Here is a 102,076-nt window from a genome sequence, read left to right as displayed (position 1 = left end):
TTTTGAGACAGCCCAGGTGTAGTTCTACCTAGCATCCACCCTGAGTTAGGTGCTGTGTATGGTGAAGACAAGGCCCTGCACTGACCAGGAGCTTTCTACTCACTACTGGGGAACCAGGTCTGCTTTCAAAATAGGTGCCGGGGCAAATCATCTCAAGCAGCCCTTGACTTGCCATAAAAGTCATAGATGGCCAGGCCCATAGGTTGTTACTGGGCAACATTCTTTTATCTTCTGACTCTGAAGGTGGCATTGGGTGACACCTCTGTTGGTTTGTGATTCACTTTGGTGTTCAGGCAGATGCTGAGAAGGAATGGTTTAGGCCAACAGTCAGATTTTTTTCTCAATTTAGAGCTTTCCTGCCTAGAAGTCAAATTAGCACAACTTTTCTGAGCAGTGTTATTGTGGTTCACTTCAGGGGAATGAACATACTCTGAGGATTGTTCTTCACTTAGCTGTAAGCCTGCCTGTGGCTCGACTCTGGAGACACTTGTGAATGACCAGAGATGGTTCTTCACACTCAGTAACACTGATTTGAATGAAGGGCTTCCTTGGGGAACAGAAAATTTTATACTGCAAGGTTAACTGAGAAACGGGAGAAATTGCCTACAGGGTATGGAGGGACTCAGGTTCACTAAAACACACCCAACCCTGGCTTTCCCAGGGTCAAGTCCAGTCCTCCCCAGTTCCAAGTTTGTGTGTGCAGCAGCCAGACCCAGGCTGCCTTCCCACTGTGGCGCAGGCTCTTCCCCAGCATGACTGCCTGAGAAGGAAGCACGGCCCCCTGGCTCTCCAGCCCTCCTTACTCCTGTCCACAGAGGTCTAGAGCACCTAAGCCTTACCACACATCAAATCTGGGTCCTTCCAAGAAAATGAGGTACACAGTAACGCTGCTCTTAAGAGTCTGCCCCCACCACGCTCCATTTTAAAAGGCTTCCTGAGAAAATGTCCTCACACAACTACCCAGGACACTAGGGAAGTGGACAGCATCTTTCTTAGGTTGGTAAGCTAGGGTGAAAAGATACCTTTTTTTGTAAGATCTTTTAATTTCACTGCAAAGAGTAGCAGCTGAGAATAAACCCAAATCAAGGCAAAACCAGGACTGCATGGTTGTGGTTCAGTGTTAAGAGTGCTTGCCTAGCACGTGTGAGGCACTGGGTTCTTAAAAATGTAGTACAAACTCATGGTACAGATGAGGGTACTGAGGCTAAGTCAAAGCACCTTGTTCATCTCAAAAGAATGAGATAAACTTCCAACCAGGGAAGACCCCAACTTGTGCTTTCAATAAACACTGTGCCTTAGGTTCATGTGGAAAGGAAGCACATACCTCTGTGTAAAGGTATGGGATTTAATTTTCAGAACAGGATTGAAGATATATCATCTAATCAGGAAATAGAGGCTTTATGCTTCATCCTATGAAGAATGTAACTAATTATTCCATCCACTTATAATTAGGTCTTATATATTAATAAAAAGATGGGATGAACACCATCAGAAGGATAAGAGACCAACCCTAGAAGAGCATCCACTGGATAAAAAATTGTTTGCCGGGCTCGGGAGATAGCTCAGCTGGTAGAGTGCTTGTCTCGCAAGCACAAGGCCCTGAGTTCGATCCCCAGTACCGCAAAAAAAAAAAAAAAAAAAAAAAATTGTTTGCCTTAAGCCAGAATAAACTTGAATGGGTAATCTTAATTATAATTGAGGTACAGAGGGTTATTTTATCTAGAGAAAAACACAAGACCAGGTTTATTTCATACAATGTTATTCACACATTTTTCATTTTCTAATTTATACATAATATACAAAGAAGTGAAGATAACATTTCATATGAACCAATAAGAGCCAGGACTTAGACAAACTGGTCCAGAAACAACCCATATCAAAAGGAGACAAGAGTCGAGCCTAAGTGGTTCTGCCCAGTTAAATTTCTTTATTCTGAAATGTCAGACTTTACTAAAATTCCATGCCAACATAACTAAAAGGTAGAATAGGGAATTGGGGTGGGCAGCAAAAATGGCAGACCATAAAATTTCCACAAGAACAGGAATTGTTCTAGAATACACGTTTAAGTATTGGGAGGGTTGGGTTGTTGGCACTGGGAAACATGGAAACAATAGGACCCCTAGAGGAGGGTTGTTTCCCAAAGTAACATTCTCCAGGACTTGGAATTTTGTAAAATTGCAGTGACAACTGCCTGTGCCAACAGAGTATGGTAAGGATGAAGGCAAACTAGGAATGACTGTGTTAATACAGAAAAGTCATTACCAATCTCCAACAAGGAAAGCTTTGATCTTGAGACCATGGGCTGAGAGTGTAAAGAAAAGCTTCACGTGGGGTTGAGACACTCTGAGGCTGGCAAAACAAAATTAGGAAAGGATGGAAGAAAGCAGCTTTATAAGGGATATGGAGTACTGATACTGTGAAAAGGACATGCTGATGAACCAGTGTGACTGAGAAGGAAAAGTGAATGACAAGTGGTTGGATTTAATGGCCTCACCAAGGAATGTTGGGTTAGAAAAGTAAAGTAACATCATCAAACATAAAATGTATTCCTGGCACCCCAATCTTTATGCTATTATTTTAAAGTTCAAGATATGAACAGCTAAGTGATAAAACCTTTATATTCAATAATATTGTGCTCAGAAGATTGCTTTTCTTCTGCAGACCTCTAGTAAAAAATCCTTTCCATGTTCAACTGACAGCATGTTCATTTTAGTTTTCAGCATTAAACATAAATGGGTCAACATAAATGTTTATACAAAATACTGACTTCAACAAAATACAAAGCACTTTCTTTATCTTTCAGAAACTGAATATACAAAGCAAGTTTTTTTCCAAAATATTTTCATAGGCAAAGGATTAAAAACGATTTTAATTATACACATATGGTCACAATTTTGCCTTAAAAAGATTGTTGGGAAATGTACATAAGGCCGCTTGTAAATGTACATCATGTTACTGTTATAATGTCTTATGTCCAGAGAAAAAAAGTTATCATACAGATTTGCTCTTACTTGGGAGTAGGCTATTCAAAAATACAGTACTCTTCTGTACAAAGAAAAAAATCACATCACATTTAATAAGATGGAAAAAGCATTGGCCTCCTTGGTAAGCAAATATCTCAGTCCAATACTTTCTATTATGCACAATACCCTGACTTCAATTGAAAATGATCCAAATCCTAGCATGTCCGTATTAACAGAGTCAACAACTATGTTATAAAACAAAATGTTTCTCACAATAATAAAAAGAAAGCTGGTTCATACTTCTGAAACCATATAAAGATAAAAAATTTTTAAAAAATCACTCTCAATTTGGAGAAATAAATTTACATTATACAACACTATATTGCCAGGTCAAAGAGGGCAGGGACATAAATGTACACTAAAATGCAAATGTTTCCCAAAGAGATAAAACAAATTCCATTTACAGCATGAAGGTTTACAAATGTACACCTGTACAACCAAGGAAAGTGTCACTACTAAATTAGCAAGGCTTTTAGAATAAACATTGAAACAAGATTTGCTTTTAAAGTGTAAACTTACATCTATTACTACACACACAATGCATATATTTATAGGAAGCAAAAAAAGCTATCTGAATATGTAATCATGCTTAAATGTTGAGCTATCAAATTCACTTTTCAGTGGCCCCTTTTCACCTGTTTCCTACTTTCTGCATCTACTAGGAAAAAGCAAAATTAAGCTCAACACGTCCTCAACATGTTTTTGTAATTCTATAAGCAAAACAAAATACAAATTTCCACTCTTTCTCATTGCAAACCAAACTGAAAAGTTAATATGAAACTTCTCATTTAGTGCACTTAGCTGGATGGAAGTGTCACCATGATTTTGTTTTTTTCCTAACTCTTACAACAATTACATATGTAAGTATATACAACACTTCTGTACATTGCCAGAGACATTATAGGGCAGTATCTGTATTAAAAACCACATCAACCGTAAATAACGTTAAGTTCCTTTTATCTCAAATCATTTTATTCTTGTCTTACTTGCTGAGTTTTTATTTGCATGATAGTTTGTGAATTATCAAAATACAACTTAACTTTCTCTTTTTAAAATATTAATAATATTTATGCAGTTGATTGTTAATCTGTTATAAAAGGCTTCACGCAAAGGAAAAAAAAATAAGGACTATAATTCTATATACATCTCTATAAACCTGTTGTGCTATGGGGTTGTAGACCTACCAGACTGCAAGCCAGTTTTTTAAAAGAATACTGTACTTTTTCCTTTAAAAACTATTTTTGTGACTTTACAAGATAAAAATTTACAAAATATGTGACAACTTTTTTTTTTTTTTGATACAGTTACATCATATACAGGCATTCTGTGCTTTGCCAGCAATCCAATCTGATAGGTCTCCATTCAGGGCTGAATATAATTTATAATTCACCACCCCCACCCCCCAAATATACACAAGAACCTTAAAAAATTTACAAATGGATGAATAAAGTCAATAAATACTTTTGCATTAAAAAAAATTGAAGATTCATAGTTGAGTTGTGTTTTGATAATTCACAAAAGAAATATTCTTCTCACATGGTTAAATCATCTTCCTTCTTTTTTCCTTTACAGCATTCCATTTGGTGGTCCTCCAATAGGCCCTAGATCTGGGCTATTTTTCAAATAATATTTTTCCAACTTGGCCAGTATATGCTTTCCATATGTGTATTTGCGCAAAGTAGTAATGTGAGGTCGAATCTGAAAAACAAAAAATCTGCTTAAGAAATCTGAGTTATTTTAGGTTCCTGGTTCTTAAAAAAGCACCCTCAAATTTGGGTAGTTCACAGGAATAATCACATTTTAACAATTTAAATTCAAAGCAGTTCTCGTCCATTCAATTTTCCACAAATTTCTGCTCTGAAATTTGTAAAATGAATAAACAAACCACTACTTTTAAATATGTCACATGCAAATAGAGTAATACACAATACACAGTAGGAAAGTTTTGCTAGGAGTTTTAACGTTCTTTAAAAACCCTATCTTTATCTTTCCTTCCAGACTGGCAAGGCTAAAAATAAATGTTAATTGCTAGATTGATGAAGGTATGGTAAAACAGGCACTCTTCTCACATAATGGATAGGCAGAACCATAAACTTGGCAGTATCTATTAAAATATAAAATGTTTACATGCTTTGACCCAGTCACTCCACATCCAGAAATCTACACTACCCACACATTTAATTATGCAAGGTTTTTATATACTTATAATAATCCAAGTTTCTTAAATATGATGTTGGCTCAATAAACTATGTAGCTGTTAAAAATAAGATCGACACTTTTGTATGCATGATTTTAAGCAGAAACACTGAAGTTAAAAATAAGAACTGGGGCCGGGGAGATAGCTCAGTCGTAGAGTGCTTGCCTTGTAAGCACAAGGCCCTGGGTTTGATCCCCAGCAACCAAAAAAAAAAACCAAAAAAAAAAAGAACTTAGTACAAGTTGAAGGATAGTTTTCAAAAACTGGCACTATTATTAAGTTACTAATTATTATATATTAGCTACTAACTGACCCCAAAACACTTTCATGGCAGGAAGGGATCTGAAGCCTCTAAGTCCCAAGTTTTCAATTCCATGAATATAATAATTATTTCAAAGTTACCATAGCAGTATATTGTTGCTCAATTAAAGTTTTTATAAGTGCTCTACATCTGGGATAATGGAACAAAATGGGTTAAGAGATCATTTGCCTTCTATATGATGAAATCCAAAGAGGTTATATAATTTGCTTCATGTTTCTTAAAGAAAATTAGAAAAAGTTCCAGAGCATTAAAATATTATTTCTTCCAGTGTATTTTTTTTTTTTAAATAAGTTTTCCTAAGGCAAGTAATGATTTCTTAAACAGTCATTAGATTCTAGGAGGAAAACAAACTCAAAAAGTATTAGGAGGTACTACTACATGGGAGGAAAAAAGCAAATTAACCCAAGTCTTTGGTTAGTGGGAAAATCTAATTACATTTTAAAAATTAATGTTCAGTTCATGTTCTATGAGCTAAATAAGAGGATGAAAAGAAAAAAGCTAAACATAGGTAAACAGATGAGAAATGAATATTTATTTTACTGAACAGGTTACCTTAAGAAATTAATAAAAAGAAGACTATCGGAAGGTTATCCATGGGTTTTTTCTTTCCAGTTATAGCACGTACAAAGAAATTATACCTAGGCAAGTTAAACGTGTAGCTGAAGTCACACAAACTATGTATTACCTTGTGCATGATTATCTTTCTCTGAGCAGGTTCAGCCATATCAATCATCTTCTGAACCACATAATTGGCATACTGATCCTTCATCATGGTGTATAAGGCACTGTGAGGACCATCATTCTGGCAGCAAACTTCATCAATCAGTAAAGCTCTCTCAGCACGGGAGGCATGAGTAACACACTTTTCTACCACATTGCTAAAAAAACAAAAACTTTGTTATTTTTTTCTTTATAGCAAGATGTCCATGACTTTTCAAAGAATTTGCTACAACATATTAGAAAACAGAAGAGACAGTAAGATGGGATTCTTTTGTTTTACAATTAGATTAAAAATAGGAATTTGGGCTGAGCCATGTGGTGCACACCTATGATTCCAGCTACTTGGGAGGCTGAAGCAAGAGGACTGCAAACTCGAAGCCAGCCTGGACAACTCAGCAAGACCCTGTCCCAAAATAAAATAAAATACAAAAAATAATTAAAAAGGGCTGGAATGTAGCTCAGAGTAGAGCACTTGTCTGGCATGCATGAGGCCCTGGGTTTGATCCTGGGCACTGAAAGAAACATAGGACCAACCTACCCTTTGATATCTGCAAGTTTAATTATGGGTGTTAAAATTATAATCCAAAAAAGGAAACCACATTGTTAATAAAGTCTGACTTTCAGGAACATGTACTGAATACATTTGCATTTCCTTACTGGTCTAAATACAGATTCAAAAGTAGAACAAATGTGGGTTAAACCAGTTAGTTATGTGTATTAAAATGAAGGGGGGGCGGGCAATGTTCTTGTAGTCCTGTATGCACTTTTTCTTTTGAGACTGAATCTTGCTATGTTGCCAAGGCTAGTATCAAGCTTATGAGCTCAATCAACTCTCCTGTTTCAGCCTCCTGAGTAACTTTGATTATAGGAAAGTGCCAGCCTGCCTTTATATTCTTTTAAAAGTCACCAAAAAAGATTATCCTTCAATGATATATACTTTATGCATTCCTGATGAAAAAACTGATCCCTGGAATTAGAAAACATTGCAATACCTGGCAAATTTGTGTTGACTCAGAGCTAACACCTTTCCTCTGATTTCAGAAACAATTTTGCTCTTGTCTTCAGGTCGACCATGTTCCAGTACATGCTGAATAACATAATTGCCATACTGATCCTACAGAGAGATATTAAAAAAGTATTTTTCTAACAGTTGTTCCTTTAGAATAAAGCTTCCTTAAAAAGATGTTAATCATTTGCCCCCAAATCCAGTATTATCAAGAGAATACAATAAACTCATTTTACTGATTCTATAATAATAAACTACATTTCTTAAAAAAATTTTTCAAGAACATACACACATTTCAAATTATTAGGGAATTTATACCTGTACTAACTGCTCTGTATGTTGGTGAAGTTCTTCCAAGATGGGTAAGGTCTGTTCTGCAGTACAATGCTCTAGAATACGCTGAATCACTCTGCAGCCGTAAGGATGGGTGGAGAGCACAAATACCTTAAAACAAAATAATTAAAATTTATACTTCTGATACTTTTAATAGTTCAATAAGGTAAAGATGTTTCAGATGAAACAAGGAGTTAGTTTAAAAGAGGATGATAGATTCAGTTTAATATAATGCCTACCATGGTAGCAAAGACTGGAAGGTTGTGGGAGAGAGTACTGAACTTAAAGATATTTTAACTTAATTCACAGATATAAGCAGTAAATAACCAAAGAGTTACAAGTAAACACAGATTATACATGCAAATTTCTGTTCACAAAGGTCACATGTGCAGGTACATGAATTACAAGTGTGTCTAGAACTATGGCCTAACTTTTTAAAATGCAGAAATGTAAAAATTACATCTTGAAAATATGAAGAGATGGTCTACCCACTTCAAAAATCAAATATTGCTTATACCAGAGATATACGACAGCTACAGGATTCAAGTGAAAAGCATCAGATATCAAGAAATTAACACTGGTCAAAGAGAAGAGGAGTATTTTCACATTGCACTGAAAATATGTTGACTACTAGAATATAAAATCTATCAGGAACTCAGGAAAAAATTACAAAATCTAAAGCCAATTACTTAATATTTATTACCTAAACAACAGCATGACATTAAAAAACTGCACCTGTATTTGAACTGCCAATTTCACATGAAGTTCTCTAAAAGTGAAATGCAACCAAAATAGCTTCAAACTCTCAATGAAAAGTCTGCAAGGATCAGATTAAAATGTGGAATGTTTCAGATGAAAGTAATAAACATACAAGTGGTTTTGTTCTTTATTAAATGAAATAAAAAACTGACATTTCACTGAAATGAATACCAATTAAAAAAAAAAAAACTTAGGCCATGTTTTATTGGTTATACATGTTTGGAATGTCAGCCAATGTATTTGTCAGTTGTGATTTTTATTCACTGTTACACTCTTTTTTTTTTTTTTTTCTTTTTGCAGGGCTGGGGATCGAACCCAGGGCCTTCTTGCAAGCACTCTATGGATTGAGCTATCTCCCCAGCCCGTCACTGTTACACTTTTATGCATGCTTTAACAACTTATTACTTTTTAAATCTAGAGTGAGTGTTATAAGAGTATTGTATCTTTTTTTGTGATACCATTAAGACTTCTCTCCTTAGCCCCTCGGCCTCAGAAATTTGGAAAACATGTGGTTTACTATTTTAATAGTGATTATCTTTACTTCTTAAAACATGACCAAACTACTAAGTTTTTCAACTTGGGGGTGGGGGAGAAACACTATCCAATGACTATAAAAGAGGTAGAAATTAATGCACATTTACTGTCTTGTTTCTTATTTTTGTATGCACATGCTGGTATTATCTTGAGACTCAAGAAAAATGTTAATATCCAAAGTCTAAAATAATGCCCCACTAACAAATCCGAAGCCAAAAAATCAATCTTACTTGTCCTTTGAAAGCATCAATGATGAACTGCAGTGACTGTGGCTGAACACATTCAATACATTTTTGTACAACGTGGTTTCCATTCTGATCTTTCACACATTTGAGTACATGACCATCTAGCTCCTTTACCATTTCACTCTGCAAAAGAGAAGATGCCATTTAAAATTAACTAATCAAACATAACAGGATTAAAAAAATAGGTGAGTAAAACATCACACACAAAAATATTTCCTATATTTTTTTAATATATGAAAATTAAAAAAATTTTCCCCCTGAGGTATAATTAGAGGAAATCATTGAAGCTGAGAATTATTAAAACATATTACAGGACTATAATGTTAATGACACACATTGAAATGTAACCTCATGATGCTGAATTTGCATTGTAGATTAAACTACTATATACATCTTCCACTAATCAGCTGGTACCTAACACATTTTAAAGAATTTTAAAGTTTTACCTTACTTATTAGCCTCTCTGCTGCCCTCAAACAGGAACTGCTATTTGTGGTGGTACTGGGGATGAACCCAGGGGAGCTCTACATGGAGCTACATTCCTAGTACTTTTGATTTTGAGACAAGGTCTAGCTAAGTTGCCCAGGTTCGTCTAGAAATTTACATCCCCTTGCCTCAGGCTACCAAGCAGCTGGGATTACAGGTGTACTCCACTGCATCTGGCTTTCTCATAGTCTGTTTAATCTCATATAAAAACCCCACTTAGGGTCGCTTCACAGTATACATATACATATATGTGTATACACACACACACACACACATACACATACGTACACTTAAAAATTTCTTATTTATTGGTGCATTATAATTATACATATTAGTGGGATTCACTATTACATATTCCTGTGCACGCACATAACAGAAAAATAAAATTTGGTCAGTTTTGTTCCCCAGTACTTCCCCTTTCCTCTTCCCTTTACAATATGTATTTTAACATTGGGAAAATTAGCATTGACTCTTATTCTCTACTCTCAATATTCTTGTCTATTTAAAATAATTTTTAAAAAGTATCAGGAATACATGACTAGAATTGCATTAATCCTTTAATAACTTATTTACACTTTCTATCCAAGTATATTTCCTCATTTAACTTACATGTGTCTCTTAAGAACTGCAAATCTTATTAAGAGGATTATGAAGTTACTTTTTGTTGGACTGGACTTAAAAAAAAAAAAAAATATATATATATATATATACACATATATGCCCTTATGTATACCTTACATAAAGCCAGCACAAATGAATGCTATGCTATTTTGAAATTTTTATTCTTAAGTCATTAGATACAACCCCAATAAATATTCAGTAAAATACATTTTGATATCACGGAAAATCAAATTACTGACTGATATAACAAAAACAAATCATGGGCTGTGGCTGTAGCTCAGTGGTACAGTATTTGCCTAGAACATGCAAGGTCCTGGGTTCAATCACAAGTACCAACTATAACAACCAAAAAACATGCATTATTTGACCTTATGCTTGCCACATACCAGGCACTCAAATACTCTCACTGAGAGATGGAAAGAAGGGAATGAATGGACAGATCAAAGATCTGCTCTGTTAACTTTTAAATAGTAAGGAGTTATTTTAGCCTTAACTAAAAAATTTAGTCTAGTGTGGAAATATCTAAAAATTGAATAAAATATTACAAAATTTTTTTCTTAACTTACAATTACCTGCTGGTCAGAAGAAATAGACTCTAATGCTTTTTGAATAACACGGCAGCCATACATCTGTAAGGCTAAAGGCAGAACATGACCACGAATACGAGTAGCCAAGGCTAATTTTTGATCCAAACTCCCAAACTGACAGAAAAGAAAGTAACATTAATAAAATATTATTTTATTAAACTTGAATAAGATGCTTTGTCATCTGTTCAACCAGTTTTAAAAATATAACTATCTCCCTTTTATTAAACTGTATTATCTACAATTTTGTTACTACCACATTAACTACTGTTTAAAGTGATATTAGTCTTTTAAAGTTACACATCTTCATTTCTAACACCCCCCCCAACATCTTTAATACATGAACTTTGGAGCCATACTTTCAGACCACCAGAACTCTCTTACCCAGATAATTTTCAAATCGTATTCTGATACGATTGAAGAGAAAACTGTTAAACCATGATACAACATAGATGTTTTAGGTATAAACTAAGAATTAGATAAATTACCAAACAACACACAAATTCAAAGACTACAGTGGCATTCATTAACTGGTTCACCTCAGACTTATTCCTAGGATTTTGTATTTTACATCAAAATTAACAAACTTTAAAGTAGGTCCACATGTGTAAAATTTTAAAAACTGTAACATACACACATATACATATCCACACCCACCCCATAAAATATACCATTTTAATGTCTATAATTCAGTGATATTAACTACACTCACTCTGTTACATAACCATCATCATTCTGCCCATATCTTTTGGATATCTTCAAACAGAACTGCTGTATCCATTTGACAATCACTTTCCATATTCCCCTTTCCTCCCAGCACCTGGTAAGCCCTCATCTACTTTATGTCCCTATGAATGTGCTGTTGTAGATATTTCATGTAGATGGAAACTGATATTTGTTCTTTTGTTGTCTGGTTTATCTGACTTAGTTCTTCTACCATGTGTCAGAACTTCATTCCCTTTGATGGCTGAGTACTATTTTGTATATAACATTTTATTTATCCATTTATCTGTTGACTGAAACTGGATCATTCCCCAAATTTGGCTATTGTAAATAATGGTACAAAGAACACTAGTGTTCAAGTTCCTGTTTTTAATCCTTCAGAGTATTTGAAGAGAACTGCTGAGTTGTTCAGTAATGCTGTTAAGTGTTTTGAGGAACCACCAAACTCTTTACAGCAGCTGCACCATTTTGTATTCCTATCAGCAATGTATGAGTGTTATGTCTCCACATTGTTAACCATACTTGATATTTTCCATTTTTTTTTAACTTATAGCCATCCTAGTAGGTATAAATAGCATCACCTTGTGGTTTTTTGATATACATTTCTGTAATAACTAAGGATGCATCTTTTTGTGGATTAATGGTTATTTGTATTTTCTATGGAGAAATGTCTATTCAAGTCCTTTATTCACATTTCAATTGGGTTGTCTTTTTGTTGTTGAGGTGTAGGACTTCTTTATATATTTAGATATAAAATCTCATCAGATATATGACTTGCAAATATCTTTGTATGAAAGTGACTATTACCAATGTTCAGAGATTTTCTCAGCTTTAAGTATATGGATTATAATTGAATACACAAACATGCAATGCATGCTTACCTCAAAAAACTTCTGTATAACGTAGTTGCCAAAAACATCAGTCATTAATTGATAAGCCGCCTGTAAAATTTCATTAAATACCATCTGTCGCTCGGCTGGAGTAGCTCTCTCTAACTTTTGCTGTATAAACCTATGAGGGGAAAATTTTTAAATACCATGACAATGGTTGAAAATAAGCTTTATTTCTTACTTGAACATTACATACACACACTCTTCCAGAAATGTTAACACTTTATGTATATAGCTAGTTTAAAACAAAACACAAACATTATGAAGTATCTGTTTATAATATCTTAAAATATACTTAACTTTCAGTTATAGAGAGATAAAATTTGTATGCAACTAATCTAAAATTGCTTGTTAAAAATTACAGGTTTATCATAAAATAAAAAATACAAAAAGAAAATACCTCAAATTTAATTAATGTTAAATTCCATTTTTTTAATATCTATTTCGAGAATGCTAATTCACACATACCACTCCAAGCATCACATCTAACATATTTAATGTAAAAATGCGCTGAATTTTCATATAACAAATGCAGCATATTTCAATTTGAATGATATCACACTGAATACCAATAAAGCAACACTCATGTGTAACTAAAAAGAACAAACAAAAAGCAACACAAAAAATTTTAACTACACATGAATTTTTATAATTTATCCTAATGTGAAAAAAAAAAACATAATCCGTAATGGTTTTAAGAGCTTCCAATGTCAATGCTGGTTAGCTAAGGCAAGACAAGAAAAATTTACACTTTTTATTATAAGGCAGCAATTTTCAAAGCAGAAAGTATCAAGAATCATAAACACCTACCTAGAACCATGCTGGTCTTGAGAAAACTCAACTATATGTCCAATCAAGTCTCTAAGTTGAAGGTTTGGGAAGCGGTTGTTTCTGAAATCTTCCAATAATCTACTGCGGCCAGAGGGCATAATATCAGACCTATTATACCGAAGCCGAGAAGGAGGAAAGAGCTGGCTGCTGGAGCTAAATAGACTGGAAGTGCTTGAAGCACTTCGATATTTTGCTTCTGCTCCAGGTGCTGCAGAGATATATCGACCACTACCATTTGTCAGTCCTCCTACAACAAAGCAGCTGTGGTCAGCAGATATTTTTGACAAAGTTATTTCTCAAATTTATATTACAAATTCAGTCAACAAATACATATCTCCCCCCCATTAATTCCTATTTGTTATGAGAGGAAATTAAGCTTAGAGGAGAAAAACCTCACACAGGTTTAATGTATATGGTTATTTGAAAAATGAGACTAAAAAACATCAGAAAAATAAACCCGCATCTGCTCTTGGCAGTTAAACGTGTATAGTAAGATCTAAACGTGTATAGTAATGCCATATGTATTCATATTGATACCAAAATCCTAACAGCATCAATAAAGCTTTCAGTAACATTAACAAGCAAGTTATAAATAGCCAGCAAACAGATTTTAAGCCACTGAAACTACATGATTAAAACCCACTTGAAGTATTAATGGAATAACATTGAGTGTTAAACCAGTACTTTCTGAGAAAACATTAAAAATACATTGTCTTATATATTTCTACTAAAGAAAAACCGTTTAATTCAATGTTTGAAGCTTTAAAAAATATTGATTCAAATTATACCCAATTTTTAAAAGTTCTTAAAATTTTAATTAAAAGTACTATCCATAAAATACTATTATTTTGCAGACAGTCGTAAAAAACAGCAGTTATTCCCAGTTTTAACCACTTATGATGCATAAAAAAGCTTGAAACTTATGTCTCATTCAAGAAAATTAAAAGGCAAAGAAATAAAAAAAATGCAAGAAAATTGTTATTATAAAGTACTTGACAGTGTCCTTTTAAAAATGAAAATGTAAATACAACTGTAAAAATGCAGATTTTAGTAGTTCAGAAAAATCAAATCCACCATCACCTGTTATTATATACCAACTCTGTTTAGAGTAGTGTGCTATGCAGTCAGTCAGAACCACGGGGAAGAGACATTCCCAAGGACACACTGTCAGTGCAAAGTCATACAGAGACATAAAAGGCCAAAAGGAATTATGAAGACAGGGAGCAAATAGGAGTTTCAATCCTGGAGATTGAATAGGGTTAGAGCACTCTTCTAAGATTCTCTGTTCTCATGGCCCTAGTTTTAATTTTTCTCCACTGAACTTTCCCATTGTACAACATATTACGCACTTCTTTATTTGAATCAACTCCTCCAATGTTAAGTGGCATTAAATTAGATAACCTGGCATCTAGACAATGTCTAACATATAGTGAATGGGTGCATAATATTTACTGAATGACAATTAGAAAGCATAAACATTTTATGTAGCACGGACTGCCTAAGGTTTCGTTGTAGCATATCTTGTTTAAAATGTGTAAATAAACAGTTCATCTTATACAACAAAATCACTAATAACAAATTCTTGTTTTTTCTTGTTCTACACATTATACTCAGTAACCACAGATGAAATATGCAGACTAAGTGTTCAGTGTTTGAATACTATCTCAATTTTATCACTACTTTCAACTCTCCCAGTTCCCATTATTTGTTTATATAGTTTCATGAAATGTTCACAAACAATAAATGATAACTAGCCCATCTGATTTACAATGCAATTACTATGATATTTAAAAATGCTACTTTAATTAGGTCTTTATCATTAACATCCCGTGTGTCACTGGTTTTTTTTTTTTTTTTTTTTTTTTAGCATCCTGGCCTTTTTTGTAGTGTAGTTTACTTTTTCAATATTTTTACACACATGAATTTTATTTCTCCTTTCAAAGGCCATTTTGCTGATATGGTAAAATATGACATCCTGTTGAGTATGTCCTCAATATGTTTTCAAATCTATTTAAAACCTATTTCTCATACAATTTTCCTTGTAGTACACTAACTGTTCACCTTTTTCTTTTCTCTCTTTTTTTTTTGTCTTGGGGATTGAACCCACTGGTGCTTACCCATTTGAGTCACATCCCAGTCCTTTTTGTATTTTTTTTGGAGACAAGGTCTCACTGAGTTGTTTAGGGCCTGAGTTGCTTAGGGCCTAATTTGCTGAGGTTGGCTTTGAATTCAGGATCCTCCTACCTCCCAAGTCACTAGTATTACAAGTGTGTGCAACCATGACTGGCATACTTTATTCTTTACTATCTCAGTACCACTGCTTTAAACATAGGGTTAAATTTTATACTTTATGGAATAAAGATTTTCAATACCAAATTAAAAAATGCATACTTACCCCAGGAAATAACCAAACCAATTTTATTTGGTACCTGGAATGTCTCTCATATCTAGATTTTCTTTAATTTTGTTCTATCAGTTCCTAACACCCAACTCCTGATGTACTCTTTGCATGGCAATTGTCTAGTAAGCTAAGCTGCCTTGAGTTTTAAAAATCTTAGACTTTAAGCTCTAAAAACCCGGCCTCAATTATGAAACAAGAAAAATTATTTTACCCAGTAGGATACCTGCCTTACATTAATTTTTACTCAGCATTTAAAACCCAATTTGTAATATTCATTAAACATTTTAAATGTGGTAGTTTAAACATTAAAAAAAGGTCACCTAAAACCTGTGGGGTTGAGGAACATTCTAACAAAACAATGGACCTATACCCATGTTCTCCAAAAAAAGAGAAGGTAATAAAAAACAAACAGCTCAAGATTGGGGAACCATGAAAAATAAATGTAATACATAATCACTTAGGGTTCCTGGTTGACTGGATAATAGGCTCCCAAATCAATCTCCCTCCCTCTCTTTGTTATAACAAACACTGGTGAGGCAACTGGCAGCACTGCAATAAAGTTGGCTGACTTGCTAGTAATATTGCTCACATTAATCTCCCGACTTTAATAATTGTGGTTACATGAAAGACTATCCTCATTTTCAGGAAATACATACTGGTGAATTTATAACTACAGAACTTCATTATTGCAACTTCATCTTCAAAAATAAAATTGTGCTTTTTGTATAGGGGATACAGAAAGGATGATAAAATGAATGTGGTAAAGTGATAACATTTGGAGAATGAGTGAAGAATATCCTGGGACTTTTAAAACACAAGTTATATGCCTTTCCAATAATCCTAAAACTATTCCAAAATTAGTTAAAAACAAACACACAAACAGGTCACCCATTTCACACTTCTGATGTTCGTAGTCTAAAGGCAGGTTATGTTCTGTACCAGATGTGCTAGAGGGATAACAGGTTCTTTCATCATTTAGTCTCCACCACCACTCACTACTTCTTAAAGTCTATTGTTCTAGAATCTTTCCCTATTAAACACCAGAAGTAAAAAATATTTAAAAACACAGGAGAAAACAGGGGTGAAAAGCAATGCAACAACTGAAAAAAAAAATCTGACTAGCCTTTGTTTTCTAACCTCCTGAGATTGCAAAGGCAGGTCCTCAACCTGTTTGTCAGATCATTATATTCTTTTAAAAACAGAGATGCCTAGCTAGGCACAGTAGCACAAACCTACACTCCCACTGAGGCTGAGGCCTCAGCGACTTTGTAAGATCCTGACTCAAAATAAAAAATAAAAGGACTACAGATGTAGCTCAGTGGTAAAGTGCCCCTGAGTTCAATTCCCAGAATCAACCAACCATTTGATGATAGGTAGGAAAACAGATTTCTGAGCCGTACTTTAGATACTGAATTACCTTTTCTTTAATTTTTACTTAAAAAAAAAATCTACCTGATAGCTATTCTGATAGAAGAGTTTGAAGAACAACAAATTAGATCAAAGTAATTTATTTAAAGGTTTAATTTTATAACATGTCTCAACTACTAATTTCAAATAAAAATGGCAATTCAAGATTTGGAGTCCTGCACAGTGCACAATTACATAAAAACCAAAAGGGACAGTGTTTCAGAAGGCAAGGCTCTGGAGAATCAATGACATAGAAGGAATGGGTAGTTAAAAAAAAAAGCTAAATTGAATAGTCTAGTTTATGGCATTAACTTTACCTTTAGCCTGCAGAGGTCCATTTAGTGCTCTAGTTCAGTATTTTTTCTCTAATTCATTTTCAAAAGAAGTATTTGGAACACTCAAAGTAGACTTTAAAAACCATGGATAATCTGACCTTCTACTACATCTATTTGCATGTTGCTTGGAAAAAAAGACTCCACAGCAGAGATTCTCGATATGCACACAAATGACTTTGGGATCATGGTAATTTATTTCTAAATACTCACAGTTGACAGTATAAAGTAGACCTTGGGTCCAAAGCATATAGTAATTTATTACTTTGTTGAGAAAGAAAAATTACTTTGTTCAGAATAAAACTATTGTGAGTATAATTCAATATACTCTCTCTGGATATTATTCATGGCCTTGTTATCCTTCTGTACATAATTGTTTTAAAGAGGCAGTTATCTGAATATTCTGTATAAGACTATGGTAGGCAAATTTGGAATAAAATGTTATACTGTGTTGTGTCCTCCAAAGTCATTATTAAAAATGTTTTAAGTCACCCAGTTGTGGCAATTTGTTCCATATCAAACCTCCAAGTTCTTCTACCTTCTACCCATTACCCAGTTGCCTAAGACGTCAGACTTTGAGTTGGTGAACCAGAGGGCCAACTCCATAGTGCTGAGTTGTGTCCCTCCCCCCAAATATGTTCATTTAAGTTCTAATCCCTAGTATCTCTGAATATGTTATTATTTGGAAATAAGGTCTTTGCAGGTGTTACCAAGTTAAAATGAGGTTATATTGGAGTAGGATGGGTTCTATCCAATGATTGGTGTCCTTATAAGAAGATTTAGATAGAGAACACTATGTGCCGATGGAGATGGAGTGATGTATCTACAACCTATAGAAAAAAGAATTTCCGGGAACCACCAGCAGCTGGGAAAGGGAAAGAAAAGATTTATTCACTAGAACCTTTTAGAGCATGGTCATGCCTACACCCTGATTTTAGATTTCCAGCCTTCAGAACTGTGAAATAAACTTCAGCTGTATGAAGTCATCTAATTACAGTAATCTGTTATAGTAGCCCTGTAAAAGTAATACAAATGCTGTCCTTTTTTCAATTACAGAAAATTAAGCATTAGCTAGAATGCTTAATGTTAAAAATGTTTATATAATACACACATACATGCTTAAATGAAGATTATTAGGTCATTGATTAAAGTTAAAATGAGACAGTATTTCCTTCTAGACTAATATACAAATGACTCAAATGTATGATTCCTTTTTCCTCAAGACTCAAAAATTTTTTATATATGTATTGCATTTAAAGTATAAAACCATTTTTATTTTTCTCTAAACTGGCAAGTTTGTTCTATTATTTTATGAGCTTGAACGTAACACTGCTACACAAGAATGTCATTCTCTTAATAAACCTGAGACAAATGCATTCCATTTTACTTACACTGACAACATACTTAAGCTGAACGACTCATTCAGGGAAGCATTAAGTAATAATTAGACTGAAATTTACTTATTTTCTTTTTTTGCAGTACTGGGGATTTAATCCAAGGGTGCTCTATCACTGAGCTACAATCCCAGCGCTTTCATTTTGAGACAAGTTCTTAAGTTGTCCAGGTTGGCTTTGAACTTGTGGTCCTCCTACCTAAGCCTCCCAAGTAGCTGGGTTTCAGGAAGGCATTATCATGCCTGAACTGGACTAAAAATTTTTAAAATGTCAGAATGATTCACTTAGAAGTTTTCAGCTAAACTCTGCTATATCTCATAAAAAATATTTCATGTCACGCTGGGGTTGTAGCTCAATGATAGAGCACTTCCTAGCATGTGTGAGGTGCTGGGTTTGAGTCTCAGCACCACATATAAAGAAAGATCCACTGACAACTTAAAAAAAAAAAATTAATGTCATATGCCACCCCTGGAAAATGGAGTTATGTTTTAAATACATAAAAATATTTGAATTATTGTTATCTATATATTTTCCATATAAAGAAACCAAAATTTTATTTTATTTTATTTTGTGCTGGAGATTGAACTTAGGTGTTTTATCACTGTGCTATATCCTCAGTCCTTTTTTATTTACTTTTTGAGAAGGGTCTCCTAAATTGCTTAAGAACCTTGCTAAATTGCTGAGGCTGGCCTAGAACTTGGGATCCTCCTGACTCAGCCTCCAGAGCTGCAGGGGTTATAGACATGCACCACTGTGCCTGTCAAGAAACCAAAATTTTATTCAGGAAAAGACTGAGGAAACAAAGACTTTAAAAAACAAAGCAATCACAGTTGAAAGTATAATCTTTCAAATCATTTTAGTAGGCTACTATTAAATGCATTATCGTGTTAAGTGTTATCTTAAATATAAAAAAATTTAATAATATGTAAACATAAGATATAAACTATAAACCAGTTATGTAATATAAAATAAAAATCTATTGCTTCTATTCCTACTGCTTATGATTCTCTTCTAAGAAATCTTATCTTACAGTCTCAAATATCTAAACTTAAACACATAAATAAAGGTAAAGGGTGATTACCATCACAGAAGATACTTAATCTTCCCTCATTCATCAAAAAGCATTTTTTAAAATTTAAAAGCATGTTTAACAAATCAAGATTTAATATAAAAACTATACACTCTTCAGTCTAGTACTATACATTTCTATCAATAACTTTTCTTGCTAATTTCCACTATTCTGTCAAAAGGGGTAGAGTTTTGTATGGTTTGAAAAACTGCCGGGATTTTGTAACTTTTGTGACTGATGAACATGAGAACACTTTAAAAACCTAACCCCACCACCTGCCAAAGAGTAAGTAGTGGGTAAGCCTCTTTGAGCTGCCTATATGGACACATGGCTAAAAGTTTTTTCAGACTTTCAGATTTCACTTGACTTTTCTTTGGTTAAAACATTGGGTAATACAGTTAACAAATGAACAAGTTGTATCTGTATTTTCTTTGAAATATTGCTGCTGAGACTGCCCTTCCTGATTCCTGATCGGGAAAACTGTAGAAGCTGAGAGTTTTCTCTTAAACCATGATTAATAAGGACTTAAGCTATCTTAAAGTTCACTTCATAAATTAGGAATACTGGGAAGAATAATTTAAATCCTAGACTAACATATGCACATTTATTTCTTGGTGGGGTTGTTATCATGATGGGAAGAGGGCTGAACTGGGAAGGTATTATGAAAAATCTTAAAAACCAAGAAGTGTATACACACACACACACACACACACAGAGTTCCACAATTGACTCATAAAACTCCATTTTTATAGTGCAACAGTTCAACATCCCTATTTAAAAAAAGAGAACTCTGGTATCCAAAACAGTGCCAAAATCATGACACAAGTGAAAAATTTTATACTTCCACATGGGACCTCATGTGAAGGGTCTCAGTTAAAATGCAGACACCAAAAATAACGTATAAAAGTACCCTCATGATGCACGTATAAGGTACATATGAAACATAAATCAATTTTGTATTTAGACCTGGGTCCCAACCCCAAGATCTTTCACTATGTCTATATAAATATTCTAAAATCTGAAAAAAAATCAAAAAAACTGTATTCTGAAGACTGACACACTTTTAACAGAAAGTTCATTGATAAATGTACACCACTATAAAATTACAAGAATAACCCACTAATGTAAAAATCTATGTAGGATATAAAATATTTTTTTAAAAAAATGAAAGTAGCCAATGTCTTTGATAAAAAATAGATGTGTTAAAACCACTTGAATTCAACTACCTGAATATTAATTGAGCTCTGACTACAGAGAAAGGTCTGGGACTTCTGGTTTCTAATTTGGTAGGAGAAAGAAACCTAGAAGTAATTATAACTTAATCCAGTGGGCAGTAAATTTGCTACAAAAACCATGAAGGAAAGACAGTAATTTTATGGAGAGAATTACTGTTTCTATAGAATGGAATTATTCTAAGTGTACTTTAAGTACTGTATCATAGCTGTTTTTTCTGTATATGCCACTAAACTACAAACTTGGTCATAATACACAAGAATAGTGCTTTCTTTTCTAGTCAAGCTGAGTGTGGCATGCAGGCGATTGATAACGGCTGAATGAATTAATAAGTAAAAACTTTGATCATACATAAAAATTATAAAAAGGTAGCCAATGAACTATATAAAAGATGAATATATTAAACAGCAATTAGTCTCAGTAATTATGAATAAAATTTGCTATTGATTCTATTTAAAACATTTAAAAAAATCACATAAAGACCAAACTCTAAAAATAAGAAATCTGAAATTCAAAATAATTTAAAAATTAGTATTTTTAAGAGCTTTTTACGGTAAAAAAAAAAACGTTTATTTTGGATTAAGGGTTATTTGTTAGCAAGTAAAAGATGAAGAAGACAGCAAATACACCAACATTCAAACTCACTTTTTCCATCAAGTCACAATTGGTTAAATTATATTTTACCACAATGTTATAAAAAAGTTCACAAAGATTCTAAAATTAGGAAATAAGATTCTTTTAATTCATTTAGATAGATATTACACAGAAGCAAAACCATCCTTTAAGAAACAGAATAGCATCTGGAACAAGGAAGATTGGTCTGATTTCACAATTTTTGTTTTGCCTTTTAATAATTTAACGATTATAACCAAGTCACTTCCTTTCTTTAAGGACGAAATTTGTGAATGCACATGATAGAGTGTAGTAAGAAACAAAAGTCAAAGTTCATTTCCTCTCATCTGGACCCCAATTGCTCTAGCCCAATGTGCTTTTCAAACATTTTCCAATATACACTGGAGTAGCACCTGGGTCACAAAACAGGTTAATTAAATAAACAGATTTATTTCTACATCCTCTTTCTATTGTGATGATCTATTTATCTATCCTTGTATCAATACCATAATCCTAGCTACCACATTTTTATAGGTTTTGGTATTTGGCAGTATTAATTTCCCTAAGTTTGTTCAAGATTTTCTTGACTATTCTTGGTTCTGCTTTTTCATTTACATCTTTTAATTACTTTTGTTAATGGTAGGGACTGAACCCTGCGGTACTCAAACAGCTACAATCCACTGCTCTTTAATTTTTTATTTTGAGACAGGGTCTTGGCTAATTTGTTAAGTCTATCCTTGAACTTCCACTTTTCCTGCCTCAGCCTCTGGAGTAGTTGGGATTACAGGCGTATGTTACCATGCCCAACTTCCACTTACATTTTTAAAATCCACTTGTTAGTTTTTTTTAGTAACTGAAAAAATTTTGAGGTAGTACCAAATATGTGTGTGTGTGTATATATATATATATATATATATATTTTAAAGTTTACAGTGTAGAGAATCTGCCCTTCTTCAGCTGGATGTATTCCTAGGTATATCACATGGGAATATATTTTATATGAATATATTCTCTACAAATAAGATACAATTTTCAATGTCATCTCCCATGCTGTTTTCATTTTAAAAAGTTACTTGCTAAGGTTACAAATCTCTCATGAAGCAAATACACACTTATATTTTAACGGAGTTACTTTTTGGTCCTGTATTTGCTTGGTGTACATTGTAAGTACAGAGCAATGAATATAAACTCATCTATGAATTGTTGGTAGACTAAATTAAAAAAAAAATCAGTCCTTAGTAAGGACTACAAGTTATTTCAGTAAGTCATAATTTTTAAAACATAAACCTATATTTAAGTATCACATTTTTGAAAATACCACATATATCATCAAATTCACGTGAATATGTACCTGTTATAAAATGTAAAATCTTGCAAAAAGTGATAAAAATGGTAAATCACAAAGTTAAAATTTTCCATGTAAGACATATAGATTTACTTGGCAGCTTAGTAAAAGTATAAATAGATGAGAGAATGAAATGCAAATGTAAAATAAATGACAGTAAATGATATACAGAATTAAGGTCAGCAAATATAAGAAAAAACTCCAATCTGAAAAATATATATTGGAGGTAACATTTCAAAACACACATAAAAGGAGATCACACTTTTTAATTTTTTACTTCTCATCACATAAGCTACACTCCTTTCCTACTTATACTATACAGTGGTACAGAGTTCAGGTTAATGGAAGGCAGGAAGAAAGAAAGAAAAAACAAAAACAAAAATATTAGGAGACAAAGTCAAAGACTCAGAAGACTCCATGGGATCCTGGAATCTTGGGCTAAAAATCAAGAGAGACACTGGAGCAAAGCTGCATGCAAATTATGATTCTTTTCATTTGGTATATTTTCACGTGAGAGCTACTGAAAATTTCAGTGTGACAATGAGCTACTGAAAATTTCAGTGTGACAATCTTTTTTTCTGTATTATGAAATGTGGTGGGCATTTCATGCCAACAAAATGCACAAAATCACTATGATAAGCAAAAGCTGTTGCTACACAATTCCAAATTGTTCCTTTTGACATCTACATAAAAGAGTATTCCTCACCCAAAATGTCTAGGACTAGAAAAGTATCATAGGCCTGGCAATGTTTCAGATTTCTATTGTTTTTATATTTTGGAATACTTGTATAGAATTTACTGTTTGAGTCTCTAATCTGAAAACTTGGAATGAAATGCTCCAATCAGAAAATTTTTGAGGGTCGCCTCAGTGCTCAAAACATGATTCTGATGTCAGACTACAGGGTTACCCCAAGTATTTTCGAGTCTTAAATCTGTGATTACCTTAACTAAATTACTGATAACATTCTCAGACATGAGAACTACAGAGTCACAGATAATGTGATTAAAGGGTAACAAAAACCACAAGGGCAAAAAGTAATCACCGTTACTCACTGACAGAAAACCAATCACCATAAATTCCTCAAGTAATAATCCAATTTCTTCATAATATATTTTCTACTCCTCAGTAAATAAATGACTTTTAGATCTATCAAAGAATTACGGCAGTGTTTTTAATTTGTGAGAACCCATAAAAAATATTCTGTTGAGATCTGGATATGCTATTCTGCAGTCAATCCCTGAGGTGTCTGTTTCAGATGAACAAGTACTTGCACTTTAAAGGTGCTTAGATGAATACAGTACTTATATGCTGGGTAAAATTGCTCAATTTCTTATAGAATAGCATAATGGAAAAACAGGCTACTAGCAGGAGTCAGAACTGCATGCGAGTCTCAATTCTGGTATTTATGGTTTGAACAAATCCCTTAGCATCTGATCTTTAATGGACTTATCACTGAGCCAGTTTATGTCCACAATTAGGATGAAATGAAATGAATATGAAGATGCCTATCATATGCTCTGGAGTTACAGGGAACCGAACTTGAAGGACAACAGTATTTTCATTGAAAGCTTCAAAATAATTTATATTGTTTTTTGCTTTCATTAATAACCATACATGGAACAGAAAAATGGCACGTGGCCTTATAAGCAACCAAGTTGGTTATACTTTAATTCCATCTGAGATGAACAGCTGAATTAAAATCTGTCAAAGGTGAACAATTTTAACAAATAACAACTACTTAACAGAAAAAGTGATACTAAGAGTTAGTAACGCTCTATTTTTAATATAAAGTTTTAGATTAGGATGAAAGGTTATGAAATTTTCCAATCAATAGCAAATCAACACACTCCCACTTATTTACTTTATGTATGACATTAATTAATCTTCAGAACTGAGAGTGACCTTTCAATAAACTAATTTCACTGAGTTCAAAACTCACATTACGGGGCTAGGGTTGTGGCTCAGTGGTAAAGCGCTTGCCTAGCATATGTGAGGCACTGGATTCGATTCTCAGCACCACATATTTTAAAGAAATGAATAAAATAAAGGTCTATCAACATCTAAAAAATACTTTAATAAAACCTCACACACACTTTTTTCTTAAGGAAAAAAAAAGTCAGTTGAAAAAAATGTACATAAGGGAAAGAAGCCATTAATCTGCCAAAACCTAAGTTAAACAATAAAAATCAGGATGCTTTGTATCTAAAAAGTTCCATACCAATCTAATTCCTATGAGCACAAAAATCAGGGCAAATCAGAAATCACCAATTATATAAAGAAGAAGAAAAAAAAAAAAAAAAAAAAAAAGGACACAGGTGCAACTAACTAGCTAGCTCCAAGCAGAAAAAGAAAAAAAAAAAAAAAAAATACTGGAAATATTCCATATTCTTCATAAGAAGAGAAGTACAGATGTTCCTTGACTTATGATGGGGCTACATCCCAACAAACCAATCATAAGCTGAAACTATTAAGTCCATAATGAACTCCAGCACACCTAACCTACTGAACAGCATAGCCTGTGTTAAATGTGCTCAGAATACTCACATTGGCCTGCATTTGGGCAAAATCAACTAACATAAAGCTGACTTCATAATAAAGTACTGAATATCTCATGAAATTTACTGAATACTGTACTGAAAGTGAAAAACAATGGGTATGGGTGGGTATACTTTTGCACCACTAAAGTAAGAGGAAAAATTATTTTAATAAACAACTTCAGGCAGAAGATTTTTTTCTCAATCTCTTGTGTTCAAAATAACATTAGAAAACAATTTCAATTAATAATGAATGCTAAACTCGAAGCTCAGTATTTTACACTGCTTTTGTATTTTAGGTTATACCACTGAAGTTCTCCCTCCTTGTTCCTTTATGCTTTTCTCTGATCTCCAGTAACTTAAGTCCTGTTTTTAAAAAAGAGTCAATATGGGAGTCAATCAGAAGGGGCTCAAAGTAGCCAAAGATTGTAGAATTTTAGGGTATTTCTCACAATACAATGAACTAAAACAATTATACCCCCAAACTATTAATTTGTAGGTAACAATAAGGATTAAAAAAAAAAAAATCCATGAATCATCTTTAGAGATTGGTAGAACATCAGCTACTATTCTGAAAGTTAGAAAATAAGGGAAAAGAATCAAACATTACCCTGAGTCCTATATGAATTGTCTCTTGGGTTAACCTCATAAATGATGAGGAAATTTTTTTCTTTATAAAAATTTGCAAATAATAAGTGCATAAGGAATGACAAAATTAAGAATGTAACCATTTTGCAGGCTTTGAGGACATATTTAAGTAATGATCAGAGGTTGCTAAAATGATCAAAAGATCTGAACGGCAATTTCACAATGGAGACAACCAGATGTGTCTTCTGGTACAGGAGAATGCACACAGAACCACATCTTGCCAAAATAAACCAAGCAATCATTTGACCAAGTCTCTAGATCAAATCCCATTTACAGGAAATACAGAGTGACATGAACATGTTGAACACCACTAGTGGGAAGTAATCAGCAAAATCAAAAATGTGGGAAACTCAACAGGACAAAGTTCTTTGACAACAAATAAATGGAAAGAAAAAAAAAAAAAGGTGGGAGAAACAACTGCAGATTAAAAAACATAAAATAAATGCAATGTTATGTACTTTATTTGGACCCTGACACAAACAAAAGAAAGTTAATGAGAAATTAGTTTTAAAGATATGATGAGTATTTTTCAAAAAGGAATCTCTTAGATATTATATATACTAGAAACTTTTTTTTATACTTCTAACTTGAATACATTTAAAAACAGGGTTACAAAGCTCAACAGAAATGTTCTAGGTTACTATAAAAAATTAACACTCAAAACTTACAAGCTGAAATAATTGTTCCTGAATCAAAAAGTGGCTACTACTCATCCTGCTAATAATATGGATGTTGAATAATAATAACTACTCTTTGAAAAAACTGAATGATCTATTTTGGAAAGTCAGAATGTTGCTATTAGGCATTTTCTATGAATTTCAAATAACTGGCACAAGTAAAGGGAGGGCTACGTTAAAAAAACAATGTTTCATCGCATACTTGGGGAATACAGAGAGATGGCACGTCTACTGATAACCATAATGATTATAATATTCATGTCTTAAAATTAAATCTCAAAACAGAAAATTCTATAATTCTAACTAATTCTAATGAGACAGAACTTATCTATATTGTATGACTTTATATACGTCTTACATACGTAGGCTGAGTAAAATAATTTACAAAAATGAATATGCAAATTCATTTCTAGTATAATTTTATGTATCAGAATTCTTGAAGACAACTCAAAAAGAAATCCATTTCAAGGATATAAAACTTTAAATATGTATTTTTTAGATTAGGGAGCATGGAAGTCTTCTATCATGAACAGTATGCAAGGAGTAAATTATGAAATCTAAATCATTTTCAAACTGGCAGTCTATTCTTTGTTAACAATGTTGCCAGCTGTATTACAACTAAAGCTAAGGGAAATTAGGGAATCACAAAGGAAAATAAATAATACATATAATTATTAATTCCAACAACTATGTGTTTAAATACTGGATTTCAAGCTGAAGCTAAACTAAGAAGTTTAACCATGGGTATAAAAGTACTAGGCTATAATAAAGAACTGATAGTTCAAGTGGTGATTATTTCCCCAATCTAACTAGAATTCCTTCCAAGGCAAATATTAGGCTAGATTCTTTAAATAAACGCAGAGAAGCGTGTATCTATTGATTACAGGAGGTATCTAAAAAAGTCATTTATATCCAATTTCCAAGCAACCTATGTATAACAATGCCATTCATAGAGGCTCTAAAGCACAACACAAGCATTAACAGTGGAACAGGAATCTGATCGGAAACTTACCTATGAAAAGATGACAGGACATGACAAATATAACCTTAACAATAAAACACAAAACTATTATGACAATCTATTCTTAGATTTCCTGTGTTCCAAATTTTTGGTTCATTTTAAAGACATGTTTTATGGGATGGGTGGGGGTATCTCAGTAGTAATAATAGAAACTGAGCAGCTCCAGTGACTAAGAAGAACAGATGATAAATAAAGATATTAGGCTAAAATCCAGCCATGTTTGGTTAAGTCTTTATGAATAGTACTGCAAAGATGATTAGGACTCAATCTCAATAAATTAATTCAATGGATATATTCAATATCTCCAAAAGAGCAAAGGTCCAGAATTTGGAAAGAACCAGTCTTTAAAAAAAAAACAAACAAAACAAAACAAAAAAAAAAACGGAAATAACCTACTTCACTGTGCAATAACATAAAAATAAATGATGATTGTGGCAACAGATAAATTTGTTATATGAACACTTACTATATTAATGAGTTTAAGGAAAAAATAGTTATACCCATATGATTTTGGGTTGAGGGTTAGACTAACTTACTAACTTAGAGCCTAACTGCTTATAACAGCAATATTACTTTTTAAACCACAAGCTAATTTAAATATTTCCAAGCACATAAAACTCATCAACAGAATCCTTCAGTTTCAGTTGAGGTAACTAGAGTTACGAAAATTCAAAACCTAATTTATTTTATGAATGAGGGATTCATACAGAGCCTCTGATGTCCCAAACCCTTCAAAATACATTGTTATCTAGACAGATAAATACTTCCCAAAGAGGGATAAAAGGTAACCATCAACTTGATAATCTAGATGTGGGGACAATTTAAAACCAAAAAGTTCTATATACCCCAGTTTCAGGGGTACAATAAGACTACAACTTTTTTTTTTCTTTAACATATGGAAGGTAAGAGAAGTACATGGCCTAGGTCCATCAGCTTCTCTAATGAACAAACACTAAAATCATATCCTTTGGTATAACTCTTTAGAAAAATGGTTGAGCATTTAAGGGACAAAGCAAAAAAACCATTACACTAAACTAAATTATTTGAGTTCAATTACTGTGTGACTACTATTTTTCTTATGGTGTGCGAAAACTTTTGATAGTGAAATTTCTTTCACTATCAAATTTCTTTCACTATCATGTAGAAACAACTCCTCAGATGCTCTACAACACACAAATCAAAAGCACAGACAAGAAAAAAACACACCATTGTACTTTGTAAAAGGAACATGAGATACAAGAGGGGGTCTTTACCTTACTGTACATTAGACCCTCACTTTGGATTTTCAGGAAGGTAGAACTTTTTCAAAAGGCTAACATCTAAAAGCAAAAGCAATTTGGCATGTTTTATCCAACATCAAATACTTTACATATATTATAAACACACACACAAACACACTTACATGTATACATACAAATAAAAAGGGTTTTGGGTTTTTTTTTACCTAAATGCAAACTGGATGAGGATCCATGTGATGAAAGTGATGGCGGTGGCGTAAGTGAATGTCCTGGAGTTTGGCTTGGCAGAGGCATGCCTATTGGACTTGGAGAGGAGGAAAATCCCAGACTATTGTAAAATGGTTGCCCTATGGGTGCTAGGCTGCTACTAGATCTTTTGTACAAGTCAGAGCTAGTAGATAGAGACTCTCTCCTTGTGGCACTACTACTTGCAGAACTGCCAACTGAAGAAGAAATAAAAAAAACCCTAATTACATACAGTGTTAACTGAAAAAAACCTATCCCCAACTCTTGCTGGGCAATAACAGATGTGATCACAATAATTATTTTTAGAAACATTATGGAGAAGATAATTACTGTGATAACAATATATGCTAACTTATTAATCATAAAAGGGTATAAATGCACCCCAATAAAGTAACCAAATACTTAATAGAGCAGTCATATGTTTCATTATTTCACACATATTTAGCACTGACATGTATGATTACTGTGCTTTAATACCCTGGTATGATTTATAAACCCTGAAATTGCAAGTTGTCTGCTTTAGGACATGGTAAAGAATAAACTCAAATAAGGTAAACTTTTAGTATTATCCTAATCTCTGGAACCTGGTTCTTACAATTCGACTCAATGCCAAGAAAAGATTATGCTAATAAATGGAATATTAATACATTTCCTTCATCATTCACATTTGATTTGGTTGCTGTGTTCAAAACATAGCTCTTTAAGTCCATATTGGCCCGAATATTAGTCAGTTGTGAAATACAGATGGGAACTAATTCTGAGTACTTTTCATAGCTACAAATTCTCCGTATTCTTCAACAACTAATTACAGAATACATATGAAACTACTAAACATTCTCTTGGAAAATTAACAGCTCTCATGACTGTCACCACACCAAAGACATGCTTTCACTTCCAGGACTCTTCATTCCTAAGATTCTACCTAGTACTGGCCTCTTGAGCCCTTTATTCAAGTAGAAGACTGCTTTTTTGTTTCTCTCATGAGATGAGATACAATGTTGTACCTCATATTCCTCATTACATTACATACCAAATTCTTTTACTTCTATTAACCTTCTGATTTGTCTTCCTTTTTCCATTCCACAAAAAAAGACTCACCCTACCAAGTAGGCCTTGGTGAGCTATGCACACTCAAGAAGATCAACCCAAAATCTGGTTGCTAATCGACATATATTTGGATAATCGAATTCTTTGCCAGGTGTGTTTAAGGTCTGTCCCAATTCTCAATTCTCAAGTCTCCTTTAGAGCCCATTATTTAAGTATAGTTCTCCTTTCTATGCACTAGCTTCTTTTAAATCAATATCTTTTACATCTAAAAGAATTTCATATTACACTTCTTAATCTGCCAAATAAGGTTCTGACAAGCTCTATATTCGGACCAATATGGCAATTCTTTTCAAGGAATTGTAGTTTCTATTCAATCTTTGATTTCTAATCATAAGTGATATAAGTATGTCATACAGGGTATGGATTAAAGAAAACAATTAGCCAGAGTACACGATGGGTAAACCAAGTTAAGTTCATAACATAGATAGGAACCAAAATTACAATAGTTTTGCCAAATTTAAATTCTACAATGGACAAAGGAAAAAAAAAAAACAAAAAAAACAAAACCAAAACAACAAAAAAAAAACCAGGCTTGTGCTACCTACCAGATTAGGCACAAGATTATAATGCTATTGAACCTTTTCTATCAGTGAATGCAGATCATGCTTTCTTGAAAAGCACATTTAAGACATCATATAAAGGAAACTGCTAGGTAGTTATATGCATTTTAATAGCAAAATGAATTATAAACATTAATGTAAAAAATAGCTTTCTAGAGTTGGTTTTGGCAAAATTGTCAATATATGCTACATTAACTATGCTAATTTAAAAGGACACTGTCAAAGTGATTTTTTGAAAACATCTGTATTACATACTACATTTTAAATTCCTATTTAGCTCAAAAAATAATTTAACTGATGAGGATAAAAGATATCAGCTCTCTAATGAGAGCAGCAGCATTATCATTCCTCTGGCAACTAACCAAAGAAACTGGGTTTGATATATGCAGTATTACTTTCTTCCAGAAGGGAAAAATCAAGCCAAACATTCAAAAAATAATTCAGAATTACTTTAAACATTAAAAAAAACTGGCTCTTAGTTTTATGATGTCTAAATTTTCTGCAACTTCATGACATAAGAAACAAAATCTACCTAAAATATCTAAGAAGTTAGACAAAGGAAATTTTAATCATTCATCAACTATAAGATGTTAAATTACAAACTCTCAATTATTAACAGTATTTTAAAAATAAAGGTCATAGGAATGATGATTTAATTACTATATTAGAATGGCTAAGTTTCCTGGCCTACTGTATTATAAACTGGGGCATTTAACACTGTTCAACAATATTTCATCATATAGGTAAAAAAGTGATTGTATACATATGTACACAACCCTACTGTATTTTAGCTTTCAAATAAATATGCAATTGATATAGTGTGAAATAGCAGTAGAAATACTTATTTTAAGGGAACTTATACGCAGCACTTAAATGAACTCTCAGAAAAAAATCCAAGAGAAGGGAGATGATGATATACAGCATGCTAAGTGACTGTCAGGGGTGGCAATTGCTCGTGCCCTCTTCAAACAAGATAAAATGCACCTTTCCTGACCTGAACACTGGAACTGAGTACGCAATGCTTATAAGGGAGGCATGAAGGTTAGTTTTTGGAAAAGAGGCATCTGGAGGGGACAAAATGTTCATGCCAAACAGTTCCAAAAGATAGTGGAAAAAAGTCTTAATTAACAAATGTGAATCTGGAGCTTTTAACACATTTTCCCCCCGTGGCCTATTTTGGTTCAACAATATCAAGTTTAGGAAATAGTTATTTCCACAAAGTTTATTTTTTAAAAGTTATATGTTCTTTCAGTTTTCCTCAGGATATTTGGAATTCTAATTCTGTTTGAATGAGTTTTACAGGAGTGCTCAAGCTGGACATTTAATAATGCTAAACTCCAAAAGGAATGAAAAAAAGAAAATTAAAAGAATAAAGAGCCTCCACATTTACTGGATTCTCCCTCAGAAGTTCTTGTGCCCATTCTTTAGATAATTTTGTTAGGCAAGTAATGTTTCATTATAAGAAAGGAAGCATTCTGTGTACCTACAAATTTACAAATGTCCTAGGCCACTTCTCCTGAAAATATGAAAGGTAAAAAAGCTCAGAAGACACTTCCTCAGATAATTGGCAAGCATCTAATGACTGACATTATATTAGTTTTGTCATTTTCCACACCAGAGAAGAATATAATTTGATGTGGCAGGAATAAGGATAATAGACATTAAAGATTGTAGGACACGTGGCTGTAGCTCAGTGGTAGAGCACTTGCCTACCATGAGTGAGGCATTGCGTTTGATCCTCAGCACCACATAAAAATAAATAAATAAAATAAAGGTCTTTAAAAAACGGGTGGGTGGGGGTCACACTGGGGATGTAGCTCAGTGGTAAACTGCCCTGGGTTCAATACCCAGTACCAAAAAATTTTTTTAAAATAAAAAGTAAATGCATTAATGTTACAGAAACAGAAAATCTCTTAAGATCTAAATTTAATCTCTCCAACTTGTGAAGGCTGTCAACTGTATCAACAGAATTAGGGTCAGTTGTTTTTTCCTAATGTGAAGTCATTTAAAATTATAATTTCTTGAGTGTTGTTTAAGGCTAAATGATATCCTTTTAAATAAATTTTAGTGACAAATGCTAACTTTTAATTTAAAATAAAGATAAGTACACTGGTAGTTTGTTTGTTCTCTTTTTATTTTGCAGTATTGGGGCATTCTACCACTGAGCTATATCCCCAAACCTTGTTTAAAAATTTGAGACAGGGTCTCCCAAAGTTGCTGAAGCTGGACTCCATTTGTGATCCTTCTGCCTTAGCCTCCCAAGTAGCTGGGATTACAGGTGTGTACCACTACACCCAGCTCACTGCTAATTTTCTAGGGGCTCATTTAGAATGTTTCACTATATGAAATATATTTTAGGTATTATGTCAAATAAAGTAAACCATAATGAACCACCAGAATTTAGAAGGAATCATTTCATAAACACACAACTTTAAGATGGTGAAGTATTTATTTCCTCAAACATTAACATCACATGGAGAATAAGGAGGAGTAGTAATTAGCATGTAACACCATTTCAAACAAACCTTACTAAAATGAAAAATACAGTAATAAATTCTTAAAGCTGGGGGAAAAGGAAATGTATTATATTTTGAGTGAAGAATGGACTGCTAGAAATGAGCTAAACATTCATGGTGTTTAAAAGATGTGCAGCAGATATTTTTCTTTTAACAAAAATCAAACCAATAATCAAATACTTTGTGTCCTTCCTACACTATATGCTATTATTGCTTATCTTAATATTAAAAACACAAATATCTCATGACCTCTTAGCAGAGTACACACATCTTAAAAACAAACTTACCTGATGAACCAAATCCACTGAGGGCTGAGCCTATAGCAGCACCCAAAGAACTACCACTTCCAAATCCAAGAGATGTACTTCCAGGTTGACCAGGTCCATGAGAAAATAAAGAACTGCTCTGGGAGCTATTACTCAAAGAACTGCTCCCATAAAACGAATTAGACTGCAGATTAGTGCTTGGCTGCTGTTGCTGCTGCTGCTGAGGTGGCTGAGTGCCAATTGGCCGAAACAGACCATTTGTACTGCCTGTAAGACTATTTGCAGTTCCTCCAGCTGCTGCTGCTGCTGCTGCAAGACAAATTTCCGAAAAACCACTTAGGAAATTATTCTTTATTTTAAAAATGGTATTTCAAACAACCAGAAAATGATTATCCTTCAAGATGTCAGTTACACTTACCAGCCTGTGCTGCTGCTGAACTAATTAAAACAGGTGTTGGAGCCATTAATCGAACTGGAGCTCCAAGGCCAGTTCTTGCTCCAGGGCCAACCACTAAGGCACCGGTCTGATCATAATAGGCAGTTGGAGCTAGTACTTGATATCCTAGATAACATAAAGTAAATGTTTACAAATGAGAACACTTACTGTAGAAAACATACATGTTTATTTTCCCTTGCATTTGTTTTTTGTTAACCACAAACAGCTATTTAGTGTTATTAGTGTAAAATCCTTAAATACCTACCATATGAAAAACAACATATTTAAAAAGGTGTTATTGAAAAATTATTGGAATGTAGTTACATCTTTTTTTCTCTAAATTTTAAGAGATACTTTGAGCAAAAAATGCCTTTCACTTATGGACCATAAAAAGAATTATTTTCATTAATACAGAAACTATAGGGTATATCAAGGGTTGATAGTAGAAATATATCACCTTTAGTCACTTGTGATAGGACAGGTAGAGAGACTAGAGGAAGACTATAAAAACGTTTATTATGCAATTTCAGAAAAGTTCTAAATTAAGTGCCTCATTGCCAACATTCACTCAAGATTTTCATTTGTAAGCATCTCTCTAAAAACTTAAAATGTGAACCAACAAGATACCTCAAAATTGTAAGAGTCTATTTGTAAAGGTTCTCAACCTAAAGTTTGAATAAAATCATGCAGGCATTAGTTTTTATTGTAGGCTTCAGCACAAGGCAGGTAACAATTTGAATTATTCAGAACTACAGGAGAGTCAAATTTACCTCTTAGCAGCCTTTCTCACAGAAATTCCTCCTCTGAACCCAAGATTATTCAAGTGACTATTTTGTAAGTACATTTACAAGTAGAGCTCTAGAGGCACAGAGAGGAGATAATTATAAATAATGATGGCTACTTTAGGAGAAATAAGGCTTATTTCTCTCCTGGAATTCAGGTTGAGAAAGGTTGCCTTACACAGTAACAAGAATTCACACCTGTCTGACATCTGACAACTATCTGTGAAAAAGTACTGGCGACTTCTAATATAAGTTTTTCAAAATCAGAATATACTCAATTGTACTCCAACAGCAATTCCTTAGTTTTACTTTGTGAAATACTATGCAGAAGTGAAAGTCACTATAAAATTTAGTCATTAAGGCAGTAAGAACACTTTACTGTATTCTTATTGAAACATAGTGAGATAAATTCAGTTTAAGTATAATAAACAGTGCCGGGATAAACACTGTACTAAGACTGACACTTTCACATGCATTTTAAGTAAATACAGCAATTTTGACCAAGTATAAACATTAATACAATGCTAGTAAAATATCCACATTACTAGTAAATCTCACAATGTAGATGCCAGTCAATAGTTTTAACTGGTATACATGTCCTAGTTCTAAATTCAAGACATACAGAAAATAACTTTTGTTCAAAAGTATCAGTTTATTTAATCCTAATTAAAAAAATAAAAGTTAATCCATAGACATTTGGCTGCAAACTACTGAAAAATTAAACAGCATATAAATGATACTTAAGTTAGTGTATGTAAATTCCCAAACAGGGGAATTTGCCTGTAGTCAATTCCTACAAGACTAGTTTATTTGACCTCCTAAATCTTTCTCAAATCCTCCTGATTGCTACTACCTAAACACCTAGATCTATGTGTTTTTTTTTTTTTTTTTGGCAGTACTGGGGATCGAACTCAGGGCCTTGTGCTTGCGAGGCAAGCACTCTACCAGCTGAGCTATCTCCCCAGCCTGATCTATGTGTTCTATTCATGCTTTTTTGTCCCAATTTTATACCCTATCCTCTAGAGTGACCGCCCCCATATTTTTAATAGGTGCATTAAAGTTGTAAATAATGGTGGGATTTGTTGCTATGTATTTGTACATGCATGTAACAATATCATTTGGTCAATCTCATTCCTCGGTATTTTCCCTCCTCTCCTGCCTCTCCCTGGTCCCTTTACTCTACTGATATTCCTTCAATTTTCATGACACCCTGCCCCACTTTTATTTTGCTTTTTCCTGTCTACTTTCTACTGAGAGAAAACAAATGACCCTTGGCCTTGTGAGTCTGGCTTATTTTGCTTAACATAACGTTCTCCAGTTCTATCCATTTTCCTGCAAATGAAAATTTCATATTTCTTTATGGCTGAAGTGAACTCCACTGTGTATATATACATCACATTTTCTTTATCCATTTACTTGTTGATGGATACCCAGGCTGACTCTATAGTTTGGTTATTGTGAATTGTGCTGCTATGAACATGGTATACATATATTGCTGTAATCTGATACCTTTCATTTTTAGGATCAATACCGAGGAGTGGTATAGCTGGTAGTTTCATGCCTAATCTTCTGAGGAACCTCCAGAATGATCCTTTAATATCACACCCATGTTCAAAACCTTTCAATGAGTTTAAAATGAAAACCAAAATTCTGAATTCAACCCACAATGTGATCTGCTGGTACCTTGGTCTTTTCTAGTTTCACCTGGCACTTCTATACATTTTTACACTCTGGGAATAAGGAGGTTTCAAACTCCTCAAAGGCACTTTATTTCCTCTTACCACAGGGCTTTGGTGTATTGTTTCCTCACTTATGTTTTCTTTCCCTCTCCATTCCTAACTTAGCTTAATTTATTGTTTTTACATCCATCCACTTGAAAATATGTATCAAGGAGCTACCAAATGCCAGGCAGTCTTCTGAGAATGAGAATATAGCAAGGAACAAGAAAAAGAAGTATCTTTACTCTTGAGATTATTTTCTACTGCAAACAGACAAAAGAACAAAAAATAAGTCTGAATATGTTAAGTATTAGAAAGAGAAAAATCAGATAGGGAGAGTGGAAAGGAAGTACTGAGTAGTGATAAAAGTGATGATAATTTTAAACTAGGAGTAAAGAAGAACCTCTATAACAAAACAACTTATGAGGAAAAATCCGAGCAGATGGCTATACAAAGAGCTCTCCAAATGGAGGAGATAGAAAATAAGCCACTATGGCTGAAACAGAGTGACAGAAGGGAAATAATCAAAATGACTCATCAGGGGACAAGATGAAATACGGGAACCTAGACAGAAAGCTAATCCAGGTGAGAGATGTAATGGTGACCAGGTTAGAGAAGAAGAGGGGGAAGAATTGTGAGACCCAGCAGTTAGTTATTTGTTGAGACTAGATACGCAGTGTTAGGAAAAAAGGACTGAAGGGTTATTCCTAATTTTAGCCTAAGTTTTAAAAGAATGGAGCTATTTACTATATAGTAGAGATGGACAACACAGGCATTTTGTCCAGTCTACATTTTGTAATTTATTAACATGAGATTCTGCCTAATAGCTTCTCATGATTATTTAATTTTCCTGATACTAGTTACTTATGGCTTTTGCCCCCCTTTCGCCCACTGCCCCAGTGCTGAGAATTGAACCCAGGACCCTGTACAGGCTAGGCAAACACTCCACAACTGAGCTAAATCCCAAGCCCATTTTTTTGATGAGCCATTCAGAGGCTTATAACTCTATTTGTCTTTTCAAAGAAAAACTTTTGAGAAAATCGATCCTTTTGATTTTATGTGTGCTTCTATGTCACTGACATCAGCATCTATCTTTATTATGTGCTTCCTTACCTTCTTTGGCTTTATTATCTTTTTAGTTTTCTAATGAATACACAGCTCATTAATTCCTAGTCTGACATATGCTTTAAGTCTACATATTCCCCTTCTATGTTGTTTTAGTTGCACTCCACAAGTTTACATTTTTACTGTAATTTATTATAGTTCAATTCAAAAGTTTCTAATATCCACTCTATTATCCTTTTGTTACTAAGAAAGTTTGTGGGTTAAGTGAATGTATGTGTAGTAGGGAAAGGGAAGGAGAGATTAAAGAGGGATAGTTCAGATAGCACAAAGAATCAAGAAGAAAGAGAAGACAATGATTAGGAATGTGAAAGATGAATACAAAAGATAGGAGGTAGAAGAGTTAAGAATAAGACTTGAAGGAATATCAATTTTCTCAAGTGAGCTATTTTTAATATAGCACATTAACTTTATAACTGTGTAACTAGTTGAATATGGAAAGTTGGAGTTATTTCATTCAGAATGAAAACACAGAAGGCATTAAAGATAGATTTTGAGCAAGGGAATCATGTGACCAGTCCACAAGTCACTGAAACATACAAATACTAATTCTAGTAAGGCTCCTTAGGAGACAAATTTTTATATTCTTATTTCTAAAAGGGCTAAATGTGGTAGCCCAAAAGGTTAATAAGTAAAATAATTTACCGTAAAGACAAGTTTTACCAACTTTTAATGCCACTTTAAAAAGATACAACTGTTTTCAGACAAATAGTATAGAAGACTCTTTTCTTCCAGAATTAGTAACAGAGTTCTCTGTGGAACAAAACAAAACAAAACAAAGCAGAGGCTGAGAATATAGCTCAGTGGTAGTTTTTGCCCAGCATGAATGAGGCTCTGGGTTTGATTCCCACATCACCAAAAGAAAAGTAACCATAAAGAGGTTTCTCATAGAATAGAAAGAATAAAAGTGAATATAAAAATAAATTCTAAGATCAAAGTTCATAAAATTTAATAGAAAAATACTTTGATATTTTTAGTAAGAAATAAGATTATCAGCTGAATATAAAGAAAAATAACGAAGACATTTATAAGGAATGAATAGGGTTGGGATTGTAGCTCAGTGGTACAGAGCTTGCCTAGCATGTGTGAGGCACTGGGTTTAATCCTCAGCACTACATAAAAATAAAAGAAATAAAGGAAGAAATGAGTAATATGACCAGCATCAAGAACCTTTACCGACTAGTAATAGTTACAGGCAGCAGCAAATATAGAGACAGAATCATGGTCTGAATTCCAGTATCCATTGAGAACCTAGTTAGGCAGGAAGCACTACTATTCTCCATGACTCCTTTCCCTGGTCTACCTGCAGCTAAAACCTAAGAAGAACCACAGTAGTCTTAGTTTTAGCAGCTCTCAAAAACTCCCAACTCACTTCTTTTAAGTCCTGAATCCAGATACCTATAATAATTTCATCTTCACAGTTCACTTCGCAAGAGGTTGCTTTTGCCAAAGTTTCTAATCTGCAACGGCTCTAAAACAGTAGCTTCTTAGGAAGGAAACATATAGCTATCGTAAAAGAAGAAAAAACGAGAATGCCCCCTAGTTTACTCTACTATCACTGGTACCTTCAGGGACAAAAGTATGAAACCATCATTCATCTAGAGAACTAGATGAGATGATAAACTCAGACCTTAGAATTACAGAGATAATAGAATGAATGCAAATTAACATATAAATACTTAAAATAACATAGAAGTATGTATCCACAATACATAAAAGAAACCTTTGATATGTTAGAAAAGATTTTTTCCAATACATTGAACACATTTTCCAAATGATCAGAATAGAAAATGTCACCACCTTACAATTACTGGAAATTGGCATTTGAATTTCATTAAAAAGTAATCCATATAATGAAGAAGTAACCACTCATTATGTCAAAAGTGAAAACTAGCATACTTACTGATACTCAAATGTAGCCTTTAAATTTCACTTTTATAACTCAACAATTGGTTGGGGGTATACTTTAATTGGAGTGAATGAGTCCCTAACCTGTAGCAACTCAAACAAACAAACAAAACCCCCCAAATAAAACAATGGGTACAATCCCCAGCATAACCCCCCCAAAATTAACCACAGTCAAAACAAAGCAAGTCCTGATTATGATTTTCTGTCTTAAGAAAACATTTTCCTTCCTCCATTATAGTAATTTTCTATCTAGTTTCACCAAAAACAAAACAAAAAAACCCCACCCACTCTTATTGCCCTTTTCTAAAAGTTGTAGAGTGGCAATAGAAATTTTATACTGCAATTTCCTATACACTAGGTTTTCACAGACATATTAGAGACAATGTCACTATTAGATTATAAGTAACAGTAATTTAAAATGCTATAAACAGGTTAAACATGATTGAACAATGTTCAAATTAGAAATATTAGTTGCAAACTTCTCGATATTGACTAACCAAATGACTATTCTTAGGAGGCAGGAATGGCAAATAGGTTTTTGTCTTATATGACAACTCTAATCAACTGGTTTTAATTTCTAAGCATTATACTGAAAATTCTGGGCTAGCTTCAGATGGAAAGATGCTATGGTTCATGTTAAAAAGAAAAAGTATGGAGAGACTATAAGTAACATTTTAAATCTATTCATTTTTCTACAAACTCCCAGCACCCCCTGAAAAAAAACAAAAACAAAAAACTACAATTAATCAATTATATACCTGGCATGCCTGTAGCAAGACCCTGACCAAATGCCAAAGTTGGATTTGCAGCTGCTGCAAGTGATTCTGCTTGCTGCCCTTGTTGACCCTGATTGGGAGTAAGAGGACGCTGACCTGCTCCAGCACGAAGAACCTACAAAGGACAGATGGATTTCTTAAAAGCACTATCATATAATAACAATTCACAACAATTATATATATACTACAAGTAGACTTTGGATAGTCGCTGAATACATTTCATATAATGAAATATAGATTTAGCATGAAAAATTACAAAATACTTCAAATCAAAAACATCACTGGCTCTTGACAACTATAACAATAACTCAATAGAACAAACAAGATGGAGGTTCTAGAAGGGCTTAGGGTAAAAATTATGTCTAATATCTATGCTCTTACCAAGGAGAGAGAGCGAAAGCGAGAGAGAGAGAGAGAGAGAGAGAGAGAGAGATCTGAGTGGGGAGAACTGAAAATGAATTCAAGGAAGACTAAAAAAAAAAAAAAATTAAAATTATTTTCTAAGGTTGAAACACAGGAAGTTTAAAGGAAGTAATTCTGATTTTCATCTGTTATGAGATTTGATATAGAGTAAAAAATTCAAATCAAACCAAGTTTCCAGAATTCAGAATCCAAAAAAAGTGACTTAACTGCTGCTTTTTAACACAAAACCTTAGTGAAAACCAAAAACAAACAAAAAAAAACCCCACCAAGACAATATTAAGACGAGACGAAAAGTTCTTAAGGCTGGTCAAGTTTTACTACTTTACACTGCACATAGCTGTTGTAGTGCTGATACACAACCATGATGACCTTAACCATGAAGTTCACAAACAATTCAGGACAGGGTGGATTCATTATAAATTCACCTACATAAGTCAGCAATACACAGGTATGTTAAACAATAACAGGTTAAAAAATAATGTATTAAATAATGCTGTGATATGATATCCAAGGACTATCCCAGCAGAGCATCTATACAGTATTAAAATATAGTAAAGATAATTCAGAATAAAATTTAACAGCCAAGTAAGCAACACCATTGTATTAGGTTACTTTGTTGGTAAATATGATGAATGCTGACAGCCAGAATTTTAGTATTTATCAAAGTGTGTGTGCATTTATCAGGATGGTTCTGAGAAAGGGGTTGAAATAAAAAATAATCTCAAGATAAACTCTTTTGGTTTTAAGAAATTAAAGGTAAACTTTAGTAAATTATTTTATCTTTTTTTGTTTAAAAATATAAAGTATGCTTACTTGGGAGGATGAGGCAGAAAGACAGCAATATGAGGCCAGTAGTGACACTTAGCAAAACTATCTCACAATAAAAAGGGCTAGGGATGGAGTGGTAGAGAACCCATGGGTTTGATCCCCAGTATGGTGGGGAAAAATAATATACCTAATAATCTAATTTTATATTGGAAACATACTAATATTCAAACTTGTAATTTAAATGCCTGAAGAAAAATAAAAGGATGATTATTACCACACTTTACAGTGATTAAAGCAAATTAAAAATTGCTAGAGATTTTTAAGAATAACCAACGGAATATAGTCAACTCTTTGAATTCACATAATAATGATCAGAAAAAATATGCAATAAATAGTTGTATACCAACTATATGCCAGCTACTGTGTTTCATAGAGGAAAAAGAGAGAGCAAATATCTTTTAACACTGAAGAATTCTCAGATATTATTTAATGAAGGAAGGCCTACCTGTTGCTGTCCAGGCTGAGCTTGTGAGGCTGCTTGCTGATTGGCTGTATTGTTTGCTGCAGCTGCAGCTTGTTGCTGAAATAAGTTGGCTGGATACACCCCCCATGGAACACCATAATACTGAGGTGGAACCACAGCTGGACCTAAACCCCATCCAACAAAACAAAACAAAACACCAAAAAAACCCAACAACTAGATTTTATATTACCATTGGATTATAAGGTGTAAGACTTAAGAGCAGAGCATGTCCTTAGACTCTTCTATCCACTTACATCAGCTATACCCTTTCTACTTTTTCTGATTATATTAAGAAGAAAATATTATTCAGGTTCAGATTATTGAAAGAGAAAAAAGTGTTCAAGAATGACATACATAGTTTTAATGGAGATATGTGAAGCAAAGCTAAATACTACCAATAAACTGACAGGACTCTTAAGTCTTATATTCAACATGTTCTGACTGCCAATATATGGCCTGATAACAGATGAACACAGATAATTTATTCAGTGAATATTAGACAGCAAAAATTGTTAGGATTTCTAAAGGCCAATTCATCACTTCTCTAAAAAAGAATACTTTCTGACAAGTGAAATGAATTACATTTTTCCCCTCTTCTGCTCTTCCAACTATAACATAAAACTAGGAAATATTTGGATAACAAGCTTGCTACGAAAGTGTCTGAACTGCAAGCATTCAATTTAAAAATATTCTTATTTGAAAAAGAATTAGTCACAATTCTCACAAACCAATAGAGAATTATGTGAAAACAAATGACACATACCTATTTATGTGATTAGAAAAATGAGACTAGTAAGTCAAGACAAAGTACTAGATAAAAGCTCAGAGAAAAACAGGTAAGAAAGCAAATTAGAAAATACAAAAGGAATTGTTCCTGTTCTACTTAACCTTGTTCAAGATATTTGGTTCTTGAAGAGTAAACAGAATTAATTATATGCACAATAAGGGCCACCACTGAAGTAGTGAATAAAACGTCATGATTTCTAATTTATAACAAATGTTCTAAAATTTCATCTGTCAAAATTTAGAACACTTGTTTTGTACATTTTAAAAAGTCAAGCTCTCAGTTTCCCTTTGTTATAGAAGAAAATAAAGCCAAGTATTACTGACCAAATAACTAAAATGAAAAAAAATTGTCAACTTAATGCAAAAAGTATTTCTAAAGACAACAAGTTAAACACGAGTTATAGTGAGGAGTACTAAAGATTAAAAAGATAAAGTTTGAAAAGTCCCCAAACTCCTAAGAAAAAAAAAAAGTATACATGTAAAAACAGTAGAGCCAAATATCTACCTAGAACCTCACTCTCCAACATGGCTAGAAGCCACTTGTGGCTAACAAACAATATAAAGGTAGGAAAGAGCAAAATGAGATGTGCATGAAGACAGCATGAAAAAAACCCCTAGTATTAAAAAAATATTCATTATATGCTGAAGTATATTTTGATTATGTTGGGCTAACTCAAATATATTATTGAGATAAATTTCACCTGTTCTTTACTTTTATATTGTGACTACTAAAAATTGTGAGGTTCATTTTCTGGTGCACACTGCATTTCTACTGTACAGCACTGGTGCTAGAAAGCCTGGGTTCAGAATGTGTAGTATGCCTATTTCCAAACTAAATGACCTTTTAAAGTTGTTGCTTTCAGTCCCATGGGTAAATGGTTCTCTGTGTATTATGCCAGCACCTTATGTACCAACATTCAGTTAAACAGCACCAGAAAAGCTCACATCATTGAGTCACATGGTGTACTTCTACACCAAAAGTCACTATGAGAGGTTAGTTTTATCTACTAGTTAAGGTATCAAGCAATATTTTGAAATTAATATTTTTCTCTCACTTTTTAAAAAAGATCTTGAGTTTGAAAGTCCAACTTCCCAGGTATGATAGACTGTTCAACAGCCGTGACAATGAATAAATACCAGTAGTGTATTAAAAATGTCTAATCAATAAGTGATAATCACTTTGGAGATGATCTTTGAAAGTAAAAAAAAAAAAAAAAAAAAAAAAAAAAAAAATCAGTCACAGCCTCAAGTTTTGGAATTCAGTCCATAGCAGACTCACACCAGCCAACACATTTTTAAGGCCAACAGAAACCCATTCTTGCCTCTATAAACAACATAAACCGTGCCTAAGTCATTTGTCTCTGTAGTCAATTCAACTTACAACAAAATTTTTCCAACAACCTTACCTAAAATCAGCAAACAGTGCTCACTAATACTGTGTCTGACCACCCCACAACTCTTCCTCACTCAAACAAGCAACAAATACATTGGTTTTCATGTCAGATTGAGGGGTAATCTTGGGCTTTGACAATTTTCAGGAAGTTCTTTTCAACTCTACCCTATCCTTTTTTCCCCCTTCTGGTACTGGGAACTGAACCCAGAGGCACTTTATCATTGAGCAACACCCCCAACCTATAATTTTTTTTTTTTAAATATTAAGACAGGGTTCTGGTTAAGTTATTGGAATTACAGGCGTGTGCCACAGAGCCCAGTTCTACCCTACCTTTTTGTTCCAGCTTGCTTGTACATTTTAACATTACCCAAGAAACTTTTAGATATGTATTGTTGAGACTGCTGAAGATTTTATATTATCCCTGACCCAGATATTCACACTACCTACCTCCAATTATTTTTTGAAAAGTAACAATACTTTCCATTGCCTCCATAGGTATTAAAATGGAAATGCACAATTGACAATGCAAGGGTTCTAAAATTACAAAATGAAAATGCAAAACAACTACATATAGGGAAGAAAAAAAAGTTACTGCTTAGGACTTTCCATGACATTAAAGATGAATAAAAATAAACTAACTCCCTGAAAACTTCAATTCATTCTGGATGTTTTAGGATTTTTTTTTTGGAATTTCAAATTGCCCAGAGATAAAAATAAAGCTTAAACCAAAATTAAAATAAATCCATAACAAACAACAAAGATAAACAATAAATTACCTGCTAATGTTGCTGCTGCAGCCAATCCTGCTGCAGTATATGGATCAGTCCCTGGAGGAGCAGCACTAATAATATATGGATTTGGCACAAATGCAGCTGGAGCAAGGCCTGCTGAGAATACACCAGCTACATTTAAAAGGAGGAAAAACAATGAATAAAAATGCAAAGTATATTTTCTTCATTAAGTAAAAACACTTCTATTTTGAATCTGAGATGGGGAAGCAAACCATTATAGTGGTTTAATTTTTTACTATGTGACCCTGAGTATGTAACAGTAACTGATTCTAAAGTTTTTCATTTAAGAAACAGGTATACCACCAGTTACTCTGGACCATTTTGTTGAGAATTAATTCCACTCCTTGGAATAAGAAGTACTACACGTGTACATTCAAAATTTTTTCTTCCCCTTTACTAAATGTAGAAGTGAACTTAAGGACACTTTAAATTCTTCCTTTTAACTTGAGGGCAGTCTAAACCACTTAGTATGAACCAGGAAATTTCTGAGACTTCATTCTGGTTATAACACCAGTTTTATTTCATTTTACTTTATAGCTCATTCATCTCCATTGATCCCTTCCCAAATCTGATATCCTTTCTTTCTACATTCCTATCACTTACTATACTGTTTTCTAATTGCTAACTGACTTTTATTGATGGATAGAGTGCATTGTCAGGATATATCTAATAATCCTCCTTCCTTGTGTTAAATTCCTAGGTCATAGTATCACTCACTAAAGATTGAAAGAGAAACTACTACTGAATTTAAAGTTAAAGGAGTTCAGCAAGGTTCAAGTTTAAAAGATGATGGGGAGGGGGATAAGGGTATAAGAAGATGACTGTACACTGATTTTACACAAAGGAAAATGTAAAATATATCTTATCTAGGCCTTAAAAATCAAGACTCTGAAACTATTTTAAAATTGTATCATATTAGCTTTCAGTGTTTGACTCTGATTCACAATATGAAATATACTTCAGATCAACTTACACATACAGAATAATGACACAAACAAGTTCAGTAGAAAAAAATTTTTACTGGACTAAAGATGTGACTCAGTGGTAAAGTGCTTGCTTGCCTAACACATGCAAGGCCCAAGGTTCAATTCCCAACACCCACAAAATTACCCTTTGAAATTTCAATGAACTCTATATTGTGCAGCACTTATTACTTTTCACATCATTTGATTTTTTAAAAAATATAGGCCACGACCCACAATAGTGATTTCATGCACAAGCACAAATAGACATTTTCAAAATATGCTATTTTATAAAGGAATTAAAATTATAGCGTGGGCTCAGTAAAATCCTCTTCTACTTAACATCATTTGGTCCATCATATTCTTAACTATGCCCTAGGACAAAGGTTTCAAGATTCTCATCTATCAAGAATTTACTTATCATAAGAATAGAAAATACTGTATTAGTATTCACATTTGTATGCCACTAAAAAAAAAAAAAAATCTAAAACCTAGGTCATACTTGTTTGAAAAATGTATTTTATGGGGGCTGGGGAAATAGCTCAGTTGGTAGAGTGCTTGCCTTATAAGCACAAGGCCCTGGGTTCGATCCCCAGCACCCAAAAAAAAAAAAAAAAAGAAAAAATGTATTTTATGATTTATCATGAAAAACACTCTTAACATTCAAATTACTACTAGAATCTATCAAGTAGAAACAATTGGCTTATACCCTTCTCAATTTTTAAATGCATATGTACTCATGCATTTGATATTCTAGTCCTAATATTTTAATATGCTTTTCCTACTTACCAATTAATCATAGATCTTTAAGACACAGACACATAGCTCATTCTTTTTAAAGGCCACATAATACTCATTCTATTGTACAGAAGGAACATAATTTAATCAGTCTACTACACTAAAATTACATTTTGATAGTTCATAATCTCTTACTACAAAAAATGTTTTTTCAAAACTACACAGGTCTCTATATATTAGTCTTATGAAAACACATTTAAATGGGCCAAAATAATTAAATTCTTGATTTCCATTTCCAGATTGTCCTCCAGTAAAGTTGTACCAATTTACATTCCTATCAAGAGTATTGAAGGATGCCACTCACCTTCTTGCCAAAATAAGACCAATCAAACTTTTTAAGCAATTTCCAACCTGATAGGTAAAGCAAAACACTAAAAAGAAAAAAAAAAAAAAAAAAAGAAAGAAAGAAAAAAAAAAAAAAGCAGCAACTATTTTGTTTTAATTTATGGTTTTTTGGCTCTCAATAAGGCAAAATTATCAACCTTTTTTATACTTTTTTTCTCATTTAAATTTCCAATCCAAAAGGAATAAAACCCAATTATCCTACCAAGCTATTTTCCAAATAAACATTCTTTTAAAAATTGATTTGAAATGTCAATTCAGATTAAAATTCATGCCATCACTCTATCACACAAACACCCACACTCACACCAATACATACACACAAAATTAAGATTGGTTTTGTTCACTGATCTACTTGTATATTCCCAGGCCAATACCATATTGTTTTAATCACTTTTACAATGAGCAAGTCCCCCTCCTGAATTTTAGTTTTCCATTAATTATCTGACACTAAAAACAAATTTTTAAGTTTCAAACAAACAAAACCCTGTTGGAATTCTGATCAAGAGTACATTAAATCTGCACATCAGTTTCAGGAGAAGTGACATTTTTTACAATGTTGATGTTGACTTTTACCCAAAAAGCATGTGTCTCCATTTACTCAAGAGTTCAAGACAAGTTTACAGTTTTCTTTACAAATGTCTTATGTATCTTCAGTTACTTCCTATTTCACTCTATAGTTTTTTTATTTCTAATGTCCTTATTACTATGCACTGTTTTCAGTGTTCTGGAAGATTTTCTAAGTTTTATTTCCTAGTTCATTTTGTCCTAAATAATAATAGCCATGTGGACAGTTATGCTGTCCACATGGAACTATTTTTTCAATGATTTTTATTTCTAAGATCCAGAAATGGTTCATTTTTGCAACATTTTCTGATCTGAAGACCTCTTAAGGATGTTTGACGACTTAAGGCTTGTATTTCTTAAAGTTCTGAATGGTTTCAAAGTTCTTTTTAAAACTTAAAAGTCCCTTTATTTCTGTATCTTGAGTGTAAACTCTTTTGCTAGACTGTTCTAGCTGACCTTCCTTATTTGTACTATCATTTTGTTTGAAACACTATCTTCTATGAATTTTTCCTGCATTTACCTGTCCACAATTTGGTATGATAGTCTCAACTATATTCTACAGGGTCCAACCTTCAAATCAAGTCTTCTATTAGTAGTCTGGAAATCTTGATTTATATAATTAGCATAACTCAAACTCCAATCCTGGTAATTAATTTCTCTTGTAGGCCCTCACAGACTTTATTGCCAATTACTGCTATCAGTTTTCCTATGTCATAGAAATTCCCAACTACCTACAAAACCTGTCTTTTTCTTTGAGCTCACAAGCAGATGAGTTGAGTGTCAATGTCTATTTTAAAAAATATATTGCATTTGTTATCTTCTTTTGGTCCACTCTATTAGTTAAGTTTAGCCTGTTAACCTTTTTATCCCCTTCTTTAATAAATTAGCTAAGAAAAGTTTGAACATATTTAAATGGTTGAGAAAAAAATTCACAGCAAGGAAAGTATATGAAATTCTAATTTCAGTGACAATAAATGATACTCATTCATGAATCGCTTATGACCACTTTCATGCTAATACAACACTGGAGTAGTTGTGACTGAAACCATATTGCCTACAAAGCTGAAATAGTTACTATTTGGCCCTTTATAGAAAGTTTCATTAACTCCCATCCTAGATGTAATCTTCAGAGCTGCACTGGCAAATGTGGTAGTTACTAGCCCATATAATCCCTGGGCATTTGAAGCGTGACTAGTGTAATTTGAGATTAGACCTATAAGAAGGAAAATGCATACCTAATTTCCAACACTTAATATGAAGAATGTAAAATTTCTCATTAGTAAGTTTTCTACTGATTATCTTTTGAAATGATAATCAGTAGATAAAATGGGTTAAAATAATCTATTAATAACAAATAACTCAAATTAATTTCATATATTTTCACATTTTAAAATGTGACTACTAAAAAAATTTTAAACTACATATGGCATATATTATATTTCTATTGGATAATGCTAAATGAGTCATTGATCAGCCAAGAGATGACTGAACAAACTGGTGAAAATGACTGATGGTCAAAAATTAAACTATGGAACTAAGACTAAAATGTGGGGTCAGTTTAGATAAGCTATGCTTTCTTAGAATAATTTTATCTCATTCCAGATTTCAAATTTATTTGAATTATCTATGTGGTTTCAGAGTTCTTCTGTCACATCTTTGAAGATCATGTTAGTCTAATATTACTTAGTATACTCCATGTTAAAAAATAGAATATCTCTAAATTCTTTTTATGAAGCGATATACTGATACAAAAACTTGAAAAAACTGAAAAAATACAGACTAAAGTGACTTCAATACTGATGCAAAAATCCTAAATAAAATATTAGAAATTTAAAGAGTATGTTAAAAGGACAAATATATACAAGTCATTTTTATTTTAAGGGAAGAATGATTCAATTTTAGAAAATATCACCCATTAAATCTAATAGTTGATATTCAAAATCTTTCATGCATACTACTGTTTAATGAATGAAAGGAGGTCATCTGATAGTAAAACAAAATATTAAGAACAAATTTATCAATAAATATTCAAATTTGTATAACAAACTTTAAAGCACTCATGAACACTAAAGCAGCCTTGAATAAAAGTAAAGACACACTATACCCTGGATAAGAATGCTTAATGAATTTTTCATAAGTAAATTAAAAAACTTAACCTGATCTTCTGTAAGTAGATAAGTTGATTCTTTAGTTCATATTAAAAAACAAAACAAAACAAAAAAACCCTATCATGGCAAATAAGAAAAATATGTTTTTAAAATAAAAAAAAAACACATTATAAAGCCTCAAGTAATATACACTGTGTTGCATGAACATACAGGAATCAGTACATTTTTAACAATGAGAGAAGAAGGGATTAAGAACGTGGATAAAAGGAATTGGGGGGAAAAAGCAAAAGAAAACAGGGCCAAGGTGGATGTTGCTATTAAAGGTTTAACTACCAATGTGGACACCTTTGATTAAAACCAAAAGTGAAATCTGGGACCTAGGAAACCTTACTGCACTGATACAGAACAATACAAAGCTAAGAGAAGAGAACCAACAATAGAACTATCTTTCCTTCCATAGATTCTAATGTCAGAGTATTCACAACTTTTCTAACTAGAAAATAAAGTTTAGTCAAAGTCAGACAAAATGTTTCCACAAATCTACACATGTAATAAAATGACAAAATTATATACTATATCAATGACACATTACTCGTTTTGATACTGTACTATAATTGTAAGATGTAGCTATTAAGTGAAACTGAATTAAGGGGCATAGGAATCTTTGCACTCTCTTTGAAACTTCCATATGAATCTTTAACTGTTAAAAAAATAAAAAGTTAAGCCAGGTGTAGTGCTGCACACCTGTAATCCCAGTGGCTCAGGAAGCTGAGACAGGAGGATCCTGAGGTCAAAGCCAGGCTCAGCAAAAGTGAGACACTAAGCAACTCGGTGAGACCCTGTCTCTAAATTAAAAAAAAAAAAAAAAAAAAAAAAAAAGGACTGCGAATGTGGCTTAATAGTTGAGTGTCCCTGAGTTCAATCCCCAGTACCCCCCCCAAAATTAAAAAAGTTAAAGAAAAAAAAAAAAAAAAAAAAAAAAAAGGCACTCAGCTTATTTTTCCACATATTTTACTACAGAAAGTGTCAGAATCACAGAGCTGGGTGGAGGAAAAAAATAACAGAACAACTGCTAGCAAGATTTATATATATATTATTAAGATTTACATGTATTAATAATTAGTAAAGCTTTGTGCTTGGTTGAGGGTGGGGAGAACAACAACAACAGCAACAACAACAAATTCCAATATAGACAATATAACATGTACCAAGCTTGAACTCTAGCAATAACAAAGAAATAATTCAAAAGTCTAAAGGTCAGAGATCACATAACTTAATGAAAGAAAATATTGAGAAATTTTCTTAGAATTCCTATTTTTAAACAATTTTTTAAATGAACATTTTGGCTGGAAAGTGGATAGAAATAACCACACTTGAATTTTCTGGCATTTAACTCTCTAGCCTTCACACTTGTGGGGTGGGGGGGGGGAGAACAGAAAAAACTTGTGCACGGACAACTTTAAGCTTGAGATCTTTGTTTAACCAATGATGCAAATTATAATAAGAGCAGAGCCTAGGGGTGCACACTGGTAATTCCAGATACTTGGGAGTCTGAGGCAGGAAGATTACAAGTTTGAGGCCAGCACAGACAACTTAGTGAGATCCTGTCTCAAAATTAAAAATAAGCTGGTTATAATGGTATGCATCTGTAATCCCAGAAGCCTCAGCAACTTAGGGAGGTCCTAGGCAACTTAGAGAGACCCTGTCTCCAATTAAAAGTAAATAAAAAGGGCTGGGGATGTAGCTCAGTGGTAGAGCACCCTGGGTTCAATCCTTGGTACTGTCCAAAAAAAAAACCAACCAGAATTAATTCTTCCTCTAATCAATACCCTTGCCATATATTCTGTTGTTGTTGATCTCAATGGGATTCCAGGATGTTTCACAGAAGTTAACAAAATAGCACCAATTGTTAAATGAAAAAAAACCAAAAAACCAAAACCAAAACCAAAACCCAAAGATTCTAATCACTTTTGACAAGATGATTTTTCTAACAGTCAAAAATGACAATTTAGGGGAAGGAAAGATAATAGAATGAGACAAACATCATCACCCTATGTACATGTATGATTATACAAATGGTATGACTACTTTTTGGACAACCAGAGAAACAACAGTTGTGCCCCATTTGTGTACAATGAGTCAAATAAAAAAAATAATTTACAGACTCACCGATATGTGGCTGCTGAGCTGCTGCTAATGCATATTGCTGCTGTTGAGCTGCAGTTAACTGCTGAACTGTTAATGCATTAGTCCTCTGAAAGAGCTATCAGGAAAAATATTGAATACAAAGATTAGTGTCAAAACATTTCACTTATAATTGGAATGCTGTGAATAAAACATTTTAAACACTTATTAGAAGTACTCAAACACAAGGACATTTTAATCAGTAACACATTAAATTTTTAAGAAATCCCACCATTTACATCAATGCCACATACTACATTGGAATTCACAAGTAAATAGTCAAGAAGACTTTCTTAAAGAAGATGCATGCTTTACCTGCTGCTGGGAATTGTACTCGAAGAGGCCTACAGTAGCTCCTGAAGAGTCCATGGGTACCTGGTTACCAGGATAGTCGAACTGTAAGGAATCCAGACCAACTTGTTCCATGGCATCCAGATTCTGAGTTTCAGGATTTGAAAATTCTTCAACAAGTGGCTTATTAGCTGTAGGATTAGGAAGAGGACCCAATCCTTCTTGGGGATTAGTATTGGGGCCAAGGCGCTCAACTACTTCAGTTGGAGAGGCTTGACGACTTCCAGGAGTACGACTGAAAAAAAAAGTATTATGAGTAAAAACACGTCAAAAGGAAAGTATGAAAATAATGAAAAAAATGTTTATAAAATACAGAAAGCAAACAAGGCAATCTGGGTCACTAACATTCTACTCTATCACATTTTTTTCCCTATTTAATGTTACTTAAGAGGCGACATGGTTTCAGCTGAGTATGGTGACATCTTCTATAATCCCAGCTATTTGGGAGGTTGAGGCAGGAGAAGCACAAGTTTAAGGTCAATGTGAGCAAGTTAGTAAGACCTTGTCTCAAAAAATAAAAAGGGAACTGGGTGCAGTGGTACACACCTGTAATCCCAGCAATGTGGGAGGCAAGAGACAGGAGGATCGAGAGTTCAAAACCAGCCTAAAAACAGCAAGGTGCTAAGCAACTCAGTGAGACTCTGTATCCAAATAAAATACAGAATAGGGCTGGAGATGCGGCTCAGTGGTTGAGTGCCTCCAAGTTTAATCCTGGTACCCCCGCCCCCCCTCAAAAAAAAAAAAACCAAACAAACAGTAAAAAGGGCTGGGGATGTAGCTTAGTCATAGAGCATCCCTGAGTTCAATTCTCAGTACCCCCTCCCCCCCCCAAAAAAGGTGACAATGGTTTTAGTAGTTTTTAAAAAAAAATTTTTAAATAATTTTTAATAATTTTATTTTTAAATAATCTCAATTTGAATATTATTATGACCAACTCAATTTTACAGGTAAACAAAAAAAACTATTTGCAGAGAAACAACATGTATCCCATTTGTTTACAATAAAAATAAATATGTACTCAGAAAAAAAAAAACTATTTGCATTATAATTTAGGCTAATAGAATTTGAAATCTTTGTCTCAAATCATAGACAAAATGAATGGTAGGTATGAAAATCAAACTATTATGCAAATGTGGGAAAATTAAAAATCAAACCCACCCATCATTCTGCTCTCCTGCCCACCAGCATGTAATTCTGTCATACCTCTTGCTTACTATTATTTTTAGGGAGAAAAAAAAAAAAAAATGGCCACAGATCACTGTGGTCTTCATGACTTAAGACCGTAAAACCTGCTAGACAACAGAAAATGGAACCAAAGACAAAAAGGCTGACTCCTGACTCTTTTAAATATGATTGGTGAGCAAACCATTAATCTCTTAGGTCCGTTTCCTTATCAAAGCTAAATAGATGACCTGGTGATTCCAACTAACAATAATAAACTATTTATGAAAGTCCTCTATGATAGTTCCATAGAGACCAACTCTATCGTACCAAATTGTTTCAGTTAAAATCATCACAAAGACATGCAAATGTATACGCTATGCATCAAAAATTAAGGCAGGGGACTGCAGTTATGGTTCAGTGGTAGAGAGTTTGCTTAATCATGTATGAGGCACTGGGTTCAATCCTCAGCATCACATAAAATAAAAAAAATTAAGGCAGAGACAGGGGCACATTTATCAAGACCCTGTCTCAAAATTTAAAAAAAAAGGCTAGGACTGTAGTACAGTATCAAAGCATCCTTTGGGTTCAACCCCTATAATCTCCCCTCCAAAATTAAGTATACACAGAACGAAAAACACAATTCTACACTAAAAAACAAACAGAAACATCTTTTGATGGGCATGGTAGTGTACACCTATTAACCCCAGCAACTCTGGCAGGAGGACTGCCAAGTTTGAAGTCAGTCTGGGCAACTCAGACTGTCTCAAAAAAAGACTGGAGACAGCTTAATGGTAAAGAAACCCTGGGTTCAAACCCTTGTGACACAGAATTTTTAAAAATACAAAACCTTTCTCTACTACACTATGACCTCTTTAATTTTCCCACGAAATTGAACATTGTTAGGAACAAATTTCAAACATCAGCTTCTCTTTTTGCATAAACACCCTTCACATTCTCAATTCTATTCTTACCTTTTTCTAACCCTCATTTACAGTCTATATTTTCTTCATGAATATTTTATATAGAATCCTTTCCCTCACAAAAAAGAAAATTTATTGTCCTGAGGTACCATGCATTCCGAATATATTCAAACATAAATATATTAAGTTAATAGCAATAAGTATTCTACCTGGTTTTTAATGCCAGTTGTTATGTCTATTTAACTCTGTCCCTAAAGTCAGGTGCTCCACATTGGCATAAATATGCTAGCATGCACAGAGAAGTTTGCAAAGCCAATACCTGATTATAAGAACTCTTTCAGATATTTAATTGAATATACATTTTATTTACAAAACATTGTCCTTGCAACATTAGAAGATTTCAAACTCCTTTCTTCTTTAGTCATATCTAACTTGCAAGGAAAAATTTCAAAGTTCATTTATTCATTTGGAATATACAGGAAGAAAAAAGAAAACTGAAAGGATTTTGTTTAAAACCAGTCAATTAAAAAACAAAACAAAAGAAATTTTCCTATGAGTCTTTCATTCATTTCAGTTCTACTACAGTAATGTACAGGTTGATTTATCACTTAACATATAGATTAATGACATGTTGATATAGTGTGTTTATGTTGGCCACAGTTGTTTTTTGAAACATTTTTTATACTATCAAGTAATGATTAACATTGTATTTAAAATAATTAATGATTTTAAACATCTAAAATAAAATCTGAATGATTATAAAGTTGGTACTAGTATTCTTAAGAGGAAAAGTAAAAACTTTCACACAAAATAACTCAAATACCAAAAAGCAGAGGACACAAAAAAAATCATTGTACTATGAGTGGTGCTCTTGCTATAGTTAGTGGTGTATTAACACTTCAATTATAAATGTATAATCTGAAGGGTTTATAATCAACTGAGTTTTAAATGCATGCTGTTTACTAAAACTCAGATAACAGGAAGAGCAAAATCAGAATGCATAAGGTTCTAGAACAAACCAAACAGCATTAACTTTTGCATCAAAAGAGATTTAGAGGTTTTGGATGCTTTTTTTGCACTCTGAACAAATAGAAACGCCACTGTTTTTAAGAAGCAATGTTATTCTGCTTTGGTAGTTAAAGGCAATAAATGCAAACCATCATGTACCTAAATTGTTATCTAGGGTTCCATGGTTCACGAGATCTCAAAGAAATAGTTCATTTTCAGGTAGTCTCCAAAATATCTGATTACTACAGTGTAAAAGTATAGGAAATCAGTACGAAGTAGCAATTCCCTAACATATAAATGTACATTGTCTAATTTAGTGTCAGAGGTTAAAAAAGTATTTAATTGCCTAAAAACAACTACAGCTGGACATGGTGGCACATGTCTACAATCCCAGCTAGTAGGAAGTCTGAGGCAGGAGGATCACAAGTTCAAGGCCAGCCTTGGTAAATTTGCAAATCCCTGTCTCAAAAGCAAAATTTTAAAAAGGGGTGGGGATGTAGCTCAGTGATAGAGCACTTGCCTAGCATGCTGGTGGCCCTGAGTTCAACCCCCAGTATCTTGCACAAGGAAAAGAGACAGAGAGAGAGAAAATTTAAAAGGTATTAAAGAATTCTGAGCTTAGAGTTAACTTTTTAAAAAATATTTAGTTGTAGATAGACATAACTTTTACACACACACACACAAAATATATAAAATGTAGTGTTGAGGATCAAAACTAGTGCCTCACAAATGCTAGGCAAGTGCTCTACCACTGAGCCCCAACTCCAGTTCAAAGCTAACTTTTAAGTCTCTCAAGTCTCACTAAATTCTAGAAGAGGAAAAAGTTCAAATTTAGATATTAGCAGAAAATTAACAGAAGCTTCTAATATTACTCCTTCAACAGAATGTACTGTTTTAAAGATTTCTTTTTAAATATTCATAATCATTAACTAATTTTCCTTATGAAAAAATAATTGTCCAGATTAACACCAGATACAAAGGAAATAAACAAGTTGGAAAAATGTCTAAATCAGTCACAGTAACTAATTGTAATAATCCTTAGAAAGAGATAAGTTTTTCTTCTCAAAAAAGTTAAAATCTTACTTAAAATCTTTGCAATCGGCATCCATTCCATTTGGCAAACTTCTGCCATTTATTTTAGAATCATCATCATCTCCTTGTTTAAGATCTCTGTTTTGGTCCTCCTCAAATGGAGAAGCCTTGCCTTTTTGATCTCCTTTCTCAGGTCCATCTGTTTCAGCATCTCTAGTGCCCTGAGGAAAAAGAATCTGTTTGATTCTGAATACTTAATAAAACACACAAAAAAGCACCATTTGGTGACCTAAAACTACACTACTGTGCATGGAAACAAGAGAAAGCAGTGACACTTATTTTAAATTCGCAGTCAACTATTTTAGCGAAAGCCAAAAATTTGAGTACAAATTAGTGATTTATAACAGAAGGGCTAAGGCAACCTTAACTATAGCGGTGCTAGAAAAGCAGTAACACCACAAACAAGATTAAAATATTTAATGCATAGACAATTTCATTTAGTTACTTTCATATCAAGAAATGTTTTAATTTTTGCAAAATGTTTTAAAATCAATGTGATTTGATTTTTATAAAATGGTACGATTATAAATATTTCCAGTGGTTTTATCATTTCATGTATTTCATGAAGTGGACAAGTTTAAAACAAAAAAACAAGAGTCCAAACAGCTATTAAAATTTCCTTTAGCTCTACAAAGGGAGGGAAAAATAAGACTTAAAAATAAAATATAACCAAATAACCAAACAAATATTAAAAATGTCTTTATTGAAAATACTTACAAAAGTTCCTTTCCTAAAACGAGAATCCAATTTATCAGCAGGAGAAGAACTTAATACATATTCTACCATGCTCACGCCAAGGCCTCCACTTTCTGATCGCGGAGACAGTATTGCATTTACTTCACTGTTTCCATGAAAACCCTGTCCAGATCTTCTCTGTACCATAATAGGCTGGGACATTGAATGATCTGTTTGGAATAAAGATTAGAATTATAGATTTGCACTTTCAAGTTAAACCAAATGGAGTTTCACAAATATACTAAAGTAAGAAAAATCAGCACTTCATTTTATTTTGAACATTATTATTATTATTATCTTGTAAACAGCTTTTCATTCTGTTGAGAGTCGGTGGCTGACGCACGTCTCTTGAAAATACAAATGGGAAGAGCACTTTAGTAATACATAGGAAAAGCCTATGCAAAGAACTGTCAAATCAAAAAGGTCAATGGAGGTAGAAATATTAATTTGAAGGCTAAGGTGCTTATAAGCATTACACTAAAAAGTTAATATTCTTTTGGTTAGTCCTAAGAAATCAGAGGATTTTTTTTAAGGATAAAACAGAATAAAAACTCCTTCCAAATTGGTAGCACTTCTCAAGCTCATCGCTATACACTAGACAAATTTGGAACACACTACTGTCACACTATACACATGAATGAGTCTGGAAAAACCAGTAACACCACAGAATTTTCTATTCTTTATGAAAAGGTTAAATATCACCTTAATTTTTTTTTTTTTTTTTTTTTTAAATCTTTTCTATCTGGGCTCAGGGGCACACACCTGTAAACTCAGTGATGGGAGGTGGAGGTGGGAGAATCACAAATTTGAGGCCAGTCTCAGCAACTTAGCGAGACTTGTCTCAAAATGAAAGTAAAAGGGTTGGAGATGAAGCTCAGTGACAAAGCACTCCTGGTGCAATTCCTAGTAATTTTTAAACAAAAATTTTAAAACAAAATTATTCACTTGATACAAATATGTTAAATCATATTAAAACATTTCTATTTCAGTATCTATATCAATGATAGATCAGCAACTATATCCTTTCAAACATTCATTCACGGTTTAAATATTGATTTACTGCCCCTTGTATGCTAAGCATTGTGCTATATATGGGGAATTTAACAACAAAGATAATCTCTGTCCTCAAAGAGCACAGATTTAATAGAAAGCAATCATAATAGAATAAAGTGCTTCAACAAAAATAATCCAGGATACTATGGGGAGAGAAAAGATGGAGCTTTGATTCTGTCCAGTCTTTGAGTGAATTCCAAAGGAAGTGATATTTAAGCTGAATATAAAGGGTAAAGAGTTAAAGCGTGCAAATAGGGAGAGAGTGAGAGCACTTCAGTTACAAAAACCCACTTTGCAAAGGCCTGAAAGTACCAGAAGAACATACTGAACCTGACAATCACAAGCATATTGATTTAGCTGATGTTATGGTTTAGATGTCAGTTGTCCCCCCACACCCAAAGCTCATGTGTGAGACAATTCAAGAAGGTTCAGAGGAGAAATGATTGGGCTATAACTTTAATCAGTGAATTAATCTCTGATGGGATAAACTGAGTGATAACTGAAGGCAGGTGGGGTGTGGCCGGAGGAAGTGGTTCACTGGGGGGTGTGACTATGGGTTATATATTTGTATCTGGTAAGTGGAGACTTTCTCTCTGCTTCCTGATCACCAAGTAGGCTGTTTCCTTCTGCTACTCTTCCACCATGATGTTCTACCTGACCTTGAGCCCTGAAGAAAGGACCTGCTATTTATGGACTGAGACCCCTAAAATCATGAGCCTCCAAATAAAACTTCCCTTCTCTACAGTAGTTCTGGTTGGGTCCTTTAGTCTCGTAGTGAGATAGCTGACTAAAATAGCTGAGAATGACTACGATATATGATTAGGTCTCTGCAGTCATGGAACGTCTTAGAATGACAAATCCTTTAGAACCAAGGAATATATTATTCATATTTGCATGTGCTTGGAATCCAATAAATGTTAGGTAAATAAAATTCCATTCATTTCTAATGTTCTAATGATTTTTGATAGAAGACTAATATTTGTCATCAAAATTTTAATCTATACAACTAAAAGTTAAGTTGGGAAAAGTGATACAGGAACTGACTAAAATGATAAATTTGGTAATTCTTCTATCATCCATCCTGAAAATAATCTTTTATTTTCATGTTCTGCTCAGGATGCTTTGTAGGTCAATACTTTATGGGTCTAATACCTTTCTGTTCTCCAAACCTGCCACATTATCTGTTTGTTAGCAACTAAACTGAAAACAAATTTTCAACATTTTAAGGAATTATCAACCTAAATTGGCTATTGCCAAAAGTTTTCGATCTATTTGATTGAAAATGAAATTAAAATTTTTTAGATCTTCCTAACTTTTGAGTTTTAGCTTTAAGGCAATAGTTTTAACAACAGCAAATTAAAAACTATAAAGCAGTTTAAAATGCTATTAATACATTTTTAATGATTTGGAGACTAAAGAAACACCTGTTGATTTACACTTATAAATGAACATTAACTTAGTAATTATCTGGGAATTTGGTTTTTTATTACTTTGGTCATTTTGCATAGGTTAAGCCAGTTACATTAAACTTAGCAATAAAAAGAGAAAACTTATTTGTAAAATATATGTTATCAGTTCTATCTGCACAACTCTCAAATTTTACTAATCAGGAACTTTGCCAAAATATAATTGTAAAGTGATTTTAAGAATATAACTATGCTTTTCAATCTACCAATAAATACCGCCACTCCTACAGACCAGTTCCTTTTCCCCTTATGAGATTCTCAGACCCAACTGTCTCCTCACTTCTTAAGGAAATCAAAAACTTTCACATCTGCTCTTTTCTAGGAGATTTATGTCACCAAAACAATTTACTTCTTTTCTGGATGTGGCCAATGTCTAATAAAGCTTAACTGAGCTACAACTAGATAAATGAGTCACTGTCATACAAAACAGTTTAAAAGTAAAACTTCCTGGGGTTCAACAACTGTGTTCTCTAGTGGTAATTCAGAATTTTATGATCAGAGTTAATTAAGAAAACAAAAAACTTCAAGAAAACCTTAATGTGACAAACACATCTAATCAATTCATTGTGCTAATCAAGTAAGTGTGCCTCAGAGAAGGGTTAACTACCACAAGAAAATGCAAATTATGACATGAAATCCTCAATAACATCATCAGATTTTTCTCTGATTATCATCTAGGGATAGGCAGAGTCAAACAAACAAACAAACAAAAAACACTGAGGTGGAGGGCTGATAAGAGAAAGGCAGATGACACCCTAGGGCCAGGGCCCAGGGTGGGGACAGGGAAAACACCAAACATTGAGTCTATTTATAATTCTTATGCATACAACAATAACTTACGAGAAGTTCCCCATGCAGTCTCTCTCCATTCATCATCCCCAAGAAATATGCCTTTTTGTCCATCTTTTGTTGAATCATCAGGTTCCCAAAACTTTTTGGTAGGCAAAAGCTATTTGGAAGAAAAAATTTGTATTTAAATTTTATTCTAATTACAAAAAATACAAAGGGACTAGTAAACATATCCTGACATGTACAAATTAGTTTTTAATGCTAATGAAATGAGAATGATCTGTTTTTAAAATTTTCTCATTAACAGTAAAGTAACTCCCCATTTATATTCATGTACTGGCTCTAATAATTCTGAACCTAAACAATAAAACAAAGTCCACTTTTGACTTTTGTTTTTCAAATGTTTGTGTTATCTTCTTTATATGTAAATTTCTTCAAAAATTAAATTTCTTACTCAAAAAGAGATCATTAAAAGAATGATTAATATTTTTATTTAGCTTTCAAGAACTACCTTTGGACAACCTCCTATCCTATAACTTCCAGGATAGAAAATATTTTTTCTTTCTTATTTCAGTTATTCAATGGAAGTGAATCTCACAATTCTTACAAGTTCCTGAATACTATGAACCCACCAATTTCAAATCAAAAAGCTATGGATTATAGAAAACACATACAGAAAAAACCTACAGATACTTTTGAAATAATCACTTTAAGGCCCTGGGCTATATTCTACATGGTGACATACACAGCATGTAAAAATTGTGTTGAAAAAACCATTCACTGATTATTCAAAATGTATAATTCCTACGTATTCTTTAATATCCTATTCTTTTAATACCCATTCTTGCTACTACTACCCCTGATGCTCAGAGGAGACAGACTTGGCATGTCTGGTTGAATATACTATCTTTCTGAGACATACATTTGGTATTTTAAATAAGCATTCATAGGACACTCTCGGCCTATAATTAGGTGACCATTCCCTTTAGTGCCAGTAATCAAACCTGTGTATACTTCTAGTACAATACATATCATACTAAATTACCTTTTTGCTTCTTTAAGGGCATGCTCATTTCATCTTCAGAGCTCATAAACAGATAGGCTACAATAAAATATAACTTACTAATACCTGAATTGAGATCTGAGAGAGAATATAGTGTGTTGGGAGTGTGCTAGAGGTTGAAAGCGGGAAGGCAAGGCAAGAAAAAATATATAAATTGCTGAATAAAATACAGTCAAGCATGAACAAAGGCAAATACTTGAGAAAATGCAAGATGTGGAGAACAGAATATAAGATAGGAGAAACAGATGTGGAAGGCCAAGATTTAATACTGGTAAAGCTAACCAGGTAAATTATGAGGACTCTTTCCTAGGAGACAAGCTAAGCTATAGTTAAGCTTAGCTAACTATAGTTAGCTAAGTTAGCTATAGTTAACTATAGTTAAGCTATAGTTAAGTAACAGGAGAAATCAAAACAGGTTGACAAGAGTGACATTTAAAAAAAAATTCTTTTTTTAGTTGTCGATGAACATCTATCTATCTAATCTAATCTAATCAAACCAAATCAAATCTATCCATCTCACTGAGGAATGAACCCAGGGTGTCACACATGCTAGGCAACTGCTCTACCACTGAGCCACAATCCCAGCCTGAGTGACATGTTTTGAAAAACAACTCAAGTTGTAAGGAATGAGAGATATAAAGGGGAAAGACTAGAGACAAAGACACCAGTTTAAGGAAAATTATGAGAGAGTCAAAGTAGTGAGAACTCAAAGAGACTACTACTAACTAGCAGAAAGAACTGAGAAAATAAAATGGATTTGAGAAGCATTTTGGAGAGTCAATGGGACCTGAATACAGATGGTGGGAGAAGATGGATAAAAGGGATAAAAATCTTAGTAACTAGTTAAAAAGATATATGATAGTGTCACTGACCAAAATTAAAGAAGCTGGGTGATGTTTGCAGTAAACCAGGAGAAGCAGCTTTGAAGATAGGGGGACAATATCACTTTGGCCTTGTTCCCAATTTATAGATCTTTTGCTAAATAAGCAAATTTTTAAAGAAAACAAATTTCTATGCTCTTAACAAAGATCACAGTAACTAAACTAAAACGGCCTCCATTCCTTCAATTTTAAAAAATCTCATCATAAATGACATGTAAATATTCAAAATATAAACCTGACAATACTAATATCATAGCATTTTCGATATATTTAAATAACTATACATTTATTCATAGTAAAACCCAAGTTAATCTTTTAAAAATATTGCATAAGCAAGTCATTTCAGGAGGATGAAAACCATCCCTGATATAAAGAATTGCTTTGCCCATACTTCATGAAGAAAAACATTTCAGTATCAAAACAGGAATAACAAATAAGGAATCCAAAATAGGTATAACAAACAGAAGCATGGAAAAAAAAAAAAAAAAAAAAAAAACAACTATGTTAAACACCAAGTGTGAATATTTTTGCAAAGCGCTATAATATGACTCTCTTGTTAACACAAGTTATCATGCACAGGAAAAAAATTAGTAGTTAAAATTAATAATTCTATCAAAGATCTAAACATTCTTGAAACTGCTTTCTGTGGCAATTTAGACAGTGATTCAGATACTTTTAGAGAAACCACTACCTTGTGACTAAGCACAGGTTAAAATGGACTAAATAAAAGTAGGCAACAATTCAGAAAAAAAGATCAGTTAAAAAAAAGTTTTTAAAGGTTAAAAAAATAAACTGATGTAAACAAATTAAAAAAGATATTTGTCCCTGGAGATTTTTTTTAAACTATAGTAAAAAATAAGAATGCGCGTCACAGAAAACAAGGCTAAGGAACCTTCAATATCTATAAAATATATTATTCACAATCACTTTGTATTCGTTCCCTAATTCATAGTACACTCAGTATTTCTTGTCAACTTGACCTCCCCATGTCAGATAGGACTGAGTGTACATACAATGTTCTTTCCTTCGAAAGTATTTATGGCTTGCCTTCTCTATTAAAAAAAAGTACCTCAGCATATTGTCTCAAAAATAAAATTAAATCAAATTCCTGCTCTAGCATTTACTGAATTACTTATACTTCAGATTTTTCTAATATAAACTTACATAAAATCAAAAAACAACCAAATAAAGATAACTGGGACACTTTCAAGCAAAAGGATGCTATTAATAATTATGCTTTAGCTGAGCGCGATGGCACATACCTGTAATCCCAGCAACTTGGGAGGCTGAGATAGGATTTCGAGTTCAAAGCCAGACTCAGCTAGAGTGAGATTCTAAGCAACTCACTGTCTCTACATAAAATATGAAACAGTACTGGGGATGTGGCTCAGTGGTCAAGTGCCCCCGAGTTCAATCCCCAGTACCCACCCTAAATAATAATAATTATGCCATAACAGAAATGTAACTGGATTATCCTGGGCAAATCATGACATAAGTTATGTCTCTCTACTTATAATACAAGTTCATAAAAGACAAAAACCAGATGCTAAAACAGAGAACAAAAGACTCAAAGCAGTTTCCTAAAACCTAAGAATGGTGCTTCTCTGGATTTCATTTTTTTGGTGTATCGATAAAATATATTAATATTTAAAATTTTTCAATTCATATCACTTCCCCATCTTCTCTAATCCTAATATCCCTTAATGCTAACCAGCTAACATTAAACATAGACATTTCCAAAGGAAAGTAGCATTATAAACAGTCAAGACAGGCATGAGTTCAAACTTTTGCTCAGGTATTATTATGTGGCCTTGGGCCAGTTAATTATTCTTTCTGAACTAGTTTCCTTATCTCTAAAGGAAAGATAATAAGCTGCAGTCCTAAGAGTTATGAGACTAGAATGGAATAACATAAGTAAACCACTTAAACACAACTAACACACAGCAGGTACATAAATATTAGAAGCTTCTACAACCCTTAAAATATAAATCCTTTAATATTATACAACATGAGTCAACACACTGGTCTGCAACATTAAACTGGCTGATTATGTCAAGGAATTACATCATTCATTACAAAGATTTTGTGTAAGAGCTATTTGCCTTCTTTTTTTCCTTGAGTCAGTTTGAATATTCTAGGGGAAAGATAAAACCCTACCTACTCTTTAGGAAAAGACAGTAGCCAAATACAGTTACAATTCTGCATAATGAAAAAAGAGTCAGAAATTAAATTGTTCAAGGTTACACATATAACTAATAAATGGCAGCATGGGATTGGAATCCCTATATTTATTTAATTCTAAGGCCCTTCTCTTTACATTTAACTACCATAGATAGTTCCTTTCAATTATAATCTAATTTGTTGTTATTTCTGAAAATTTCCAGTATTAAGCCAGCACTAGTTAAAAATGAAAGCAGTTTTAAGATACTGTGATATTCTTCCCATTATCATGGATAAACTTTCAGTACAAATTTATTGAGACAGGATTTATATAGACAAACCATGATCAAGTTTTTAAACACTATCCCTAAAAGTTATCCCTCACTGCTCAGGGCAAATTTAAAGTATTTGAGAGATGTTATGTGACTCATAGTACACACTACTCCTATCTCTGCTTGGAAATAGGTCAATCTTCCTCAAGGTCACAGCACTAGAGTGAGATCTGAGAGAAAAGAGAAGTTTCGTTACTATCCTATCTAATATTTTCCACTTTACCATACCACCTAGGATCTTGTTGCCAAAATTTTCTTTAAATATTATTGTATCAGAAAAGAAAGGAAAGAACATTATTTATCATACTAAGGTATGAAAATATTCTCAAAATTAAACATACTAATTCTGTGATTTAATTTCTGGGTTCCCTAAAGAAATTTCAGGCAGGGTACTTTTTCCCATTATTTAAGAAATAAATAAGAACCCGTCTACATACATCCTAATAGCCTGGAAATGACAACAGGAATGTGCCTCTGCAGTGTATTTGATTAAAACACTACATATATTAACAATGCTTAGTATCTTCTATGGACATTTTTTAAGCCACATGACTTTAGACAAAAAATTGATATTAGGTTAAAAAAAAAAAAGGGTAAGCATATGAATAAAGGAATACAATCTGTTTCTATTTCTGGATGAACAACCAAGAGATTGCCCTTCTGATGACTGCTCCTAAAGCTACTGTGATATACAAAAACCAGTACATTTTGAAATGAGTCTTAAATGAAAATGCAGTGCTTTGTACATTAGAAACTTACAACACTTAAAACATAATAAGCAAAACTTTATCTTAAAAAGAACATCCATTAAAAAAGGATTTTGCATTACTGTTAAAAAAAAAAAAAAAAAAAAAAAAGTCAACACCCCAAACAAGCAATTTTAGAAAACACAAGAGCCAGAAACTCAAGGCTGCTTTTATTTATTCCAATGACTGAATTCTGGGATAAAACAAAACCAAAAAAACCTCACCTGTCAGGAAAGGAGAAGACTGGTGAGAGAGAGACAGGCAAAGAAGGAAATCCCAGAAGGTTCCCTGCTGCCTGTGAGATGAGGAAAGATAGAAAGGCTTGTGGGAGAAAACCCAGAGACAGATTCTGAGTAGGTTTCTTAGTTATCTCTTAGAGGTAACAATAACAATTGGTAAACTATTAAGAAAAAAACAAAAAAAAAAAACAAAAAAAAACCTTAATTCATAAAAACAGCTTATTTAAGAATACATTCTTACTGGCTAAAGGTCACAGATACACTGACCTGTTGCTATCCAACAGATAGTAAGCAATCTACACCTAAGTAACTATACTTTTTTTGTTCTGCATATCTGACACATCCATTAATAAAACCTGGATTTAAGTTTATATAACGTATATTTGAACTAGCTCCTCTTTTTCTAAAATCTTCTTGCACCCCCAAATACTCTTTCAACTGCTGTTTCTAATGATGACATGTTTTGGAATTACAAAGTTCTTTAGATTTATCAAATATTAGTTAGAAAGGGGGAAAAGGATCTATTTGTAAACATATACACACTATACATACGGTAAGTAAAGTATAAGAAGTATAATTAGAATTAAGGTAGGAGTGTGACCTTTCTTGCTCTTAAAAGAAATAAGTTCAAGTTTGTCACAGACTAGAAGGCCAAAGCACTGCCAAATCTGCTTTTAAGATACATTATTCTACTTTCTAAAGACTACAGAAAACAAGTGGCAAAGAAAGAATAAAAGCCCTTTCTGCCTCCTTTTCATCTCCCATAATGAAAATAGTGTCAAAGCAAGTCACTGTGCTGCAGTAAAGGTACAGTATTTTTAAACAAAAAAATTATTTCCTCTCTCAAATTTATCTTAGGGCCCAGAATTTTACCTTGTGCACTGGACTAACAAATTTATTTTGGCAATACTTAAGCTTAAGCACCTTAACTCACCCTTAAATCAGTCCTCTGAAAATGACAAACTCTTTGGAAAACGCTGTTCTGAAGAAAGGGAGGGTTAGCTAGCTGCAGGGTGCCCTCTTGTGGCCCAAAGGAGTGACTGGACTCTTTTTCTGCATCTGAAGAGCACAGCATTGGATGGAGTGAGTCTCATGACGGTCTCTAATCTACCAAAGTAAAATAATCTCCAGGTGCAAGCAGTTAATTACACATAGTAGGTCTGTTTACTGTTATTTTCTATTACCAAAGTCCACACTATGTTAGTAGTATAGAACATGACAAAATAAAGATGACCACAAGAGTTTCCATAAACAAAATTTTCTAAAATTTCATTAAGTGTATGAAAAACTAAGTATTTTAGCTGGCTTAAAATATGTAATGGGGAGGTTAAATTGGATGCCTCAAAGAATACCACAGATTAACAGGAATGATAAAATTAATTTTAAAATGTGGAGTACCTACTATGCTAGGCATTCAAAGCTAGCAATTTACAGGAGAGACAAATATAAAACAAACTGTAACCAGTAATATAATAAAAGTATATATAAAAAGATCTAGGGAAAGTCAGATGAGAAAACAATTCATTCTACTGTGGATAGCAATGGGACAATAGATAAGTCTTTTCAGTAGAGTCTTGTCAAGAATTAGAAGTTTATTAAGCAAACAGCTTTGGTGAACAAGAGAGATTTTGGGGAGGGAGAATAATGAACAACCAAGTGTGGCTACAGCAAACACAGCATACATACATAAAACGGCAGAACAAGGATAAAGAAGTTTTTCTTCTGAGCAAAGCTAATGATGTATGATTCATTACCAAAATATAAAACATCTAACCAAGTTAATCAAACCACCTAGAACAATCACACTAAATAAATCACATAAAATCACTAAAAATTACTTGCTATAGGTTAAAAAGGCAGCTGAAAAATCACAACTACACAACTCTATACAACCAGAGATTTAAAGTAATAAAATAAAACCCGTATAGTTTAGAAGATATAATCACTATTTTCAAGATTACAGTTTATTAAAAAAAAAAAAAGTCTCAACAGCTCAAATAATTAAAGTGAGGTACAAGTTCTTGGTATTGGTAAATATTTACCTCTCCCATTCCCCGAGATTCTAGTGCAAGAGCTTGAAAATCATGATTCATTTCATCCACAGATCAAACCTGTTGAATAACAAAACAAAATTAGTAGAAAGAAAAATTTAAAGTATAAACTATTTTTACATTATATTGCTGCTATTACTAATATTAGCATGTGATGGGCAAGAACAGATTTCTCTCTATAACAGGTTTTCCCAAAATAGAGTACATGAGAGCAATCTACTTTCAAACTATGAGGTCAAGGGTTCTTGAACTATTCTGCATGCTAACAGAAAACTTTATTCTTGAGCAGAAGAGATGGAATCTGGGTGCGGTGGCGCACACCTATAATTCTAGCAACTTGGGAGGCTAAGGTGGGAGGAACCTAAATTCAAAGCCAGGCAGAGAAACTGAGGGAGATCTTGTCTCAAAAAAGGGCTGGGGATGTGTGTGGCTCAGTGGTTAAGTATCCCTGAGTTCAATCCCTAGTAAGATAAATATGAAGATCAGAAAAAGCAAACTCAAGCATTAAAATAGCTATATTTTTATATTTTCTATTATATTATTATTTTATATTACTTCTTTTAAGATTTTTCAAATATTTTTCTCTGCATTTTATTATCTGTATAAATGATAAAATATTTCTCAATATTTAAGTAGCTAAATACACTCAATCAATAAAATGTTGATCCAGTTCTATTTAAAAGCAACATAAATTACTGTGCAAGTAGTTACAGTATTCTCAATAAGGTTTCTCTAAAAGTAATTCTTTCTCCTTTTCTTCAAACTAAAGCCTCTTTCTATATTTCCATTCCTGAAAGTCTAAACTGTTTTCTACCTTTCATATGACAGTGTGTTGAGATAGTGACTCTGCTTTCTACAACAATGCTGGGGACGGGGAGACCAATCAAGATTAAAGCACCATAAATTATAGCTTTCAAATTCCACTGGGAAAACCCTCTTATTTTTCCCCATCAGTTCTCTCCCTCTAAAAACTCCATAGTGTTTGATATATGAAAACACCCCTCCCTCCCATTAGTACTTTTTTCTCTGTTCCTACTTTGTGTCTTTTAGCAACTCTTTTTACTTTCCTAGGTCTCTAATTGCTTATCAGACTCCTACTTGTCTCTTCACCCCTTAAATGTTAAGTGTTCCTCAGTATTCTGCTTAAGGTATTCTTCTCTACCCTTTATCTTGAGAAATCTCATCTGCTAATTCTTTGAGAGCTATCTATATGCTTAGCCCCCACCCACTGGTATTTACCAAATTTTTCTTCTCATCAAAATTTCCAATTATCTATCTCCTTTTGTTCCCCACATGTATCAAAAGAAATTTCAATTTTATTCTTCTCACTTTTAATTCTTTTCTTTCTTACACTTAAATGTCCAATCATTTACCAAGTTCTCAAGTTTTGCTAAGTCAAACTTCTACCTCACTTAAATCTGTTCATAATTTTCTAGCAGCATGGTTGTTGAGACCATACACCCTTTACCAAAAACAATGCAATCCTCTTCCCATCTTTTCATCCTACAATCTAATCTCCAAAATGTAAGCAGTCATCTTTCTGAACTATACTCTGATCAAGTGACTCCCATTTTAATCTTTCACTAAAGATAAGTTCAAATTCCTTACTATGGCTTATAAGAGGTAGAATTGGATTCAAACTGTATTTCTGGTACCTGGAAGTTCTACAACTCTGAACAAGTAATCTAAATTGTTTTTTCTCAATTTCCTCATATGAAGAAAACAGGAGCAGCCACCACACAGATTTGCTATAAACAATGAAGTAGATAACAAAACACTTAAAACTGTGACTGGCACCTAACTATTCAAAAGTCAGCTATTAAAAAGAGATTTTTTGGGCTGGGGATATAGCTCAGTTGGGACAGTGCTTGCCTCACAAGCACAAGGCCCTGGGTTCAATTCCCCAGCACTGCGCCAAAAAAAAAAAAAAAAAAAAAAAAAAAAAGAAAAGAGCTTTGTTCTATTCATCATACAGTGCTGGGACAATAAGATGTCCACATACAAAAAATTTTTTTAAAAACCAACACATACCTTATACCTCAATATAAAAATCAACTCAAAATGGATCATATACCTAAATATAAAGTCTAAAATTATGATACTTCTAAAACACACAGGAGAAAAAGCTGTGTACCCTTGTGTTTTGCAATGAGTTTTGAGGCCAACATCAAAAGCAGAGTTCATAAATGAGAAACTGCCAATTGGACATGATTAAAATTAAAAACACTATCTATACAAAAGACACTGTTAAGAAAACAAAAAAACAACAGCCTAGGAGAAAAATATCTGCAAATCACATATCTAATAAAGGACTCAAGTCTAGAATATACAAAGAGGGAACAAACAAAATTAAAAAATGGGCAAAAGATCAGAACTGATACAACAAAGTAGATATGTAGATAGCAAATAAGCCATTCTTTTCTCATGAACTTGTTGGAAAAGTTGAATTCTTTAACATTTCTTCTAACAACATAAACATTTCATTCATCCATAATTTGGTAAACTTTTACCAAGCACCTTTTCTTTTTTTTTTGGCCGTGCTAGGGATTGAACCCGTTGTACCAACTGAGCTATATCCCCAGCCCTCATCAAGCACTTTCAATGTATAAGATCTTAGAGAAGAAAATGAACTCAAATAGGATCACTGTTCTGAAAGAGTTTATATAGTTTCCTACATTTCCTGGTAATGGGAAAGTACATCAGACCAAAACACTCTACTAACTATAAATTCTGGAAACAAAAATAAAAACAGCAAGACAATAGAAAGCAATGGAAAATAACTACTAAAAAAGAGAAACTGGAAGATAACCTACACTTAAAGAACTGGTACTGAGTAAGGTTTTGTTTTCTTTTGTTTGTTTCCTTAAATGACTTTTTTTTTTTTTTTGTCTGAGGCTAAGTCTGGGTATGGAGGCACAATTGGTTTTATTCATTCAGATGTTAAAGAAGGTAAATGAGCAGTAGAAACCCTTACTGGTCAGTCAAATAAAGCAAACTAGAGAGAGAAATAATGTGGGCTATATTTGACTTGGTTAACCACCAGAAAAACCATACAGATAAGGAGGTAACTGAACATCTACATAGTACTTTACCAGTACTGTCATTGTAATTTACCAGTTGACTGTTGATAAGAAAGGGTTAGTGAACTTGGACAAGATCAAAAAGATAAAAGTTATAAGTAACTGGAATTCTAGAAGGCAAAGAGAATAGGGTGAAAAAAAAAAAAATACCTGGAAAAACAATGACCAGAAATTTCCCCAAATTTGATGAGAACCAAATTTATAAATTCAAGAAGCTCAGTGAATTCCTGGCAAGATATAAAAAAAAAAAAAAAAAAAAAAAATCACTGAAAAGCAAAGATAAATAGAAAATCTTGAAAGCAGAGGGAAAACAACATAATTACATAAAAGGGAACAATAATAATATGAGTGACAGTTAACTTCACACCACAAACAATGGGGTCTAGGTTGTGGAATCAAACTTTAAAGTGCTAAAAGAAAAAAAATGAAAACCCAGAAGTTTCTATCCAGTGAAAATATTCTCCAAGAATAAAGACTGTGATAGTCATGTGTCACGTAATGATGAGTATATGTTCTGAAAAATAGGTTAGGTGATTTCATTATTGTGAGAAGATCACAGAATATACTTATGCAAACCTAAATGTACAGCCTCTTACTCGTAGGCTACAAACCCGTAGAGATGTAAGTGTACGAAAGACTGTGTAAGAAATTTATAGTGAAAGTATGGTATAAAAGACAAAAAAAAGATGCGTCTATATAAGGTACTTAACCACAAAGAGCTTGCAGACTCAAAGATGCTGTGTAAGTGGTGAGTCAATGTGGAGACTTACTGGAGACATTACAAACACTATTAACTTGGGCTGCACTAAATTAATTTAAGATTCTTTCCTTTCTTCAATAAGAGCTTACTGTACCTAATAAACTTTTAATTTTAAAGTTTCCTCTTTAACGTTTAGTTTAAAACAAAAACACTGTACAGTTGTACAGAAATAATTTATGTCCTTATTCTATAAGCTTTCTTCCATTTTTTTTTTAACGTTTTCAACACTGGATTAAAAACTAAGACATAAACACACACATTACCCTAGGCCTACACAGGATCAGGATGACCAATATTGTAAATGAAGAAAAATCTAAATAAACCCTTCAGCTTTGCTTGTTTTTAGCTGACTTTAAAAACCACTAGTTTTGGAGGTCATACAGCTGAGCAATATATTATTAGCCTCCCACTAACTTGGCTGTAGTTGACTGCAAATGACACCTCTGACTGAAGCAGCCTAAAAGGTTAAAAATCTGTTGCCTTTCGCTACCTTCTCCCTTTTATATCTTAATGACTAACTGCAAAACTAGCTATTTCTGGGAAAACTAAAAAGAAGCCAATCATAAAATTTACTTATCTGTAATTTTTTTCTGTAGATTTACAGAACCTAGGATATCAGTTTTGTTTTTGTGATAATGGGGACTGAACCAAGGGGCACTCTACTACTGAGTTACACATCCCAATCCATTTTTTTATTTTGAGACAGTGTGTAAGTTGTTAAGGCTGGCCTCAAAATTGGGATCCTTTCTACTGCAGCCTAAGTCACTAGGATTACAGGCATGAGCCACCAAGCTCAAATGAGGGTCTTCAGATTTTAACATCAAAGTATGGACCAAGAATTTGCTAATCTTATTCCTTAAGTAAAATCATCTAACTTTTCAGGGCAATCATGTGTATCTAAAAAATTACAGGAACTGACCTAGGAGACAGAAACTGATCATTATCACAAGGATATTCCAGAGGAGAAAACATAGGCCCTGGATGATTTATACCCTGTTCAGTACTTGGTTTTCCTGTCTAGTGCCCCGCCCCCTTTGTATTAAAACCCCTTCGTGCCCCCTAAAGAGGGCCTTTGTTTGTGAAAACGTCCCATCTTTGGTTTGTCAGCTTTCTAAAAAGTCTATTTTCTTCCCCTAACAACTAAAGGACCCAAGATCAGTCACAATACCAGTGTCTTCCACCTCTTATCCCACTGTTGTGTCTAAGGGGCAGTAACACTTGGCAGATCTGTTATCTCCTATGGTAAGAATGCCCTCTTGTAAAAAATCTGAGGGTGTTTTACAGCAAAACTTTTTTCTTTCTTTTATAAGTAAATGCAGTACACTCATATAATGATAAAAGTAAACACATATATCAGTAACATGGTCATTTATTATCAATTAGGTACTGTATAACTTTGTGCTATACTTTTACACCATAGCACAGGTATGGTATAAAACTACCAAAAACATTTAAGATGTCATATGGTCACCGAGGTCACTATGTAATAGGAATTTTTCAGCTCCACTGTAACTTTATGGGGATCTAATTTTTTGAGATTAAATAGTTATTACACATCACAGTACTGCATAACAAGTTCCTATTGTATTAAATTCATTACATTCACTATAATAAAATATGAAGATAGAGTATCAAGTTATTTTTCAAATTCAGGGGGTCACATGCCCAAATATTGCTTAAGGTTTGATGGGGATCATAAGAAAACAGTGACTGCTATTTTTCATTCTTGTAACTTCCTCATACCTCTCATCTTCACTACATCTCAACAATATTGGATACAGGAATATATAGGAGATACATACTTACCTAAAATGGCTTGTCTAGGGAAAATGCATGAAATTCTGACACTCTCTCCCTTACCTTGCCCTATGCATCTTTTCCATCTGGTTCACCTGAATTCTTGATAATATTCTTTATAATAGATGAATAATGAAGTGTTTTCTCAGTTCTGAAAGCTGTTCTGGCAAATTAATAAAACCAAAGGAGAGGGTCAAGAAAACCTCCGATTTAGAGTTGGCTGGTCAGAAGAATAAGTGACTGATGTAAGAAGTGGGGGACATTCTTATGGGACTGAGCCCTTGTGGGATATGGAGATATCGTTTGAATATAGCATTCAAACTCAGTACAGACAGCTGGTAACTACTAAAGAATCCTCTGCAGAATTGATTACTTGATGTGTGGGGAAATGCCCCCATATATGTGGGGGTCACAGATACGTTCTGTCTTGTGAGAGTATAGCAGGAGAAACTGAATGTGGTTTTCCCTCTACAGCTTCTACATTGGTGTAGAAGTGGACTTGAAAGCACAACTGTGGCTTACAGAAGAAACGTGTGGTTTGGGAGAAGAAAAGATAAAAGGCTGAAGAGTGAGAAACTTTTGATTCCTAGGTGGCTCCATGGTATGAAAGCAACAGCTGCTCTGTACTTAGTTACTAAAGGTTAAGAATTCTCAATAGAATTCAGAGAGAGATCAAACTTCCAGGGAACTGGGTCACTGGATACTTAAGGAAATGCAAACCAACAGGATAAAAGCAAAAAAATTACTGGTATCCACAGCAGCTAAAATGAAATTAAATGGAGTGCTAGGTCAGATCGTGATGCTAGACCAACCTCAGATATCAATAAGTCTGAGTTTCAGTCACTAGTCCCAAAACTGTCTTTTATTTTACAGATAGGTACCACCAGCTTCCTGAGGAGCAATTACTAAAATGAATTCTGAGAGTAACTAATTTAGGAGCAATAGTTTTGTTTTTAAATACTACACAGGAGAGCATGTTAGGATTGACATAGGACCCATAGCTCACTATGGCACAATCACAGATGGCTGTACATGATCCAGACACACAGGAGTGTTATCCCTGAGTGTTATCTAAGCCAAAGTCAAATATCAGGGCTTCATTTTAAACTTTTTAATTTGTAATACCCCTAAAATATTTTTTTCTTATAATGAATGAGAATTTCAGATTTCATCTAAATGGAGGTGATTTTATTACTTTCAATGGCCAGGGTATATGACTTTAAAATTTTAAATAAATACTCCAGCATTCCCTACACAGTAGCTCTTAAACTTAGCTTTTCAGTTTAAAGTGTTACTATGTATTTCAATCATGAGGAAGAAAATGTGCGCAAGTCAGCAGGACAGGAATAAAACACTTCTATAATAACCTCCATATTGACAATAATAAAATTGAAAGGGGGAGGGAACATATTTGCCATTAAGTGGTACTCAAAAATTTTTTTAAATGAAATGTCAATCTTCTGTCTCTTAAGCAACTACAAATGTTGGTATCACTGAATGACAAAGTTAGAATCTGGATATGAATTTAATGACTTTACAAGGTGAATGGCTGATCTTAGGGAGACAAATCTTTTTTTCTAACAAGCAACAGAACTTTTCTAGTAACTGTTTATACGATGTTGAATTAACCATTCATTAGAACAAAATGTATTCAAGAGTTATGACACACTACACTATTTGAGAGTGTAAACTGTCTTCAACTTATTACTTGTGTCATTAAAGCTTGAGATTCTCCCATTCTATTTCTTCTAATGAATAATAAGATTTTGCTATCATAGAAACTTTTCTATGATCAAGACCCAGCACAATCTTGAGGTAAATCTGAAAAGTTTTTTGAGATTCTAGATTGTTTCTCACCACAAGAAACGACAGTGTCTTAGTTCACTCAGTCTAAACTTTAAAAACATTAGCTAATTTATTTGTAGGCAGATTATTACTGATTATGTAAGAAAAAGCATCTCAAATAACAACTTGTTTAAGTCCTGTGATGGTTTGCATACTTACTAAAGCAAAATCCAAATGGTTTACAAATAACTTGTGTAAAGAATCAAGAAGGTGCATTAACATCATATCACTGAAAAAATTAATTTTTCTGTCATCTAATTCAATTTTTCACCATATGCCTACCATAAAAATTAGCTGGTAAGTGAGGAAAGCATTTAGAGTCACAATAAATGGTATCAAAACACTCTACCACATAATAATCATATTTTCATATTCCTATATAATTAGTTATACTGTAAGGTAAAGATAGAAATTAAACTGAAGTCAAAAGGACTAGCCTTCTAAATGTTCAATATATAAAGAACTTAAAAATTTCAGCTATTTATAAAATTTGAATTTAGATCATGAAACCAACTCATATCTGGACAGTGACTATGTATAAATTGCTTTGTACATTTAATACACAAGGTTCACTTTAGTAGAAAGACAATAAACAATACTCTTCCTTAAATCTTTTGAACTGCTGAAGACATTTACTAACACCAGTGATTAGTAAGTGCAACTTCCCATTGGCACTAGTTTCCAACTGATCCTCTATTCCTAGAGTTGCAGTTACCTTTTATATCAATTACAAAAACAACAAAATTACATAAAAACCTAACTGATGAACATAAATAGAAGTAAACTGAGCGACAAGCTGCTTATGACATATTCTTGGCAGTTATCCTCCTTGGACAGTTTTTAATGAACCTAACCATTGAACATTAGTGGCATCCACTACTAAAGTCCTAAAGAAAACTTTCTTCCCATCATGTTAAATAACTTTTTTGCAAATCTGCCAACAAAAATCAACTTAATTTAGTAATTCATAATTATGTGAGAAAGGCAAGCCTAAATCCCATTCAGGTATTTATAACAGACCCTTATTTATCATTCAGAGCCAGGTGCAATGGTGCATGCCTGTAATCCCAGCTAAGAGGTTGAAACAGGAGGATTCCAAGTTTGAGACCAATCTCAGCAACTTAGCAAGACCCTGTCTCAAAAAATAAAAACAAAAATAATCTACAATTTCAATCTGGAAAATTCCCCCAAAGGCCCGAGTGTTAAAGGCTTGATTCTCTGGCCCATGTGGGGTTTTGGGGAAGTGTTGAAACCTTCTTCTAGTGGAAGAAGTTAGTTCACTGGGGGCATACTCCTGAAGAGTATATTAAGACCACTGGATCTTCTCTTCTCTTTGCTTCTCTTCTAGGCTGCCCTAAGGTGAACTTACTGGCTGCTATGAGGTGAGCAGTTTCCTCTGCCATACATTCATGTCATGATGTCCTCTTGCCTTGCCACATACCCAAATGAAACAGGGTCAACTGATCAGACTGAAACCTTTAAAACCATGAGCCCAAACAAACCTTTCCTTTAGGGTGATTATCACAAGTTATTTTGCTGCAGTAACACAAAGTTAACTAACACTTAGCTGGCAGAGCCCCATCACCAGTTTTTACATTTTCTACTTATTTATGTACTTCATTTCACTAGCAAGTCAAAAAACACTATGGGGGATGGGGAGCCCACAGTATTATTACTCAACTGTATAAAAGATAAGTCAACTTTTATGTTTTGAATGCAATTTGGCATAACATCATGTCATCAACATAGATTCCGAGAAATCAGAAATCCCCTTAGCTCCAATATTCTAATGTCTTATTCCAGTCCAGAGGATTGTATTTCCCTAAGACCTCATTATAAGTAATAGAACTTATGTTCTTAAATACTCCTTTAATATTGAAAAATACATACTCCTTTAAAAAAGTAAAACATGGATATAAACATTTTGCACAATGTTGAATATGGATGATAGATATCCAAAGGTTCACTCTTACTATTTTCTCCACTTCTATGTTTGAAAATTTTCACAACAAAGAAAATCACATGCAGCAGAAGGACCATGAAGAACATATGAACGAAGTATTTACACTGGGTCTTGAAGGATAGGTACACAATTTGGACAACACTCACCTTTATTTTTTATTTTAAACACAAAACACTAATAACTGCAGCTTGCCAAGGGGATTACTTTCCTCCATGTTAACTAGCTCAGTATCCAAGCTGTTCTATGAATTTAATTTTACTTATTTCTTTCTCAGTCATATTTCTTACAAGTATGTGAAACTTTCCCCTAAAAACTGATTTCCAAATGAGTACGAACTGTTTTGGGGGACTAATTTGTAAAAAGACCATTTTCTCTCAAAGAAAATAACAAAAGAACATATTATGCACTCAATTTAAAGTCAAGAGATCACACCAGACACTTTATTACCTAATTCTCATACTATCCAGCAAATCAGGTACTGTATTCCTACTTTACAAATAAGGTAATTGTGGTCATTTCCCAACCCTAATAGACAAAGCTACAAATGACAAAGGTTTCAACACTATCAAGACTCCAAAAGTCTCCTGCACTTTCCCAAACAACCACAAACCATCACATAGTTGGTTAAGAACTTTCTCCCTATCTTTAATTTACACTATACCAGTCACTGGACAGCTCTTTACTATTTATCTCTTTATTTGAAAATCCCACAAATCCTTCAAAGTTTGGCTCAAACAGTTATTAGGGGAGGCCAAAAGAAAGGATACTAAGGGTGTTATTACTGGGATGGATGGAAAATGATAAAAATATTTCAGGAAGCTGAGCATGAGGGCCTAAGTATGTAATTTCAGCTACTTAGGAAGGAGGATCCCAAGTTAGCCTGGGCAATTTATAAGGCCCTGCCTCAAAAGTAAAATTTAAAAAAGACTAGAGATGTAGCTCAGTGGTAGAATGCCTACCTATCACAGATGAGGTCCTGGGTTCAATCCACAGTACCATCAAAAAAAAAAAAAAAAAAAAAAAAAATCAATCAATCCATCTGTCTAAAAACAGGACAAACGTGCATATGTACACAAATGCCACATCTGAGCACTATAACCAAGTGACTTCTACAGTTTCTCTCAAAGGAATATCTATGTTTACTACCATGTGTGAAGATCAGATTTTTCATAATATATATATGTTCATTCATATTCATACACACACACACCATGTATCATGACTTGTAAAGGACAGAAAAATCTCTTCAATAAAGTATCACTTAAAAAATATTCTCATTAAGTTTTTTTTCTTTTTAAAAAATTTTTTTTCATACATGTATATAGGGTAATAACATCTGTCTCAATCTACCACCCGCCCCACACTTCCTCTCACTACCCTCTGTACAATTAAAAATTCCTTCATTCTTCCCTACCCACTCCCCACCATGGATCGGCATCCGCTTATCAGAGAAAACATTCGGCCTTGGTTATTTGGGATTGGTTTATTTCACTTAGCATGATCTTGTCCAGTTTCATTTACTTGCAAATGCCATAATCTCATTCTTCTTTAAGGCTGAGTAATATTCCACTGTGTGTGTGTATGCCACATTTTCTTTATCCGTTCATCTGTTGAAGGGCGTCTAGGTTGGTTCCATAGTTTTGCTATTGCTGCTATAAACACTGATCTGGCTGTACCACTGTAGTATGCTGATTTTAAGTCATTGAGTTTTATTTGTAAGTTTCCAACAGTTTTAGAGGCAATATAAAAGAATGTACACGTATACTCAGTACATATTATATCATAAATATCTCTAGGCACACCTTCAAAACAACTGGGTTTTAACAAAGCAAAACCCAGACTGCAGATCTAAACATTCTCTCATCACCTAATTTTAAGCAATAGTTACATCCTGATTAATTCTGCCCTTCTCTTTTGTTACATTCTGCAAACTGCAATGAAGTCAAACAAATCATACATTTAAACCCAAACATATTTGACAGTATGTCATGATATATGTGCTTTACATACTTCTGAACTCTGAAGACAGATCAGGGAAGGAAGAGGCAAATGTTTAAAAATTTTATCATTACTCCTAGTACCCACAGCTATCACTGATCTGAATTCAGAAGATATCAATGGAGGCCAAAACACTCCAGTTCTGATGTTTTGTTTCACTTCTAACAGCAATGCACATAAGACAGGATTAATAACTAAAGAAAGCTAACCTTTTGGTGCCTAGAAAGTTTAAGAATCTGGGGTCAAACACCATAGTAAGATCTGGGATGGATCAAAATTATAGCTTTCTTAATACATAGGGTAAGGGTCTGTAACTGATTCCCAGAATGCAGACATTTTCAAACTTTTCATGGGCCCCTCAAGAATTACAAATACTCCAATTTTAAGATCACTTATTCTCAAACCCTCACAGTGCATCAGAATCTAGGTTGATAGGCTTTTTAAAACCGACAGATGCTGAAATCCCACCTGCCCAAGGTTGATGTATAAATTAGTCTGGATAGGGAGACAGGCATAGACATTTTGATTTTTTTTTAAAGCTCCCCAAGTGATGTTTTCCTGTAAGGGTTGTGACCCTCATACATCACTACATGGTTAAGCAATATATCCACAACCTTGCAGTTTTTCAACTAAAAAAATGTTTGTATCTTTCCTCATGATATAAAAGAAACCAGAATCAAAAGATGTAGATTATAGTTGCAAGGCTGTCTCTGGCAGAATGAACTCGGATTACTTCTATCTAATCATATTTCCAGATTTGCAAAGAGGAATAACCTCCCTCACAGGTTGGTTATCAAAGACCAAGTGAGGTAATACATTGCTTCCTAAAGTATTAATGACCCACCACAACAGTTTAACATTTCTTGTTTATTTAAAATCAATATAAGATCCTTTGACCCAAAAGTTTCTCTTCTGGGAGTTCACCTCACACAAACAGCAGCATCGACATAACAGACTTAACTATTACATAAGAATATTTATTGCATCAGTGCTTCTATGGTTCAAAAACAGACACTGAACAAACTAAATGCAACAACAGAAAAATGATTTTTAACAACAAAAGGTCATGCACTAAGAGTTGTTACTAAAGTCATACGTATTAATATTCAATGGCACAGGACTGTAATCCAGGGTTTGGGAGGCTGAGGCAGGAGGATCACAAGTTCAAAGTCAGCCTCAGCAACTTGGTGAGGTACTACATAATTCAGTGAAACTCCATCCCTAAATAAAAATAAAGTTATTAAATCAGGTGGGGGGTGCTGGGGATGCGGCTCAGTGGCTAAGTGCCTCTGGGTTCAAACCCTGATACCAAAAAAAGAAAAAAAGATACATGTACTAATATTTTTAAAGTCCATGATGTTAAGTAAAAATACTAAGTTGGCTGATACGTATAGAATCCCATTTTAATTCAAAAAAGGGAGAGGGACAATATATAACTATGTATGTTTGTGTGAATATGAAGAAATACCTAATTCAACTTTGATAAAGGAGAAGACTGCTGGCTTTATCTCTGTATTTCTGTGTTGTAAGGCTTATTAATTTATAAAAAATTTTTTGGAAAAATGTCCTATATAAACAAAGCTTACAAGCACTATAGTTTGGGGGTTTTATCATCTAACAGAGTACAAGAAATCTTGTGCTATTTTTAGTTCCTATTAGTACCAGGTTGAATGCCTAACAAGTGAAGACTTGTCTCATGGCCATCTAGCAACGGTTACATATTATCAATTAAAACACAGAACCAAAGAAAAATAACTTAAGCAATATTAATCAGGTTGTAACTGAAACTGAAGTAAATCATTTGAATGGATGGTCAGAGGTAAATGGAAAAAAATAAAAACCACTTTAAGCAGCAGACTAAAATGCATGCCCCCTACTCACCAGCAATGATGGGGATCAAACCTAGGACCTTTCTGTGCTATTGGTAAATGCTCTACACTTTAATATGTTTTTTTTTTTAATTTCTTTTTAGTTATAGATGGGCACAATACCTTTAATTTATTTATTTTTATGTGGTGCTGAGGATCAAACCCAGTGCCTCACATGTGCAAGGCTGAGTCACAACCCTAGCCCTTTAATAGTTTTAAAAGGATGCTCTCTTTAGAATTTTTCAAAGCATGATCCTTATTCACCAACTGTTTTTTTTTTTTTTTGCTTTTTGGTACCTAAATTTTTTATTCTAAGACAGGATCTTGCTAAGTCACATAGTGCTTAAGTTGCTAAGGCTGACTTTGAACTTGAGTTCCTCCTGCCTCAGCCTCCCAAGCAGCTGGATTACAGATGTATACCATTGCGCCTGGCACCAACTCAATTTTCTCCAAAATTCTCTGAGGTTCCTTGTCCAATACCTTTAAAATATGCTGTTCTCCTGTATCCCTAGCTCTTTGGCAAGCTGAGCGCATGCTCAATCTCCCAGTCACTGTTACCACAGTAAAGGTTCTAAGAAGGCCTCCAATTACAAATGTTTTAACTTTACCCCCCAGGATCATCTTAACTCTTTATGTAAATGTCAACACACACACAAAAAAACTTTAAGTAGTATTTCCAAGGCAACTTATAGAAAAATGAATGTGACCTAAGTAAACATATCTCAACTTTCTCATGTAGACTGGTAGAACTTTCAACTTTTGTCTATAAATAAATTCCTAACTTGTGACAGCTAACGGCTTTAAAATGTTTACTATGACTTATGAATAGTTTAAGAATACACAGGGTATACAAATCTTTGAATTAAGAAGAATGTTTTAGGTGATGAGCATAAATTAATTTTTTTTTTTTGGTTTGTTTGTTTTAGACAATACTAGAGATTGAACTCAGGGTCTCTCACACACTAGGCAAGTGCTCTGCCACTGAGCTATACTATACGTTCACCCCTTTTTATTCTATTTTGAGACAGGGTCTTGCTAAGTTGACCACATTGGCCTCAAAGTTGGAATTTTCTTGCCAAGACAGCTGGAATCACAGGCATGAGCCACTGTGCCCAGTACAAATTTTTATTTTTAAAGTTCCTCACGTATTCAAATTAAGTCTTGAGTTTGCAATCATTTGTTTCCCAATAACTTTAAGTGAGATAATCAAACCAGTTTTCTAAAGATACTTAAGTTTAAAAAAAGGAAAGGTATTGCTTAGAAACAAAAAGGGCTGGGGATGTAATTGGGTGGTAAAGCACTTGCCCAGCACATGTAAGGTCCTGGGTTCAATTCCCAGTTCCAGAAAACACCAGCAACAACAAACACCTAGATAGCACTGTCTGAAAAGAGAAACCAAATGAACCTAGGTTATTTTCAAAATTAAGTATCAAACTATATATACATACATATTTTTAAAGGATCTGTCGTATAAAAAGAATATAATTTAAGTAAAAGTTACTCTCTTCATTTTAACAGAAATATTTACATGACTTCCTCACAGGAAATATACACAATAAAACAAAGTAGATACTAAGTTGCTGAGGTTATCTTTGAATTGAGATCCTCCTGCCTGGGGCTCCTGAATTTTTGGGATTACAAGTATGCGCCACTGTGCCTGACACAAAACAGACACCGAATAACAAAAGTGGAATATAAACTCTAAATTCACTATCTTACTTCTGATGATACAAGATAAAAGGAGAAAAAACACAGATTATATACGACCTTATTCGTAAAAAGAAATCAAACCAATTCCATAAAGGCAAATTTATTCCTAGCGTTAAGCGCTAAAACAAATTTCTTTTTAAATATTTTTTAGTTGTTGATGGACATTTATTTTTACATATTTATATGTGGTGCCGACAATCAAACACAGAGCCCCACACATGCTAAGTGAGTGCTCCACCACTGAGCCATAACCCCACCCCCATCCTGTATGGGGTATTATAGAAGGAAGAGTTGTAAATAGAAAATACCTTCAACATTCCCATAACAGATGCAAGGTTTCATAATATAACTATTCTTATCTTAGTCCCTCAAGAAAGTTATACACCTAACTCCCAACATAATCCAAGGAAGGAAATTCCATAGTTAACTCATATGTAAATGAGTTAAAGGAGAATATGGTCTAAATCTTCCTAAATGAAACCCTGATTTCCAAAGTCTTCAGATGAAGCCCTTCATTCTGATGGGCTCCCATCACTCTATATCACACCTTTTGCCAATTCTCCTTACATATCCGCACTTTAAACTCCTGTTATTTTCCCCCATCAGGGGGAATGCCTTTTCATTCATCTTTTGACTAAAGTAACCTCTACACATAGTGTACTGCACTAATTAAGAGCTTAATTTTCTTTCTCTACACTTTACTGTAAATTCCTCAAAATCAAGGACCATATTTTTATCACCAACATCTAAGGACAGTCTGGCACAAGACAGGCCTGTCACCTTAAAAATGTGTGCAGGATTCTGGTAGTCTATCCTGATGAAAAGACACAACTTAACAATATTCAGACAAACGGACTGAATGCTCTTCAAACAATACTCCATGAATATTTTCTCAGTAAGAATTCTGATAAAAATTGCCCATTTATCTTTAGCAAGAGCCTAGAATACTTCTATTTTTGCTGATGTAAAATTCATGTAATTTAGAAATTAAATGAACTGGGCATGGAAGCCCACACTTGGAACACCAGCAATTCAGGAGGCTGAGGCAGGATTACAAATTCAAGGCTAGCCTCAGCAATTTAGCAGGGCCCTTAAACAAGAAGGCCCTGTCTTAAAATTTAAAAAAAAAAAAGGTGGTGGGGAAGGGGCTGGGAAAGTAGATCCCTGTATAAGTGCTTCTGGGTTCAATCCCTTGTACACGAAAAAAGAAATGCAGGTAAAACCTGGAGCCATCATTCCTCTCTTAACTTCAAAACTTAACTGTTCATGTTGAATTGGTATTAAAGATTCAGGTTTCATCACAGAAAATTTAAATGCTCTGCATTTAATTACATACACTGACAGTACTGGTAAAATACTAAGGAGATATTCAAGTCATCTCCTTCTCTGTACATAGTTTTTTTCACTGGAACTGAGGATTGAACTCAGAGGCATTCGACCACAGAATCACATCCCCAGCCCTTTTTTGTATTTTATTTAGAGACAGGGTCTCACTGAGTTGTTTTGTGCCTCACTTTTGCTGAGGCTAGCTATGAACTCAGATCCCACTGCCTCAGTCTCCTGAGCCACTGGGATTACAGGTGCCTGGCTCTCTGTATATAGTTTTTCTGATGATTGACAAAAATCAAACATATTTTCTCTACCTACAATCTGCTTCATTTGACTGCCCAATAAAGGTCTCTACTGCTCATTTACCTTCTTTAACACCTGAATGGGTAAAACCAATTGTGCTTAGTGAAGACTATCTGGTTGATCCCTAATAAGTCTTTCAGAAACAATGCCTAAAAATCAGGGATCAGATTAAAATCTACAATTCATATTCTTGACATGTCTACCACTGAAACAGAAATCAAAGATCTATCCTCAAACCAAGACCTCTACATATTTATCAGTGTTTTCAGGAATGAACACACACACACACACACACACACACACTCCTTCCCTTCTTTCCCATTCCACTACATTATATATGTTGAGTGTCAATTAACAAGTTCTATTACCCTAGACATTGTTAGTTAAAAGTTTATAGTATCATTGTATAGCCAATTCCACCAACTCTCTTCTAGCAAATTTTTTCAAGGTTACTGTGTTTCAAACATATTCTGCCCAAGTAGGTGATAAAGTCCTTCTTTTCCTCTATCCCATTTGCATTAAATCAAAACATCAACTCAACAACTATTCCTTTTTTCCTTTCACATTTCATAATAATTCCTTTTTTGTATTTGGAGATATAATAATATGCACATAAGGTGTGCACATGAGGATGTTTCTTAGTATTCTCATGTCTTTTGTCCTTCCATAAGTGATAGAATAAGAAATTTAAGTGAAAATCAGAGATGTGTAACCTGAAAATCAGTAGGATTACAGGGTTGGGGATGTGGCTCAGTGGTTGAGTGCCCCTGAATTCAATCCCCAGTACTCTACCCCCAAAATAAAATAAAATAATTAAAAAATCACTCTCTAGAAGGTGATACTTGTTAATTATGCCAGATCTTAATTTTCCTTTTATAAAGAAGTTCAATTTTTGAGTTAATGAAAGAAAAAAAAATCACTTAAAATTTTATTAACTTTGTCTCTAAACACACTGCTACCTGAAACTCTAAGAAGCTAATTCATTTATCACACACCTTCTTATACTGTTTTACTGGAAAAGCTTGAAAAATCTCTCTCCATAAATTCACTTTTCGACTCCCAAAGCACAAAGTTTTAAATGAAAACTGTTTTGTCTATATGCTCTCAAAGATAAAAATCACTAATAAAATATTCGCTTCTGAATAATAGAATTTGAGGAAACCTTTTTCTACCATGCCAGAATTCAGAACCCAGTAAAAGACTGAGGGTAATACAAGCATCTCCTTTACTCCAGATAAAACCACAATGGAAGGCAAAGTTAGGTGTAGGCCAAGTGGGTTCCCTAACACCATACTGCCTAATTACTCTAACCCAATAACAAGTAGCACCGGACACCTACTGTCCTCTCCTCTAGAAAAAGGGAGTCTTATCTCTTGTTTTCTGCAGGGACAGACTCCCAAAAAGAAAGGGAGGAAGGGTCAAGTCATACTTGATCAGTTCCCTCTTTAAAATTCAACAAATGGAAGAATGAGGAGGAAGGATAATAGGAGCAAGTCAGACTTTTTGTGCCTTTTTAAAAACAGCAAGAAACTTATTTAATAGGTCACAAATCAATTTGCCCAGCTAGAAGTACAATTTTTATCTTAATCACACCTGTTAGCAAAATGGCCTCAAGCTGTGAATTCAAGTTAAACAAAGTCATGTGAGATTTGAATATTCAGATACTATATTTTAAATATCCACAAATTTTAAGAATAGAAAAAAAAATACAGAATATTTTCATATCCTAGAAACTCAATGAACTCTTTAAACTACAAAATACAAAAACCTGAGTTCAGGAGATAGGAACCAACCTCCATTTAAAATTATGAAGACTTGTTAGTGACTTCATAATTTTAAAAAGGAGACAGGGTTGGGATGTAGCTCAAAGGTAGAGGTCTGGCCCAGCATGTGCAAGGAAGACCCTGGGTTCCATCTCCAGCACCAGGAAAGCAAAAAGAAGAGGCAGTCTGGTCACAAAGACTGGTTCTGGATGTTAATCCAGTAATCTGGCCCAAATTTCGGCTCGTAAATACTTTCACTAACTTGGATAAGTACATATTCAGGAAGACAAATTATTAAGAAAGACTTATAAACAAGTATGGAAGATTTAAGAAAAATAAAATTCAAATATTGTATCTGTATTGACTGAGTTTTATACATTTATAATGCCTAAGAAAATTTAGCTTTGTAAAATCAATTTAAATGTATTTAATTTAGGATTCTTTAAAAAGTTACTTTGAAATCTTACTGAATATTGAAACATTTAAGGGAATTGTGGACCCTAGACAAATTAAGGAGACTATGTTAAAACTAAACCACTAAAATTGTTTGAAAAGGTTTACATGTTAATGGCAAATCTACCTGGAAGGTAAAAATAGCTAGACTTATGCACGGATTAAGAAAACTAAACTTAGGAGAAAAAAAACCTGAACTTAGTCTAAGGTTTCTGAATTATAAGTTTAATTTGTGAATTAATATAACTTTTTCTGTGTATTAAATAACTGCCCTCAAAAACATCAGATCAAAACCAAAACTGAACATATCTACACAACTCAATTTCACCAAAAATTGGAATTTGAAAGACATTCTTGATACGAGGGAAACACCATCATTTATGAGGTGCTGATGAAATAAATCGTTTTTTAAAAGCAGAAAGCACAGTAGATGAGTAAGTACAGAAACTTACTAACCAATTAAAAACATTTATCCTTGTATTTTTAACAGGATTCCTGGCCAGAATTTCTTCAACCATACACTAACGCTCCAGGTCACATGGTGAAGAGTCACCTGTGCAACACAAACCTAAGCAAGGAACAAGCTTTTAAAATGCTAAGGGTGACTCCCAGGATTAAAATTGCTTTCTTGACATGCAATATCTTTACCGGTATTACATTTCTCTTAAGCGTTTTCAGAGCGTTTTCCTTAAAGTCTTTTTACCAAAAAGATTCCGCCAGCAGTTTTCTTAAGTAATAAAGCTCAAAGTACCAAGTCTTGAGATGATTTGTCTTACCGCACCTAACATGTCGGCAATTCATGCCCTTCCCCCAAAAGTTTAAATGTTAGAATGTTAAGCTAAGAAAAGTGGGTTTTCTCTAGCTGTGTTCTCAGAAGAAGCACCAACCTGCACGTGCGTGGCCATAAAACTTTTCACAACTGATTTTCTCCCAATTTGATCCAATTCGGACACGAAACTACTGCTAAAGTACTTGAAGCCGCTAACCTTGCCTTGGGTTTAATTTACATATTTTTCTGAGTCTGACAATCTGTCCCTCGAACACAACAGTATTCCTCGCCAGTGGCACCTGAACGACGCGAACCCAGCCCACTGTTTCTTTCATGGCCACACCTGTCTAGCCCAAGCTTCTCCGGGGCGCCGGGGCCCTCGAGGATCCCCACGCTTGTTTTCATAAAGCCACTTCTTCCTCGCCGCTTCCACCTCGCACGATTCTCGGGATCCACCCGGCCTCCCCTCGCTCCCCGAGCCCCAAGTGCCCGGGCGGACCGCGGGGTCTCCAGCACCCCGCGCGCGGGAGCCGAGCGAGAACCGGGGGCCGCCCGGGGAGGCGGCGGGAGGGCAGCGCCGCGCACACCCCCTTCCGGCTCCCCTCCCCCTGCATTGTGCGAGCGGGCCCAGGCCGCCGTCCGCACGGGCGCCCGCAGGCCCCGTCCGCCCTCCCGCCGGCAGTTTGCTCCCGCCGAGGCCGCCACACAAAGGCCGGAGCCAGCCCCCGCGGCGCCGAAGGACGAGAGAGGAAGCACGCGCGGGCTGACTTACGGGGCTGCTGCGGCCGCGCTGCCTCAGCCGGGGACACCGACCGTTGGGCACCGGCGGCGTCGCTCTTGGCCGTCCTCCCCCTCCTCCGCCTTCGGTGGCGGCAATGTCTTCTTTCTCCTCCTACCTCCCTCCCCCCCACCCCACCTCCTCCTTCTCCTCCCCCTCCTCCTCCGAACCACCGAAGTACCGAGGGTGAGACACAGAGACTCACAACAACATGGCTGCCACCGCCGCCTCCCCTCCCCCCCGCCCACCGGGCGCGCGCAAGGCACTCCGGGAGAAAGGGGAGGGGGGAGCACTCACCGAGGCGCGGCTCCTCTCAGTGGCCTGCGTCTCTTCTCCCGCGCTCGGCGCGCGGGCCAGCGGCGGCTCTGCGCGTGCGCACGTTCCCCACGCTCGCGCGCTCCCCCGCCCTCCTCACCCTGCGGGCTCGCGGCTAGGTCTGGGCCTCAGCGACTTGCGCTTTCCTGTGACCTGCCGCGGCTCCCAGTTTGGGCGCGCGCCGGGCGCGGACCGCGCACGCGTAGAGTTTCGGAACGCTGTATGCCGCGGTCTTCCCGCGTGGGGACTGGACTTCCGAATTCGCTCACCCTCAGCTGCCTCCCCTGTAGTTCATTGTTCTCCCCTAACTGCCCGTGTAGGTGTAGGCGCCCACGCTCCACACACTTCGGGGTACCCCAACTTGGCATTGGGGTTGCTGGTACCCACAAGAGCCGGACGCTAATACAGGCCTTTATTTTTAACCCTTTACCTTTCCCTCCACCCAGATGTTGGAGATGCATTTCGGGTGAAAATTGCACCCCGTGTAAGTGGACTGTCACTCTCCTTGTGGTTGCTCCCTGAACGATCGGATTCAGCTCTGAGCAAATTGTGGGTCCCACGTGCTTGACCAGGATAAGTACAAAGGTAACAGGAGTCTCCTGCTGGGCCACTGGTTCTTGCTTGAGTTGTATATATCATCATAGACTGAATGCATTCTCCTTCCCAGTTTGCAGGCTAGTTGGAGACTCCAAACCTGCCCTGGTGAGGCATAGCCCTTCTGGCTTGGAATCTGCAGGGAAGTGATGACTTCTCTTTTTGGACCCAACTAGTGGCCACTCCCCGTCACAGCTGTAGTGTGGGAGAGCAGGGTTACGTGTTGAGCTTGTTCTCCATGGTTTGCACAGTTCCTGATTTTGACATTCTGTACTTCATAAGTATCCAGGGCCTTGTAACTACCTTGCTTAATGTACAGCTTTGACCAGGCAACTGTAAGCTCCACCAGGGCAGGAGCCATGTGTATTTTGTTCCATGCAGTGTTCCCTAGTGCCTGTTAAATGCATGAACTCTTAGGTTTTTTAGTATTACAAGAAATGACTGACATTGAAATTCATCTGTCTTCGTTTCGTGTTGCTTTAACAAAATACCAGACTGAGTGATTTATAAAGAAAAAAAATATTTCTCGCAGTTCTAGAGACTGGGAAGTCCAATACCAAGTTGCTGCCTTTTGACAAGGGCCTTCGTTCTGTGTCATCCTATGGTGGAATACCAAAGGGCAAGAGAACATGGGGGCTGAACTGCTTTTATAACAACCCATTCTCTAGATAATATATACTCCCTTGATAATGACATTAATCTTTTCATGAGGACAGGGCACCTCTGGTTAGGCCTCCCCTTCCCAACCCTGTTAACACAAGAAATTGGAGACATATGCAAAGCAACGCATCATCTCAAGCCTTCACCTCCAGCCTGAATTTCAAGGCTTCTAGATATTTCCACTTGACATTTCTTTCTGTCACCAAACACATTAAGAACTAAAGTTACACCCATCTCCTAAGCCCAACTCTTGCACTATCTTCACCTATTCCTCAAATCACTCCTCAGACCCATTCTTATTTCTTCCTCTTATTCCCCCACTCTCCCTGTAGATAACTGCCAAACCTTGCAGATTTTACTTACTAAATATTTCTGTAAATAGTGTCTTCCTCAGTCTTCCCACTAATAAAAGTTTCGCTTTCCCAGGTCTGGATTTCTGTAGCGGGCTTGTAATCAGCCTTCCTGTCTCCAGTCTCACTCCCTCCAGTCATTTCTGCTCACTGCCATGTAAAAATGCAAATCCAATTTGTGGCACTAGCTCCTTCAAGCATTTCATCTCTTAACATCCTCACCAGCATTTCCCTGTGTTCATTGTCAATAGATGATGCTTTAAGAAATGCCCCACAACCAAGTGCAGTGGCACACTCCTTTAATTCCAGTGTCTCGGAAGACTGAGACCAGAGGATCACAAGTTCACAGCCAGCTTGTGCAGCTTAGCAAGACCCTATCTCAAAATAAAAAGGGATTAGCAGTTTAGCTCTGTGATGGAGCACCTCTGGGTTCAATGCCCGGTTGTAGAAAAGGAAAAAAAGAAATGTCCTGTCATCAAGTGAGCATGGGAGATTCTGGGATGTAAACATTTTGCCTGCCTTCTTCCCCCTCTGTTAGGCTGCTAAAGAAAGAATCTACATACAGTTGCTTAGTATGGGTGAAAATAGGTAGACCCATCAGAGACTGTTCCTTAGAATATGGAATTGGGACCAAGTGACCCCCGTTTCACTTAGGAAGTCACTTGAATCTGGATTGCGTGGTGGGGCTGACTTGCCCCATGTAAACAGGGAACCTGTAGAGAGGAGAAGAGCAGAATTGAGAGAGAATAAGAGAATCCCAACCGTGTTTCACTTCCACTTGTTCCTCTGCCTGACTGGCTGCCTCTGCAGTTGAAATCCAAAACACATGCCTGGATCCTTCTAACAAATTCTGCTTTTCTGTACAGCTTGATAAAGTGAGTTTCTGCTACAACCAAGAGTTCTACCTGAATGCCATTCTTTGTTCCATTGTTATTATTTATTTGGTGCTTAGAGTATTAAGGCACTTGTCATTTAATGCTGCCAGTATCCCCATAAGCGAGGCCAGCTTTGGGTGGTTGTATAATGCCTCACTTAGAAGGTTTCCTTCTACAATTGGTCTAATGCTTTTGTCACCATCCAAAGTCTTAATGGTTTTTGGAAAAGCAGCCCTTCATTTTCATTTTGCACTGAGCTCCACAATTTTGATAGCCTGTTCTGCCTATGAAGTATTTTCTCTATTTGAGAAAAGGTTTCTTTACTGCAGGTAGACTCTTAGTACCTTTAAAATCAGAATAGGTCTTGTAAATATCCAAGTGAGGAACATAGCATGCAACTTTCCAACCAAATATGACCCTGGAAGACTCTTTTTCAGAGAATCTCATGGTTTTGTGTTCTGTAGGACACAGATTAAAGCCCAGCCCATTATTGATCTGACTCTCCCTGTTCCTATCTCTCTGCAGCTCACGATTCCCACTGCAGTTTTTTGCTTTTGTGCCTTCCCATATGCTTTGCAATCTGCCATGCTCATTAAGCACTTCTGATTATAATTGGCTTCTCTTTAGATTTACCTACAAAGGAAGAATGTACTCCTCGGCTAATATTAATATCCTGTGTGCTTGGTAGTTAAGGTGGACATTGTAATTGACACCTCAACAGCCATTCTAATCACCTGGGAGCTTGTTAGAAATGGGAATCTTGGCCCTTTGCCAGACCTACTGAATCAGAATCTGCATTTTAACAAGATTCCTGGGCAATACCTATACACAATCAAGTTTGAGAAGCTTTAGTAAGCCAATTACAATAGTCCGTCACGCTCGCTAGAAATCGGTTCTGTAATGGGTGTGCCATATCCATTTTGAATCAGTGAGGCACAAAGAGGTGCCAACTTGGAGCTTCTGGGGAAAGAAAGCCATCTTTCTCTCTCTCCTGGATGTAAACATGAACACATGTTGCCTCAGTTCCTGCTGACAGGCATCTTATGCAAGAGAAACCAGACTGTGGCAGAGGCAGAGACTACTAGTAACCTAAGTAGTAGTCTCCCTTCCTTCCTTAGTACTAACTGGTCCTGATGTGGATCCTCCTTTGGGATGGAGGCATGACAGAATGGAGTGTTATGACTTTCCAGCCACAAGCCTTACATCTTGGAAATGTGTCTCTGTGTCCTGTTGAGTCAAGTTATTCACAGCCAGAGTTGCACATCTGAATCACCTGGGGAATATTTAAAACCTATCAATTCCCAGGTCCAACCCCCTGAGATTTTTGTTTAATGAGTCTGAGCTGAAGCCTAGACATTGGTATTTTTTAAAAGCTCTTCAGTGGTTATAATGTGTAGCTATAATTGAGAACCGGCAATTTAGACAGATCACATCCTAGAGCATAATGCCATTTTAATATTCCCCAAGCAAATGCCTCCTTCCCACTGAGACAGTTTTTGAAACTTCTTGTAAACTCATTTTACGGCTATGTTATCTTTATAAAAATAATACAAACCCTTTATAAAAAGTTCCGGAAATACAGAAAAGTTCAAATCATCCCAATTTTACTATCACAGAGATTAAATTGTCCTTGTTTGGTGAATAGTGTTATTACACAAATACAGATAGAAAGATGGATAAAAAGATGCTTGGGGTAACATTAATTTTATTAGGCTCCTTCTACAAATACTATTTTAAAAATAGAGTATCAAATTTATTTTTATGTGAATTGAGCAAAAAAAATTGGAGAAACTGCTCAGATGCATGCTATTTCACAGGAGAAAGTGATTCATAAAAGACTTCTCAATGATTAAACAATAATAAAAATCATTAATAGGACAGAGGAACTTTTCAAACTATATGTTTCAACATTGGTTAGTACTGAATTCCCTGCTACTGAAAATAATTAACACTCTCTGCTACCTCTTTCTCAGACTTCTAAGTTCTTCTGTGATATTTTTTTACTCTTGTCAGGCTTTATACATTCACCTTTTATTTTATACATCATTTCTCTAATGGTTTGCCTTAATTTCAGTATTTAACTGTATTTGCTGTTCATTGGTTCTTCTTTTCTTCCTCTACATTTTGATTTGGTTATATGGATATCAGCCTTGACCTCAGCCATCATTTATTAGATCACTGTGGCTTGGTGAATTGGGCTGAATTCAATTGGGAGGTTGTGTGGCTTGCTTATGCTGTTGCGGTTGGCTGGTGACTTGGCTGGGGCTGGAGTGGTTGAGGTCTGACTTGCAGTGAAGGTGCCTTATGTGCCTCCAGCCCCAAAACCAGCACACCAGCTTAGGCTTGTTCACATGGGAGCAGAAAGCGAGAATGGGAGTTGTAAGACCTAGGCTTGAAATTCATATAGTGTCCCTTTTGCCACAACTTATTGGTCAAAACAAATCACACATCCAGCCCCTATTCAAAAAATAAAGGAACAGACTACCTTTTGATGGGAGGAGATCTACAAAAATTGTGTCCATTTATAATTTTTTATGATAACCTCATATTCCCTAACTTATTTCATGTTTGAAAATGCCTTTCTGTTTTATTTAAATTTAATAAATTTTATTTGACTTTTTTTTTTTAATTGTAAACAAATGGGATACATGTTGTTTCTCTGTACATGGAGTAAAGGCATACCATTTGTGTAATCATAAATTTACATAGGATAATGTTGTTTGATTCATTCTGTTATTTTTTTCCTTCCCCCCCACCCCTCCCACTCCTCTTTTCCCTCTATACAGTCTTTCCTTCCTCCATTCTTGCCACCCTCCTTAACCCTAACCCTAAACCTAACCCTAACCCTAACGCTAACCCCTTCCACTCCCCGTTATATGTCATCATTCACTTATCAGCGAGATCATTTGTCCTTTGGTTTTTTGAGATTGGCTTATCTCACTTAGCATGGTATTCTCCAATTTCATCCATTTGCCTGCAAATGCCATAATTGTATCATTCTTTATGGCAGAGTAATATTCCATTGTATATATATGCCACGGTTTCTTTATCCATTCATCAATTGAAGGACATCTAGGTTGGTTCCACAATCTGGCTATGGTGAATTGAGCAGCAATGAACATTGATGTGCCTGATCTCTGTAGTATGCTGATTTTAAGTCCTTTGGGTATAGGGCAAGGAGTGGGATAGCTGGATCAAATGGTGGTTCCATTCCAAGCTTTCTGAGGAATCTCAGTATTTCCATACTGCTTTCCAGAGTGGCTGCACTAATTTGCAACCCCACCAGCAATGTATGAGTGTACCTTTTTCTCCACATCCTCGCCAACACCTATTGTTGCTTGTGTTCTTGATAATCGCCATTCTAATCGGGGTAAGATGGAATCTTAGGGTAGTTTTGATTTGCATTTCTCTTATTACTAGAGATGTTGAACATTTTTTCATATATCTGTTGATTGCTTGTACATCTTCTTATGGGGCAAACTTTATCAACATTGCTCTTATGAAAATTTTGAGACTATTTGATTTTAATTTACTCAAGGTTTTTTTCCCTACTTAACCACAACGTGTCTCTGTTGATTGCTTGTACATCTTCTTGGGGGCAAACTTTATCAACATTGCTCTTATGAAAATTTTGAGACTACTTTGATTTTAATCTACTCAAGGTTTTTTTCCCTACTTAACCACAACGTGTCTCAATATCTATCATTCTCTAACAGTTTTTCCTTGTATTACAATATAATCCTTATATTTCAAAGCTAACTACTTTTATCATTTCAGGGAAATTTTCCAGCAAAATATTTCCAAATATTATTTTCTCTGATCTTTGATAGAGTCTCTACTTCAGGGACTACAGTTCTTCTTACTTGAAATATATTCGTCCTCCTCATGGATCATCATCTCACTAATTGCTTTAGTATCTTTGCTTTTTTCTTCTGAGACTACTATGATTAAATCAATCTTAATTCAGTTTGTGAATTAATAATGATTCATTGCCAAATTGCGCAGTGGTGCAAACTCATAGTAATGTTTTGATTTCAGTGTTACCCTAGCCTGGCAGTCATCCTATTCATCTCATCCTGAGGTTATATCAAGTCATTTGTACTGATTATTAATCTGTTGTCTCTCAGCTCCACACTTCTCAGTGTTAAAACTGGGATTCTGCAAATTACACTTCTTTACCAGCTAACTCCCGGTCAGTGGGCAGCTGTAGAGACACTGGAAAACAGGGGAAAGCAGAAGCCTTTTGCTCCTTCCTGTTTGCATTTCATTCCTCTCAGAATGACCCCCAAACAACACATCAGCCCCACTGCAGTAGCTGAGTGCCCTGCCTAATTTCTTTGTGCACTTCTAGAACTAGTTCATGGTACCCCTTCAGAAGGTGGAGTAGCAGCAGGGCAGTACCCCTCCTCAGTCCAGGGCCAAGTTCCATGAGCTGCTTTTCTAAACTCCTGAGCTATCAGGAGCAATATAGGTGCCTATTCTATGGCAGTGTATGTCCCAGATGCATGGGACCCTCCTCCAAGTTTCTCAGTTCAGATACCATCTACCTCTTTGCTTCGCCCTCCCACACCCACCATCACACCTCCCCCATTTTGTTGGTAGCTGCTTGCTGCAGTTACCAACTCTGTTACTTCACTGACCCTTTTTGTTGTCAATTCTTGAAAGCACATGTAACCAAATCCCTGTGTTAAATTCTGTCTGTTAAAATACTCAGTGTGGATTCTGTTTTCCTGCTTGGACCTTAACTAATACTTAATCTTCTGTTTTCTTATTGAAATCGTGTTATTAAATTCTTTTCTACAATAAGTATCTGCAGAAAACTTGACTTTTTTTTGGCAAAATATCTCCTCCTATGCCTTTATTATGGAATTTTCTGCATCTTGTATTTGTTTAAATGACTCTACTTTAGATGACATTATTATTGATATATAATTGATACAGCATATAATTTTTCTACTTAACATGTACAATTCAGTGGTTTTGTAGTATGTCCACAGATAAATACAACCATCATAAAATATTTTAGGATATTTTTATCACTTCAAAAACAAATAATATACACTTAGTCTATTGCTCCCCTATCTCCCCATCCCCTAGTTCTAAGCAACCTCTAATCTTTTGATCTATGTAGATAATTTACCTATTGCAGACATTTTATATAGAGAGAATAATATAAAGTGATATTATGTGACTGACTTTTTAGCATGATCTTTTAAAGGTTCATCCATGTTGGAGCATGTATCAATACTTTATTCTTTTTATGACCATATAATATTGCATCGCATGAGTAGTACACATTTTGTTATTAATTCATACATTAATGATCATTAGAGTTGTTTCTGCCTTTTGTCTGTTGTAAATCATGCTGCCATGAATGTTCATATACAAGTGTTTGTGTGGCATGCCTTTTTTTTGCAGTATGGTTTCTTTCAGATGGGGTTCTTTCTTTTGTATGATATGTTCCTCCTACTCTGCCTGAGGTATGTTTGCTGAATGGAAGGGCCACTGTTTTTATTTTTTTTGTTTTGTTTTCTTGCTAGTGAAAGTTAGCAGGAGCAGACCTGGCACACTTTCTTTTTGCTTTCAGCTAGAGCAAGTGAAATCTTTTTGATGGCTGTTTTGTTCTTCTTGGGCCAGTGTGTCTTCCCTTCAGAGTTAGAATTTGAGTCTAAGGTATAGTATAGGTAGAGCCACTTCTCTGAGTCCTGAGGAAGCTGTTGTAGGTAGGTGGGTGAGGGGGGAGCTGTCAGCATGAAGTTAAATTTTTGCTGGAGGACCTAGATCCTGGACCTAGATCTTAGTGGAGATCTTCTGGAACATTCTTTTCTAGGGCCCAGGCCAACCAGTCACAAGTCTCTTATCATTCCCATGGGCTTCAGTATGTTTTGCCAATTAAGAGTATCCTGGAAGATGTTCATCTAGATTGATATCTGCTTTGCTTCTTGGTTTACCCCATCATAGCAAGTCGGTCCCATCTCAGTACTAAAATAAAGCAAGTGCTCTGAGCCAGATAATGCTTAACTGCCATAAGCCTTCTTCTTCCAAGACAAAGCCTGATTGCTTCAGGATTTGTATATCTGCAGCAGTTTGGTTTATATCAACTTTTCATTTCCAAATTATGAGGAAATTTCTTAGTGCCTATGGTCTGATGAACTTCCACAACACTGAATAATACCTTATTCTTCAAGTGAAACATCCAGTCTACAGTAGGGGATTTCTCCAAAGCTTTTATTTCCAATTTCTGCAGTGTCTTTCTGTCATTCTAGTGGTATTCTAAGGAGCAACATGGTTCATGCAGGCTTGAATTCTACTCCTTTGCTCAAAAACCTGTGCAAAATAAAGACTGTGCTGTTGGCCAAACATTGACTACCTGTTGTTCTTCCATGACATAATAAAACAATAGAGATCTGATTTCTGTGTTGGGGTTCTAGTGACAGTTTTTCTAGCTTACAGAGGCTAGTACTGTTATAATCCTCTATGTTCTGTTGACCATTGAAGGAGAGACCAACTGAATATTGGAGGGAAAGACAGAGGCATTTCCCTGAGTATAAGCATACCTGGATAGGGTGTGTTTTTCCCAACTAGTTATGGTTTCTTGGGGAAATCCTGCTCCGCCTTGCACTTGAGCATAGCAGAAAGTCTGACTTTCCTTGGCTTAAGTACAAATGGTAGGTTTTAGACATGAAAATCTATGACCTTATCCAATGTCTCTAACTAAGGCAAGACCAAAACTTGACAAAGAGACCCTTTGCTATCTCATACCCACCACACTTCCTTAATTCCCAGAGCATGACCCTGAATACCATTGAGGTGATTCTCAGCTTGTGAGAAGGTGAATCAGGGAGTCAAGTTATGCTTTTTTTAAAAAATATATTTCTTTAGTTGTTGATGGACACAATACCTTTATTTAGTTAATTTGTTTTTTGTGTGTAAGGATCAAACCCAGTGCCTCACACATGCTAGGTGAGCGCTCTACTCCTGAGCCACAACCCAACCCCAAGTTATGCTTTTAAATTAAGAAATAAATCATCTTTAACCCATGGTGTCAAGGAAAACATACTAGTACCTTCTACTTTATAGATTTGCTAGGAATGGACATTTTGGAAATAGTTCATATTTTTTTGTTTTGTTATTAAACTGGAGATACATTCCTACAGGAAAAATACATACAAAATATTGAAAACTTCCTGCTTATGCAGCAGTTTTGACTTCAGTGTTCATGATACCCTTGTACTATGTGTAAGAATGGCTTTTCTCAATCCTCTCTCTTTTTTTTTTTTTTTTCTGTAGCTGGAATTGAATCCAGGGGCACTTTACCACTGAGCTACATTCCCAGTCTTTTTTTTTTTTTTTCTGGTTGGTTTGTTTGATACAGGGCCTTGCTAAGTTGCTAAAGTTGGCTTCTAATTTGTGATCCTCCAGCATCAGCCTCCTGAGTCACTGGGATTATAGGCATGCACCACCACACTCAGCTTCAGCCCTTTTTATTTTTTGTTTCAAGACAGGGTCTAAGTTGCTGAGGGTCTTGTAAGTTGCTGAGGCTAACCTTGAACTTGTAAGCCTCCTGCCTCATCCTCCTGAGTTGCTGGGAGTAGAGGCATTCACTACTGCATCTGTCTATTAGTCAGTTTTCTATTGCTATAATAAAATACTTGAAGCTGGGTAGTTTCATAAAGAAAGAAGTTTACTTAGGGTTGCAGTTTTGAAGTCTACAAGTCAAAACAGCCTGGTGCCTTGTTGAGGAATCACATGACTATGTCACATCACAGAGGAATGCATCACAGTGAGAGCATGTGCAAGAGGGAAGATCACACGGCAAGACAGGAAGCCAGAGAGTAGGGAGGGGCCAGTCTTGCTCTTTTGTAACAACCCTTTCATGAGAACTAACTCACTCTAGGAGACCAATATCAGTCCTTTCCAAGGGCAGTGCCACAAACGACCTAATTATCTTGCACTAAGCTCCATCTCTTAAAGGTTCTACAACCTCTCAACTTAGAATCTTTGGGGAACACACTCAAACCCTATCTAAACAATAGCTGAAGCAATTTAAGCTATCCCTCCTGCTGGAAGCAGTGGTACATGCCTGTAATCACAGCTACTCAAGAGACCAAGGCAGGAGGATGACAAGTTCAGTGTCAGCCAGAGCAACTTAATGAGACCTGGTCTCAAAATAAAATTTTAGGAAAGGACTAGGGATACAGCTCAGTGACAGAACACTCATGTTGCCTGTGTGAGACTCTGGGTTAAATCCCCAGTACCAAAGGGAAGGGGAAAAAAAAAAAAGATATTCCTCTCATTGCTGAAGGTCACAAAGAAGACTTAACCCAGAAAGAAATAGATGTCAGGGAAGATAGAACTACCCCACTGTATGGCCTTCTCAGGCTGAAAGTAGAACTTTCATTTTATATATAGAACATATTAGAGAGAAACCAAACCTCTTTGCAAGATAAATATAAGCAAAAAGGAAGAATTCTTGACCATGAATAGGGAGCAGTAGTTTGAAACAAGAAATAAACATCCCAGAGCAAACTCCACCTGTGAGACTATCTCAGAGTGGGGCCTGCCCCAGAAAACCTGTAAGAATCCTTAGGGAGAGCAAACCTGAGAGGAAATAACTATACTGTTGGCTACCCTAGTTATGGATTTTCATCTCCTGAGTGAGGAGAAACTGGAGTCCAAGAGTAAACCCTTCGGTATAGCATTTGTAATAGCATTTGTAATTTAGTATCTATGAAAATTTAAAGTAAACCCATTATGGTTCTCATTCAGGGAGAGAATCCTTCATACACAAGGTCCCCAATAAAACTCCAAGGTTTTTCTCTAGAAGATATTAGAGCTGGATTCTTTTTTTTTTTTTTTTGTGGTGCTGAGGATTGAACCCAGGGCCTTGTGTATGCAAGGCAATCACTCTACCAACTGAGCTACCTCCCCAGCCCTAGAGCTGGATTCTTATTGAACGATGCACATCAAAAGTATAATACATAGAGTGGTCAAAACAAGGTGAGTATTTGCCTTCAGGCTACTGTTTTACCAGGGTGTGCTGTATGGTATATGCATATTCCAATGCACACCTGAAGTATCACCTCTATGTATGCAATGCGCTCCTGTGCACTTGCACCCACATGCCACCATCAGCAGCACGGTCCTCATTGTGTCCCTCAGTGTGCATATTTGTAGGGTTACCAACTTCAGTGAGCTATGACCACTTTGCCCAGGTCCTTGTCATGCCATTTCCTTAGTTCCTGATTTTCATCTTTTCAGAAAAATACAAGACCTCAGGCTTGAAAGCATTTCCTCTCTGCAGCTTCATTGTTCCTATTTTCTCAGATCTGAGTCATCCCTGGAGTCATCCTTGACTTTGATCTTCCTCTAAAGCCTTGCGTGCAATCCACCAGAAAATACTGTTGACTCTGCCTTTGTAGAGTGTCCATTTCCCACTACCTCCACCACGACCACCTTAGTCCAAGCCACCATCATTCCTGAGCTGGATACTGCAAAGCTCCCCGTCTCACTGCTCCCAACCTCACCTAATTCTAGCTTAGTTCCTATCCAGCCAGTGCATCCCCTTTTATTTTTTTTATTAGATCTTTTTGGTTATACATAGTAGTTGGGTTCATCCCAACGAACTCAGACATGCATGGTAATCAATTTCAGTTCATGATCACCCCTTTTCCTTCCCGTTCTCTTCCCCACTCCTTCCTCTACTCTACTAGACTTCTTTCACTCATCCTTTCATATGTATTTGATTTTTTTTTTTTACATAATCTTAAGAGTGTGACAAGAGAGCCTACAGAATGGGAGAAAATCTTAGCCAACTATTCCCTCTTTCCCTCTTTCCTTTATTTTACTCTAGTTTCCACATATGAGAGAAAACATTTGACCTTTGAGTTTCTGAATTTGGCTAATTTTGCTGAGCATGATTTTCTCTATCCATTTACCAGCAAATGCCATAATTTCATTCTTTTTAATGACTGAGCAGAACTGCATTATATATATACATATATATGTATATATTAACACAATTTCTTAATCCATTCATCTATTGACAGGCATCTGGGTTGATTCCATAATTCAACTATTGTGAATTGTGCTGCTATAAACATTGATATGGCTGTGTCACTGTAGTATGTTGATTTTAGATCTTGGGAGAGAATATTTTGGAGTGGAATAACTGGGTCATATGGTGGTTCCATCCCTAATTTTTTGAGGAATCTCCAAACTGCTTTCCAGAGTGGTTGTAGTAGTATGCAATCCCACCAAAAATGTACACCTTTCTCTGACAATGTCGCCAGCATTTATTGTTGTTTATATTCCTAATCATTGCCATTCTGACTGGAGTAAGATGAAATCTTAGTCGTAGTTTGATTTGTATTTTCCTGAGTGCTGGAAATATTAAACAGTATTTATTGTGTTTTTTTCTATTGAGAAGTTTCTGTTTCATTCTTTTGCCCATGTATTGATTGGGTTATTTGTGGTTTTTTTGGTGGTAAGTTTTTTGAGTTCTTTGTATATTTTGGATATTATTCTCCTGTCAGAGGACTAGCTGGC

General features: G+C 34.8%; 1 protein-coding gene, 1 long non-coding RNA gene and 1 other non-coding gene across 8 annotated transcripts; 2 read left to right on the top strand and 1 right to left on the bottom strand.

The window, feature by feature from the left end:
• Positions 1–4,233: 4,233 nt before the first annotated feature.
• Positions 4,234–88,857, bottom strand: Pum2 (pumilio RNA binding family member 2). Of its 6 annotated transcripts, XM_047522237.1 has the most exons (23): positions 88,729–88,802; positions 68,310–68,378; positions 67,202–67,326; positions 66,253–66,323; positions 60,898–61,006; positions 57,521–57,708; positions 56,795–56,964; positions 52,584–52,854; positions 52,254–52,347; positions 45,293–45,418; positions 42,320–42,462; positions 40,606–40,738; positions 34,300–34,443; positions 33,903–34,190; positions 29,393–29,629; positions 13,254–13,521; positions 12,435–12,564; positions 10,813–10,947; positions 9,125–9,262; positions 7,587–7,712; positions 7,255–7,376; positions 6,228–6,420; positions 4,234–4,721 (listed from the first exon to the last, which is right to left on the bottom strand). In XM_047522237.1, the coding sequence occupies exons 6-23, from the start codon at positions 57,698–57,700 to the stop codon at positions 4,590–4,592; spliced, it is 3,030 nt and encodes a 1,009-aa protein (XP_047378193.1). In that variant the 5' UTR covers positions 57,701–57,708; positions 60,898–61,006; positions 66,253–66,323; positions 67,202–67,326; positions 68,310–68,378; positions 88,729–88,802; the 3' UTR covers positions 4,234–4,589. The 6 variants fall into 6 exon arrangements, with proteins under 6 accessions (XP_047378193.1, XP_047378195.1, XP_047378191.1 ...); XM_047522239.1 differs by lacking the exon at positions 66,253–66,323; XM_047522235.1 differs by lacking the exons at positions 66,253–66,323; positions 67,202–67,326 and having other exon boundaries at positions 88,729–88,857.
• Positions 46,800–46,872, top strand: Trnai-uau (transfer RNA isoleucine (anticodon UAU)). Its single transcript has one exon. It is a non-coding gene; the product is annotated as a tRNA-Ile (tRNA).
• A 371-nt stretch (positions 88,858–89,228) lies between the features above and the next one.
• LOC124962751 (uncharacterized) lies at positions 89,229–90,102 on the top strand. The gene is made up of 3 exons (XR_007104578.1): positions 89,229–89,365; positions 89,496–89,634; positions 89,717–90,102. It is a non-coding gene; the product is annotated as an uncharacterized LOC124962751 (long non-coding RNA).
• The last annotated feature ends 11,974 nt before the right edge of the window (positions 90,103–102,076 follow it).

This window comes from Sciurus carolinensis, chromosome 13, assembly GCF_902686445.1.
Source record: "Sciurus carolinensis chromosome 13, mSciCar1.2, whole genome shotgun sequence".
NCBI classification, from domain to species: domain Eukaryota; kingdom Metazoa; phylum Chordata; class Mammalia; order Rodentia; family Sciuridae; genus Sciurus; species Sciurus carolinensis.
The sequence above is the reverse complement of the archived record's forward strand: the minus strand, read 5'-3'. Positions and strand labels throughout refer to the sequence as shown.

What these genes read in the sequence shown, in the direction of transcription:
- Pum2 (XM_047522235.1), bottom strand. Translation starts at nt 68,360, where the DNA reads ATGAATCATGATTTTCAAGCTCTTGCACTAGAATCTCGGGGAATGGGA. An exon ending in CTCAGCCTGGACAGCAACAG is followed by an intron (nt 40,739 to 42,319) that starts GTAGGCCTTCCT and finishes TGTCCTTTGTAG; the next exon opens with GTTCTTCGTGCTGGAGCAGG. An exon ending in CAAGACCAGCATGGTTCTAG is followed by an intron (nt 12,565 to 13,253) that starts GTAGGTGTTTAT and finishes TTCCCCTCATAG; the next exon opens with GTTTATACAGCAAAAGTTAG.